Source organism: Microcebus murinus, chromosome X, assembly GCF_040939455.1.
Source record: "Microcebus murinus isolate Inina chromosome X, M.murinus_Inina_mat1.0, whole genome shotgun sequence".
NCBI classification, from domain to species: domain Eukaryota; kingdom Metazoa; phylum Chordata; class Mammalia; order Primates; family Cheirogaleidae; genus Microcebus; species Microcebus murinus.
Window position 1 is genome coordinate 111,642,924 of NC_134136.1, and position 144,179 is coordinate 111,787,102.

General features: G+C 37.6%; 2 protein-coding genes and 3 pseudogenes across 3 annotated transcripts; 4 read left to right on the top strand and 1 right to left on the bottom strand.

Moving 5' to 3' along the window:
• Positions 1-8,523: 8,523 nt before the first annotated feature.
• Positions 8,524-104,096, top strand: PRRG1 (proline rich and Gla domain 1). 2 transcript variants are annotated; one of them, XM_012736659.2, is made up of 4 exons: positions 8,524-8,658; positions 50,639-50,689; positions 70,921-71,081; positions 102,880-104,096. In XM_012736659.2, the coding sequence occupies exons 2-4, from the start codon at positions 50,680-50,682 to the stop codon at positions 103,363-103,365; spliced, it is 657 nt and encodes a 218-aa protein (XP_012592113.1). In that variant the 5' UTR covers positions 8,524-8,658; positions 50,639-50,679; the 3' UTR covers positions 103,366-104,096. The 2 variants fall into 2 exon arrangements, with proteins under 2 accessions (XP_012592113.1, XP_075855751.1); XM_075999636.1 differs by lacking the exons at positions 8,524-8,658; positions 50,639-50,689 and adding an exon at positions 69,122-69,794.
• LOC105855594 (ferritin heavy chain-like) lies at positions 79,372-89,088 on the top strand. The gene has a single exon (XM_075999339.1). The coding sequence runs from the start codon at positions 88,181-88,183 to the stop codon at positions 88,730-88,732; it is 552 nt and encodes a 183-aa protein (XP_075855454.1). The 5' UTR covers positions 79,372-88,180; the 3' UTR covers positions 88,733-89,088.
• A 20,377-nt stretch (positions 104,097-124,473) lies between the features above and the next one.
• Positions 124,474-125,431, top strand: LOC105855584 (ferritin heavy chain pseudogene; annotated as a pseudogene).
• Positions 125,432-130,814: 5,383 nt separating this feature from the next.
• On the bottom strand, positions 130,815-132,706 carry LOC105855585 (2',5'-phosphodiesterase 12 pseudogene; annotated as a pseudogene).
• A 3,045-nt stretch (positions 132,707-135,751) lies between these two features.
• Positions 135,752-136,432, top strand: LOC142865818 (ferritin heavy chain pseudogene; annotated as a pseudogene).
• Positions 136,433-144,179: the final 7,747 nt, after the last annotated feature.

Below are 144,179 nucleotides of genomic sequence, written 5' to 3' on the forward strand. Positions count from 1 at the left end.
ATCTAGTTAATAAAGGTGAGCTTACCAAAAATAGCCTTTCTATAAGCTATTTGAAATAAAAAATATATAATTTTTCAAAAGACCATAAAATAAAAATAAGAAGCAAATAGAGAAATAATTGTTTGGTAATTCATATTAAAAATTAAGGATATTTGAAGGAAGAATAAGTGGTAATACAGAACCCATAGGTGAGAAGTAAATAAAAGGGCTGTGACCTTGCTTCTAAGTCACTAGAGATGAAGACAGTGGACCTCAGTACCCATTTTCTCCTTCAAAATCTGATGTGGTTGGCAAAGGCTTTCCTCCATTTGGTGACTCAGGCACCAAGCTTCCTACCATTATATTTTTTCGTAGAGGTTTGTGTGGTGGGTTTCTTTGCTTTGTTGTAACTATCTAATTCCAACTCTTTCTTCAAATTTATTTAGTAAATGCTTAACATGTTTAGTTTTATTTTTAAACTCCTCTCATACACATGTAACAAAGAGGGAAAGTAGAGAAACTAAAAGATATATACAATATGATATTTTTGTAGAGAAATTATATCTTTATAATATTTTTACTCTGTTTCAATCATTTAGTTGCTGTATCCTCTTTTATATATCTGTATCCTATATTTGAGATGTCAACATCTCAAATATAACACTCTCTATTTCTATGAACCACCTTGTTGCTAATCAGCTGTTCATGATTTTGTACTGGATTTGCTCTCTGTACATTTACAAAAATCATGAAGTGTTCAGTGCAAAAGTTTTCTAAATTTTAAACAGTGATTGAATAATGGGACTATGAGTTATTTTTGTTTTTCTTTTGACTTTTTGGGGTATTTTTCATATGCTTTATATTATATAAATTCTATAGTAGAAAATAGTAATACTGTATGTTATACTTAAAAATATTTTTTGCTAAAATTACCTATTGTATTATAGAAGAGATGTTCACTCCTTCAGAAAATAGTTTTTGATAATTTTTTAAGGGAAAGAAAAATAAATCATAAACCACAAGCAAAATCCCCTAGATCAAGAAAAACCTCTCCTGCTAGTTCCTCAGTAGAAAAGGCTAGAGACAGCTCATTACCTTCCATATAGAAAAAATGATGTCACCCTAAAACCAAATAACATTAGCCTTAAGAGCCTTGTGGGACTTCAGAGTAGCCAAAGTGAGTCAGAGTTTTCTTCCTGACTGAAGTAACAGCATGAGGTAAAACTAATTAATCTAATTTTACAGTCCAAGTTGGAGAAAGAGCAATCTGGCAATTTCCTCACTGGATGTAAGAAAAATAAATTATTCTGTTTATAATTATTTTTGTCATATATTTTATATGTATGTCTAGTATCATTTTTCAAATAAGTACTTCCCTTTCATTTAGGATTGATAACAGAGAACAATGCACAATCAGGCTAGATTTTATTTATTACTGAGTTCAAAACTGAAAAAGAAATGACTGTAAAAGCTCGAGAACTTACATATATAGGGCAGCATAACTGAAAGAAGGAAAGGAAGATGATAGGGAACAAGATAAAAGCAAAGGAAAGATAGAGGGATGACAAATGGGAGGGAGGATTTTCAATTTTAAATAGATGTTGTTTTTAAAAGAAATGGCTGCGTGTGTCACAAGTTCACAAATTCAATCTGAAAATCTCCATTACCAAAGTTCTTAAATTGCTTTCAAAAGAGACTACTGTTTAATTTCTCACAGTTTAGGCATTCTAGGCATCCCAACCTGATTAGCTTTTCAGTTTACTTTTGGAAATTAGGTCTCTAATTTACTTTTGGAAATTAGTCTCTAATTAAACCAAGTGTGGTGGGGTGAATATTGGCCACTAAAGGTATATATGTCTAATCCTTGGAACTTGTGAATGCATTATCTAACATGTAAAAAGAGACTTCTAAAAAGTGATTAAGGATTTTGAGATAGGAAGATTATCCTGGATTATTCAAGTGGGCCTTAAATGTACTAACAATGAATCTTATAAGAGGGAAGAAGGAGGAGATTTGGCCACAGAAGAGGAACTGTGATAATGGAAACAAGAAGTTGGAGTGATGTGAAGAAGGGGCTGAAGGGGCCCATTAACCAAGAAATATAAGTGACCTCCAGAAATGGGAAAAAGCATAGAAATAGGTTCTCTGCTTAAGCCTCCAGAAGGAACACACTCTGCCAACACCTTGATTTTAGGCTTTTAGAAATAATTTTAGACAGGATCTCCAGAACTGTAAGAGAATAAATATACTTTGTTTTAAGTTTGTGGTACTTTTTTTTTTTTTTTTTTTTTGAGACAGAGTCTCGCTTTGTTGCCCAGGTTAGAGTGAGTGCTATGGGGTCAGCCTAGCTCACAGCAACCTCAAACTCCTGGGCTCAAGCGATCCTCCTGCCTCAGCCTCCCGAGTACCTAGGACTACAGGCATGCGCCACCATGCCCGGCTAATTTTTTCTCTCTATATATTTAGTTGGCCAATTAATTTCTTTCTATTTATAGTAGAGATGGGGTCTCACTCTTGCTCAGACTGGTTTTGAACTCCTGACCTCGAGCAATCTGCCTGCCTTGGCCTCCCTGAGTGCTAGGATTTCAGGCGTGAGCCACTGCACCCGGCCTTATAGCAACAATAGGAAACTAATAATATAGCAAGCCAGTTTAAATAGATCTGAAAGCTAAAAAAAGACTATATATAATATATATTACGTATATAATAAGGCTATTATATGGAGATATATATTTTATATATAAATATATAAAATATGACATCTGACATGTGCAACTTTTAATAAGAATGGAAAATACAACACATTTCCCTGGAATCTTAGGAAGGTACTATTATAATATGCAATATCACTATACCACTTATGATAGTGGTAAAACACAGATGAAATTTAAATATGGCAGAACCTTGTAACTGGTCCCTTCTTAAAAGATTTGTGGTTTAATTGATAATCTCCATTTCAACTGTAAAACATAGTAACTGATGTCCACAGCTCATTGAATATTCTTGGGCAATAATACTCATGCCTACTTTTGATCCCACCAGTTAAGTGCTCTGCTCTATGAATGGTTGTATTTGCTCCCAAACCTATTTAATTGTATATCTGAAATTTGATCACAAATATTGTGATTCTTTCTGAATAGTTTTAATTATATAATTTGACTAAATGTTTCATAAAATGATAAAACATAAATTGTAAAGAAACCTATTGTTTACATGAAAGTGTTTTGGAAATATTTAATGCTAGTGAATCACTATAAAAATTATTGTTAAAGTATGTATGGGATAGACAACCTAAAAGTTTTGAAAAAATATCATAAAAAGCTGGAGGGATTCCGTACTTAGATTGCTTCTTAAATGTCTTTAGTTTCTTAAAAGCTGTTCTCTAAAGACATTCAGAAATGTAAATCAGAGGTGATGTTGTGCTGATTAAGAGTATAAACTTTGGAGCCAGACAACCTGTGCTTTAATTGTATCTCTACCATTTACTAACTGCGTAATCTTAAGCAAGTTTCTCAACCTCGTATGTAAAATGCGGATAATAATAGTTGCTACCTACAAGAGATATTGGAAGGATTAACTATAGCTGGTATATTATTAAATGCTCAGCTATCATTATTAATACTATTACTGCTACTATTTATGTAGTGTATTCAAGAATGACTACCTGGAACATTTATTGGTGGACCCATACCCAAAGAAAAGGCCTGGGCTTTATGTCAAATAAACTGATAAATAAATGCACATGTAGCTTTATGTTAAAATAAATTTTTCAATTCTTTTCTTTAGCCAACTTTCCCAATTAACCAGCTCCAATCCTAATTGCTTCTGATAAAGGATTTTCCTATAGGTTAGTTTCAATTTCTATAAATTATCAGCTTAAAAACATACATATAAGACCCAAATCCTATTAAAATATAAAGCTTCTGTGACATATAAGCATCACTCCACCCAATCTTTTCATGCATTTTTTTAAAGATTAAGAGTCTAAAACAATAAAGCAATCTGTCTGCCGCCCATAATAACTCCATCTCACTCTGACTCTGCTCTTCTGTCTCATTGCACACTCATACAAGGTCCTTTAAAGCTGAGATTGCCTTCTGTAGCTGGTCCAGGAGGAGTCCCTTTGTTTCTGTTTCGAACATTTCAGTGTTGCTGCATCTCTGTTGTTATCTTCCTTATAGAATCATATTTAAGTAGATGCTGTTAGAACTATCTTAAGACCTACCCAGCCTGTTGTATTGCCCTGGGTCACCCAGAAGGGCCTACCAACTAGAAATGAGGAAAATGAATCACTACCTCTTGACAAAATAAACAATTTCCTTTTTCTTCTTCGGGATCATAATAACTTCTGGTTAGACAACAAAGGGCTGAAGTGAAAGGGTAGTGGGATCCCAGGTTGCTTCTGATAGAATCATCTCAAAGATTTAGTAGTTAGGAATTGGGCTTTTCTCAAATATTTTATGCTGTAAATTTGCAATTATCTGGGGACAAAATGCTTCGCCACTTTTTGAATTGGATTGGGGGAAAATACCCCAAAGTATGCAGCTGTTTATCAAAAGGGAAAACTAATAAGAAGGAAGAAAGTATCATTTAAAAATATTTATTTTCCCCCTATACCTTGAGGATAATACAAAAATATTTATTAAGGTCAGGCTCTATTTGGCTTCTTCCCAGGAATTATAAAAGACTTGGCTCCTCTTCTCCCAGCACTAAGAGATTTAGAAAATCAACTCAGATTGTCATGAAAATAAAGAAACATTAGAGCTGAAGATGCAATAGCCAACATTCAAACTAAGTAGAGAACAAATAGAAAACTATTAAATGTTGCTACTATTTTTTTTCTGTTCTGAAAACTGGATGTTTATTTGACTAAAGGAATTCAGGAATCAAATGTCCTAGATTAAGAATTACAACTTTTAGTATTAAAAGGGATACTCAATAGTTTAGAGGCAGTGGCACAAAGTGAGGTGTCAGAAGACCTGAATTCTAGTCTCAGCTCCACCGTGTATACGGGTGAAACTGGTGAAGAATCCTAACCTCTCCAAGATGAGTGAACTGGGACCAAATACTTACTAGGTTCTAATCTAGAACCTTGGGCACAGCGCTTAACTTTTCCTAGCCCTGGATTCACTATTTGCAAAACTAGGATAATAATAGAACCAAACTATTATAAGTAGAAGTGATGATTATATGGAATAACATATGTAAAGGGCATAGCGCTGTGTCTGGCATATAAGTATTCAACAAATATTAGCTGTAATTTATTTATTTATTTGTCAGGGAGGAGGTTAGAGAGGTTGGCAGGAAGGAATTCATGTCAAAGTTGGTGCTTTTTCAGCCTCTAAAGAAATGTTGGGGCCAGGTGTGGTGGCTTACGCCTGTAATCCTAACACTCTGGGAGACTGAGGCAGGCGGATTGCTCGAGGTTAGGAGTTCGAAACCAGCCTGAGCAAGAACGATACCCTGTCTCTTCTATAAATAGAAAGAAATTAATTAGCCAACTAATATATATAAATATAGAAAAAAATTAGCCAGGCATGGTGGCACATGCCTGTAGTCCCAGCTACTTGGGAGGCTGAGGCAGGAGGATTGCTTGAGCCCAGGAGTCTGAGGTTGCTGTGAGCTAGGGAGATGCCACGGCACTCACTCTAGACTGGGCAACAAAGCAAGACTCTGTCTCAAAAAAAAAAAAAAAAAAAAAAAAAAAGAAAGGAGAAAAGAAATGTTGGTACCCTGGGGCAAGATAGAATTAATGTTGCTAATAAGCTGATCTTCAGATAGGGAGATTATTTTGGATTATCTGGATGGGCCAATATAATCACAAGTGTCCTTAAATGTGGAAAAGGTAGGCAGAAGTGTCAGCATGTCAGAGTAATGCATTAGCTTTGAAGATGGAAGGGAGCCATGAACCAAGGAATGTGGGCGGCCTCTAGAATGTGGAAAAGGCAAGAAAAAAGATTCTCCAAAAGAGCCTCCAGGAAGAAGCTCAGCTCTGCTGATACCTTGATTTTGGCCCAGTGTGACTCTTCAGACTTCTGACCTTAAGAACCATCAGATAATAAATTTGTGTTGTTTTAAGCCACTGAGTTTGTGGTAATTTTTTTTATGGCAATCACAAAAAACTAACACAGAGACATTGTTAAGAAGATTTGTTAATAATTGAATATTTGAGAGAGAGAGAGAGAGAAAAAAAGAGAGAGATATCAAAGATAATTCCAAGGCTGTGTTCCTTAAATACAGACATTCCACGGTGGACATCTTTTTTATCTTTTTTTTTTCTGTCTGTCCAGTACCTTTCTCTTCTGAAAACAGCATTTCCCACTATTCTTTGTTTTCATTTAGAAATTTTTCTCTTTATTTTTTGTCCAACCATGTGGCTCTGCCAGGGGCTCTATTCTTATGTCACACATGCATTTTCTCTGCAGGAGTGGTTATGGTACTTAATTCCACCCAAACTTTTCATCTGATATTTTAAAAACCAGAAGTGAGAGAAGAGACACCTTCCATCTGGTAGCAACTTGATAGGTATGAGCCAACAATTTATCAGAGGTCATGGTTCCAAGACAGTAGAGCATGACTTTCGGCAGTTCGGAAAGAATGACACCGTCTGGACCAGGCACCGTGGCTCATGCCTGTAATCCTAGCACTCTGGGAGGCCGACGTGGGAGGATCGCTCAAGGTCAGGAGTTCGAAACCAGCCTGAGCAAGTGCGAGACCCTGTATCTACTAAAAAATAGAAAGAAATTAATTGGTCAACTAAAAATATATAGAAAAAATTAGCCGGGCATGGTGGTGCATGCCTGTAGTCTCACCTACTTGAGAGGCTGAGGCAGAAGGATCACTTGAGCTCAGGAGTTTGAGGTTGCTGTGAGCTAGGCTGACACCATGGCACTCTAGCAGAGTAACAGAGTGAGACTCTGTCTTAAAAAAAAAAAAAAAAAGAATGAGCTGGAATTTAAAGCATTCCAGTTGCTGCTTCCATTTATTCCTAAGGCCAATAGTAGACCTACCCTTTCACACCTCTGGTTACACAATAACTTCCTCTTTTTGCCTAAGCTACTCAATTTGGTTTTTGTCACTCCAACCAAAATATCCTGAAAAATGTAGGCAAAAATGAAGAAAATAATCCCAGTAATCAAATGAAAAGTTAAAAAAAACCCACATATATACATCTATTAACTATGCAAAAATTACCTTTATTGCACCTTCTGAATGTGAAATATTTCACTGTGAAATGAATAGGATGAAGTCCCGCTTCCAGGCACTTACAGATTTATTCATTCTGTAGTATGTGTCTGCATTACCAACATATTACACCTTTTGGCAATAGGTCCTCCCTATTATCTCCCTATACTTATTTGACAAATGCAAAATAGAAATGAGTTCAAGAAAGTCTGGTTTGTAAAACACACAAATGGGAGAACCACAAAGGTTAATTGGAAAAATTTTAGGATATTCCGACTCTAAGGGCAATTACCAGACTCTCATAAAATGCTCCCATCACAGTCAAAATACTTGCTGGGGAAGACTATTGGTGTGGCCCTGTGGCCATTCTTTTAATCATAATAAGCCAAATGTTTCTTAATTTCATCATAAGTAAAAGAACGGGAAATTAGTTTGGAATAAATCACTTCAGGCCCATAGCCCAATTCACTTGGATTCACTCAGGTGTGTGTTTATTTTAATAGCTGATCTGAAGGCATGTGAGATGACACAGCTGACCAAATCTAAACAGAAAAGCACAGAACTTAAAACTAAGCACGCATGCAGCATGGAATAATAATCAAGTTAGCTTCCTTAAAATGCTAAATGCCAGAAAACCTCCAACCATTAGGTCAAAGTTTACAGCAGCACAGGCCTTATGTTCTGTTTCTAAGAGGGGCCTTTAGGATTCTAGGGTTCAAATTCTAAGATAGCAACCCAAAAAGAGGGGCCAAGGATGGGTCTTATTTCACAATCCAAATTCTTCTTCCCAAGATATTCAGGTTTGTTCAATAATCTTTTAAAGAAAAAGCAGATTGTTGTCACCAAAAGTTGTTCGGTAACAGAGGCAAGAGAATTTTTCCTCAGGGAAAAGGGCAATCCCCTGAGTTGCAATAGTGGGCAATGGTTGGATAGTCACCAACCACGATCTGGGCTCGCACACAGGCTGTCTGTGGATGAAAATTCAACATGCCTCTCTCTTCCTGAGAGCTGAGGACTGCACGCGATGAGGAGAAATGAGGAGAAGAAAGAATAATATGTACTGAGATGGATATGTGAAAGGGGAAAAGGCTGGCGGTGACCCAGGGTGGCTAGAGGTAGAGAAGTAGCGGCCCAAGGGTTGGCTGCTTGCCCTGCGCCAAGCTGAGATTTCTTCAGGGTGAGTGGAGGAGCCTCGACGGCGTTTCTGTCAGTGTTATAAGCAGACATCAAGAGTGGAGAGCTCCACCAGGGTGCCGCTAGCACCTAGTCTTGGCAGAGGCAGCGGAGGCGGCGAAGGCTCCGCCCCTCGTTTCTCACTGCCGCTTGGCCCCGCCCCTTCTCTCCTAACCCCGCCCCATCCCGGCCCCCGCCGCTTCCCACCTCCCTTCCTGTCGGCTCTCCTGGTTCCTGGCTCCTGCTAGGCTCGGCAGTATTGGGAGCGCGCAGGCGCGGCGTGCGGCTCGTAAGGCGCGGAGTAGCGGAGCGGGACGCGCTGTGAGTGTGGCGGCCGCGCGGGGCTCCTAGCGGGAAACGTGGTTTGGGCCGAGCGTCCCAGGAGGGCTCGGGGTCTGTCGGGGTTACTTCGGTCCTATGAGGAGAAACTAGCCAGGCGTGCAGGGGCGTTGGTGGCAGTGCCGCCTGAGGGTGTCGGACCCGGGCCGCGTGGGGAACAGAGTGCATGGTGGCGGGAGTGAGCGAGGGTGTGTTAAGAGGAGAAAAATTGAAGGAACGGGGTTCAGAGGCTGAAAGTCCGCACACGGGCTAGCAAGACCGGGAGGCTTGCCAAGGGTGCTGGAGGGTGTCCCAGCTTCAAGTTCAGTCCCCCGCTTGGTGCCACGAGCGGCGTCCCAGGCTCCTTTCCTCCCGCGCTACCTTCTCCGGGTGCAGAGTTGCCAGGAACGTTCCCGTAACAGGGGAGAGGATTTGGGGGATGTGGGCTGTCTGCCCAGGCTAGTGCCAAGGAGGGCGTGGCGTTCGTGTGACTTTCCTTTACCCCACCCCCGGGAATGTGTCCCTCTTCTGGTCCATTGTGCTCGTGGACATTTTAACAAAGGCTATGACTGTTTTGTAGGCTGTGGCGGGTGACGGGGTGGGAGGTGCGTGCGAGGTCGCGCGGTGCAGCCCTGGGGGACGGGGGAGATGGGGGGCCCTGCGTTGGGGGGGAGTGGAAGAAATGGGAAAACCTTCCTGTTTCAGCTTTTTCCTTCTTCCTGGTCCACTCGCTGATTTTGATCACTAGTAGGAACAGACCCAAGAGGGATATGACTGGAAATTAGTGTATGTGTTTGGACTTTGGCCACAGCCATTGGTTTTGTGATTGTGCTGTTTGTGTGTTTCCTGAGTTCCTTTAGGAGAAAAGTGAAACTAATGGAATTTGAGAGGAACTAATTGAGTAAGAGGGTGGAAAGGTGGAGTGACAAAACTTAGAGCTAAATTATTGCCTTTTGATAGTCCATAGTATAAAGCCAGACTTTGAAGGATGTGAAGATGTGCAAGTCAGGGTAAGTGAAAAGGTGGTTAGGGTACTGTGGATTTTCAGTCAAGATTGGATTATTGGGCATGTGTGTAGGTGTTGCCATCAAGTTATTGGGCAGATTCACTTTAGAACCTTTAAAAATGATATTAAGGAGACAAAACACTAGGGCAAATATTGTAATATTGGATAAGGCTCCATAGGCTTTCATTTTGAAATTTAAAATCTTTTATGAAAAATAGCATTATGTGTCCTAAGCATAAATGTTGATATTGTTGCTCATTTGTTTTAACTTATTACAACAAAACAAACTGAACTTCCTTCTCCTCCACCCCTTTCCCTTGATTGTGAATCCTGTTTTATAAACATTTACTTTCAGATCTGAAGTATGTTTAAAGACACAATCTGTCCTCCACCCCCCCCCGCATGAAGTGAATAGAATTTCTTCTTGTTTTATTGTTACTTTATTCTTTCTTTTCCTTTTATTTTAAGTTTTATGCAGCTAACATTACCAAATTTGAGGAGTGGTGGTGGTATTAGGGATGCTCTTTCTCTTTTCCGGTGGTGCCTGATGCACTCCTATTTATCCTTCCAGACTCAGCCGAATTTACTTGGAAAAATTTGCCAACTTCTCCAGAATGAATTAATCACTACCTTTTCTGTTAAATTGGTATCACTGGCCTTATTTCTTTCTTGCTACTAGAACCTCAGTCTTCTGTGTTACCCAATACCTACGGCTACCTGGCATGTGGTAAGAACCTAATAAACTAACTTACAGTTAGATGTTAATAAATACTGTTAGAGGCCGGGCGTGGTGGCTCACGCCTGTAATCCTAGCACTCTGGGAGGCCCAGGCGGGCGGATTGCTGGAGGTCGGGAGTTCGAAACCAGCCTGAGCGAGACCCCGTCTCTACTAAAAATAGAAATAAATTAATTGACCAACTAAAAGTATATATACAAAAAATTAGCCGAGCATGGTGGCACATGCCTGTAGTCCCAGCTACTCGGGAGGCTGAGGCAGTAGGATTGCTTAAGCCCAGGAGTTTGAGGTTGCTGTGAGCTAGGCTGACGCCACGGCACTCACTCTAGCCTGGGCAACAAAGTGAGACTCTGTCTCAAAAAAAAAAAAATAAATAAATACTGTTAGAAAGATAGTAATTCATAGTGCATAAAGTTAACCCTTTGCACTCAGATGTTGAGTGTGACTCAACACGGTTAAGTAGAATAAAGGAATCGAGAAAAAAGCAAGTGAGTGCAAAGGGTTAATGGGATAGTAGAAGAAATTCAGAATACTGAAATTATATTTAATATTTGAGCAGCATTATTTGGGATATGGATAAGGAATAAGTATGGAAATATGTTCTCATGTATTAGTTATACTTTATCCTTCTAAAGGTGCAAGAACTCTGCAGATAAAGAGAAAATGGGGATCAAAAAAAGCCCAAGTTTTTCTAAAGGCCAACTTCTGATACTGAAACTACTGAAAAGCCAACTTGTAATATAAAATTAACCATTTGTAGAAAGACACAAAGAGGGTATTGCTATAAATTAGGAAGTACTATAAATGAATCAAGTTTGCCAGATGGTATCCTTTGAAGGCTAATATAATTAAAGAAAGCTGTTACCTAACCAGTTGTGTTGTACTTCTTTTAGATCTTAAGGTAGTTTGAGCCTTTAGTTACTGGGTTACTTTATGTTACAGTGTTCTCTGACAGGCTTGGTCTGAACTTTTCTGCTAACCTGTGTTTGACATCTCTCTTAACTCCACCATCATCACTGGCCTTCCAGTCACATCTGGCTCATAACAGAAATTATCTCCCTCCTGCTCCTGCCAGATTCACTCAATCTCATTACCCCCACCTCCAGCTTTCATCTCCTGAGTGGATTTACCTATTGGAGAAAATATTATGAGCAAATGATCACTCACTTTATAAAAGAATGGAATTGATTCTTTGGTTTAAAAATGAGCCAGGATTGGCTACTTAGTTGAGATTTCTGTGCCTGCAAAGAAATCAAAGAAACTATTCTGGCCATTAATAGTAGGTGTCTAGTAGGCTATACCACCTAGGTTTGTGTAAGTGCACTGTATGATGTTTGCATAATGACGAAATCACCTAACTACAAATTTTTCAGAACGTATCCCCATCTCTGTCATTAAGTGATACATGACTATATTAAGAGCTTATAATGCCTAGCACATACTAATGCTTTAAAAATGGTAGCTATCGCAAGAATGGAAGAATGGGCTCCACATGTATTTGCCATCAAATTGGCACTAACCAATCAATACTATGTTGCTCACACGGTAGTGATATTCTTCAAGGATTGGGGGATTGGGGGTGGGTAAACTCACAACTAATGGACACAGTGAGCATTGTAGTGGGGAAAAGGCATGCCTCAAATCATGGTTTGGGTGTGGCAAAGTCCTATCATGTAACCAAAATGTTTGCACCCCCATAATATCCTGAAATTAACAAAAATGGTAGCTATTATTTGTATTTGCTGTTTTCTTTTCTTTTTTTTTTTTTTTTGAGACAGAGTCTCACTTTGTTGCCCAGGCTAGAGTTAGTGCCGTGGCATCAGCCTAACTCACAGCAACCTTAAACTCCTGGGCTCAAGCAATCCTTCTGCCTCAGCCTCCCGAGTAGCTGGGACTACAGGCATGCGCCACCATGCCCGGCTAATTTTTTCTATATATATTAGATGGCCAGTTAATTTCTTTCTATTTATAGTAGAGACGGGGTCTCACTCTTGCTCAGGCTAGTTTTGAACTCCTGACCTCGAGTAATCCGCCTGTCTTGGCCTCCCAGAGTGGTAGGATTACAGGTGTGAGCCATGGCGCCCGGCCTGTATTTGCTGTTTTCTTGTGAGCTTCCATTATTTCAGTAGCAATTAACTTCAGAATGTGGATACATTAACATCTCCCACCATGTTGAAGCTCCAGTTCTGTATTTGTAGATTCCTCCCATGTATCTCCAACAGGTTGCTTAAGCATAGTGGTTCTCAAATTTTAATATACACATTAGTGACAAGAATGCATACATTTCTAGGCCTCCCTCCCAGAGTTTCTGATGTTTGGGATAGAACATGAGAATTTCCATTTCTAATAAGTTTCTAAATGATGGTGATGCTGTTGACCCTGGGAAAACACTGAGCAGCACTTATTAATATCTAGATGGCATTCAGACAAGTTGGTGGGGAGGAAGGGAAAGGAGACCAAAAGACCAAACATTCATAGAAGAGCAGAATGCACTTAAACCTGGTAGTGTCAGATATACTGTAAAATGTGGAGAGTATAGGACTGAGAGAAGACACTTGGGTTTGATGACCAGGAGGTTTTCTTTTTGTTTGATTTTGGTTTGTGTCAGGTGCAGAGGGTTGATTTAATTATACTCCTCAGTTGGTGGCATATTATATTGTCATTTGTATGACCAGAAAAACATCACAGGTATTTAAGATAATGCTCCTTAATGTGGTATGCCTCAGATTCTCATAGGGAGTTGTTTCTACCAACATACTATGTTTAATGCCCTGCCCTTCAATTTAAACCTATCAAATTGGGATTTCCAGGTATGGAATGTAGGCATGAAAAAAATTCCCTAGTGAAGAACCACTTCTTTGAGCAATGGTGGTCAGGATGTGGAAGCAGTGAAAATAAACTACTTTGTTGGTAAATTGTTGGTGAAAGGAGAATGGAAGAAAACAATTGGAGTTTGAAGGTTTTACAGGATCAAGAAAATGGGAATGTGTAAAGAGAGGTAAAGCCTGCTGGAGCTGGGGAGTGATTGAAGGTATAATGGTAAGAGGATATAATTGATGGAATAGAATACTGGAGCAGGAGAGGAGAGTATGGAATTAGGGGCACCCAGAGAAGAAAGAAGAAAATGAATGAAAACAAAAATAAACTACCATAAAATTGGTACTGATTGATCACTTATGTGCACATATGGAAATATCATTCATTGGGTATCAGGGAGCGGGGGTGGAGGGGATGGGTACATTCACATCTAATGGGTGTGGTGTGCACTATCTGGGGGATGGACATGCTTGTACCTCTGACTGGAGCGGTGCAAAGGCAATATGTGTAACCTAAATGTTTGTACCTATATAGTAGTCTGAAATTAAAAAAAAAATAAAAATAAATACATGTGAAGGTAGATGTGGGAAAAGCTAAAGAACTCTCTTTAAAGGAGGTTTGTTAGCAAACTACTATTCTTCATAGAAGCTTGAGTAGTCTGTGAACTCTAAGTAGAATGGATATTTTTCAAGTTTAATAATGCTAGCAAATAAATTAGTAATTTCAGCTATTCCAACTACCTGTAATGGTTACACAATTGTATTTTTCCTCAACTTTTCTTATTTAGAAAATTTTTTGAAATTAAGTCTAGACATGCTGTTTTGTAATGCTATTGCTTTAACACTTGCCATACAACTGCTGTATCCTACGTTTTATATGGTTTTTTTCACTAAATTATTCAACAATTATTTGTGTGCCAATTGATTGCCAAGCACCATTCTGACCACTGAGTGTTCAACAGTGAATAAAGCAGTTGTATTTTTTTGTAAATTTCTGTCTTCAGGAGCTTACATCTTATTTGAAGGAGGCAGATAGTAAATAAAGTAAATAAGTAAAATATAGGAAGTATAAGATATATATAATTATTAGTATACATATACACATACATACTTATATTAAGACATATAGTGTTGCATTCTTTGGAGAGATACAAAGCAGGGAAGGTGACTAGGGGAGCACCAATAGATATTTACCTATAGGCAGATAGGATGTGTTAGAGGGTAGTAATGAGGGAAGACTTTGTTGTTAGGGAAGGCCTGTAGGAGATGAAAGAATCATTTGTTTAGAGGAAGAGCTTTCTAAACATAGAGAAAAGCAAGTGCAAAAATCTTGAGGTGGAACCTTTTTGAGACTTTTTTTTTTTTGCTAAAAATAGCAAAATAGTCCTTATGGCTAGAGCAGCATGAGTGAGGAGGGGTAAATAATAAAACACAGGGTCAAATAAGCAAGAAGGGGTGTGGAAGGGTGGGAAGATCCTGTAAGGCTATTCAGATTATCATGGGAGGACACTATTTGGTGAGAAGGAAAGCCATTAGAGGCTTTAAAGAGTGGTCTTCTATGATTTCTGTTTTATAAGGATGATCTGGGTACTATGTGGAGAATAGATTATGGTGGGGTGAGAACAGAAGAGAGACTAATTAGAAGAGAGGCTATGTGGGCTTGGGCTGAGGTGTGGTGTAATGATGGAGGTGATGATAAATGATCAGATTTCCTCGTGTTTTGGAAGTGGAATGTAACAGTAGATGAAAGTCAAGGATGATGCCAAGGATTTTTGACTGAGCAACTGGAAGGACGGAGTAGCCATTTAATGAGACATGGAAGATTGCAAGAGGAGAAAGTTTCTGAGAGGGAATATCAAGAATTGAGTATTGGCTATGTTGAGTTTGAGATGAGTATTTGATATTTGGGTAGAATTCAGGGTATGTATGGGTAAACAGGAAACTGTAGTAATGGGTCACATCATTGTAAGGGAAGAAAAGCCATTCCATTGCTTTTTAAAAAACTAATAAACTTTATTTTTTTGAGCAGTTTTAGGTTCAGAGCAAAATTATAAGGAAAGTACAGAGAATTCCCATATACCCCTTGTCCTGACACACAACCTCCTGCACTATCAGGACGTCTTGTGCCATAGTGGTTCATTTGTTCCAGTTGACAAACCTAGATTGACACATCATTATTACCTAATGTTCGTTGTTTACATTAGCATTCACTCTTGGCGTTGTACATTCTATGGATTTGGACAAGTGTATAATGACTTGGATCCACTATTATATTATGATACAATGTAATTTCACTGCCCTAACAATCCTTTGTATTCTGCCTATTCATTTCTCCCTCCCTCCAGTCCCTGGAAACCACTGGCCCTTCTACCATCTCCATAGTTTTGCCTTTTTGAAAATGCCGTATAGTTGGAATCATATAGTATGTAGCCTTTTCAGGTTAGTTTCTTTCACTTAGTAATTTGCATTTAAGTTTCTTCCATGTCTTCTGATGGCCTGATAGCTTATTTCCTTTTAGTGCTGAATAATATTTCATTGTCTGGATGTACCCCAGTTTATCCATTCACCTACTAAAAATTTTTTTGGTTGCTTCTAAGTTTTGGCAATTATGAATAAAGCTATTATAAACATCCGTGTGCAGTTTGTGTGTGTGTGTGTGTAGAAGTAGATTTTCAATTCCTTTGAATATCAATGAGTATAATTGCTGGATTGTATGATAAGAGTATTGTAGTCTCCACTTATCCAAGATTTTGCTTTTTGCAGCTTAAATTACTCAAGATCAACCATGGTCTGAAAATATTAAATGGAAAATTCCAGAAATAAACAAGTCATAAGTTTTAAATTGTGTACCATTCTCACGTGATGAAATCTTGCACCATCCCACTCCATCCTGCCCAGGACATGAATCATCCCTTTGTCCAGAATCTCCACACTGTATACACTACCCACCACAATTAGTCACTTAGTAGCCATGTAGGTTGTCAGATCAAAAAAACAATGTATTACTATCTATAGGGTTAGGTACTGTGTGAGATTTCAAGCATCCACTGGGGGTCTTGGAATGTATCCCCTTCAGATAAAGGAAGACTACTGTATGTTTAGTTTTGTAAGAAACTGACAAACTGTCTTCCAAAGTGGCTGTACCACTTTTATTCCCACCAGCAATGAATGAGAGTTTCTGTGGCTCCACATCCTCGCCAGAATTTGGTGTTGTCAGTGTTCTGGATTTTGGTCAATTTTAATAGATATGTAGTGCTATTTCATTGTTGTTTTAACTTGCAATTTTCTAATGACATATGAAGTTGATTATATTTTCATATGTTTATTTGCCATCCATGCATTGTCTTTGGTGAGGTGTCTGTTGGGATCTTTTGTCCATTTTTAAATCAGGTTGGTTGTTTTCTCATTGCTGAGTTTTGAGAGTTGTTTATATATTTGGGATAATAGTCCTTTATCTGATATGTCTTTTGTAAATATTTTCTCACTATCTGTGGCTTGACTTCTCATTCTCTTGACAGTGTCTTTTGCAGAGTAGAAGTTTTTAACACATTAACTGCCATGTGAGTTGTATTTAACTCACACTAGTTTTGAGTCTGAAGCCTCGTGAAGCATATGTAACTCACATGTTTCTTTACCTTTGGAGCCGCAAGAACTATTTTTCAAGTTGCATAGAACTCATGCATAGAAAACAATAAAAAATAACAAACTTTTCATTAAATTAGTAAGGACCGTTTTGTTTTTGAAGTTTTTATTTTATTTTCATAATAAAACACAGTGGCCCTAAGGGAAAAATTTTTTTCTCTAGTGTGGCAGTCAATGTGTTAATTCTAAAGAAGTCCAGTTTATTAATCCTTTCTTTTAAGAACAGTGTCTTTGGTGTTATAACTAAAAAGCCATCACCATGTCCAAGGTCATACAGATTTTCTCCTTTGTTATCTTTTAGGAGTTTTATAGTTTTGTATTTTACATGTAGGTCTATGATCCATTTTGAGTTAATTTTAGTAAAAGGTGTAAGAAGGTCTGTATGTAGATTTATACTTTTGCATGTGGACATCCAGTTGTTCCAGCACCATTTGTTGAAAAGACTATCTTTTCTTTACTGTATTGTCTTTGCTCCTTTGTCAAAGATCAGTTGACTATATTTACATGGATCTATTTCTGGGCTCTCTGTTATATTGATCTATTTGTCTATTTTTTGCCAATACAACACTGTCTTTATTACTGTAGTTTTATAGTAAGTCTTAAAGTTGGGTAGTGTCAGTTCACCAACTTTGTTCTTCTACAATATTGTGTTGGCTATTCTACGTCTTTTGACCCTCCATATGAATTACAGAATCAGTTTTTTTTTTTTTTTTTTTTTTTTGAGAAAGAGTCTCGCTTTGTTGCCCAGGCTAGAGTGAGTGCCATGGCATCAGCCTAGCTCACAGCAACCTCACACTCCTGGGCTCAAGTAATCCTGCTGCCTCAGCCTCCTGAATAGCTGGGACTACAGGCATGCACCACCATGCTGGGCTAGTTTTTCTGTATATATTAGTTGGACAATTAATTTCTTTCTATTTATAATAGAGACGGGGTCTCGCTCTTGCCCAGGCTGGTTTTGAACTCCTGACCTCGAGCAATCCGCCCGCCTCGACCTCTCAGAGTGCTAGGATTACAGGCGTGAGCCACCGTGCCCAGCCAGAATCAGTTTTTTGATATCCACAAAATAACTTGCTGGAATTTTAATTGAGGTTGCATTGGATTTGTAGATCAAGTTGGAAAGAACTGACATCTTGAAACTATTGAGTCTTCCTATCTATGAAAATGTAATATATTTCCATTTATTTAGTCCTTTGATTTCCTTCATCAGAGTTTTTTAGTTTTCCCCTTGGAGATCTTTCTTGTTCATTACTGATATATAGGATAGTGATTGACTTTTGTTTATTATCCTTATATCTTGCAACTTTGCTATCATCACTTTTTAGTTCCAGTTTTTTTTTTTTTAATCAATTCTTTGGGATTTTCTACATACACAATCATGTCATCTGTTGACAAAGAGTTTTATTTCTTCCTTCCCAATCTGTATACCTTTTTTTTCCTGTTCTTGTTTTATCACATTAGGTAATATTTCCAGTATGATGTTAAAAAAGGGTGAGGAGAGTGGACATCCTTGCCTTGTTTCAGATCTTAGATGGAACACTTCAAGTTTCTTAGCATTAAGTGTGATGTTAGCTGTAGGTTTTTTTTAATAGATGTTCTTTATCAAGCTGAGGAATTTCCCCTTTATGCCTAGTTTGCTGAGAGTTTTTATTATGAATCAGTGTGGGATTTTATCAAATTCTTTCCTGCATGTACTGATACCATCATATAAAATTTCCCTTTTAGTCTGTTGATGATTTTGGATTCATTCATTAGTTTTCTAATGTTGAACTAGCCTTGCATACTTGGCGTAAATCTCACTTGGTCATGATGTATAATTCTTTTTATGTATTGGTGGTTGCAATTGTTAATATTTTGTTGAGGAATTTTGAATCTATATTCATGAGAGATACCGATCTGTAGTTTTCTAGTAATGTATTTGTCTGGTTTTGGCTTTAGGGTAATGCTAGCCTCATAGTATTTATTCCCTTGACTTCTCACTTCTGGAAAGCTTGTAGAGGATTGGTATAATTTCTTCCTTAAATGTTTGGTTAAATTCAGCAGTGAAATTCTTTGGGCTTGATGCTTTCTGTTTTGGAAAGTTATTATTATTTCAATTTCTTTAATAAATATAGTCCTGTTCAGATTATCTGTTTATTCTTTTGTGAGTTTTGGCAGATTGTGTCTTTCAATGAATTGGTCTATTTCATCTAAGTTATCAAATTTGTGGGCATAAAATTATTTATAGCATTCTTTTACCATCCTTTTAATGTCAATAGGGTCTGTAATGATGTCCCCTCTTTCATTTCTGATAATAGTAATTTGTGTCATGTCTCATTTTTTCTTAATGATCTTGTCTAGAGACTTATTCAATTTATTGATCTTTCCAAAGAATCAGCTTTTGGTTTCATTGACTTTTTTTTCTATTGATTTCCTGTTTTCAATTTCATTGATTTCTGCTCTGATTTTTATTATTTCTCTTCTTCTACTTAGGATTTAATTTGCTCTTCTTTTTCTAGTTTCCTAATATGAAAGCTTAGGTAATTAATTGATTTTAGACCTTTCTTCTTTTCTAATGTATGCATTCAAGCTATAAATTTTTCTCTAAGCACTACTTTTGCTGCATATAAGTTGCAATAAGTTGTATTTTAATTTTCATTTAGTTCAAAATATTTTTAAATTTCTCTTGATTTCTTCTTTGGCCTATGTGTTATTTAGAGGTGGGTTGTTTAATCTCTATGTATATGAGAGAATTCCAGCTATCTCTGTGTTATTGATTACTAGTTTAATTCCATTGTGGTCCGAGAGCAGACATTGCATGATTTCTATTCTTTTGAATTTGTTAAGGTGTGTGTTATGTCCTGGAATGTTATCTATCTTGGTGAATGTTCCATGTGAACTTGAGAAAAATGTGTAATCTGCTATTGTTGAATGAATTAACTTATATATATCAATAATATCCAGTTGATTGGTAGTGTTGTTGAGTTCAGTGGTCTCCTTACTGATTTTCTCCCTGCTAGGTCTGCCCATGTCTGTTAGAGGGGTGTTAAAGTCTTGAACTAAAGTAGGAGATTCATCTATTTCTCCTTGTAGTTCTATTAATTTTGCCTCATGTATTTTGACACTGTTGTTAGGTGCATACACATTAAGGATTGTTTTGTCTTCTTGAAGTACTGACCCCCTTTATTATTATGTAATATCTCTCTCTATCTGTGATAATTATCTTTGCTCTGAGGTCTGCTCTGTCTGTCTGAAATTAATATAGCTAACCTTGCTTTCTTTTTATTAGTGTTAGCATGGTATATCTTTCTTCATCCTTTTACTTTTAATATACGTATCTTTACAGTTAAAATGGGCTTCTTCTAGACAACATATAGTTGGGTTTTGTTTTTTAATCCATTCTGACAATCTCTCTTTTAATTGGTGTGTTTAACACATTGCCAAAATGATTATTGATTTAATTGCATCAATATCTACCATATTTGTTACTGTTTTTTGTTGCCCTCATTCTTTGTTTTTATTTTTGTCTTCAATACATTTTCTGCCTTTTGTGGCTTTATTTTTTAATTTTTTTAAATTTCAGTTTTAATTGAGCATTTTTTTTTTTTTTTTTTTTTTGAGACAGAGTCTCGCTTTGTTGCCCAGGCTAGAGTGAGTGCCGTGGCGTCAGCCTAGCTCACAGCAACCTCAAACTCCTGGGCTCGAGTGATCCTTCTGCCTCAGCCTCCCGGGTAGCTGGGACTACAGGCATGCGCCACCATGCCCGGCTAATTTTATATATATATATCAGTTGGCCAATTAATTTCTTTCTATTTATAGTAGAGACGGGGTCTCGCTCTTGCTCAGGCTGGTTTTGAACTCCTGACCTTGAGCAGTCCACCCGCCTCGGCCTCCCAAGAGCTAGGATTACAGGCGTGAGCCACAGCGCCCGGCCTTAATTGAGCATTTTATATGATTTCATTTGTTTCCCTTTTTAACATCTCAATTATGCTTTTTTTTTTTTAACTTTTTTAATGGTTTCTCTAAAGTTTGCAATATATGTTTACAGCTTATCCAAGCTCATTTTCAAGTAACACTGTACCTCTTCATGGGTGGTGCAAACACCTTGTAATAAAATATTCCTAATTCCTACCTCCTGTCTCTTTTATTATTGCTGTCATTCATTTCATTCATATATATATATACACACACACACATATATATGTATGTCTGTCTGTATGTATGCACCAGACTGGAAACTAGAGGTCCTCTTTTGCTTTTATTAAGACTTTGACCACATAATTATTTCTAAATATTATGCAATTTTGCCTATTTTGAACTTTATGTAAATGGAAACCTGCAAAAAAACATACTTCTTTTGCTCAACATTACATTTGTGGGATACATCCATTAGTTTGATGCTTCTCAAACACTAATGTGCACATGAGTCCCCTGGGGATCTTGTTAAAATACAGGTTCTGATTCTGGGGTGGGCCCTGAGATTCTGTCCCATGTGATGTTATTCTTCCACAGACAATTCTTGAAGTAATAATAAGACTGTAGTTTATCCATCTTCAACTGCTTAATATGCTCTAAATGCCTCAGAAAATTTATTATATACATTTTCACCTTGCAGAGGAAAGAAGTGGGACACTGCCCTTTAGTTGTCTGCCAAGTATTCTTTACCAGAATTGGGAGCTAGGAAGAAACAAATTATTTCATATTAAAATGGGCATTGTCATTAGTATACTAAACTAAAGGTTTGGGTAAAATATTAGCAAGATAGCCCTGGAACATTTCTCACATTGTCTTTTTAGTTGTATGCAACGTTTTGCCGACATTTTTCTGTACGGGTCATTTTGAGGTAAAGCAAATTTAAAAAGGACAAATCAATATGTTTGTGGTGTGTGTGTGTGTGTGTGTATGTGTGTGTCTACTCACTTAAATATGTATGGGAGTAATAGACAAGATATAAAGCTTTCTCTTAGGGCTTTTGACAGGAAATATTAGCTCCTGGTTTTTTGTTTTGATTTTTTTTCTTATTCAGGGCTTGGAAGACAACTCCTATGTATTGCAACACTTTTCCTACAATGGCAAAGTGATTTGGTTATCCCGAAAACCTGGGGGACTGTGGAAATAATATTGTCATTGCAAGTTGACTTTTGTCTCTTAAGGAAATAACTTTGTATACATCAAACCTTAATTCAGCCTTTATTGAACACCTTTGATGTGTAAGGAGTATGTGTGCTAGCTTTTAAAAATTTATATAAATTTATGGGATACAAGTACAATTTTGTTACATTCATAGTGGTCAAGTCAGGGCTTTTAGAGTATCCGTCACCTGAATAATGTACATTGTACCCACTGTGTGTGCTAGCTTTACCCTTTGTGAATTAGAGCCATAAATACTTTTTAACAATGTCATTGGGCATAATGAAATGAGAATCAAAGTGGCATAGGGCTAGGCTAATCACAGCTCTTAAAAATGCTCAATAGTTGCTTTGCTTTCTCCATTATTGTGTGGCAATAATTGGTGTAATTATTTTCAAGCTTATTCAAATACTGATGATGAATTTTTGATAGCACTTATTATCTTCTTAAAAGGCTTGTCAATTAAATGGACTAGAATTAAAATAACAATTTGGACTCCTAGGCACATTTTTCAGTGCCTCAGAATTTAGAACCTAGGATTTCTTTAGGAAAATGTGTTATATTTTTAATCCCTGACTTGGAGTAAGTTCCCTGTGTTCTATTTCTTCCCTTCTTTCAAAACTGTGTCTTGGAAGATGTGTGTTGTTTTCTGCAGTCCTAGTTAACCAAATGCCTCCTTTTTCAGTGACAAAGCCTTGTTATGCAAAGCACTTTATGTTCTATGAATCTTCTCCAATCTGTCTCCAGCGTGCCTATTCTTTGTTGTTTGGTTGCTAATGTTATGCATTCCAATTTTGTAAAAAAAAAAATCTATATGAGTAACTTGCCACAATAATCCTTTCTGACATGTTTGCTACAGGGAGAAAGCAGAAAAAGTCAGAAATATAAGCCTAGTTTTAAAATTGCTCTCACTGCAAAAAACCAAAAAAAGTTAAAGGAATATATTCCAACTTTCTTTCCCTGTATTAGTATTATTTATGGGACCAGAATAATTACTTTGGCAAAGATATATTTACTTTCCTATGTAATTTTATCCTGCTTCAGTATCTCGCTTATTTTCCCCTGAGATTTATCAAGAAAATATTATTATTGATGTAAAAAAACCCAAATTTCTTTCTTTAGGTTCATAAGCAGTCAATCTGAAAATACAAATGTTTTTGTCGCATTAAATAAGAACTATAGTATAAAAACAAACATGTTCTTTTAATTTGTAACTTTCTTTAACTTAAAATGCAAATGTTAGATATTAATAATTACTATTAGTATTTTCTTTATATTTTATTCTCTAAACTATGAATGTTTAGCCAGTTTATAGAATTGACTTTTGCAAAGTTTCAAATAGTCCCTTCCTACTGCTATTTTCATAGTTCAGGGTGCATTACTTCTTTCCTAACACTGTCTTCGTATCTGTCATATCCTTTTAAACTATTCTCCTTAGTCATTTATTGCCTGTCCTTAACCCAAATCTGTCCCATTCACAGGTACTGAAAGCTTCCAATCTGGCAGGTACTTGCCTTCACAGTGCTAGAAAGCCCTATCCACCCCCCCCCCCAGACCAAACTGTTGACTCTCTCAAAGGTTGTATGTACCTAACCTTTCTTCTAGTTTTCTTTTTGAGTTCCTTATTTGAATTTCAGTTCTTTTTTTAAAAAATTTTTTTAGAGATGGGGTCTTGCTCTTGCTCAGGCTGGTCTTGAACTCCTGAGCTCAAAGGATCCGCCTGCCTCGGCCTCCCAGAGTGTTAGGATTACAGGCGTGATAAATTTCAGTTCTTTATCTTTTAACTTGGGCTAGTTCTCTGCAAGAATCTCAGCCTCATTGACCAGGTGTCAGAGCATCCATATTGTCTTTGTGTACTTGGTTTCTGCCTGATTCCCAACACTAGGAATCGGGATGCTGAATATCTCTAGAAACCTTGCCATTAGAGTGGTCGGACCCTAGTATACTTCAGCTGAGCTGACCAAAGGAAAAGGATCTTAGAGCTTTTAGCAGACCAGCAAGGGGCCTGGGACAAATCCTGTGTAGAATAGGGTTTTGCTTTTTTTTTTTTTTGCCTCTGGGACCCAAACACACCCTTGATGCTCTCCTTCACAGGAGTCTATTTGTTATTCAGAAGATTGCCCAAATTATTTTTTCTTTTCATCTCTTAAGCAACTCCGAGCCATATGGATTATTTTCCTTAATGATAATAACAACAACAATAACAACCCTCTGTGTTGTAGCAGATATTTTATTTTTATTGTTTTTTATTACTCCGCAGGGTAGGTATATGACATTTATCACCACTTTACAGTGAGGATGCTGCAGTACAAAGAGTTTAAGTGCCCAAAGTCACTTTGGGGGTATATGGTAGACCTGGAATTCAAATCAGCTTTCTGTGATACTAAAGCTTAGAGGTTTTTTCAGAAGGCTCCATTGCATGAAGCATGCTTTTGGGGTGTCTCTTCCCAATCTCAGTTTGAGTCTCTAAGAGAACTTGGAACCGTGATTGACTCTAGGAACTCCTGGAAATGTGGCCTTCTGGATGTTTTTTATGTTAATAGCTGAATTTTTTTTGTACTATAGAGCAATGGACCATGTTGTATATACTTGCTTGTATAGAATTGCATTGCACAAACATCAAGATTGATGATTTGTACCTGGTTTCTGAGTTTTGGTTACAATGGTGGTCACATTGCAGGTATGCCTAGATGACCAGCTCTCCATAAAAGCCACGAATGCTGAGACTAGTGCTCTTCTACTCTTCCCCAAGTAGAGATATTCTGCACATGTCCCTGTATTTCACTACTAGAGAGAAAGCATGTATAAAAAGCCTGTGTCTGACCTTGCTGGATTCCCCCCAATGCATATCGTTTGCCTGCTGCTTTTACTCTGCACCTGTTGCTATGATAAATTTTATTCTTGAGTATAACCTACTACTGTTGAGTCCTGATGAACCCTGAACTTGAGGGGTCCTATATCCCCCAAAACTATATTCTAATTAATTCTATTATGGTCATAGAACATACTGTATATATGATTTCAGTTTTTCTTTAAAAAATATTGAGACTTGTTTTATGGCCTATAATATGCTTTTTTTTTTTTTTTTTTGTTAAGTGTACCATGTCCACTGAAAAAAGTATGTATTTTGTTATTTTTAGGTATATTATTCTATAAATACCAATTAGGTCAAAATGGCTAATAGTGTTCAGATCTTCTATGTCTTGCTGATTTTTTTTTTCTTAGTTCAGTCAATTGCTGAGACAGGAGTGTTAAAATCTCTAGTTATGATTATGGAATTGTCTATTTCTCCATTAATTCTTATAGGTCTTGTTTAATGTATTTTAAAACTCTGTACATTTGGTATGATGCTTTTCTGTTGAATGACCCGTTTATCATTATGAAGGGTCCTTCTTTATCTCTCATAATACATTTGGTTTTTTTTTTTTTTTTTTTTTTTTTTGAGACAGAGTCTCGCTTTGTTGCCCAGGCTAGAGTGAGTGCCGTGGTGTCAGCCTAGCTCACAACAACCTCAAACTCCTGGGATCAAGCGATCCTCCTGCCTCAGCCTCCCCAAGTAGCTGGGACTACAGGCATGCGCCACTATGCCCGGCTAATTTTTTCTATATATATTAGTTGGCCAATTAATTTCTTTGTATTTATAATAGAGACGGGGTCTCGCTCTTGCTCAGGCTGGTTTCGAACTCCTGACCTCGAGCAATCCGCCCGCCTCAGCCTCCCAGAGAGCTAGGATTACAGGCGTGAGCCACCGCGCCCGGCTTATACATTTGGTTTTGATATTTGTTTTCTGATATTAATTGTCATTCCAGCCTTTTGCTAGCTCTCTGCAGGGTATATCTTTTCCATTGATTTATTTTTAATCTGTCTGTATATTTATATTTCAAATGAGTGTCTTGAAAATAGCATATAGTTGCTTTTTAAAATTTTTACCTTTTTTGACAATCTCTGCTTTTTAATTAGAGTCTAGTCCACTAATCTTTAATGTAACTACCACTATGGTTAGGCTTAGGCCTAACATTTTATTTTTTTCTACATCTCCTCTGTTTTTTCTTCCTCTCTTCTTCTCTCTTGCCTTTTTTCTTAGTATTTGAACATGTTTTTAGAATTCTGAGAATTCTGTTTTCTTTTTCCTATTGATACTTTAGCTCTTCCTTTTTTTTTTTTTTTTTTTTTGAGACAGACTCTCACTCTGTTGCCCAGGCTAGAGTGAGTGCCATGGCGTCAGCCTAGCTCACAGCAACCTCAAACTCCTGGGCTCAAGCAATCCTCCTGCCTCAGCCTCCCGAGTAGCTGGGACTACAGGCATGCGCCACCATGCCCGGCTAATTTTTTTCTATATATATTAGTTGGCCAATTAATTTCTTTCTATTTATAGTAGAGACGGGGTCTCGCTCTTGCTCAGGCTGGTTTCGAACTCCTGACCTCAAGCAATCTGCCCGCCTCAGCCTCCCAGAGTGCTAGGATTACAGGCGTGAGCCACCTCGCCCAGCTCTTTTTTTGTACTATTTTTATGGTGGCTGTCCTAGTGATTACAATATGCAGCATAACTATTCACAGTCCACTTAGTTAATAATGTACTACTTTAAGTAAAGTATGGAAATCTTACAAACTTATAGGCCTACACCTGTCCTTTTTATTAGAGTTATTATACATAAAACACATTCCCCCTTCATATCACACAAGACAGTATTATCATTTTAATTTTAAACAATAATTTGCTTTATAAAGAAATTAAGACAAAAAAGCAAAAAATAATCTTTTGCATTTATTCAGCCATTTAACATTTCAGATGTTCATTTATTTTTAAGTATCTCAATTCTATCTGTTATCATTTCCTTTCTATTTAAATAATTTCTAGCATTTCTTTTTTTTAAAATTTCTTTCTATTTTTATTTCAGAATATTATGGGGGTACAAACATTTTTATTACATATAAGCCTTTGCCTAATCCAAGCCAGGGCTATGAGCTTGCCCTTCCCTCATACAGTGTGCACTGCATCCATTAGTTGTGAGTCTATCCACCCTCACCACCCCCCTCCCAGTTGACTGGCACCCAATGAATATTACTTCCATGGGAAAACTGGATAACCACATGAAGAAGATTGAAACTTGATCCCCACCTCTCACAAAAATCAACTCATGATGGATAACAGACTCAAACCTAAGGCATGAAACCTAAAGAATTCTAGAAGAAAATGTTGGGAAAACTCTTCTAGACATTAGCCTAGGCAAAGAATTTATGAAGAAGACCCCCAAAGCAATCACAGCAGCAACAAAAATAAATAAATGGGACCTGTTCAAATTAAAAAGCTTCTGAACAGCTAAGGAAACTATCATTGGAGTGAATAGACAACCTACAGAATGGGACAAAATATTTGCATGCTACATATTGGGGTTAAAGTGTTCTGGAGGGTATGTCTACACACATATAAACTATAGAATTCATCAAAATATAACTTGCAACTCTTTTGACTTTTGGCTCATTATCCTTTTGTTAATGTACATGTAAGAGATTACGTGAGGTCTTGATATCATTTTGGTAAATTACAGGCTGTACTGTAGCGTGCTATTTAGTGTTTAATGGGAATGAGATCAAAGAAACCATGTTGATTTTTCACTAAAATTTGAGATTTGGCGTTGACTTGTCAGGGTAATTATTATAAAAGAGATGTAGTGTTACAACAAGTGTTACAGTGGGTAATCCTGAGGACAAACCAAGTGTCCCACTGTGTGGCAAAGGGAGAGTTGGAGAATCAAAGTTTATTTGCTGGCGGGCCTCACCACCAAATTCTGAGCACTGTCTACCTGATTTTTCCCACTTTTATTATGTTGGGGTGGTTTGAGGGGTGGGGTACCAGGTGTAGGTTAGTTGATGTGTCAGATAATAGGTTAATATTATGTTGATGCTCCAGGCAATAGATGTAGTGTTATGCTGATGTTAGGCTTAGACTAGTTGATGGGCCAGGAAACAGGTTAGTATTATGCTGATGTGGGTCTTCCCTGAGGGCTGGGCATCTCTGGTGCCTGATGCGCCAAGTAATAGATGGGGGTTTCCCTTATCAGTAGTATGGAACTATTTCATTAGATTAATCCAAGTATTCAGCTTCATAACTTAGAAACTCCCTTTAGTTCTCTTCCCTAGGCCTCCATTTCCTCAGTGATGTAGGCAGACGGAGGAACCCTGAGAAGGCTTTGGACTTCTGGGTTCACTAAGGAACTGTGGTAGCCATCTTGCTGTAGTTGGCTCTACTGACCTGTAGCTACAGATCAACCTGTATGCAGCCTCTTTTTCCCTCAGGTAACCTGGTTGAAATCCAGTGCTCCAAGCTGCTTTAAGGCTTTAATTGCATGAGTGAGCACTGAAAATGTGAAAAACAATTTTAGACCAGAATAACAAGGTGAGTAAGGCCAAAGAATGTTTTTATGGATATTCATGCATGTTGCCAGCAGGATTCAATATTTTTTCCAGATGATTTTTAAGTATTCATTTATCATTTAATGGGTTTTTATTTGATTCTTCTGAGGACCTGGTTGCATTCCTGTTGATTGTGTCCTGACCACATTAATTACCACTTTGTCTTACTCTCATATTTCTGAGGTAGATGAATATTTCAATTGAATGGGAGATGAAATGCTATATTTTCAAAGGACTTTCCTCATGTTTCATAGTGTCTGTGTGATAAGAGACAGGGAGAAAGTCTTTTTCAGAATTGGCAGCACAAAGTATTAGAATCCTATAATACTCATACGAAGTTTGGTGAAATGCTTGGCCAAAGAGAATTTTATCCTCAAACTAGTAACTAAATTGGTTTGTGGAAGGAACATTTCCTAAAATTGACTTTCCTTGGTAGCTAAAGCTGCAGCTAGACATTTCAGAAGCAGTTTCCAAGGAGGTGAATAGATGGTGAGGTAATTTTCTTAAGTACTTGGATCCTGATTGTCTCCAGAGGCTTTGAAACTGTGAGTTACACAATAGGCTGATTTGATTTCCTGGGATCTTAGCCAGGTTCGTAATTGCACTGAAATTTTTAATGATCACAGATGACAGCATGATGTCCTTCTTTTTATTCTAGGAGTGAGGTAATTTCTACATGATAAGGAACAAGAGTATATTTTAGTTTGGAAGACTTGGAGGATCAGACGTCTTTTAGGCCTGACATGGTGGTATATCTGAGATATAGTTATGTAGCCACTGAGTTGTGACTACTTGATTTGTTTAGATAGCATTGAAAATGTCCATTAGACTATAAGCAGCGTGAGGGCAGACTTTATGTCTATTTGGTAATCCATGAGTCCTGGCAAAATAGTTGTTGGTGGTAAGTCCTTATTAATTTTTGTTGGAAGAATGGGGAGTATATTGTAATGTTCTAGGTTTTCTTATTTATTTATTTATTTATTTATTTATTTATTTATTTATTTATTTATTTATTTATTAATTATAAGAATAGAGGTAGTAGTATTGGACAGGAGTCAAGATAAGATATTCCTTCCCTTCTGCTCCTGGCAAGCAAGTCTTCGTTTTTCAAGACTCTCAAATGTCACCTTATCTGTGAAGCCTTCATATCTTTTCTAGGTGCAACTGATCTGACCACTATTCCCTTAATATATTCTTTACTTCTTTTACAGCATGTGTGACATGTTCATTGCATTTTTTTTTTTTTTTTTTTTGAGACAGAGTCTCACTTTTGTTGCCCAGGCTAGAGTGAGTGCCGTGGCATCAGCCTAGCTCACAGCAACCTCAATCTCCTGGCTCAAGCAATCCTCCTGCCTCAGCCTCCCAAGTAGCTGGGACTACAGGCATGTGCCACCATGCCCGGCTAGTTTTTTGTATATATATTTTTAGTTGGTCAATTAATTTCTTTCTATTTTTAGTAGAGACGGGGTCTCGCTCAGGATGGTTTCGAACTCCCAACCTCGAGCAATCCGCCCGCCTCGGCCTCCCAGAGTGCTAGGATTACAGGCGTGAGCCACCGCGCCCGGCCTCATTGCATTTTTAATCTCTGTCCATTTCTATCACAATGGAATGCTCAATTATTATTCATCTGCCTATTCCTGGTATATTAGTAGGAAAGTTTTCAGCAGCAAGTAACAGGAAAAGCAATTAATGGAGACTTAGATAAGGATGAAATCATGTCACAGAATAAGTTTGGAGATAGTCCAAACTATCTCCAGGTGTGTTTAAGGATGCATATCTTTCTGTTTTTCTAACCCACCCAGCTTAACATGATTCTCATCCTCATGACTGTATAATGGCTATACTCCATGCCTCACATCTGTATTCCATGTAAAAAGAAAGAGGGAAAATGGCAAAAGGGTTTTCCAAATGTATGCCCTCTTGAAAAGAAGACTTTTTTTCTTATATCACATTCATCAGAACTGGGTTACATATGGCCACCCTTAGTTGCAAGGGAATCTGAGTACTTTTCAAGCCCTTATACTAGAGAAAGGCAGAGGGAAAAGGCATTGTGGATAACATCTGGGTAGGTAGTCTACAGTATCATGTTCATGATTAGGGCCTCCCTCAAAAATATCCTGGCATGTCCTATTAACTGTGTCAGACATTTAACATATTTTAGCAGTAGGCTCACTATCTTAAATCTCAAGGACAAAATCTGTTTCTTTGCTATTTCTTCAAATTCTTTGTATCTCCTTTAAAAGTGTGGTCTGGCTCAGGGTTTCAAATTAAACTTTGGGCATTTCCAAGATGAAGGATATGGTCAGAGGTAGAAATAAGCAATAGTACAAGAGAATATGATTTCAAGAACTTGGCCCCAGCAGTATGGAAAACACTTAATTCTATAAATGATAGATTCCATAAATAATCTATCTGCTTCCTAAGATTCTGTGATTTCTAGATGCTCTTTAGCTTTCAATTCTTTCTTCCTTTTGTGAATTGAATTTGATAGGGAAGGGTATAGCATTTGATGGGTTCCCTTATTTGTAGTGTGAGTTTGTTTAATTTCTGTATCAACATAGAGTGCCTGGTTATCAGTGAGATACTCACTTTAAGCTGGTTGGGATGAAGCTGAGGGCAACTGGAAACCCTTAGGATCCTTTAATACTTGATGCTACCCCTTGCTCTTAATTTCTATTGCCTTCTTAGTGCCATCTTTCCCATGATTCATGAGTTTAAATGTGTTCTTTACTGCATTCTCTAGATAGTTGTAAATTTTAATGTCTCTTTCTTTATCTGCACACAGAACATTTGTTTTCAGTCCTTATTACAGCAAGAGGAAAACCCTGCAGTGGTATGACAAATCCCTTTCCTCAGAGACCAAGCTTTTCTCCATAGGCTTTCCATTCAGTTGTTCTTGGAAAGGAAGGAGCTTTTCTGAAGGCCTCTCTATTTTTGAATTGTTTCTAGAAAATTTATGTCTGATTTGGTAGAGGACATAAATTGTGGTCCTCACTTTTCCCTTGAGGGCCACAAGGAAGAGCCACACATGTAAAGATCCTACTAAGAGGATAGTTCTTTTGGGTAGAAGTTTTGTCTTTTTTGAGAGATAAAATGTTCTTGTGTGCTTTTGAACTTAGAACAGAAAGCACACAATTTTAACCAAAAGTTATAAAAGAAGAGATACAGCTTGCCCATACCTACATTATATATTATGCATTCAACCTTACTGGTGATCAAAAAATTGTAAGCTAAAGCAATATGATACTACTTTTCACTTACTGGATGCACTACCTTGAAAAAGAAAATGCTAATATTCATTACTGACAAATGTGGGGAATACTGTAGGTAGTTTTTTTTTTTTTAATTATAAAAGTTCAGCATACAAAAAGAGAAGTCAGTATAATAAAAACTTCTATGCTATTATTTTAAATATTTTTAAAACTCAATTCTCCCTAATCTTGTTCTCTTACTATCCCCCTTCTTCCCTCACTGCCAGTCCCTCCTACTGCCAACTTGAGGCAACAGCTCTCTGTAAACAAGCACTCTTGTACACTTATGATGAAAATGAAATTGGTATAAACTTTCTGGATAGCAAGTTAGCAATAATTATCATCCTAGAAATTTAATCTCAGAAAATAATAAGAGATGTATATAAAAATATAGGTGGGTAGGTACATTTATCAGTGTTATTTAAATTTTTTTCATTGTTTTAATAAGGAATAAGGGACTTTTTTTTTTTTGAGACAGAGTCTCACTCTGTTGCCACTGGCTAGAGTGCTGTGGCATCAGCCTAGTTCACAGCAACCTCAAACTCCTGGGCTCAAGTGATCCTCCTGCCTCAGCCTCCTGAGTAGCTGGGACTACAGGCATTTGCCACCATGCCTGGCTAATTTTTTCTATATATTTTTAGTTGACCAATTAATTTCTTTCTATTTTTAGTTGAGATAGGGTCTTGCACTTGCTCTGGCTGGTCTCGAACTCCAGAGCTCAAACGATCTGCCTGCCTCGGCCTCCCAGAATGCTAGGATTACCGCCATGAGCCACCGTGCCCAGCCTATGCCTATCAGTGTTATTTATAATGAAAAAATGGAACCATCCTAAACGAACACTGTTAAAAGAAAAACTTTAGACAAATTAAATTTAATAGAGTTTTAGCAAAGAATGATTACGAATCAGGCAGCCCCTAACCCAGAAAGGGTTTAGAGAGACTCCGGCACTGCCGTGTGGTCAGAGAGAATTTATGGACAGAAAAAGGAAAGTTGATCAGATCCCATTTGTTTATTTTTATTGCTGTGGTGATTGCTTTGGGGGTCTTCTTCAAGAATTCTTTGCCTAGGCCAATGTCTGATAGGGTTTTCCCAACATCTTTTAGGATTCTTAAGGTTTCATGCCTTAGGTTTAAATCTGTTACCCATCTTGAGTGGATTTTTGTGAGAGGTGAGAGGTAGGGATCCGGATTCATTCTTCTGCATGTAGCTATTCAGTTTTCCCAGCACCATTTATTGAAGAGAGATTCAAAAGCTTCTGCACAGCCAATGAAACTGTCATTAGAGCAAATAGACAACCCACAGCGTGGGAGAAAATATTTGCTCTCTACACTTCTGATAAAGGTCTAATAACAAGAATCAATCTAGAACTCAAAAGAATTAACAAGAAAAAATCAAACAACCCCATCAAGAAATGGGCAATGGAAATGAACAGAAACTTCTCCAAAGAAGACAGAATAATGGCCTGTAAACATATAAAAAAATGCTCAACATCTCTAATCATTAGAGAAATGCAAATCAAAACGACAATGAGATACCACCTAACCCCAGTGAGAATGGCCTGTATCAAGAACTCCCAAAACAACAAATGCTGGCCAGGATGTGGAGAGACAGGGACACTCTTACACTCTTGCTGGGACTGCAAATTAGTGCAACTTCTGTGGAAAAGAATTTGGAGAGGACCTCAAACAGCTAAAAATAGAAATACCATTCGATCCAGCGATAGCATTATTAGGCATCTACCCAAAAGAGCATAAGACATTCTGTTATAAAGACATCTGCACCCAAATGTTTATGGCAGCACAATTCACTATTGCAAGGGCGTGGAAACAACCCAAGTGTCCGTCAATTCATGAGTGGATTATTAAAATTTGGTATATGTTTACAATGGAATATTACTCAATTCTAAGAAACGACAGCAAGCTCGCACCACTTATATTATCCTGGATTGAATTTAAGCCCATTATCCAAAGTGAGGTGACACAAGATCAGAAAAATGGGCTCCACATGTACTCACCATCAAATTGGTCTGACTGATAAACACTATGGTGCTCAAAGGGTGGTGGTGTTCACCAGGGATTCAGGGGTTGGGGGGGTAGTCCCACATCTGAGGGATGTGGTGAGCAGTGTGGAGGTGAAGGGCATACCTCTAACCCTTGCTAGGGAGAGGCAAAGTTATAAAATGTAACCAAAATGTTACATTTATTGGGTATCAGGCAGGTGGGAGGGGGGAGGAGGGGATGGGTATTTACATACATAGTGAGTGTAATGCTCACTGTCTGGGGGATGAACAAGCTTGAAGCTCTTACTTGAGGGGGAGGAGTGGCAAGGGCAATATATGTAACTTTAACATTTGTACCCCCATAATATGATAAAAAAAAAAGAATTGGAAAAAAGGAAAAAAAAGAAAAAAGAAAGTAACATACAGAAAATGGAAGTGAGACACAGAAACAGTTGGATTGGTTATTGCTTGACGTTTGCCTTATTTGAACACAGTTTGAACAGTTGGCTGCCTTTGGCCAAAAGTCAGTGATTAGTATAAGAGTAGGTCACAGTCTGTTTACACACCTAATTGGGTTACAGTTTACTATGTACGGAGAAACCTTTTGATCCAAACTTAAAATATGTAAGGAAGCAGTTTTAGGCTAAACTTAATTTAGCAACACTAATAGAAGACTGGTTAAATAAATGATAAATATTCATAAAATGGATTATGAAGCAGCAATTAAAACTTATGCATTTTCCAAGTAGTCTGCCTTAAATATGCATCAGTTTGGTGACTAGAAAATATGCCTCATCTATGTCATATAAGAATCTGTATTCAACCCAGTGTTAAAACATATAATTTGGTTTTGTGTTGTGGATAAAGTAGAAAAAGAACAGCAAAAAATAAACTGGGAAATTAAAAGATTATTCAAATTTACAGTGAAAGAAAGATAATCAAGTAGGCAACTGGTTTCTTTATCGTGTCCAGGGAATTTGTTGTCTTAGCCATCGATTAATGTGTGCTTTCTCTGTGCCAACTGGGTTTTGGATGCTATGCTATCATCAGTGCAGATGGGCCAAGTCATGGCCTAATCCCTCAAGCAGTTTGCAGTCTGGGGAAAATAATACACATACAGTTAGCAATTTGTGGGCAAATGAGAATGAGTACTAGAGATTTTAATGCTACAGAAATTCAGGGGACAAGGTAATTGTATCCTGCTGGGCTGTTGGAGATGCATTTCTAAGGAGGAGGGGAAGTATATACTGTGATTAATAATGGCTTTAGGATTCAAATAAGCCCAAAAGAAAGGAACATCATATTTAAATGGTGTGAACAAAAAGGCTTGGAAGTAGGGAAATATACAGCATTTGTAGAGAGCTAGTATGACTCAATTTGTAGGATATTTTTGTAGTGGAAGAGCAAATAACAGGGGCCTGAACTCTGAGAACCTTGTCTTAGGACCTCTCATTTGGGTTTGCATGCCTTTGTATTTGTTGCTTTTAATTGCAAGTCACAAAATAGCCATTTTAATATTAGTGAGTCTACTGTAGGACATATGAAATTAAGCTGAGAGTTGAGAACTTTACATTCTTGGTTCAATACTATAGTAGGGACAGCACTAGAGTAATGTTAATGGAAAAAAAGCCAAACTCTGTAAAATAATTTTAAAGAGATATATTCTGAACCAAATTTGAGGATCATGATCCAGAGCCACACCCAGGAAACCTTGAGCAAGTGGACTCCTTGTGGTTGGGCTACAGTTTGGTTTTATACATTTCAGGGAGACTGGGGTTACAGGTAAAGTCATAAATCAATATGTGAGAGGCACACATTGGTTTGGCCCCAAAAGGTGGGCTATCTCTAAGAGGGGACTTACAGGTTATAGGTGGGTTTAAAGATTCTTTGACTTGTAATTGGCTAAAGACAGTAAGCTTTGTCTAAAGGCTTGGAATGTGTTAACATAAGGAGCAGTTTATCAGAGGTAAGCCACTGGACATATATTTGTTATGTAAATTGAGGACCTGCAGGTTTGTCTTGCATAGTCTTAGGCCTGTTAATGGGTTACAAAGGATATCCCCAAGAAGGGAGGGGGGTCTTGATGAGGTATATGTGACCTCCCCCCTGTGGCAGGCAATTTAGTTTTAGGATATTCCTTTGGCCTAGAGGGGGTCCATTCAGTCAGCCAGTGGGGGGTGAGCCTTAAGATTTTATTTTAATTCACAGTAACAGCCAGACCTGGAATGTGGTACTACAGGTTCTATCAAGTAGTGCCTCTGTAACCAAACCAAACCTTGATTTCCTTATCTGTAAAACAGGTATGATATCATTCACCTTTCTAGATTCACAGGGTTCTTAATGAGCAGATCAAGTAAAATGGCATAAATACACATCTTGATGCAGAACTGAGGGAACAAAAAAAATAAAATCTTTAGACAGAACTCTCTCTGTACCCCTCTGTTCACTTACCTCAACTCTGATGAAAAGATATGTAACTAGGGGAAGGAAAGAATTCACACAGAGATTTGAACTCACCTGAAAATGAAAAGTGGTAATAGTCCACAAAAATTTCCCTCCACCCAGTACCATAACCATTAGGCACATTATCTCCAGACAACTGGACTCCAATATAAGGTTTTGGGGTTACTTTTTAGCCATAACTATATAATAACAAACATTGTTTTGTTTTGGCTAATTGATCCCAGCGCTATACTTATTCCGTAAACCAACTTGACAAGCTTTCCACAGTCTGCTTTTGGAGAGTAGTAAGTCTTAGGGACTCAAGGATAGCCCCAAATTAACTATAATCCCTTGTCCTTAATTATTTAGAATAGAATGATATTCTGATTCTCTTGGCCCATGAGGTTGCTGATCAGCATTTCTTTCAGGACTGCTGCTCTTTTTGGAGAAAAGCCAGCAGAGTGAGTCAGATCTTTTAAGTTTGGCTTATAGAGTAGCTATCAGACATTGGTATGAATCAACCAGGTGCAATGAGTTTCCTTTGGCATGGTCATTCCACTGGGAGTGTTTTTGATTGTGTCTAAGCTGTTTTAGGGAGCCATTTGAGTGGGCCAATTTCTAAATATATAAATATAGAGTATGTTGCTTCTATGCTATCTTTCCCTTGGCCTACTTACAAGAAAGTAGCTATAATAAATTGTGCTATAAAATGTATTATTGCATTTACTATATGGATGTTGAAGACATTTTTCATTACATTTCTTATTTTGAGGACACTAGGGATAACTTTTCTCTCTAATCTCAAGATTATAAGTAATGAAACTTCTGGGCAACTGGTTTGTTTTTATCTTAGGAATATCATGGTTCATGTAACTTATTGCATTTTTTGGCATTGGCTACTAGGATGTCTATCTCTTCCTTTACCAAAGTTACAGAACCTTTCAACAGATTTTTTTGTGTACAAACCTACATCCTATCTTTGTCTTATCTCTTTTATTCTGATCTTTCCTTTTATGTGTTTTTCTCAAATGCTTATTTTTAAACTTTTATTTTATCTTCTTTAATTATGTGATTTTATATAAATCATCTTTAATTCTTTCGAGAACTAAGTAGGGTATGAATAAATAAAGTGAATTTGATACATAAATATTAAGTTTAATGTGTTTAATTGGTGTACATTTTTTCTTTATCATGATTTGGTGGTAATCTAGGTCGCCAATTAGGTGATATTCAGAAATATATAACAATTGAACTTTTAGATAAGATGGTTTGAGAAGTAAAGCAATAATTGACCATATGCATACAATAGTCCCTGCAATGAACACCTCAAGGTGTGCACAAATTATATCTTGGCCCTTCCTTCTCAAGCTTCCCTGAGTCTCAGTAAGTTTCACCTGGAATCCTTTTATAGGAGAGGAAACATAGTCCCAGAAATATATCACAACTGATTAAGGAACAGAACAGAATAGCTTGGTGTGTATTCCATGATCAGGATCAATTATCTCACACCTACCCTTTGTGATCCTTTCACTGCCATACCATCTCCACTTCACCATAGAAAAACTCCAACCAATTTTTGTAGTTTCTTTCAGCTAGGTATTAAGAAGCAAGCTGATTAAATTAATTTATAAATGTGTGAGGAGAGTTGGTAACCCCCTCTTTAATTTTCCCAGTGATATATGCTTGGTTGTCTCAAAGGATAAGATGGCTTTATCTTACAATTCAGATGTCTAAATCCAGGTTTTCACATTCATCTGTCCTAATAACCAGAAATAAGAATAACAATTTATATTTTAAAATATACACTGCTACATTATTTATAACAGGAAAAAGAATCAATTCTTAATGGCTGAATAACTTTTTAATGCGCGTATATAACAAGGTTTATTTCCAAATGGTACAACATTTAGGGAATGGTTAAATTATGGTACATAAATATAATGCAACTATTAAGAATCATGTTTATAAAGTGTTTAATTTCATAGAAATTCATAATTTCTTATAATGTATGGATAAAAAAGTAGGACACAAAGTGGAATAACACACAATCTCAACTTGTTAAGATATCTTTTTTATTCAGTAAAATTTGCATGTGTTGTATGTGTCAAGTATAGTGATGAGTTTGGTGATATAGCATCAAATAAGATATACATGATGTATGCCAGTGTTAAACAAAATAGGACATCATTATGAAATTAAATCTCCCTTTGGAGATTGGTGATTTTTAGTCAAATGTAATTAATCTCATTTTCTAGTTTATGGATTCTCCAGGACCTTTGTTTCATTTCTCTTCTGCTTTTTGTCTGAGAATTCATAGCTCTCCAGTTCAATTAGAGTGAGCTGAGGAGTTTAAAAACAAAAGCACCACACAATTCAAGCCTGGCATTCCCCATCATCTTTAGATTTTCTTTACCTATGTAGTTAGTTTGCCAGAAAACATCAGCTTCTCCCAGGAATCCATCCTTGCTATTTTGTGTGGCCTGCTTCTGTAAGGGAAGGTATTAGTTTACAAAGGAAGAAAGTGTTTCTTCATGGGCCTTTTAATTTTACCTTACAAACAAACCCACACTCATGCTTTTATAGGGCGTAATTCTTGTAGTTGTGTGACATTATCAATTTATTTTTTGAGACAAATTTCCTTAAAAAAATTTTAATGATACTTATAGGAAATAGACCTTTACTTAGAAACAGTCTTTATTGGAGAAGCTGTAAATGTTGTTTATTTAAGAACTCAATCCTGCAAATACACTTCTTTAGAATTGAAGTTAATGTTTTAATTGTTTGTATCAGGCCATTACATTTTAGTTCTCCCTATAGTTTTAATACAGTATCCTTAAATATGCTCACTGCAGTGACATTGTTTGTTAGATAGTGATGCAACAATATTACATGTCACAGAAAGAACTCTTTTATTCTAAGACCTCAGAGGCATATCAAATTTGTCCCATATGCTGTTTATAATGATTTTTGAATGTAATTTTTGTGACATGCATATACAGTAGGACAAAGGGAGAATTAAAAATGTGAGGACCTATTTCTTTCTGGTTGAATTGTCAGTGTTGAACTCTTGAAGTTATTTAGTATATCTGATCTTATTTATTTAAAAGAAATTTTTAAATACCTGAACTTCTTACATGGTCACATTTAAAACACCAGTTTTTTACATTTGCTCAAAGTCTGTGCTGTGGTATGCCTAAGATAATACAATCAAAGCCACATTGTTTATTCCTCTATTTTCACTCACACATGGTGTCCATTATGCATTGATCTTGTCCAGCAATATTAACTTTCTTTAACTGATTGTTCTGCTATCTGAAGTGTCTTATTAAAATTTAATCAGTAAACTAAAAATAAGCAGCTAATGTCATAGTACATTCTGGTAACTCATAAAAGAAAGAAAGAAAATAAAGCCTAATGTAGGCTTGTGAGGTTAAAGGAAGGTTAGTAGATACTTATTGGCTATTTAAGGGTATATATAAATGACCATTTTTCTTCTCTTGAGAAGTATGATGTAATGGGACAACACTTACAGGTGAGATACTTTCCCATTTGCAGAATATTTATTGTGTTGCCTAGTAGCACTGAACTGTTCTGTATATAGCACTGTGTAGTAGGGTTAAAGCCCATCTGTGCCCCTCTTTTCCACCAAAAAACCTTTCTGGACTGTGACTAAGCCTAGCATATGATTTATGAACTATCTCCTGTGTGTGATTTACTTCCTACTCACCAAAAAGAAGCAAATCCTACTCACATGCATCATCTTCATAATAGGCTCTCCCTATTTTGTCTCATTTCTGCTTTAAAGATTCCTTCTGTCTTACTGCTTTTCTTGTTTCTCTTCCCAAAACATTTCTAGATTTAGAAGAGGTACCTAACTATTCGTGCTATTAGTTCTAGCTTTTTTTTTTTCTTTTTGATAGCGCTGTTCTGCTGCTCAAAGGCGCTTGTTTTCACGCTACTATCGAAAACTCATTAGTTTAGAAAATTATGGCCTTTTGCTGATCTTAAAAGTGATATATGCTTAAATGGACTGAAGACTTGAAACGGGCACATCAAAAAGATGTTCAAATGGCCAATTAACTTACAAAATGGTGTTCATCCTCATCACTTATCAGGAAAATGCACAATGTGATACTACTCCCCCCAACCAGAACAGCAAAGATGGAACAGACAATACCAAGAGTCTGTAAGAATGTTGAGATGTGGAACAACTGGAATTCTGCTGTGTTACTTCTGGGTGTGTAAATTAGTACAACCACATTGGAAAACTATTTAGCAGTAATGAGTAGAGCTGAATACAGGCAGCGTATGCAATGATTCCACTCCTAGGCATACACCCAACAGAAATAGATGTATGAGTTCATCAAAAGACATATATAAGAATGTTTACAGCAGTATTTGTAATAAACCTAAACTTGAAACAAATCAAATGTAGACAATAGTAGAATGAATAAACAAACAAGGATATATACCTAACATGGAATCAGTAGTGAGAATTAACTACAACTACATGCAACAATATGGATGAATCTCACGAACATGATGTTGAGCAAAGGAAGCTTGAACCAAATGAATATACACTATGATTCTATTTATGTGAAGTTCAAAAACAGGCAAAACTCATTTATAGTAAGAAACCAAACTAGTAGTTACCCTTATTGGGAGGTAGTGACTGGACAGGGAGCAGAAGGATGACTTCTTAGGTGCTAATAATGCTCTGTTCAGTGTCTTGATTTGGGTACTTGTTACACAGATGTGCTCATTTTGTGAAAATTCAACAAGGTATATATTTATAATTTATATACTTTTCTGTATGTCTGCTACATATTTTTTTTAAATTAAATAAAATAACAACATATGCTGTATTATTTATCTACTGCTGCGTAACAAATTACCCCCAAACTTAGCAGCTTCAAATAACAAATGTTTGTTATCTCACACAGTTTCTGAGAGTCAGCAGTCCAGGAGCAGCTCACTGGGTGGTTTTGGCACAGGGTCTCTCATGAGATTGCTATAAAGTCAGCTAGGGCTGTAGTCATCTGAATGCATGACTGGGACTGGTGCTGGTGGATTTGCTTCCAAGATGGTTCCCGCACTTGCCTGCTAAAGGAGGCCTCAGTGAAAGCTCTTTGCATTACCACAGGTTACAAAAACTCCCTACAGATAACATATTATATTTATAGTCTTATATATGTTTATATGTATATAATAAATTATATGAATGCTATATTATAATTTTTCTGTACTCAATACATTGTGGGCATCCTTTTTTGTGATTCATTCATCTATAGATCTATTTCATCCTTTTTGCATATAGTTTTATTGAGATATAAGTGCCTATTGACATACAAGTGTCTTTAAAGTGTACATCTTTAAAGTGCACATCTTTAAAGTGTACAATTGGATACATTTTTATGTACATATATATTCATGAATTTGTCACGACAATCAAGATAATGAGCAACCTATCACCGGCAAATTTTCCTCTTGTCCCTTTGTAATCTTTCCTCTCATCCTTTTTAATAGCTAAAAAGCTTTATTTGCATATATAAAGTATCTTTAAAATCCATACTTACAATTGTTCACAGATAGCTCAATCTAATACTTTTCTTTTTTTTTTTTTTGAGACAGAGTCTCATTCTGTTGCCTGGGCTAGAGTGCTGTGGCATCAGCCTAGCTCACAGCAACCTCAAATTCCTGGCCTCAAGCAATCCTTCTGCCTCAGCCTCCCGAGTAGCTGGGACTACAGGCATGCGCCACCATGCCTGGCTAATTTTTTCTATATATGTATATTTAGTTGGCCAATTAATTTCTTTCTATTTATAGTAGAGACGGGATCTCACTCTTGCTCAGGCTGGTTTCAAACTCCTGACCTTGAGTGATCTGCCTGCCTTGGCCTCCCAGAGTGTTAGGATTACAGGCATGAGCCACTGCGCCCAGCCAAATACTTTGTTTAAGTTGTAGAACTCTCACTCCATTTGGAGAAAGAAATACCCACCCTCAATCAAGAATATACTATTGTATATCATCATTGAGCCATATTGCCTGGGTAAGAATGTTAGCTCTGCTACTTTATAAACTCTATGACCTTAGGGAAATTTCTTAACCACATTGCATCAAATTCCTTATCTGTAAAGTGGGAATAATGATAGTACTATATTTAACTCATAAGACTGCAAAGATAAAGGAATTAATATATGTAATGATCTGATAACAAAGCATTATGTTATTATCTACTACTGTTGTTATTCTCATGGGTTGTTATGCTAAAAGCCTATTTTCAGTTTCTCTTGTTGACATTAAAGTTATGGGTTGCATTCAAATAGCCTACCAGAATTTACCTCCTCTTTTTCACTCCTACTTCTATATTACCTCCTTCTGAGCATCTTGCTAAAGGTAAGGAGAAGTATGTATCTAACACTAGGCTGTTTTAGTATTGGCAAGTGTGCCTCAGGGACTTTTCAGATACTGAGAGAGACCTAAAATAGGATGCTTTAAAAATTTCCAAGATCTTATAAACCAAGATATCAAAATGCCAATTACATTTCTACATTAAAAGTTGTTAGTGATCAGTTTGATAGTAGTAATTACACATGTTTATAACTGTTCCTTAAGCACATTAATTAATTCTAAAGAATTAAGGTATTTCCTGTCCTTGTGAAGTATGCTATCAACTTGAAAAAATATGAGAATTTGTAGTGGTGAGAATGGAAGGACAGAGATCAGGTGTTACAGCAAGGAAGTAAGTAGGTTTTACTGATTGCTTATGTTAGACTGAGCAATGGATATTGCCTCTGTTTTAAACCTGTATAATAGGAGTTTGTTTTACTACATTCTCTACACTAAATACCTGTCTTAGTCAGTTTGGGCTGCTATAACAAAATACTTGAGGTAATTTATCAAAAACAGAAATTTATTGCTCACAGTTCTGGAGGCCGGGAAGTTCAAGATCAAGATGCCAGCAGATTCAGTCTCTGGTAAGGGCTCACTCTCTGCTTCAAAGATGGTTCCTTATTGCCGTGTCCTCACATACTGGAAGGGTCTGGGAAGCTCTCTCAGCTTCATTTTATAAGGACAGTAATCCCATTCATGAGGATGGAGCTCTCATGGGTTAATCCCTTCCCAACGATCCCACCTCTTAATACTGCCACATTGGATATTAGGTTCCAACATAGGAATTTGGGGAGGACACCAACATTTGGACCATAGTACAACCCAAACGTTCATCAATAATAGAATGAATATATAAATAGGGATATATACCTTTATGGAGCCAGTAATGAGAATGGATGTACTACAGCTACATGCAACAATATGAGTGAATCTCACAAGTTGTTGAGCAAAAGAAGCCAGATCCAAAAGAGTATACACTATGATTCCATTTATATTGTGAAGATTAAAAACATGTAAAAGTCACTTATGGTGTAAGAAATCAGGCTAGTAGTTCCTATTGCCTGCCACCCCTTTCCTCATCCTGCTAATTCCAAATGTAGAGCTTGCCCTCATCAGTATAAACACCTCTACTACCATCACTTTCACAGAGTGTCCAGGGGTCTGTTATTCAGGGCTTGTGGTCCAGGAAAGTTCCAAGGATGGCTATTTACATGGGGCAAATGGATGGGGATTGGTTAAAGCCTCAGGCATGGATACACATCTTTTCAAAAGGGAGGTCATCAACAAAGGGATGGCTACTGCCCAAGAGAAGCCCTCAGCGTGCACCCCCAGGACAGATTCTGTCCATATGCTTGTTCTTATGGTCTGTAGATGCTGAACCCACTACCAAGGGGTTTCTGAACATTCAAGTAATGCCCCTCTCTAAAAATAGTCCTTCATTTTGATTCTGGTTTCCTTTAGGTCTTTAGGTCTGACCCTTCCTTCCTAGGCCCTACTGATTTCTTTCTTCCCTTCAATCCAGAGGAGCCTTTCCAGCCTGGGAAGGGGGGGTTGGGTGAGTGTGATTGAAGGGGAAACTTGTGTTCTCACTATTTTCTTCAATCATTTCAGCTCTGCTAAAAGACCTCTCATTTCTCCCAAGTCCTTAGAAGATAGGAAAACTTAGTTTTTCTCTTTTTCTGACCCATGCTTGTCTTTCATTTGAAGAAATGAACATAGAATGGCTTAGCTACTTGTGAGGGAGGTGGTAGGTAAGGAATAAAGAAAGAAGGAAAAAGTAAACTCTTGGGAGAAACAAAACTTTAGTTAATATCCTAAAATGTCATCTCACAACACTTGGGTTGAATTAGACAATGAAAGTATTGTTAATATAATTACGTAATTTAGGGGAGAAGCTAACTTACATGTGTGGTAGAGAAAGTACTTGGTTTTAGATCCTTGGTGTTTCAGATGGTGGCAACATTATCAGGTGTAGGTCTCTGTGAGGCATTTGGAATTGTGGAATTCAAGGGAAAGGTCAAGACCGGATATGTAGATTTGTGTTTTATTGGGATGGAAGTGAAAATTGAAATATCACTGTGGATGAAATAAACTATTTCTGTTAGGGAATACAGTTGACTTCAAGTGGTTTATAGACATCTAGATTGTTTGGTGCAGTTTGCGATAACTTCTTTTTATTCACTGAGGTACTTCTATAGTTTTAGCATGATTTATTTAGATGGTTATACCATTATCTTTAATATTTTATTGTGCACTAGAAATATAAGTCCCACTGTCATATAAAATTAATATCTCTCACTTGAACATTATTAGAGAATTTTCTAACTGTTGTTATTGATGGTGCTGGATCATTGTGTTTCAATAATACTTAAGTTGAGCTTCCTTGTATTTCTTTTGACTTGTTGATTTGTGAAAATTCAGTCAGCCATTTTGTTGTATACACCAGGGATTAGCAAATAATGGCCTGTTGCCTGTTTTTCTGTGGCAATGAACTAAGAATGGTTTTTATATTTTTAAAATGTTGAAAAAAATTTAAAGAAGAATATTCATGATATATGAAAATCATATAAAATCCAAATTTCAGTGTCCATAAATAAAGTTTTATTAAAACATAGCCATACACAAATTCATTTCTGTGGCTGCTTTTGTGCCATAATAGCAAGTTGGGTAGTTATAACACAGACCACAAGGCCTTTAAAGCCTAAAATATTTATTCTTTGCCCTTCACAGAAAATGTCTACTGACCCCTGGTGTACATCAACTGCTGTGTCATTAGTAAACTAGTAAGAGACAAGTACCAAAAAAACAGAAGTCCTTGTCTTACATAATCATTATTTAAATCATTTCTTTTCCTGCCCTATTTTTTTCTCCTTGATATCTACCAATATATAACATACTATACATAAATTTTGCTTATTTAACTAAATAGGCACAGGTTAATTATTTCTTCGCCTTTAGATTGTAACTTTCATGAGGGCAGGGATTTTTGTCTATTTTGCTTACTGTTGCATCACTCCCACCTGTTACCTAGGCATGCAGTAGACACACACAGTGTACATTTGAGTAGACACATAGTATGTATCTGTGGAATTAAAAAAAGATGACTGTGCTGAATTTGCTACATATTATTATATCCAAATCTGAGGAGGACCAGAGGACAGAATGAAACAAAATGTCCTTTCTTATCTGTATAACTTGCCTAGCTTTACTCTAGAGATTTGGAAAGGATCCCTGAAATTCAGCAATACCTGACAGCATTTTGGTACTATTGCCTAGTATAGATAGCACTGAGGGACAGCATCTAGCTATTTACAGTAATTTTTAAAAGTATTTGGTAATATGTTATAGTTTTATAATTTATTAATTTATAAATACTTAACATGTAAATCTGCATATGATATACCTATATCTCAAGGTTTTATATAAATTATTGTTTTTATACATTTGAGGTAATGGGCCTGGTGAAGTGAATGGCACATATGAAGTACCTAAAGGTTAGAGTAATTGAAGAATTAAGCAAGCTCTTAGGGAATAGGTTGTTTTATGAATGCAGGGGCATTGCTTAATGATTCCCACTACATTTAGAATGAAATCCAAATGCTTGACCAGCCAGTAAAGCCTTGTATGGTTTGACCATTTATCTCCGTCACCAACCTTCTTTCTTGCTTGCCATGATGAAATCATACTTTGAATTTATTTAAATTCCTCTAATACCATAAGTTCCTTTATTTATAATTAAACAAACTAATATGGCTCCCCCATAGATTCTAAGCTCTTATTAGAGCAGGGATCACAGATGTCTTATTTGCTAACAGCCCAATGTTTAGCAAAATAGTTGAAATGTAATAAAAAGTAAGTAAATATTTGTTGAATGACTACATATGTGAGTGAAAGAGCACTGGACTTGGTGTCAGAAACCTTAGCTTAAAATCCTGAAATGTATTCTGAATCTTGATCTAGTTGCCAGTTACACAGGCGTGTTTGTGAAAAGTCATTGAGTTTTAATGTTAGCACTTTTGGTATGAATATATTGATAAGTTAAAAAAATCCTGGGATGCTCCTACTTACTAGCTATGTGAAGAAGAGTAAGTCAATTTCTCTGAAATTTAGTTTTATCACTTATCAAGAAGTAGTAGGGTTGTTGCAAGCACTGATAAGATCACATAAGTGAAACTGCCTTATTATAATAGATCTACATCAAATACCAATTGAATCTTTATTATTTAAAGGATGTAGAAGTGGAATAAATGCAGAGGTGAAGCTCCCAGAGGCCTAGTAGAATAAACCTTTCACACAGAAGAGCCTTTAGGCAGCTAAAGAGAGCTGTGGCTTTAAGAGACACCATAGGAGGGAATGGACTCCAGGGAGCACTTCATCTCTAGAGCATGCCACAGGAACCTTAGGTCCTCTTGCCCTTAAAAATTAGAAGGGCCTTGGGGTCTGGGGAAGAGTAGGAGGCTAGGACTGTCAAAGCCTTAAGTAGGGTGGCTAGAGATTATAGTAATGGTGCCTCTAAGCACAGTGCATGACAGTGAAGTGATTGAGCTGCCTAATCAACCATGAGAGAGCCATGTGGCTGAAAAGTAAAGACAACATAGAAGTGCTTCTCTGCAAATTAAAATGTAGCCTGCAGTGTTTCGAAACTAATAAAGAGCTAGATATAATTGAATCTCAGAGGATTACTGGAAGAAGGATAACTACCAGGAATAGGAGTCTCCAGGCTATTATCACAGGCGGCTGGGAAAAGAAGGGTAAGTGCAGGTAAGGGACATAAAAAATGGCAAAGGAAGCTCTTAAAGAATTGGGTGGTACACATTCCAAACTTAAATAGTTAATCCAGCTGAAGCTAAAACTTAAAAATCAAATTTTAATTTAAAAAGTTCAGCTCATAAAATATACATTATACTACCCCTGTCTTAAATAGTAATAGTTATACTTAATATATTGAGCCAGATTGACCAACTAGAAAATAAACAAAAGTCAGATGGAACCAAGACATTTTGGGGGGAAAACACCAAATTTTTATTTGCATCCTCATAGATGCTGCTTACTGTTATCAAGAACTTTAAAACTGTTTTCATTTAATCTTCCCTCAAAGCCTTCAAAGATTCAGTTGGTATTTGTTGTATACTATTTATGATAAGGCAGTTCCCTTAAGTCTGGTTTGTGTAGGCCACTAGAACCCTTATTGGGAATGAGCTAGAGCCTTGCACAGGCTTGATATAGTTATAGAAGACAAATTTCTTAACCTCTGATAATTAGACAGTCCGGTAGACACTATAAAGTATGAACATCTGTATGAGGTAGTACACAAGTTCCATATTATATGAGAGTTCAAAGGAAAAAGAGACTACTTCCTGCTCAGGTAATGAGGGAAGGCATCACTACTGATATTGAAGGATGAACGGAATTTTTATAGAAGTAGATCATATAGAGGAAAAGAGCAGAGACATAGAACTGGAACAGTTCAAAGCATATTTAAGGGATGAATAGAGACTGGTTTGGCAGGAATATAGTATAACTATTAAGGAAGGTGAAACCTCGTTGTAGAGGGTATTTAATGCCAGGCTGGGTAGATACATGGGATAGTGACTAATTTTATTTAGATTTCCTAATATCTAGCTAAAAGCTGCTTTGTTGTTGTTGTTTTTAAGTGTGTTGCCATTGCCTTAGAAGTATTATTTAGTTTTGGATGAGGACCTGACTGGGAATTAAGATTGACAAATACTCCTGCTTAGAGAAGTATAAAACTAACACACACACACACACACACACACACACACACACACACACACACACACACACACAAGCTGAAAAAAAGGACTAGAAAGTAGAGCAGCAGGGGATCAGAGTGGAAAGACCAGGACAACAGAAGCAGGGAGGTAACCTGGGGACTTGGGGGAGTTTGAGGTATGGGGTGATATAGATAGTAGGCCTTGAGCCCCATATCTCTGTAACGAAACCATCTTCTTTAAAATAAGATGCTGATCTTTGGAGGTTTATTAGTGGAATGCTAGGTGAAATGACTGACAGGTAGTATTGATTTTTGCCTCCTTAGTTTTATCTTACCCTGAAAGATAGCTGCCTCTAATGATGCCTGTTGTCTCCACCATGCTGACCTCTGGAGAGGCAATTCCTCTTTGAAAATGTTGGCCCATGCCTGACAGCCCTTTCCTTTGTGGTTCCCCCTAACACAGCTGATATAGGCTTGATTCTTTTCAAAAAGACTATTAAATATTGAAGAATAAACGAGAAATAAATTACAAGAAGTCCTGCCAGATTTACCTAGCATCTCTGATATCACTGGCCAAACCACTCTCACACCTCAAATCTCCTTTCTTAAAATCCCAATTTTCCTATATCTCTTCCCTGCTTAACTCTTTCGTGGCTTCTTATTTGTACATGGATTACATTGTAATATAGTGACTTTCTTTTGGTATTTACTGGAGTAAGAAAGGTTTTACAGTTATATTTACATAATAATTATTTTATCTGATTTGAGGAGTTACAGTTAAAATTGGGATGATAGTTGGGAAGGACGAGGAGCTTCTTGTGTAAAGGTGTAATAGTTATAGCTCTTTCCTATTCCCAGAATAGCTTCATCAGGGGTCACTGGATTTCAAACTGTTTCCTATAGTGCTGGGTTGCTGCTGAGGTATATCCAGGCTGCCTCAAGGAGAAATTCCAGTGGGTGGGACTATAGCCCTCCACCCCAATTCCTCTTGAAGAATTCTTCCCTAACCCATTTTATATACTGGTGATCTGCATACGATTTTTTGAGGCCTGTCTGCTGCTTTCAAAAAAGGTAGATTGATGAGAAATCATTAGATGATTTCTAAAGTTACTTTCAGCTCCAAAATTCTCTGAATATCTAGCCTCCTTGATTTCTTTCTTGATTCACTTTATGTTAACTTTGTTCCATATAATTCATATCTTATTGGAAAATAATAGAATTTCAGAGCTACAAAAGGCTTTAGCAGTTATCTTGTCCAGTTTCCCAAAATGAACTCCAAAGAGTAAGACTCCTGAGAAATGTTGATTGCTTACAAAAAGGACTATGTAGCCAAATACTTTGAGATTGTACTTTTGTCACATTGCTTATTAGCATTTTTAAAGGCTCTGAAAACCCTTTAACCTTAAATCAGCATTTTCTACATTTATTTGATCATTGAGTCCTGTTTTTGGATAATACACCTTTTACCATCCTGTGAAGGGTAATTTGGGAAAAACATAGTTCAGCCCTTCCCTTTGCAAAGAATTTGAGATAGAAAATGATTTTCCAGTGTTACACACCTGGTTATCAGGTTTCACTCTGATATTTATTCCTAAATTGTCTCTGCATAGCTTCAAGTAGTTTATAAATTCCTTATGGACTGATAGACTATGTCTTACAGTATTACCTCTCAGGTGTTTAGTTTTATATTAGGAACAAGTGAATAATAAATGTGTGGTAGCTCTATGATTTAACCCTGTAAGAAAATGAAATGATACAGTATGAATTAGCTTCTGTGTATATATATGTTGTTTTCATCTTTTAAAAACAGAATTGCTACTCCCCCATACACACCCTTCCTCTGCAATTGTAATGTATTTTTTTGTTTCTCCAAAGGTTCTGTTGTCATTAGTTCATGGTCATTGATTCATACTGTTTATTGGAAATAACTCTGTGGGCTGCTTTGCCTCAGGGATAATTTGAGTAGGGGTGCTGTTGTTTGACACCATTCAGGAAAACTTTATACTTTAAGGTGTATTAGATTTGCAACAGAATGCCATTGAAGGAAAGCCAGGGACAAACAAGCTAATAACATGCTAACCTGGTTATTAACATTGGACCTTGTGGCATTTTTGTTTGCCATTTTTTGTTGATATCACTGGCTTCCTAAGAGATAAGCATATGATGAATATGATGATTTTAAGTTGGCAGGGGCAGAAACTAATATCAGATAAAGAAGGTTATGGTAAGTTGATATAGAGCCTATGCTTCCAAAATACTGTGTTTCTGTCTCCCAAGGTTAGATACCTCTTTATGGTAGAGAAAACATTTGTGTAAGAGAGCAAGATTGGAACACTGTGAAATGAAATGCTCACATTGACCACATCAGCTGTAATGGAGCATATCTGATGTAGTGACTCAGCCTCTGTGAATCTGACCATGTATATGTGCTCTGTTTTGTATAGAGAATCATCATCCAGGGACCTGTTGGAGACCACCAGAAAACATGGGGAGGGGTAAGTTTCTTTTTTCCTTTTTAGTAATTTAGACTCTCTCCATAGCCACTGTAGCCAGGGAATCAAATTTGCAACTCATAGTATTTTTGTGAACATTTAAATTATATTTCTTATTAGTGTTAGAAAGTTTTTGTCTGAGGCAGGGCTATGTAGAGAAAGACCAACAACCACACATTGCTCACTGGGACAGATAGCTCAAAGTTGATAGTACATAGACCTGGCCAAAACCCAGTTTCTTTATAACTCTTCTTATGGTTCTTAAGTTTTGTACATAGTAACATTAAACAAACAAACACAGCACTATTCTACTATGCAACGAATGACAGTAAAAAATTCATCTGTGAAGTTGATTTGTAAACAGTTTTCATTTCCCTTAAAATGTTAAAGTCCAACATTAAGAACTATTAGATGAATTCCTTGTGTTTATTTTTACTTTCTCATAAGACTTATTTATGGGCAGTGGACAGTGGATAATAGACAAATTTAAGGTCATTTCATTGTTAATATTAAACAGCAGCCATGGTGACTTCATAAATAATTCTAATCAATGTTGATCATGTCAACCTAAAATAATCTAAAGCAGGCGTCCTCAAACTATGGCCCGCGGGCCACATGCGGGCTGCCTAGCACATTTATCTGGCCCTCTGGGTGTTTTTGCCACCACTGCCTGTCCTGCTTAGCAGCCAACTTATCCAGGGCCCACAGTGCATACTCTCCAATGGTCTGAGGGACAGTGAACTGGCCCCCTGTTTAAAAAGTTTGAGGACCCCTGATTTAAAGGGTCAGAATCTAGTTTAAAGAGAGTTTATTGAAGCACAAAGGTTGAGGACAGGCCTGCCCGGGAAGCACAGATTCCAAAGAATGGAAGTCAGTGTTCCAAAGTGTAGAAGTTTAGAATCACTTATAAAGACAAAATTTAGGGAATTTTAACAGAATTTCAACATCTTTCTGTGTAAGGCTTAATGCATAGTTATAACAATCTGATGAGTCAAGGTGGTCCTTCTCTTTCGGAAAAGGTATATTTAACATTCCACACTGAAGATTTAACCATCATGGGGTCCCTGTTCAAGGTGCTGTCTGGTCTGAGTTAGGTACAGGACAATAAAGAAGGCAGTTAATCTATAACAAAGATCAGTGACTGGAAGGGGGAAGTCTGTTCTCTGGTTTTTCCTAGTCATTTACAAACAAGAACAATGAGCAAAAGAGTTAAGCTATAATCTAAGCAGAATTACAAAATATGTTACATTACTTAGATCACAGTCACATCTCTCTCAGGGCTTTAAGTGTTTTAGAGGCTCCAATAGCTTTTTAATTTTATTTATTTTTTCACAATCATAAAATCAGAGTGCTATGAAGGCCCTCAGAGGAAGATTGGATGTGATATAATATAGATAGCAGAATACTGGACACAAAGTCAGAAGGCCTGAATTCAAGTTCTACCCCTACTACATTGATCAAATCCTAGAGCCTCCCTAAACTTGTTTGTTTATATTTGAGGTAGGATTAATACATTCTGTACTTCTAGCCTCAGAAAGTTGTGGTTGGCATAATGTGATAATACATTTGAAAGTGTTTTGAGGCTGAGTGTGGTGGCTCACGCCTGTAATCCTAGCATTCTGGGAGGCCGAGGCAGGAGGATCACTTGAAGTCAGGAGTTTGAGACCAGCCTGAGTAAGAACAAGACCCTGTCTCTACTAAAAATAGAAAAAAAATTAGCCAGGCATGGTGGTACATACCTGTAGTCCCAGATACTCAGGAGGATCACTTGAACCCAGGACTTTGAGGTTGCTGTGAGCTAGGGTGTTGCCATGGCACTCTAGCCCAAGTGACAGAGAAAGACTTACTAGCCCAGGTGACAGAGCAAGACTCTGTCAATAAAAAAATTTAAAAAACAGGGTTTTGAGAGCTCTAAAGTATAATGGAATCAAGCAATGGTATCTGTTCATTGTTGTCCTTATTGAATAAGTATATCTTCATTAGTTCTTTCAATGGTCAAAACGAAGTTATTTGATCAGATGCTTTTCTGTAGACAGCAGGGCTGGGACTAGGGGTTTGCAAGTAACTGAGTAATTTTCTGCCACCCCTGCAATCAAAGACAGCAAGATCAGTTCCTTCTCTTCCTCCTCCTCCTCAGCCTATGAAATGTGAAGACAATGAGGATAAAGACTTTTATGATGATCCACTTCACTTGATAAATAGCAAATATATTTTCTCTCATGATTTTCTTAATAACATTTACTTTTCTCTAGCTTACTTTATTGTAAGAATACAGTATATAATACAAATAACATATGAAATAGGTATTAATTAACTATTTAGGTTATTGGTAAGGCTTCTGGTCAACAGTAATCTCCTTATGCTACAGCTTGCTTGCGCATACCCTTGTATGGGTCCTGGTAGGCAGCCCCAAAGGTTATGGGTCTGTCATGGAAAATACCTTTCCAAACCTTCTTGAGTCAGCTTTTGCTCCTGTTTTCTCCAGATATTCCCTTGGAAATTTATTACCCCTCAGGATTCTGATTCTTTCCAAACCTTCACAAAAGATGTTAATCTCTGATGGATTAGAAATTTTAAAAATAAATAAATTTTTAAAAAATAAACTAGTCAAAGTTCTGGGACTAATTCATGTCATGTCTTGCCCCCAAATCAGCTGTCAGTAGAAGCTTACAGAGTAGCTCATCATGGGTTTGTCCTCACACAATTCCAAGATTCAGGGAGATTTGGAGAATATTCTGGTTGTTGGATACCACCACAGCCATATGGAGAAGAGAACTGAGACAAGGCAACCCATTCTTGTTTCCTCTTTTCCTTTTCAGACTAACCAAGTTACTAGCAAAGGGATCATTAAGTGCTTACTTTAAAAGATGCCTCAGCAAGTATTTGTTCAAATGGTAAGGCAATTAATAAACAGTTGGTCCTTCAACAATATGGGTTTTAGGGGTACTGACCCCCCATACAGTAAAAAATCCAAGTATACCTTTTGACTCCCCCAAAACTTTACTAATAGCCTACTGTTGACCAGAAGCCTTACCAATAACCTAAATAGTTAATAAATACCTATTTTGTGTGTTATTTGTATTATATACTGTATTCTTACAACAGAGTAAGCTAGAGAAAAGTAAATGTTATTAAGAAAATCATAAGAGAAAATATATTTACTAGTCATCAAATGAAGTGGTTCATCATAAAAGTCTTTATCCTCATTGTCTTTACATTTCAGGCTGAGGAGGAGGAGGAAGAGAAGGAACTGATCTTGCTGTCTTGGATGGCAGGGTTGGCAGAAAATCTGTATATAAGTGGACATGTGCAGTTCAAATCTGTGTTGTTGAATAGTCTACTGTAGTTCCTGTTAAAGAACAGGCATGATAATGTAATCTGCAAAGATGGGCATGTTTCCATCCTGGGGATGAGACAAGGGAAGTGCTTCAAAGAATACTGCTTTAGCAACACAGAAGCTTGTGATAGCATTTTGTCTGTTTTTGTTGACCACTTTAAAAGCATTTGTAACATCCTAAATCTCAAAGAGACTCTATCCTTTACTCTCTAAGCTTTGCTTAGTTTGCCTGATTACATTTGTTAATTGCTGACACTGTTATTGGAAAAAGAAAGATGCTACTGTGTGCCATTTTTCTCTTTTCTGGCGCTATACAATGAAGTTTTTGCTGGATTTGGCAAAGATTCTCACAAACGTAGCTCAATGTTATCATACAAAGGGCATAGAGGAAAATACCACAAAGATATGGCTCTAGCCTCATTAAATGAATTAAGGATCCATGAAAACAAAGAACACAGCTGGACAACTGTACAGTTTAGGTGAAAAAATAAAATTGAATTAAAATTGAGGTGAATTTCTTTTAGTATTCTTTGATACTGGATGAAGAAATTATTTGTAAATATATGTCAGAAGAATCATTCTTTTATTTATGTGACATGAAAGATTCCAAACAAATTCTAAGTCTTATAATAAAAAGGGAGTAGGATGAGAACAGACTTGTGTATTTATTTTCTTATTAGGCCACCACTAGTATCCGTTGTGTGTGGCATTGAAATTCCATTTACTGTATATAAATTCTTAGGTAGGGCTTTGTATTTAACACTCTTAAGAATCTATAATTACTTTGATACTAACAAGTATCTGTAGAGTACTTTATAACTTATAGATCTTTCCTCTACATTATCTTATTTAATCTGTATGACAACCCTATGATATAGTGATTATTATCCTCATTTTATATGCTATAAAACAGAGGCTCATAAGACAGAGCCAAATGCAAAACTAGGTCTTATATCTATTTCTTTTCTTCCAGCAAATCGTGTTCTGAATATCCTAGTCATCAGTAGCATGTAAAGTGACTTAAAAACTTAGGAGCTATCTGTTACTGTGGGAGGTATAGAAGACATTATTTTCTAAGATCTATTAATACGAAGATGTTCATATATCATGGGGACTAGACAGATAGGCCAAGGGGAATGGCTCCACGTCCATCAACATTTATGGTAACAGCTAAACACATGTGTATCAGATAGTTGAGTACCTCACATATTAAAATCTGAGCAATAGTGATACATGGCTGCAGTAATTGAAAAGACAGCAGCGCTGATTGGCAGTGATATAGTAGATAATAAGACAATTCAATTCAGAAGCTTGCTCTGTACAACTCACAAGGGAGGTACCTAAAGTAAGTGCCCTGACACTGCTTACCTGGCCTATGTGCAACTCATCCTTTTTGACTGATAGATTTTTATCTTTGTGGCTTTTCTTGCCACAAAGAATATAATTTATCATGGAGCACCAAAACAACATGAGATGACAAGATGGGATACTAGTTGAATAAAGAACAGCATGTATAAATAAAATTATATGCAAAATTCTAGTAGAGAATTAACATTTTCAACAAAGAAGAGAATGTGAGGATTTTGCAAATGTGCATATATAAGCTCACAAAATCTTATGTAAATAATACAGTCAGCTCTCCATATATGCGGGTTCCACATCTGCAGATTCAACCAACCACAGATCAAAAATATTCAGAAAAAAATAAGAGTAAAAAACAGTACAACAATAAAACTAATACAAATAAAAATACAGCATAACAATTGTTTACAAAGCATTTACATTATATCAGCTATTATAAGTAATCTAGAGATGATTTAAAGTATACAGAAGAATGTGTGAAGGTTATATACAAATATAATGACATTTTGTGTAAGAGACTTGAGCATTTTAATATTTGCAGAGGGTCCCGGGACCAATCCTCAGCAGATACCAGAGGACTGTACTGGAATATTTATCTTTAATCATCTTTAGATGAAAATTAAAGCTTTATTCTACCTTTTAATTTCATCCCTGAGCAATTAGTATATTCACGACAAAATGATAAAAGGCTCAGTACTCCCAGTAAGTATTATCTTTATCTACAAAGAAATTTCTGGGATTATTATTTTTATTATAATCTTTCAGTAGAATTTGATTTTTAAAAGATATATCTGCCTTCCATCTCAATTTTTTCTGTCTCAGAACACACTTTTATTACTACATCTTCTAAGTGCTATAACAGCAATTTGTGGTATCTATTTGTCTAACATGCAATTATTGATGACTAATTTCACTGTCTACCTTAAAAACAGAATTTCTGGAAGAAGTTCATCATGCTGTCTCAATAATAGCAAACCACAAGCTGCTCCTACATATCCTTCACAAAATAGGAATAATACTTAGCCATGAATCTTCAAAAAGATTAATTTTGCTTTGTTGCTAGAAAACAATATATCTGGAATAGCTAATGTTTCTAATCAAGCAGGCCTTATTTATAGAGGATAACTAGAATAAAAATAGGAAGATAACTTAGCATTTTTTTGTTTCTTCTCTTTCAGTAGTTAATCTTTGGAAATAGCTTTTACCTACCCTACTTAGAAGAAAATCTTAGGTCTACAAAATCTTAATATGAAAAGTCATTTTCATATTAATTTTCTATACTTAATGGTAACATGCCTTTAATGTTCTAGTAGGAATGAATGTATATAATCATGCTATTAAAAAAAAAACCAGTAGCAATGCTGCCATTTAGTCTTTGTTTCTTATTAAAACATAGCAGCATAATTCCTTTGGGTCCTTGGATGTCCTTGGCTCCATTAGCCCAAGGAACCCAAACATGTCCCCCCACTTATCAAGACTTAGTGGAAGGAAAGATGGTTGACAGCCACCACAGTAAATATCTAAGTTCTTTGATTCACTGCTGAACTACTGCTCAATTGAAGCCATTTCTAAACTTTACCTCTGAGCATACAGCTCCCTATTTTCAAACAGGGAATGAACCTTCAAACTGACAAGGTTTGTAACGTGACTGTCTCATAATGTAGCACCTAATTTTATTTGGCAGCTCCCTGGACTATAGTTCAAGTGAAGGCATACATTTAAAGTCAATTAATTATTTCATTTTCTGGCCTATATTGGTTCTGAGAGTCCCTTTATCATGGTGACATATTCATGCCTCTGTAGTTTAGATGATGTCACCAATTTATTATAAACTCCTATCTTCATAATTTTATAACAGTAATACAAATCTTCATGAGGCTGACAACTGCCATCATGTTTTCTTGGCAAATCTTTTCCACACAAAAATGGGCTATTTAAGGGTCAGGCTATTTTTTTTTTTAACTCATTATAGTGTGTGATGCTTTTTGTCTCCGCTATTTACTTACTAAAGGAGAAAATAACCTTTAGTACATAGTTAGAACGGTTTCTCAACCTCAGCACTATTGGCATATTTTTAAATTGAGGCAAAATTCATATAACATAGACTTGACAATTTTAAAGTATACAGTGCAGTAGCATTTAGTACATTCACAGTGTTGTACAACCATCTAGTTCCAAAACATTTTCATCACTTCAAAGGAGACCCCATAACTCTTAAGTAGTCATTTAGTATTCCTTCCTCCTCCCGAACTCTGACAACTTCTAATCTGCTTTCTATCTCTATGGATTTATTCATTCTAGATATTTCATATAAATGGAATAATACAATATGTGACCACATTGTATACATATGGCTTTTTTCACTTAGCATAATGTTTTTTAGTTTATTCCTGTTGTATTACTATTAGTACCTTATTCCTTTTTATGACTGAATAATATCCCATTGTATGAATATACCACATTTTGTTTATCTGTTTATCAGTTGATGGACATTTAGCTATTTTTTACCTTAGCTATTGTGAGTAGTGCTGCTATGAACATAAATGTACACATTTTTAATTGAATATCTGTTTTCAGTTCTTTTGGGTGTATACCTAGGAGTGACTGTTGGCATTTTAGACTAGATAATTCTTTGATGTGGGGGCTGTCCTGTGTATTATAGGATGTTTAGCAGCATCCTTGGCCTCTCCCCACTAGTTGCCAGTGGGACTTCCCACCCTTAAAGTTATGACAACCAAAAATATATTCAGATATTACCAAAGGTCCCCTGGGGGGACAAAATTCCCAAGGTTGAGAACCATTGATTTAGAATAAAGGAAAGAAAATCTTTAGAGATAAGCCATATTTCACATATTATGATGTTTTCTTTTTAAATTTTTTTATTATTTTTTAAATAGGATTTTTAAAGGGAAGTTTCAGGTTCACAGCAAAATTGAGTGGAAAGTACAGAGATTTCCCAAATACCTCCTACCCCAACACATACATAGCCTCCCCCATAATCAACATCCCTAACCAGAGAGGTTCATTTGTTACAGTTGATGAACCTACATTGACACATCATTATCACCAAGAATCCATAGTTTATGTTATGCTTGTTTATTCTATGGGTTTGGACATATGTATAATGACATGTATCTATCATTATAGTATCCATACAGAGTAGTTTCACTGCCCCAACAATCCTTTGAGCTTCACCTATGCATCTCTCCCTCCACCCAAGCCCTGGCAACCACTGATCTTTTTACTATCTCCATAGTTTTGTCTTTTCCAGAATGTCATATGGTTGGACTCATTCAATAAGTAGCTTTCTCAGATTGGCTTCTTTCACTTAGTAATATGCATTTAACATTCTTCCATGTCTTTTCATGGCTTGATAGCTCATTTTTTTAGCACTGAATAATATTCCATTGTCTGGATATACCACAGTTTATCCATTCACCTACTAAAGGGTGTTGTTCCACGTTTGGGGAATTATGAATAAAGCTGCTATAAACATCTGTGTGTAGGTTTCTGTGTGGACCTAAGTTTTCAACTTTCTTGGGTAAATATCAAGGAGTACAATTGCTGGATCATAAGGTAAGAGTATGTTTAGTTTTGTAAGAAACCGCCAAACTGTCTTCTAAAGTGGCTATACCATTTTGCATAAACGCCAACAGTGAATGAGAGTTTCTGTTGCTCCATATCCTTGACAGCATAGATGTTGTCAGTGTTTTAGATGTTTGCCATTTTAATAGGTATGTAGTGGTATCTCATTGTTTGAACTTGCATTTCCCTGATAACATACAATCATGAGCCATATAACAACATTTTGGTCAATGATGGACCACATATAAAATGGTGGTCCCATAAGATTATAATACCATATTTTTACTGTACCTTTTCTATGTTTGGATATGTTTGGATATACAAATACTTACATTGTGTTACAGTTGCCTACTGTGTTCATTACAGTAGTATGCTGAACAGGTTTGTAGCCTAGGAGCACTAGGCTATACTCTTTAGCCTAGGTGTGTAGTAGGCTATACCATCTAGGTTTGTGTAAGTACACTCTATGATGTTCATGTGACAAAATTGCCTGACAACACCTGTCTCAGAATGTATCTCTGTCCTTAAGAGATACATGGCTGTATACTGTGGAACATCTTTTCATATGTTTATTTGCCATCTGTATATCTTCTTTGGTGAGATGTTTGTTAAGGTCTTTAGCCTATTTTTAAATCTGGTTGTTTGTTTTCTTACTGTTGAGTTTTAGGAGTTCTTTGTATATTTTGGATAATAGTCATTTATCAGCTATGTCTTCTGCAAATATTTTCTCCCATTCTGTGGTTTGTCTTTTCATTATCTTGATATTATGATGGCTTTTATAGAAGTAAGTTGAGTCTAAAGGAGAGCAGTATATGCTTTTGGAGACTAAGGTGTACTCGTAGTCTTAATAAAGTAGCTAGCTGTGTTGTTGGGTAAATCACTTAACCTGTAGATTTCAATTTTATGTCAGTAAAATGAAGGGGTTAAATTGGACCATTGATTTTTAGTGTGCTCAGTGAAGTCCCAGGCCTTCTAAAGGGGTCCCTAAGGGGCCACCATGAGGGAAGGGAAGAAGGGGAAGTGCCCTAGGAGTATATTACTTCCTATCCAGATAGAACAACTCTACTATTTTGTATTTTATCTGTTTTTATTTCATTATAAGTTTGATTTTCAGAGGATTCCATGACTAATAAAATCTAGAAGACCACTAGATTAGATTAATTTCAAAGATCCCTTTTAGCTCTGAGATCCTATGGTGCATGAATGTTAATTATCATCCACCTTTTGAAGCTGTATTAATATGGGAAGGGGAAGAAAAGAAAGTGATAGAAGAACTAGTAGAATAGTTAATATCATGTGCTTCTCTGATGATAAAAAATCAGTTGCTTCCCCACTTTATGGTTTTGAAACATATAATTCTTCCAGTGTTTTCAGTGTGGCCTCATACAGTCAGTGTATTGGTTTGAACCATATGAAATGGGTGAAATGGCCAAAATGATTTTGGCCTTCAGAAACTATAGTTTCATATACTTCAACCAATATAAATGCAGTATGCATAGGGAACCCTTGAGTTCAGAGGCTTCTTAAGCATCTAGTTCATATATACCAGTGAATTAGAAGCATATGGACTTCATGGGTGGTTAAAGGTCTACTTCAGAAACAAATGAGATTATAGAATTCTGTGCTTTAGCCCAGCACATCCTTTGGGATCGATTACATATAGAATAGCAAGCGTGTATTGAAAAGAATTAAAATCAATTTTGCTTTTACAATTATTAGGTTTATTTTGGTAAATACTAGTAGTCTCCAATAGTTTAAGGCATGTGAGGTCTAGACCTCTCCACAATCTGATTACCAGATTACAACAAAATCTTAGGTCAAATTTTGCTACACACAGAAGACATTTATTAACAAGAAGGCACAGTTCTGCCATATAACCTATTATATAAACTCCATGAAATCCCACTTCTTTCCCCTTTTAGGTCCACCTACAATACCTAAGATAAAAAGTTCATCTGAGGCATATGTGACAGCATTCTAGCCATGGTATTCTTCTAACCCATCTGGTTAGATTAAAGCAATCAAGAATCCTTCAGATCAGCAGCTGAACATGGGGCCTTTTAGAAATCAAGTCATGGCCACCATTCATAAAGGTACAAACTGCAGCAGCTTTAGATTTTTATATTGTGTGCAAGCAAAACCTGTGTGTAAGCTGCTGTCATTTCTAGAGCAGATTCACAGATAAACAACATTGATTTCACCAGTGAAAAGTCATTTCTGAAATCCATTTGCTAAACTAACAAAGGCACTAACTTTTCAATGAAACTCCATTGTGGGCTGGAAAGAAAGCCCTTTGGAATGTGGCTTTTTGGTTAAATGTAATATGCATCCTACTAGGACAACTATCTACTTTGAAGTCTAGATTATAGCTATCACATAGAATATCTATCAGACTGTCTATGCTGGTGGGTTGTAAAGCAGTCACTATAACATAAAGTTATGTGTTTAAAAGTGTATTTCATATTTGATGAGTTCTATCTACCTCCCTTTTTTCCCATTAAGTGGTGATTATTAGTCATAGATATTTCCATATTCTTCCATATGGGACAGAAGTGTAATCAGTATAGGTAGGATCCATAAACTAGAAAGGAAATCTTATGGTTGTAACAACTGTAAAAACTAAGACTACTGATATTCTCAGTGATACAATTGGTATACTAGTAACAAGAGTAGTAGCCATCTTTAGAATTCTCCTGTTTTGATGATTCTACCTGATTGTATGCTTAATCATTCCAAATTAGACAGTTTATTGATTCCATATTTGTTTATTTACTATGGGCAAGGCATTGCCTCTAGTTCAGAAATATCATGTGTTAGAATACAATACCTTTAAATCAGTTGGCATAATTGTTAGTAATTTGATTGCTGTCATCTGCAATTTCCTAAAGAAGAATTCTATTTGATAAGAAGTAGCTATAAATTTAAAACCCCTTCAAAGAAAATTTTGCCTTTTACTTTCTTTCATGGGAGAATTTGTTGGGCCATTTCTATCTCATTTTTTTCTTATGAGGCATAAAATCATTAGACAAAAGACATCTGAATGTATGGTCTAAAATTTGGCTTTTAAGAAAACCATATTGAAGTGATATCACTCTGAGGGAACCATATTTGTTTTGTTTTTAAAGAATATTGACTTTATAGACATGCATTATCTCTTTTATCATCTCTCTTATAGAAATCCATTTCTGGCATATTATCTACACTTATTTCAGGAAACCTGCCTGTTATCATCTAGCTGTAATTTCATCATATGCCTCCGGTAGTACAAAGATATTTTTTAAAAAGTCTTAGGTAATTATCATAACCACCACATTGTTTAGGGTATTACAGATATTAATAATAATGTTTTTCTTCTCAAACTCTTAAACTTCCCCCTTTAGCTCAATGCTGTAACTTCAAATTATTTTTTAAATATATGAGCCCTTGAATATGTTTCAGCTCCCTAATTCCTGTATAAACACATACTATATGTCTTTCTCACTAAGTTATAAGTTTGAGACAACCTGGTTGGGCTCATGAGTACCACCGTACAATAAATTCTAAATCATAAACATACCAGCTATGAAGAACTTAACCTTTAATTTCCACAAATAGGTTATGGTGATGAAATCAAATTGGAAAATAGTCTATTTTCTACCTCCCTAAGTAAGGATAGTAGGATGATCCAATTGGCATCTTTTTAGTTTGCATAATTTTGGTTTTTAGTAAGTGAAATGTCACTTCAGAATGCGAGACTTTATTTTCCTACGGAAAGTTATTTCTATCAGTTTGTGAGAAGACATCCGTATTTAACAACTATTTCAGCAGGAAAAAAATCTTAAAGGTATTGTATGCAGTCACAACTGGGTAAATAATATCAAAATGACTTATAAGCAAGAAAACAAGGAATTATGAATGTGACACTCTATAAGATTTTTAAAAATAAGTCTGAGCACAGGATTGGATAGGGAGGGTGCTTTGTTGATTTTCTCTATTTGTTTGTTTATTTATTTGTTGTTGCTTTAGGGGATGGTTATTGGTTGGCCAGAAAATAATGTATTAATATCCCACAAAGATTTGGATAAGATACACTACTCCCACTTTCCAAAACTTCATTTATAGAAAACTCTTTACTGTTACAACTGAAACTACCTAAGAATCATACAACCAGTTTAGTGCCAGAGCTGGAATCCATGTATCCTGACTACTACAAATTCAGAGTTTTTTCGCCATACCACATTTTTCTTTTATGCTACAGTTTCACTTGCATCAATACAGGGTTGGTGAAAGTGGTGAATGGATAATAGATATTGGCTGTCTTAGACTTCAACAATATATCTCAAAGAGCAACTTTCATATGACAAACAAAAGGCTAAATTAAGTAGATAGCTTTGCATGTTCTGGAGTCTTATATGAGAAGTTCACTAAACTAATAATAATACACTAAAGATTATTAGAGCTTTATTAAGAAAAGAAAAACAGATTCTGGTTAGTTTGTGGACTCATTATAGATTCAGTCTGTGATACACCAACATTTATACAACATTGTCTGGGAACAAATTTTCCATTTGAATATATTTTGTGGATTGCCTATGCTCACCTTTTTAATATGATAAGAAAACTTTTTAAAAACTAATTTTTTGTGGAAATAGTTCTAAATTAGATTACATAATTTACTACCTCCTTTAACATTATCCTGAACATCATATGGCTCTTTATTGATGACTCAGTTTCACCATAATAAACATAATCATTGATAGCTGCAGCTTTGGGAACTGTTAGTGTGAGGGAGGTTAGATCCTACTCTAAATAATCCCCAAGGGGCCTTCTGCCTCTCTTTTCCCTTGCCTTCAGATTAATTAGCTTTCACTCCTTGTTACTGTCAATATGTTGATCTAGTTCAGACCACCCTGCCCCTTCCACTTTTCAGTTTTCATGTGCAGCGAGCCTTTCAAGTCTCATAGCCAGGCTCATGAACATGGGTAGAATTAATTGCCTCTTGATTAGTCTGAGGGAATTAGGGTTCCCCTATAGGTAAAGCATAAGATGAGTTATAAAGCGTGACCTTGGTGATCTCTTGTGTCTAAGTTCACGAGACTGGGTTTATTTGAATAATTTTGTATAAATGAGATATTACTATTATTAGTATCCACAATGGTTATGTAAGATATTGAATAGCCACCTGAACTATCAACCTAAAATTCAATAGAACATATTTAACTAGTGTGTTTTGTTGTAGTTACTCATGATTCTCTAAACATATGTATCTGTCATGTATATAATTTTTCTTTCTTAATCTGTCCTTTTTAAGAGCTTCTTTGTGGTCTGTTGTGAAAATTCCAGTGCTGATAAGCTATCAACATACATTTGACCAAAATGGAAGTAATAAAGTAATAAATGTAAGGATATAAATTATGATAAAGGATGTTTCCTCACAAATTTGCTACAAGTATCAGGCCCTTATAAATAAAAGACCAGATATAGTCCTTAGTTTACATCCAGAAGAATTTCTGAAATTTTTAAACCTCGAGATATTCCCAAATATTTATGAATCATCAAAGTATATTGTAATGACTATGCAGCATTGAATAGTTGAAAGGACTTATAAGATTCTACAGGGCATATTTACATAAGGGTTAATAATGACAAAAGGTATGGTGCAGCAGGAGAAAGAAAATGGTCCAAAGACTGTTTTTAGTAACACAGAACATGCTTCTCTTCTAAATGTGAATGACCAAGATATGTGCAAGATAACTTTAGTGTCAGGGCAGCCAAGGCCCAAGTTTGCTGAGGATCTTTGATATTCTACTGATCATGTAGCTGAAACTAGCCTATGTAATCAATTAAATCAGGTGCAAACCATCAGCCTCTATATTTTCAATAAATAGTTTAGACAAGCTAATACAGAATGCCTCTAAGGGAGTTTCAGACTTTAAGCAGCACTTTATATAAAGCCAGTCCATTTCATCCCAGATTTGACCAAGGAAGGGGTCCAAAGTCCCAGGCATCCCTGGAGTTATGCAGCCAGAATGCAAGTTAACGCTATCTTTACTCCTTTATTCTGTATTTTCTAAGAGCATTTTTATTATAAGCTTGATAAATCTTTAGTTTTCCCTTTCATGGAATAACTGCCACAATGATAATGAGTCATACTGCTATTTATTGTAAATCTATTCTTTGTTATACCCCGAGCAAAGCATTCTATGTACATTACCTCATTTATAACTATGGGATTGCTGCTATTATTACAGCTTTATAGATGAAGAAGTGACACTTAGGCTTTTGCTTTCCTCATATAGCTGTTTGCTTTGACACCCTTTTTCTTACTTTCTAACTGGTATGCACTACTTAGCAAGCTTGGGATAGCAATGAGATCACATTTGTTACTCAAATTAAACAAGCACAACCCCCTTCCCCCAATAATGCAATAATGTCTTTCTTCCTTCCCTGACTAACCTTGTTTCTTTGGGAAATCCAGGAACTCCAGGATTGCACATTAGGTCTACAAAAGGAGGCCCTAACTCTTGCATCGAAGAACAGATAGGTAATATGAGGCTCATTTGTAAATTTTCCCATTCTCTGGGAATGGGATTTATTTGAACAATTCCAAGGTCATTAGAGGAATAATTACAGTAACTGAGGCATATAGGTTGCCCCAGCTTGGCTGGTAGTAATTGCCAGCAGTGCTGGGTCGGGGGACACCTTTCTATCCAGCATTTCTCCCACCTGTGCTTTACTCCATACCATAGTAGGCTTCATTTTTCAATATTTGAGCTATTTAGTGACCTTGCTGTTTCAGTGTTCATATCCCTGGCCTCTTCCCCAGGCAAGCTCACAGAACCAAGGTGGCTAACTGAGGAATGGCTGGCCTAACATAGCCTACAACTGGGTGATGTGTCTGGCTGGTATAAAGGACTGCACTTTATCCTTTAGCTGCTAGTTATAACTCTTATCAGGGCCACAGTAACCCACCTGACAGGTTTCAGTAACTTTGAACTTCAAAAGGGATGTCAGTCTCCTTCCTCACAGAAGGAACTTCCCAGCCCATTTAAGCTTGGTGTGTCAAATGTATTTGGGAGAGTAGTGGCAAGACTCCATCACTCTCCAGAGCCCCTAGGTCAGAGATTCCCAAACTTTCTTAGTTACCTTAGTTGTCACAGTGATTTTTTTCATAGCAGCCATAGGCCAAAAGAAATTCCTAATAGTTCCATTTATTAATTAGGTTCAAATAAATTTATAAGTATTTATATCTTGGTAGCATCATAGCCATTTGAAAAAAGATATTATTAATAATAATATACACAAATTGAAAGAAAGCAGTATATTTACTTCAATCTTAAATAATTATACAGTTATGTACTAGTGAGATTGTATGTGCCTGTTGGGCCCTGCACAAATTCTCAAATGTTCAAATCAGATTGGATACTGCCATCCCCATCTCCATGTGATTTTTCACGTGGCTTTTTTTTTTTTTAAATCACAGCTGAAAATCCAGCTTTGTACACACACACACACAAAGAATGCAGAACTGTCTAATGATAAAACTATGAAGTACCTCAAGCTTATTAGTGTGGTGTCTCAGATGTTGAGTATCACTGCATTTCCTTAAAAAATGTAAGATATATTACATGTCCTTCAAAAAATGTAAAATATCCTGCACATTCTCTGCAAGTTTACTGAAGCACCTGGGGAACTTCGCTCCACACTTTGGGAACCAAGGTGCCAGTTCCTTGCCAAGCCACAAAGCATCTGGCTATGCCCTCTTCCCAGAATAGTAGGTATCAAGCTACCCCATAGCTACTAGGGGAAACCAAATGCTTCTTAAAAAACAAAACATACCTGCTCCAAGGAAAGCAAAAATTGAAGCATTTTACAAATTTCAGAAACTTTCTCTTGCTATAAAAAGCATATTCAAGCCGGGCGCGGTGGCTCACGCCTGTAATCCTAGCACTCTGGGAGGCTGAGGCGGGCGGATTGCTCGAGGTCAGGAGTTCGAAACCAGCCTGAGCAAGAGCGAGACCCCGTCTCTACTATAAATAGAAAGAAATTAATTGGCCAACTAATATATATATAAAATTAGCCGGGCATGGTGGCGCATGCCTGTAGTCCCAGCTACTTGGGAGGCTGAGGCAGCAGGATTGCTTGAGCCAGGAGTTTGAGGTTGCTGTGAGCTAGGCTGACGCCACGGCACTCACTCTAGCCTGGGCAACAAGCGAGACTCTGTCTCAAAAAAAAAAAAAAAAAAAAAAAAAAAAAAAAAAAAAAAAAAAAAAAAAAAAAAAAAAAAAAAAAAAAAAAAAAGCATATTCAAGTGCTGTCTCCCAAAAATTTTGCTGTAAATATATTTTATACAATATACAAATATGTTTCACAACCATATATTTATTAAGTTTGCAATGCTGCTTCATAACTATAGGCGTGGTCCATGGCCAATCTTCTGGGCATTCAAGCCTCCAACTCTCTCCCATTTTGCCTTTTCATTTATTCCTCATGTATTTAATCTTGTTCTGTACTAAATTCCTTAATATGTGTCACAAAAGACAGAGGTTGGATCAAAATATTAATGGGCCCTGCCCTCAAAAAGCTTATGGCCGATAACAACCCCAGTGAGCAGTTTGAATCGAGAATTTGGTGAGCGGCTGCTTCTGTCCAGTGGGCGCGTACTCTAGGCTGAGGTCTCCACAAAGAGTGGGACCCACACCTCTTTCTTGGAGGACTGGTAGTGGACAAGGGGTGCACAAACAGAGAGCACCCTACCTGCCTGCGTTGTGTGGAGACGTAAGCTAGCACGTCAGACATGCCGCCTGGGGGGAGGTTTGAGAGCTGTACTTGGGTTAGTGAGGGAGCCCATGTGGACTGAACTGACGGGAGAGTGCTGTTGGAGACCCCGTGATATGGGAGAGCACCCACCCCTCCCTGCAGGGAGATCCCAGCCTAGCACCTTAGCAATGAAGAGTTTAGGCCCCTTCCCTGCAGTTAGCCCTCTGGTTCAGAGAACCTGGCCTGACTTTCCTCCCAGTGGCTCCCCCTAATGGCTGGAAAAGCATTACTAGAAAAACTTTAAATATGTTGAAAATGTACGTTTTCAAGGAATAAAGAAGGATGAAAGTTTGTTTTTTTTTTTAAAGAAGCTTATAGCCTTGGAGGTGAACCAGACAGTCATACCAAACATGATAATAAAATGTGATAAGTTGCTATAATTGAAGTATATGTAAATACTGAGAATCCATAGCAGCTCTCTTTTCTTTAATGAAGTGGGGAGTCAAGTCTGGGAGACGTTTTTAGAGGATGTTACATCTGAGTTTAATAGGAGCCCACTAGACAGAGGAAATATCAGGTGCAAAATTATGAAGGCATAAAAGAGCCAATTCATAGAATGGTGAGATTTGGTTTGACTGAGGAATAAGGTGCATGGCCAAAGAAATCACCCATTATCCATATCATTCACATCTGTCCTTATCCATGCCTAATGCCACCACTCAAATGCATGATCTTATTATTTCTTAAGCTGGTCTATTGTAAGTAACCTTTTACCTGCCCTTTCTCCTTCCATTTTCCCCTCATCCTACCCCCAAATCTGTTGTATATTATATATATATATATATAGTTTTCTAAGTTATTCTCCCCTAAGTATTGGTCTAAATCCTTGAATGGCTACCAGACAGTTCAAATATCTTAGCCTAGCGGTAAGTGTCACCATGACATGCCAGTTGGCCACTTTCCTACTCTTCCTGTTTTGAGTCTTACACTCTGTCCCTACTGACCCCACTCACTGTGCTTCATTTATGCCCCTTACTTTACTTAATTCCAGGCCCTCACTCACTGTTTTCTTAGGATGTCTTTCCTTGCCATGCTTGCATGTCCTAATCCTACCAATCCTTAAAAGGCCAGCTCAAATACACTTTTCAGGGGTCCTTCCCCTGGTCCCCCCACCACATACCCAATAGAAATATGTCTGTCTTCTGACCTCAAAAAGCATCCGTCACGAGCAGTCTTACAATAGAGTTCTTTGTATCTCTCTTTTATCTTTGTTACCTCTTGCACTGAAAAACCTTGAGGGCAGAGGTCATCTGCTATTCATCTTTGTGACTTGTTGCACCCTTTTATTTCATTTATTTTTATTGTTTTCTTTTGAAGACAAAGCATAGACTAGAGTTTATTTATTCTGAAGTTATGAAAAAGTAGTTAGGTTTTTTAAATAAATATACTTATTATGTGTGGAGGGTGTGCATAAGCCTTAGATTTGAAATATTTTCTTTAATAAGAGTGTTTCCTAACTAACTGAAGAAAAAAAGGTATAGGTTTTTATTTATTTCCTTTAATGGGAAAACTGCATGTTTTATATAACACCTCAGTGTTGTGTTCACAAGCATATTTACATTCTGTACTTGTCACGTCATGTGATATCCCTGATTAAAGCATGCACATGATTCCTGACAGCTGTGAGTTAACTCACAAAATTTAAGAAGAAGGAGGCAGAGGAAAATGATCAACTTTAGTTTTAAACATTACTGCTTTAGTTAAAAGTCCTAATGCAAGCCCTTGCAGATTGGAAATTGCTTGGTGTTTTAAGAGGAGATAGTTTGATTTCATCCTGTAAATCAAGTCCTCTCAAGGATTCTGATGCTGCTAAAAGGTGAGAAGCACTGCTAGAAAATTTCACTGTTACTCAACTCTATAGTATCTTGTTGGTTCCTTCATAGCACTTAATCACAATTTGTATTTTTAAAAATTTCTTCTAATGATATTCTATGACACTATGATTCATTGTATAGATGGTGCCTCTTATGACGTACAGAAGGAAGGAAATACTTAATGAAGGCTTATCATGGTTTTCACCCTAATGTAGGTGCCATCTACCTAGTGTCAATTTGAATATTTTAAAGAATCCTAAATAATGAGTCCATATGTTCTATAAAGTGAAATACATATTTCTATAATGAGATAAAACTTAAATTCATTGTTATCGTTGTCATTTTTGAAAGAGTGCTTACTGGCTTCATTTACTTAATTTTTTTTTGAAAAGTATAGACTTGTTTTATCATCTTGAAAGATCTGTAATGTGCCTTCTCTCATGTCAAAATTCTATACAGTTAGGTCTAATCTCTTTGCGTGAGCAGAGATTAAATTCTGGTGGCACTATATTTATCTCTCCAAACAAGCAAGGTGCTTTTAGTAAAATGTAATCGAAGTAGAACTTAAAATATATTTGTATATAAAAATTAAAAAATTCCCAATAAGTGTACATATAACTGTTGCCTTATTTATAATATTTTACTGGGTTTCGTAAATACATTTTGAATGTTTATGTAAAACGCCTCTGTAAACCATACAGAAGAATTTTATTTTTCTGAAGGACAGTGAAATGTGTCTGAAGGACAGTTAAAGTGTCCCAGTATATTTAACTTAAATGCATTTTAGTACAAAATTACTATTTGTGTTTCCTTGGAAGGAATTATGGCCAAATTTAATTTTTCAATGTCGTTTTGCCCCCTCTTCTTTTCATACAAGTAATGGTTCTCTGGGTTTATATTATTAGGTCAATTGGAGTTTTATTTATTTTTAGTTACAGGGACAAAGATTGATAGTCTAGAGACTGGAGTTTGATTTGGCTGCTGCTGTCCAACAGCAGAATGCCTTGGGGTATCTACTTACAGTAATGAGTATAAGTAGTGCTATCATAATTACTATATTTAAACACCCATGGTTGGCAGGAGTGTTCTAAAGTCTGAATATAACATAGTTAATTATGTCACTGTCCCTGCCCAGGGCAACTGCTACTGAAAGGACATACTCACATGATGAGGAAGATAGCAGATGCAGTGGTTTACTTCATTGCTCAATCACAGAAAGAAGTTTAAGATGTTGGCTCTGTTTTCTAAAGAGCATCTAACAGTTTTCATCTTGTATATTAACTACCCACATGGGTTTTTTATTACATTTTTAAACTTATTATTATATCTCTTTTTAGTTTTTCTCACAGGAGAAAAAGCCAATTCTGTATTAAAACGTTACCCAAGAGCTAATGGAATTCTTGAAGAAATGAAACAGGGCAACATTGAGCGTGAGTGCAAAGAAGAAGTCTGCACATTTGAAGAAGCAAGAGAAGCTTTTGAAAATAATGAAAAAACTGTAAGTATCTTGGCAATGTAAAATATATTTTATAGATTTGCCTCCCTTTTTGATGTATATTTTAAATCTGCATTCCTGAATTATGTACATTTCTATCAATTAAAAATTACCTTTGTGAAGAACTCTGAAAGTGGCATCTAACTAATACTATTCTGTGTGTAGGAAAGCTAGGTTCACTTCCCTGTGCATTGGTCTGTCTTGGAGGGTCTCAGTTCTATAGGACTTTGCTGAGCTAGGATTTATTATCTTGGCAAAGGAGAAGGATTTGGTTCATACAGGGCCTTGTTTTGGAAAGTTATAGATGAAATTATCACTTTGCCTAATGAGAGAGAAAGTGTGGAGACATCTAATGGATGCTAACATTGTTTTAAGATAGTTTGTTTCTCATACTAAAGAAAAGGCATATCCGGACCTCCCTTCCTGCTCAGTGAAAATACTCCTCTTTACCTCTCTTTACTCTAGACCACATGCTATTCAAAGAGAGCATGGATGGGAAAGTATAAGGCAGGGGTGTAAATTTTATAGAACTTCTTCACAGCTGGGAATTACATTACCAGAGGTAGCAGTAGTATAAAGATCTAGTCCTGGGCACTGCGAAAATAACACTAGATGCTAAACAAGTGATGTCAGATGTGCTAGAGGGACATCAAATATACTTTAGTAGCAGTGAATGTAGAAGAGTTTTAAAGAAAGGGGATTTGATCTTGTGTTAGGTAGAGAAGGGCCCAGGAGTAAGAGGAAGAAGCTCAAAGACAGACACTGACAGAGGCATGATTTCTAGATTCTAGTCTGCACAGCACAAGCAAAATCAGTTTATAAATTGATAAGCTGTGAGCCTCATTATTTTAAATCTTAGCTAAATCACATGGTTAAAAACAGAAAAGAATACACCATAACCCCATCAAGCAATCACAGAGCACTGTTGGATTTTTAATTTCTTTCCAGCTTTTTTCTTCTGCATCTACTTAGTCCTTGTTGGTTTTATTTTATACATTTTACTTGTTTTATACAATTAATACATGTACATTGTTGAGAAATTAAAAACTGTAGTAACATATGAATAAAATCACTTGAATTTTTAGCACCACTAGTTTTATACTTTTCATATATATCATTCTGGCCTATTTTTATAATATTACATAGATACTTTGTAAATAAGAAAAATAGAACTGTGATAAAAATAATGTTTTATAACATGCAGTTATTAACAAAAACTAAGTACTTAAAACATAAGCAAAACTTGGTTTTTGATACTGTGTTTTATCAATGACTATAAATTTTAGATGTTCTGTGGTTTTCACAAAACATAACTTTTCACCCTACTTTATCATTCTCCTTTAAAGAGAATGGTAAGTACTTATTTGAAATTTATTGTTCTAAAAGTACTTTATATTGGTGAATAATATTCTTTTTTTTTTAAAAAAAGCACTTTATTGAGGTATGATTGACATATAAAAAGCTGTACATATTTGATGTATACATCTTGATGAGTTTTGGGATAGGTATATACCCATGAAACCATCACCACCATCAAGGCCATAAACATATCCATCAGCTCCCAAAGTTTCTTCTTGCCCTCTTTATCATTATTGTTGTTGATATTTTGTGTGTGTGTGTGTGTGTATTAAGAACGCTTAACATATGATCTATCCTCTTTGCAAAATTTAAGTATACAATACAGTATTGTTAGCTCTAGGCACTCTGCTATATAGCAGATCTCCAAAGCTTATTAATCTTGCATAACCAAAAGTTTATATCCTTTGACTGTCACCTCCCCATTTCCCTCTCCCCCAAGTCCCTGGCAAACACCACTCTCCTCTTTGCTTCTATTAGTTCACCTTTTTTAGATTCCACATATAAATGAGATCATGCATTACTTCTTTGCCTGGATTACTTCACTTAACATAATGCCCTCCTTTATTCATGTTGTTGCAAATGGTAGGCTTTCCTTCATTTTTAAGGCTGAATGATATTCCATTGTATGTACATGCCTCATTTTCTTTATATATTCATCTGTCAGTGGACATTTGGTTACTTTTTGTTAGAAATAATATTTAGAAACCAAGATCTGGGAACCTGAGTGTGCTTATTGCTACCAAGGTGTCGTTACTTCTGTGCCTTTCAGCCATAGGGCTAGGAAAAATAAAACTCTCTCATACATATACATGCACATGCATATACATGTCTATATATACATATATGTAAAATAACAAGTTCATTCTGCTGATCTCCAATTTCATTCCAACCCCTCAGGGCTTTTCTAACCATCCTATATTTGTACATGAGATGTAGATGTTCTTCCACAATGAGAACCCTGGCTCCCAGTAGCATCACCATATTAACTCATTTGCTTGATCCTATAATACACGCACAATGGTTTCAGAATTTTAATATCCATACCATAATGGGGAGGGGGAAAACTTTTCATTCATTTATGCATTTGTTGATCCCATCCATCCATCTATCCATTCATCTAAGAAATCCCTCCATATGTATTCACAGTGATTATCCTTTTTAAAATATATAGTACTTCCTTGTAAGGATGTGCCACAGTTTAGTCATCCAACCTGCATTTGAACATTAAGTTGTTTTGAGTATTTTTATTTTTTCAATGAAAGATAATGCTGCAGTAAATAACTTTGTACATATTTATTTTTGCATTATTGGAAGTATATTCTCAGGATGAATTTCAAGAAGTGGAATTACTGGCCATAGGGTTAATACATATGTAATTTTGTTAGATATTGCCATAGTACCCTCCATAAGGGTTGTACTGTTTTATACTGTTTTGCATTTCCACCAGATATATTCAAAAGCCCATTTCCTTACATTCTCACCGGCAGAAAGTTTTGGCATATTTGTCTATCTGTTAGGCAAAACATGATATCTTGTGTCATTTCAATTTGCATTTCTATTATAAGTGAAGTTACACATTTTGCCATGTTTACAGGCCATTTTTATATCTATTTTGTGAATTGTCTTTGTCTTTTGCCCATTTTTCTATCAGATCAAGTCTTTTTTCCTCTCAATCTTTATAAAGTATATTAGAGATACTAGCCTTTATTGGTGATATATTTCAAATATTTGCTTACTGTTGTCATTTAGATTTTGACTTTGTTTATGGTTTTTTCCATGTATTTTTTTTTCATTTTCATTGTAGTCATAAACTCAATAAATCTTTTACTGAATCTGAATCTAGAATCATAGTAGAAAAACTTTCTCTACACCCAATTGTAGAAGAATTCCCACAGTTTCTTCTAATCTATTTGAGTTTTTACATTTAGAGAGCTGATACACTTAGAGTTTATTCTTGGGTATGGTGTGAGTTATGGATCTCATTTTTCTACATGGTTATCCAGTTATCCAAATGCCATTTAGTAAGAAGCCTCTCTTGGCCTCCATGATTTTAGTTATTCTTTATCATGTGTCCGATTTCCATATATACTTAGTCAACTTAGGATTTTCTATTCTAGTCCAGTGGTCCATGAGTCTGCTCAAATGTTAGGACTATCCTGTTTTAATTATAGAGGATTTGTAGTATGTTTTAGTATAAATTAGAGCTAGTTCCCCTTTACAAACTCTTTTTTTAGTGGTTTGTGACCTATTCTTACGTGCTAATTTTTCCATATAAATTTTAGTCTTGTCAAGCTAGAGAAAAGAATAATTTGTATTTTTATTGGGATCTTTCAGTTTGTAAATTAACTTAGGAAGAACTAACATGTTTAAGATATGAAGCCACTGTCTCCAAGAAGAAAAGATGTGTTTCTATTGGTTGGAAGTCAACATTTCTGTCTTTCAGGAATGTCTTATAGTTTTTGTCATAGGTTTATTAGCACATTTCTTAGGTTGGTTCCTAAATATTGTTTTTGTCATTATTGTAAATGAGATTTTCTTCTGCATAATATATTCTGACTTATTATTTGTATATGTGAAAGCTACTGATTTTTTAAAAGCTTTATTGTGTTATTATTGACATAACATTAACCATACATATTTATATAATTTGGTATATTTTGACATGTATATACACCTATAAAACCATCACCACAATCAAGATAGTATACAGATTCATCATACCCAAAAGTTACTTCTATTCCATTGTAATTCCTGCTTCTCATCCTTCCCCACAATCAGCCCCCCCCAGGCAACAGTTGATCCCACTATAGATTAGTTTATATTTTCTAGAGTGTTTTATAAATTAAAACATACAGTATGAACTCTTTTTTTGTCTGTCTTCTTTCACTCAGCATAATTGTTGAAATGTGTCCATATTGCATGTATCAATAGTTCATTCATTTTTACTGCTGAATAGTATGTTATTATATGTATATCTCACAATTTATCCTTTGGGTTGTTCCCATTTTGAAGCTATTACAAATAAAGATGTCATGAATATTCATGTATAAGGCTATTTTTTTTTTTTTTTTTTTTTTTTTGAGACAGAGTCTCGCTTTGTTGCCCAGGCCAGAGTGAGTGCCGTGGCGTCAGCCTAGCTCACAGCAACCTCAAACTCCTAGGCTCGAGTGATCCTTCTGCCTCAGCCTCCCGGGTAGCTGGAACTACAGGCATGCGCCACCATGCCTGGCTAATTTTTTATATATGTATCAGTTGGCCAATTAATTCCTTTCTATTTATAGTAGAGACAGGGTCTCACTCTTGCTCAGGCTGGTTTTGAACTCCTGACCTTGAGCAATCCGCCCGCCTCGGCCTCCCAAGAGCTAGGATTACAGGCGTGAGCCACAGCGCCCGGCCTATAAGGCTATTTTTTAAAATTAAGGACCTATATATTTATTTTGACTTGAGTTCTAAGAAATCCCATGGTCAAAATTATACTTTCAAGGATGCATTGCATTAGATTTTTTTAAACTTTTAATTTTGAGATAATTATGAGTCACAGAAAATTACAAAGGTAATACAGAGGTCCCACGTAGCCTTTTCCCAGTTTCTCCCAGTGGTTACACCTTACATAACTATAAGGTGAAAATCAGGAAGCTGACTTTGGTGTAGTCTGTGTGCATAGTTCTATGCCATTTTATCACTTGGATAAATTTATGTACCACCACTACAATCAAGGCGTAGACTTATTCCAATACCACAGAGTTCTTCCTCATGCTACCCCTTAATAGTCATACCCACCACCCTCTCCTCCAACCATCACTAACCCCTAGCAATCACTAATCTGTTCTCTATCTCTATAATTCTGTCATTGTAAGAATGTAATATAAATGGAATCACACAATATGGAACTTTTCGAGATAGGCTTTATACAGCCGGCAAAATGCTCCTGAGATTCATCTAAGTTGCTATGTATATCAATAGTTCGTTCATTTTTATCACTGAGTAATATTCCCTGATATGGATATACCATGGTTTGTTGAACCATCCGTTCATTAAGGGACATCTGTGTTGTTTCCAGTTTTTGGCTGTTACAAATAAAGCTGCAATGAACATCACATACAGGTTTTTGTGTTGACATAAATTTTAATGTCTCTGGGAGTACAATTGTTAGGTTGTATAAGTATATGTGTAGTTCATTAAGACACTGACAAACTAATTTGTTATTGTGTAAGTTACCATTTTACATTCCCACCAGCAGTGTTTTAGTGACCCGGTTTCTCTACACACTAGGCAGCACTTGGTGTTACTGATATTGCTTATTTTAGCCACTGATAGTTGTGTAGTGATATGAATATCATTGGAATTATATTGGTGGTTGGAATTTGTATTTCCTTAATGGATAATGATGTTGAACATCTTTCTATGTGCTTATTTTCCATTTATGTATGTTCTCTGGTGAAATCTTTCTTCATATCATTTGCTTTCTAATTGGATGTTTTGTTTTACTATTAAGTTTTGAGAGTACTTTATTTCTCTAGGTATGGATCCATTGTCAGATGTGTGGTTTATAGGCCATTGATTTTTATGTGTTAATTGTATATCCTACTACCTTACTGACCTGTTTCATTGCTTGAATTAATTTTATCATTGACGCTCAAAGTGAATAATATCTGTATTGCCTACCTCTCTGGCTGTTATGTTTCTCAGTGCTTCTGTGTAACCTTTCCTGCTCACAGAGACAAGATGCAGCATTTCAGCCATCTTTGAAGCAAGTAGAAAAAGAAACTTCACCTGTGAAAGAATTGCTAGACAGATTCTCTACACTATCCAGCATTACTTTTTCCATCCTATAGAATTATTCTCATTAGCCTATATGCCTCTTACAAAAAAACAAAAACAAGCAAACAAAAAAACCTCTCTTAACACAACATCCCTGTCCAGTAACCATTTCATTTCTTGGAACTCTGCTCTTTCTATACTCACTTCCCTGGTGAACTTTCCTATCCTCATGGTTTGAAATGCTGCTAAGTCCCAAATTTATATCTCCATCTTGGAGGGCTACCCTAAACTGCAGATTTATACAACTAACTACCTACTCAACATCTTCTCTTAGAATCAAATGCCGTTCTCAAACTAAGCAGACAAATTTGTACCTCTTTCCCCAAAATCTGCTCTTACAACAACCTTTCTGATCTCAGTTAGTAATCTGTCCATGCATCCATTTGATGATCTCTGAACCTTATTGCCATCCCTGACTCTTCCTTTTTCATATCCCATACCTCTCTACCAATAGTTGGTTCTAACATGAAAATATATTCAGAATCCAGCCACCTCTCTACTTGTTACCACTTTACATTCAAGCCACTACCACTCTCTCATCTGTATGATTTCTTGGTCCCCTCTCTATAACTGATTGTCGAAGTAGTAGTCTAGAGTGATCCTTTGAAGTCTCTTCTCCATAACAGCTTCCCATCTCCCTCAGTGAAAGCCAAAGTGCTCAGAATCACCCACAAGGCACTAAACAACTTATCCCCATGTGTCTCCACCCCACACCTCCACTCCATCTGCAGTTATTTCTTTACCACATTTCATATGACACTCCACTCCTATTCACTTTACTGTGGCTTTCTTATGCCTCCTCACACACACAGACAACACATTGTCCCTCCTTATGGCTTTGGGACTTGCTCTTTTGTCTTCCCTCTTCCAGGTGGGTATGTCTGAGCTCCCTCACCACTTTCGGATCTTTGCTCAAGTTCACTTTCTCAGTGAGGAAGGATCCTACCTTAAATTGCAACCTCTTGTCCCTTCTGTGAATTATTTTTCTTCTCAGCACTAGCACTATCTGACAACTATTTGTTGTATTTGTTGATTGTTGCTCTCCCCTCCCAGGACTGTTAGCTCTATGACAGCAGCATTTCTCATCTGTTTTGTTCATAGCTATGGTCCCTAACATATAAAGCAGTGCTGGCATGCAATAGGGCCTAAATAAATATTTGATGAAGTTATGAACGAATAGATGAGCATATTATGAAGTACATGTAAGGCATGGGAAGTAGGGATTTAAAACTTCTTTCAGTTCACAAGTTGGCTGATAGATGTGGACTTTAAAATGTTTTTTTACTATGTTGGTGTTATGTTTATTCCCTTTATGGATTGAAGTCTGTCGTCCGAGTTTGCTTATGCCATTAAAACCATACCATTTATAATAATGCCTGCCGAAAGGCTTTTCATCTAATAAGCATAAGAGAATTGGCATTCTCATTCTTGATCTATTTCAGAACAACTATTTCAGAATAGTGTTTGTTATATATTAAGAAAGATCTAAAATTGCACAACGCAGTTTCATCTTAATCTTGGCAGTGAAGAAAATGATTGGCTTTGAGATTTGCTTTCTATTCTTAGACTACTTATTAAAACTATCTTTTTGCTTACTAAAATTTATCACTCCGAACACTTTTCCTCATACCTATTTTCATCATTGCCCAACCATGGACTGTGAATTTAGAAGATTGCTTTCAGTAGAATGTTTATTTGTAATTCTTTACCTAATTTGGAACATAAGTCTAATTATACAATGGGAGAAAATATATTGTACTTTAGCTTCTCATTTTCACTGTGTAGAAATTGGGTCAAACTTATTCAGACATTATTTGCTGAATGCCTACTATGTAACAGACAGGGCATATAATAGTGATTAAGTTGCCCCTCCCCCTCCCTCGTGGCATTTGAGATCTGGAAATAGTAAATATTCACACAAAAGCTCATAGTACACCTTAAATATTCACAAGTTTTACTTGTCAGTTATACTTCAATAAAGCTCAGGTGTCATGCTAAAATTCTCTGCTTTGAGAATCAAATGGACCTACTAATTTGGTGTCTCAGCTCTGCCACCTGCTGACTGTATTGTTTCATGCAAACATTTTATCTTTATAGGCCTCAATTTCTGTACTTTTTTTTTTTTTTTTTTTTTTTTTTTTTGAGACAGAGTCTCGCTTTGTTGTCCAGGCTAGAGTGAGTGCCGTGGCGTCAGCCTAGCTCACAGCAACCTCAAACTCCTGGGCTCGAGTGATCCTTCTGCCTCAGCCTCCCGAGTAGCTGGGACTACAGGCATGCGCCACCATGCCCGGCTAATTTTTATATATATATCAGTTGGCCAATTGATTTCTTTCTATTTTATAGTAGAGACGGGGTCTCGCTCTTGCTCAGGCTGGTTTTGAACTCCTGACCTCGAGCAATCCGCCCGCCTCGGCCTCCCAAGAGCTAGGATTACAGGCGTGAGCCACAGCGCCCGGCCCAATTTCTGTACTTTTTAAAAGGGGAAAATTACACTTACAGCATGAGATTTGAGGCTATGCACTTAGAATAGTGCCTGGCACACAGAAAACCTTCCATAAATGTATTTTATTCTAGGTTTTAAAGTGCTGAATTATAGCCACTTTATTAAGGAATCATTATTTGATCGCTACTATTTTTTCTCTCTTTTTTTCTATGGGACCAGGAGGATTCTCCGCATTTTAGAACTTTTAATCTTGAATAACGTTAATAAAATAGTAGTAATTCTTTAAAACAACTATTTCAGAACTTTTTTCACAAATAATTTCTAGTTTATTTTGCTTGACTTCTAAAATGGTTGTCCTCAAACTTCAGAGTGCATAGGAATAGTTTGGTACCTATCAAACCTGTGTAGTCCTACCTAGCAACCAGATCTAGGTTTCTAATTTCATTCTGCAATAAAAGAATCCAGGACTCTTTGGGGAGATGGGGAAATCTCGGGCTGGGCCATGGAGAATACAGGATGAGCTAGAGCATATTTTAGTACCAAAAAGTAAGGAAGTCCTAAAAATAGAAACAAAAAACAAAGAATGGGAGCATGTTAAAGGAACACAGGAGCCAACCTGAAGGACCTCTATTACCTTGGCCAAAGCTGAATAATTTGAGCAATGAAATAAATAATGTAGTATTGAATTATAACACAAAGCATAAAATAAATACACATGAGTACATTATGATATGAATGCATCGATAGGTGAAAAAAACCACAAATCCATAGTATAGAAGAATTCCAAATTATGTATGTAAATACTTGCTCCCTCAGGAGAGGGAGCTCCATTTTCTACCTCCCTTGAGTGTGGCTTGAACTTAAAGAACTGCTTTCAAAGAACACAGTATGGAAAGGGGTAGAGGGTTGGGGGAGATTCAGTGTAATCCCTATCAAAATACCAGTGTCATTTTTCATAGAATTAGAAAAAACAATCCTAAAATTCTCATGGAATCAAAAAAGTCAGAGTAGCCAAAGCAATCCTGAGCAAAAAGAATAAAGCTGGAGGCATCACACTACTTGGCTCTAGTAACCAAAACAGCATGATATTGGTATAAAAACAGCATGGTAATGGAACAGAATAGAGAACCTAGAAATAAATCTATGTATTTACAGCCAACTGATTTTCCACAAAGGTGTCAAGAACATATACTAGGGAAAGGACACCCTCTTCAATAAATGGTGCTGAGAAAATTGGATATGCATATGCAGAAGAATGTAACTGGACCCCCACCTCTTACTATATACAAAAATCAACTCAAGATGGATTAAAGACTTACACATAAGACCCCAAACTATAAAACTACTAGAAGAAAACATAGGGAAAACACTTAAGGACATTAGTCTAGGCAAAGATTTTATGGCTAAGGCCTTAAAAGGACAGACAACTAAAACAACAATAGACATATGGGACTATATTAAACTAAAAAGCTTCTACACAGCAAAGAAAACAACAAAGTGAAGAGGCAACCTGTTGAATGGGAGAAAATATTTGCAAGCTATTCATCTGACAAGGGAATAATATCCAGGATACACACGGAACTCAACAACAACAAAAATGCCAAATATCATTAAAAAGTAGACAAGGACATGCATAGATAATTCTCAAAAGAAGACAGAAAAATGACCAACAGTTATATGAAAAAATGTTCAACATCACTAATCATCAGGGAAATGCAAATCAAAACTACAATCAGATATAACCTTATCTCAGAATAGCTATTACAAAAATAACAAATGCTGGTGAGGATGTGGAGAAAAGAGAACTCTTATACACTTTTGGTAGGAATATAAATTAGTACAGCCACTGTGAAAAACAATATGGAGGTTTCTCAAAAAACTAAAAACAGAACTACCATATGATCTAGCAATCCCACTACTGGGTATCTATCCAAAGGAAAAGATATCAGTATATCAAAAGGATACCTGCACCTGCATGTTTATTGCAGCACCACAACAGCAAAGATATGGAATCAATGTAAGTGTTCATCAATGGACAAATGAATAAAGAAAATGTGGTGTAAATACACAATGGAATACTATTTGGTCATAAAAAAGAATAAAATCATGTCATTGGCAGAAACATGGATGGAACTAGAGGCCATTATATTAAGTGAAAAACTTAGGCACAGAAAGACAAATATCTTCTCACTAATATGTGGGAGCTAAAAAAGTTGATTTCATAAAGATAGGAGAATGATAGACACTAGAGGTTGGAAAAGGTGAGTAGGTGGGAGGGGGAATGAAGAGAGGTAGGTTAACAGGTACAAACAGAGTTAGATAAAAGGTATATATTCTATTGTTTGACAACAGAGTAGAGTGACTATGGGTAATGACAATGTACTGTACATTTCAAAATAGCTAGAAGAAAGGATTTTAATTGTTCCTAACACATAGAAGTGATAAATACTCAAAGTTGACAGATACCTCAAATACCCTGTCTTGATCATTACATTCTGTGCATGTAACAAATATCATATGTACCCTGTAAATATGTAAAGTAGTTTGTATTAATAAAAAATAAGTAAATGAAATGTGGATTGGATTCCAGAAGAAAAGGACTTTAATGGGAAAACTAGTAAAATCCAAATAAAGCATTGTGTTTAGTTAATAATAATGGAGCATTGTTGGTTCATTAATTATAACAAAGATACCATCCTAATATGAGATGTGCAGAAGAATGTCCTGAATTATCTTTGCAACTTTCATGTAAATCTAAAATTATTCCAAAATAAGAAAGTTCATTTAAAAAATGCACAGTCCAGGGTTTGTAAGTCTCCATCAGGCAAGGGAACATGCTTTTTTAGATAACACTTTGTTAGATTCTAAAGCAAGTGGTTTAGCTAAAACTGCTTAGAATTACTCAAAGGGCTCTTCAGGGGGTGGTATTTGTGGGGTTAAAGAAGACTGTCATGTCTGGGTTCATTATCCCAAGTCTTTATCCCATTCCCTGTGCAATCCATGTGCCACTCTACCCACAAGTTGTGGCTACATTTTAGAAACTGAGTTATTTATATTTAAGGATTTGAAATGTAAGTTCAGCAATCTCCTTTTTTAGCACTTGAAATTTTATTTTTAATCTTATTCAATCTTAATTTTTTTCTTTTTTATTTCAGAATATTACAGCTGTATAAATGTTTTGGTTACATGGATAGCTTTTGTACTGCTTGAGTCAAAGTTCTAAGTGTACCCATGACTCAGATAGTGTACACTGTGCCCATTAGGTATGATTTCACCCATCCTCTCATCCCTTTTCCCACCTGCTTGATTTCCATTGAGTTCTATTTCCATCTGTGCACATGAGTGCTGATTGGTTAGTTCCAATTTAATAGTGAATACAAGTACTCACTATTAAATTTGAGCAATCCCTTTTGAAAATTTAACCTGTCATTCCAAAGTGTTGCCATTTAGATGTGTTTTGTGTAGAAGTTATTGGGGGAAGAAAGAGATATCCAGTGCTCTTTCATACCATGATATGTTACAAAAGCTACATTGGGAATCTCTGAATTCCAAGCCCATGGCAGGAAGTAGCATACAGACACTTGTGGGTGGGGATAGTGATTATAGGAAGTACTCAGTGTCTGAGGTATTTAAGAATTGATCACTAGATCCCAGAGATTATGCATTGTACTTGCAGGCAGAAACTCAGATTCTTTGGCACTGTTAAAGAAACTCTTGTTTCACTTACCCTTTCATGATTTGCTGATAACGAGTCAGATTCAGAAACTTGCCCCCAGCCCTGGTGATGAAAGACCTGTGAGAGTTGATAGAATTCAGGAAGGAAGGGAGGTGGAAGTTAAGTCTGGGCACAGAAATATAGGGGCCAAACATGGGGCATCACTGTGGCCCTCTTCTAGCCGTATCCCATGCATTTTCATCCAAACTTTCCTATATCTGCCATAGACCCATGCCAGACCCACCTGTAGGAGCCAAATCTGAAGTTTCCCTTGAGGCACATGGGGGTGGTTTCCTGGGGCTCCCAAAGTCTTCCTTACTACTTCTTTTGGGACCTCTTGAGAAGAAGTTAAAAAGGACCAAAGTATGTCATTTTGTGCAGTTGGTATTCTGAGATACTTTCTGAAGAGATAAAGAAGCTCTGACTTCTGCAGGTAGATATCATGTTGTCCCATATATGATTGTTTAAAGTAAGTTTTTGTTATGTTGTTGATGTTGTTTTTAAATTAGTGGTGAACTTTAGTCTCTAGGAGTTAGGTACTTTTGTAGATTATAAATCCAATATAATCTGTTATTCATGTCAGGTTATGGTAATAACTTACTTAGGAATGTTTCAGTCTGTATGATATTAATAAAGTAGTAGACTTCCTTCAGTGGGAGGCTCTCCTGTCTGTGTCAGCAGTCTGTTAACCTTGATCTGAAGTTAGTTACCTCAGGAGGTTTCTTCTCCAAAGGCCAGTTAATCTTTTTCAGACCTGTCCTCAGAGACTGGGTTCTAGTGGGACTGATGGGTCCATTTGTTGTCACTTGTAGAATCGTTTACACCATGGACTTAATATAACTTGTGGCCCTGTCGCCCATCATGCTGCTGCTTTGGGATGCTTGACTGCTTGACAGGCAGTATTGTCATGTTTAGGAAATAACTCACATATCCAACAGGGAGCTGCAACCAGTCAATGGAATTGATAAAAATAAAACCCTCACATTCAAATTGGGATTTGAGTAGAACCCTAGGGCAGCGACTTTGCTTGGTAAATGTTTAGGGTACCTGTTATTCCATCTGAAAGATGATATTGCTAGCCTACCATAGTATGCTGGGAGGAGGTTAGCTATGAATTCAAAGTACCCAAGGAATTACTTTAGTTTAATTCAATAAATCTTTCCCTCCATAAAAGGAAAAGAAGAGGCAAAAGCCACTCATTCTATGATGAGGCTGAGGCGTTGTGAAATGACACCATAGCTAACAGAAAATGCCAAGTTGTTTTCATGTTTGATAATTTCTTTGTACATAATAGTGTTTATTAGTTGGATTCATAAATAAATTACTAAAAATTATAAACAATTATGAATAATGAAAAGTAGCTATTCTGATATTCTGATAAATGTATTCAGGCAAGTAGATGATAAAACCCAATAAATACCATATTTCATTGACTCTCCATTTATGACATTTTAACTTCTCTGAAATTGAGGCGCAGTTTATAAGCAATGACATGTCATGGATTAATTGAAAGCAGTTTTTTTTTCTTTTTAATACATGAAAATGGTGTACTTTTCAATTCATGGTATATTTGATAAAGTACAGTAACCAATCACTACTCCTGCCCACTTCCCTGATATTCTAATCTGGATGAGGCCACTACTGGAAATCAATTTCTGTTACAGTAGGTGGCTACTGTTTCTTTAATACTGGCGGTTATCACTAGTTCTTTCTTCCAGTGTTAGGGCACAATCCCCCTAGGGCATGGTATCTGACCATGGCTCTCATAGTTGGCATATCAGTAACTATAGAAGTAAGATTCAGTTTAGCTATTTCCAAAGTCTAATAGCAGTTGCAAAGGAATTTAGAACTTTGCTACAGCCCTATATTGTTAGCCAAAATCTTGAGTACCATCAAGCTGAAAGAGGGAATCTATCCCCTGCTGCTCATACAGCAACCAGTAAATCCAAAGAAGGCTCTGTTTTTTTCTTGAATTGTATGTTTTAGAGGTCACACTGATGCCATAACTTAAAATGCTATTATTATTTGATTGTTAGGAAAGTATCCAATTCCAAAAGCTAATATTTGATACTAATCACTGCTCATCATGAATTGGCTAAAGGCTGTTTTTTTTAATTCCATTCCATTATTAAAAAAAGCTTCTCATGGAATAGGCTCCAATCATCTTTTCATATGGCGCATGAAAACCAAATAGGTCAAGCTCTTCATTTCACAAATGAGAAAATAGCCCCCGAGGAGCTATTGGTTTGTTCATTTTCCCATCAGAAGATACCAGTGAAGCCCAAAATAGGACCCATGTCTCAGATCTTCTAATTCTATGTCTTCCTCATTCCTTTGAACACAATGCCCTTCTAATTTAATTGATGACGGTTATGTCGGGAACTTTACAATGAAACAACTTACCTTAAGGCTTCTTATGCCAGTCCTTATTTTTCCAGCTCAGGTATGACAGAAACAGAAAAAAATAGTGCCTGGTGCCTACTCTTAGCTTTCCTTTCCTTTCTACTGCTTTAAAATGCTTCAGAACAGCATTTCTTGACACCTGTTGGGATAGACAAAGCAGGTGATATTCTTTCCATCTTTAAACCAGTATTGTGAGTGCCAAAAAGACCAATGATACTCCTGATTTCTCACAGGAATTGGAATGTGTCATTTTTGATTCCTAATCTAATATTCATCAGCATCATACCATGTAGCTGAAACACTTAGAGCACAAGGCAGGATAGCTTGAAGAGAAGGAAACCTAATAGAACTTGAAATATAATTGGACAAATTTGGAAGGAGTATAGAGGTAGGCTAAGATTTCCTGTTATTATCTGAGAGGTGGCAATCTGAACTTTTAGACAATTTTGAACTTGTTTGATAGTGAGATCATTTTTAAGGCAGCTATCTTTAAGTTAAATAAACTAATGAAGTTTCAATTAATAACTTGAGAGTAACATCTGAGGAAGTAGAGGAGATGATAAGGAAGTAGTAGTTTGATCCAAAGTTATTGAAATGTTTCAATGCAACAGAATTCCATTTTTATTACTCTGAAGGACAGATTATATTATAAAGATCCAGGTGCATAAGAATAAGTAAAATGAGATAAACTAATAAAAATTATACTTCCCCATTAGCTTAGATGTCATTGGTTTTTCATTCTTTTTCTAGTTCCTTTAGAACAGAAGGTTAGATTTTTGATTCAAGATCTTTCTTCTTTTCTCATATTATATAATTTGAATCTTTTAAAATTTTGTCGAAACTCAGTTATGGCCTATCTTGGTAAACATACCATGTGTACTTGAGAAGAATGAGCTACCAAAAAACATATTTTAAACTGTCTCTTGAGTATTATAATTTATATTCTTCCTCTTTCTCTTCCTGATAATAATAAATAATCACTGGTTGCCTGCAGAGAGGAGAACTGTGTGGCTTTTGAGCTTTTGAACCATGTGAATATATTACCTATTCAGAAAATTATTTGCACTTTTAGAAATATTTTTTAAATGACAATTGAATCATCATAGTGGCTAAACACATAAAAAATATCTACACACACACACACATACACACACACACACACACACACACACACACACACGAACGAAAGGGTACTATTACCAGACCAGAAATTGTGAAGAGTTCTTAGAAGATAGGAAAAGCAGATACTATCAGTTTGCTTAATTTTGAAAAACTGGAACACCTGCAACAGAAAATCAAAGCCCACTGCAGGAAATTTTAAGAAGAGAGTCAACAGAATCGAAGCACTGCACAAAGGCTTCAGTCAACTGAGAGATTAAAGAGTTGTTCTCTGAGAACAGATCTGTTGGCCCCTGTCCTGATCTGACCCTGCACCGACCAACCTCCACCCTGCTTACACTGAGCATAAACACTACTGGCATTTGACACTCTTCTATCCTCCAAAGCTATACTCCAAAGCCAGTGAATTGCTTGGCCAGGAAAAGCACCCACATTAGAGCAGGGTTTCAGGCAACTGAAGGACTGCACAGCAGAAGGGAAATAACATGAAAACATATATCTACCTAGAAGAGAGATCTACTAAAGGCTTCCAATGCCAGAGAAATGCCTTGCCTTTGACATTTGGGATACATCCTATCCTACCTGAAAGCTCTAAACCATTATCCCCAAAGGATAAGACCATTCCCTAATTGACACACTCCATCCTCCCATTCATAGGAGAAGCCTATTAGTGGAAGGACATCATAACTGTAAATCAAATCTATGCTAATTACCCAGTAACCGAAGGTATCCTTGATTTTCAACCACAAATGGATGAAGGCTTGCCAGATGTTTGAGGAAAGTGAAGAGGAGGTCATGAGGAACAAAGAGAACTAATTCCTTAGGGGGAAAAAACCCGTAACACAGGAAACAGAAGAGAACTACTAAAAATTACAAATTCATATTCTTAGAATATCAAGGAAGATTATAGGCTTATAAAAAGAGAACAGGCTGTCACAGAGGGTAACAATTAGAGGAGAGGAAGTCATTGGATACTAGAAATATTATTGCAAAATTAAAAATTCAACAGAGGTCAGATAGTGCTGAGTCACCCAGGTTGCACACGGAACTCTACACTCCCACTCCCCACCTGCTCCAACGGTCCCTAGGGCCCACTTCCGCTCCTGGGCAGACCCACCGCCATTCACCCACCGCCCGGCGTGGACCCTGCCCTCTGCCAGCCACAGCTTCCAGTCTACAGCCGGTGCTTGGGAGCTGCCTTTGTAGCTTCACATTTTCCTATTCACAGCACCGCCGCCCACCATGGCCACTGCTGTGCCCTCCCAAGTGCGCCAGAACTACCACCCCGACTGTGAGGCTGCCATCAACAGCCACATCAACCTGGAGCTCCAGACCTCCTACCTGTACCTCTCCATGGCCTTCTACTTCGACCGCGACGACGTGGCCCTGAAGCACTTCTCCCGCTACTTCCTGCACCAGTCGAATGAGGAGAAGGAGCGCGCGGAGAAGCTGATGGGCCTGCAGAACCAGCGCGGTGGCCGGATCTGCCTTTACGACGTCAGGAAGCCTGACCGCGACGACTGGGGTGGCGGGCTGCAGGCCATGGAGTGGGCTTTCCACCTGGAGAAGAGCGTCAACCAGAGCCTCCTGGAGCTGCACCGGCTGGCCACCATCAAGGGCGACGCGCAGCTCTGCGACTTCCTGGAGAGCCACTACCTTCACGAGCAGGTCAAGACCATCAAGGAGCTGGGTGGCTACCTCACCAATCTGCGCAAGATCAGGGCCCGGGACGCTGGCCTGGCAGAATACCTCTTTGACAAGCTCACCCTAGGTGGCCGTGACAAGGAGAACTGAGCTGGGACTGTCCCCACAGCCACGGGTGCCTTCCCTGGGTCAGGCCATCAGCCTGGCATGTATATTGCTCTTTCAGAACGTTCACTTAAGTTTTTTCCTTTCAGTGTTACCATTGTTTCCAATAAAGTTATCTGGTTCTTGAAGCAGTAAAGGTATCTGGTTGATTTGTGTATGCAAAACTCTCACCTTTGAGGAATAAGGGTAGATCTCTGTGTGCAGGTTTAAAACAGGTATCTAGGGGGCTCTCCACCCATCCACACATACCCCATCCCCATGCAGCTTAGGTTCTCCACAGATGGAAGGGAAAGGTACTCCATTGGCCCATGGAAAATACAAAATTATTCTTCCCTGTATAAACTGTGTGGACATGCAGGTTGGGGTGAAGTGCAGAGGGGTGGGATGAGGTGGGGGTGGTCTGGGGTCCTAGTATATGTTGGTGCATGTGCATGGTACAGTATAAAACATAGTATATGTTTTGAATTCATCACAGTGACTGCCTCTGCAGAAGTGGTGAAGGGAATGGTATTAGAAATTAAAATAAAGGGCCCTTCAACTTTATATAAAACTTTTATTTTTAAAATATGGAAATATTATTAGTTAATTCTAGGTAGCAAGAGAGGGGCTGTGGAATATGGCATGGCAATGTCACTCTTTGACAAGCTCACCGTTGGCCACAGTAATAGCAGGAATTGAACCTTAGGGTGGCTTCCTTGCAGAAATGGGGGTGACCTCTTGTGGCCACTCTTGTCATGCATATATATTGCCCTCACAGCATCTCTACTTATGGTATTTTCCTTGAATTGTACCATTTCTTCCATTAAAGTGATGTGGTACCAAAAGACCTAAATTAACTCAATGGAAGGGTTATAAAAGATAAAGTCAAGACTGAAAATCACCTTTATGGTGTAGAATATAAAGTAGAATAACTCCTCCTGAATGTTAAACCACTGACTGGCTGCTTTGAAGAAGGTAGTTGGTGGAGGGGAGTTGAAGGTGGAGACAAATTAGAACCACTGTGAATTACCCAGGGGAGAGACTAGTGTGGCTTGAACTGGGATGGTGACTGTGGAAATGAGGAGAGGTAGACAAGTTCCAGATGGTTTTTGGATAAGTCAGCAAGATTTGCTCATGGACAGGAGGTGAGAAATGTGTGATGGGGAAAATAATCTAGACTCTGCGTTTTAGATGTGAGTACCAGGTTTCATGGTGGTGCTATTATTAACCTGGGGACCTTTGCAGGGGGGGGCACCTAGGATGGAGGGGTATCGACTTCACCTGTTGTAAGATGAGATTCTCATTAGACATCCAAATTGAAATATCATGCAGGTAGCTGGAAAAATGAACAATGCCTCTTCGCCTCAGGAGCCCAGGTGGGATGTCCAGTTTTGAAACATACATATGGGAGACATTGTCCTATAGATGACTTTGAAGTCATGTAACTGGATAAGCTCACCAGAAAGACAGCAGAGAGAATATGTCAAAGTCAGCTCCAAATCCAGGGCACTTGATGTTGAGAGGATCGTTGAAGTATTTGAACACCTAGAAGGTTGCTAGCCCCGCGTATTTACCATTACCTTATCCCAGACTGTGGCCCACAGTGTCCACTCGCCACGTGTTCCCAAATCAACTTGTCCTGATGCCAGTGTGGCCTCTGCTTTCTCCTTTCAAGATGTGGAGAAGAGTTATTTTATCTTGTCTCATGGCTGTTAGTAGAAAGAAATTGTTTCCCAGGAAAAGGAAGATTCCTTTGGGAAATGGTAACCTTGTTTGTCTGTGGGTTTTTTTTAGTTCTCTCTCATTCACAACTCTGCCTTCTTCCTCAGTCTATTCTCTAATTCTGTGGTGCCCACCCCTTGGGCCAGAGACCGTGACCAGTCTGTGGCCTGTTAGGAACAGGCTACAGGGCAGGACGTGAGCAGCAGGCAAGAAAGCAAAGCTTCATCTGTATTTATAGCCATTCCTCATTGATCACATCACTGCCTGAGCTCCACCTGCTTGCCCCCCTGCTCCCTGTGTATGGAAAAATAGTCTTTTATGAAACCAGTCCCTGGTGCCAAAAAGGTTGGAGATTGCTTAACTACTTAACTAGATGAAATCTGTATGTAAACCCTAAGATTGTCCATGTTTCTGAAAAAAATACTGAAAACATTTTGTTTCTTCTCTTTTACATGTACATTACATATATAAAAGATATAAATTAGAGATTGTGAATGTAATATTCAAAGTTACATGGGTAGCTTGAGTCTTTAAAGCTAACTGGTTGTTTTGAACATGTAATAAAATATGAACAAGTTTAACTATGTAGTAATTACCTCCTACATTTTATGACTGTATTTTAACACTTTCTTAGAAATGAGGATATGGTCCTTTGAGCTAAGTTTCTAGAAAGTATTTTTGCCCCTTTATTATTCTTAGTCTATTTTGGTCTTCTCACTATATTTCCATTTCTACCTGCTTTGAGAGAACACACACACATACACACGACTTTTTAAGATATGTGTGTGTATGCTATTCTCTCCTTGATATGAGGGAGAACAAGGTGAGCATCTGTTTGTGTTTGAGAATATCAGTTTGCTGAGAATTTTTCTTACTTTCCTGTTGGAAGAGGCAGTTTACTCAGTGCTTTCTTAACCTCAGATTACCTAGGTTGAAATCCCAGTTTAGCTACTTATCTTGACTGAATTTGGACAAGTTACTGAACTTTTCTGCACTTCTGTTTGTTTATATTTAAAATACAGATAATAAAAGCACCAACCTCATTGGTGGGCTGTTGAGATTAAATCAATTAATGTATGTAAATCACTTAAAACAGTGCCTGGCACAGTGTAAGTACCTTATTTGTTAGCCATCATTTATCATCATTTCACCATCACCATCCTCCACTTACTTATAGCTCCTTTGTGTTTTTTATGCTTTGGGGAAAATATTTAATTTATATTCTTTGCCACTGGGATTTCTCTTGCATTTCTACCAACCTTGTCACCCTGAACACTGAGAGGGACAAATCCTTAGAATCTGCTTTGATTATCATGTGCTGGCAGGACTCAGGAGGATGCATTGCTTTGTTCACTGCCCCACACTCACACCCAAGACTGGAGGTGAGTTATGTGGTGACACCTTTCTGTGGCAATCCCACCCCCCCCTAATTCTGTCTCAATCACTTTTCCTTTAAAATTGCCCCTGGAACACTTTGTGTTTATTCTTCCCAAACCCAGGTTGCCTGAGCCCCTTGTTTCTATCCTGAACTTCCTCCCACTCCTCAGAGATGGACAAGAGCAAAAGGATGAAGTGCTAACCCTGATCCCCCACCTTCATCTGGATGTTTGAACCTGAAAAGAAGAGGGATGGGGGGGTGGGCGTTGTGGGGAGAATGCGGAAAAGGAACTACATTAAGGCTACTGACAAAATACCTAAAATCAATAAATCATCATCAGCTTTAGCCCAAAAGTTTTTAAACCTTGTTGCACATTAGAATCACCTGCAGAACCTTTATGACTCTCTATGCCCAGGCCACATCCTAGACCAAATACATGTTTCTGGAGCAACACCTAGGCATTCCAGGCATTGAAAAGCAGTGCTAGCATCCTGCTGCTCAAATTGTGGTCTGTGGACCAGCAGCATCAACCTCACCTGAGAGCTTGTTAGCAATGCAAAATCTCAAGCTCCACCCCAGTGCTACAGTATCAGAATCTGCATTTTATCCAGGTAATGAGTATGTACACTGAAGTTTGTGAAGCACTGCTTTAACATCCTTGTTCTCAATCATGGCTGCACCTTGAGATAACCTGGGTTTGTTGAAAACTAATACTAATGCTTGAACTTAAACAACTTATTCAGTCATTTCCTCATACACATATTGAACCAAACACTAAAAACTTACTGTAACTTCAGCAACCATTAATGAATTGATAGATATCCAAAGAGACTTGGAAACCTCTCATTTCTGTTTAATATTACACACACATACACACACACGTACACATGTGCACACTTTTAATCATTCTGTTTTATAAATGGTTTGGCAGCCCATTGTTTTATCACAAATGTGGGTTGGAAAAATATGGCCTAGAAGGCAAATCTAGCCCACCATCTGTTCTTCCAAATAAAATTTAATTAAAACAGATGCATAGCCATTTATTAACACATTGCCTGTTGCTGGATTCATGCTACAAAGATAGAGTTAGTATGTAAGACAGAGACCTTATGTCCTACAAAGTCTAAAATATTTACTGTCTAGTTCTTAACAGAAAATGTTTGTGGAACCCTGTTTTATAGCAACTTGTCATAGGCCCTGAATTTACCTAAAGCTGCCAAATATTTTAAAATTTGCAACAGTCTTTATATCTCTAGTATATTTGTTGCAGTTTGATCACCAATTTCCTTACCAGAGACATTCTCTGTCAGAAAGGAAAACAATGCACTGTATTAATTTAATCTAGGATGATAATGATTTAATATAGTATCTCCAATCTAAGAGATATATGGCAGACACTTTTGTTTACTTATCCAGTAGCCATTTCACTCCTTTTTCCTTGTTAAAGTAACACCAATTTTGGGGGGGGGAGCGACAATGTGCCCAGTTCCTTGTAATAAATCACAAGTCTACATCAGTCATGGCATTTGTGTTCCTCTTTGAAGATATTTTCCTCCTGCTAGGGTTGGCCATATGACTAACTTCTGGCCTAAGAAATACATAGAAAAAACTTGTCTTCTGGGAAAATTTTACTCCCCTGATAAAAGAGACATAACTTTGTGAAAAGAAAGCATTTCACCCTCATGGTAATCATCCTTCTTGGGATGCTTATGAGGATGTGATGGCAGGAGCTAGAGACAGCCACCTTGTAACCATTAGGAAAGGCCAAGAGAATTACAAAACACCAGCATAGACCTTGTAATACTTTTGCCAGAATGATCAACCTTGGAATTTTCTATCACCTAGGTTTCTTTTTTTTTTTTTTTTTTTGAGACAGAGTCTCACTTTTTTGTCCAGGCTAGAGTGAGTGCCGTGGCGTCAGCCTAGCTCACAGCAACCTCAAACTCCTAGGCTCGAGTGATCCTTCTGCCTCAGCCTCCCGAGTAGCTGGGACTACAGGCATGAGCCACCATGCCCGGCTAATTTTTTATATATATATCAGTTGGCCAATTAATTTCTTTCTATTTATAGTAGAGACGGGGTCTCACTCTTGCTCAGGCTGGTTTTGAACTCCTGACCTTGAGCAATCCGCCCGCCTCGGCCTCCCAAGAGCTAGGATTACAGGCGTGAGCCACCGCGCCCGGCCTTCACCTAGGTTTCTTAATAAGCAAACATGAATGATATTGGTTAAGTACTTCTGTGGATATCCTGTTACTTGTGGCTAATCTAACATATATAACAGGACTACAGGGATAAGGCAGTTTTTAATAACACAAAATCAAATCCATCTTTTTTCCCTATTTTTAAAATAACCAGTGTTACAAGTGCATGCTATATTAGGTACTATTTTGGGTTCTTTCCAAACGTTGGCTGTGTTATTGTTAACAACAATCTTGTGAGCTACAGATCATCCCAATTTTATAAATGAGAAAATGGGTTCCAGGTAGGGTGATTTTCTAAAGCCATATAGCTAGTAGGTGATAGAGCCAGAACCATCTGGTTTCAGAATGGGGTAATGTCTTTGTACCATTTCTACTCTGCTGTCATCTCAGTTCCTTGCTCTCTGTGATCCACATTACATGGGTGACTTTATTGAAGCACCAGGCTTGTGGAATAAGTCTATTTATACCTTATTTTAAAATAAAGAATTGACAGGTGTGTGGGTGGTGTGTACATGTCCCTTTCCAGTGTTCAGATCCAGTCTGTGCTCTCAGTGTTGCATCCAGCCCTTAATGACCTATTATACCTTCCATGTTCACTAAACACACAGGTCTCTCAATCCTGTCTGCATCTCATACTGGCTGCTATCTCAACCTGTAATTCATAGCCAGGATTCTAGAAAGGGTTACCTGTACCTGTTGACTTCCCTGAAAAAATGAATTTCTTTGTTTGATATTATAGAAGAAATAATATGTTCAGAGTTCTGTTTAAGTCCATTGTTTCTTTGTTTTTTTTCTGTTTGGAGGATCTGTCCTGTTTTGTCAGAGGGGTATTGAAATCCCTGGCTATTATGGTACTGCTGTTTATCATTTTGTTTAGATCAAGTAGGATTTGCTTTATGAATGTGGGTGCACCTGTGTTAGGTACATAAATATTTAGAATTGTTATGTCTTCTTGTTGAATTGTTCCCTTCCCCATTATGCAATGACCATCTTTGTCTGTCTTTACTATATTTGATTTGAAGACTATGTTCTCTGATATGAGAACTACTACACCAGCTTTCTTTTGGTTTCCATTTGTGTGGAATACCATTTTATATCCATTCACCTTGAATCTGAATGAGTCCTTGTGTGTTAGATGTGTTTTCTGGAGACAGCAGATACTTGACTTTTATTTATTTATGCATTCAGCAAGCCTATGTCTCTTCAGTGGAGAGTTCAAGCCATTGACATTTATTGAAAGAATTGATAACTGGGAGGTATTTCTGTTCATCCTGTTGAGTAGAACTTTTTTTGTGTTTTTTTTTTTTATCTCTTGAGCCATTGTGGTATCTGACCTTTGACCTTTAGCTTTTTGGTGATTTTACCCTGGTGGGTGTCTATTGTGCTTATCTGTGTATACATAAATGGGTCTAATAGACATTTACAGAATATTCTACCCCAAAACTACTGAATATGCATTCTTCTCATCAGCTCATGGGATATCCTCTAAGATTGATCACATCCTAGGCCACAAAACACGTCTCAGCAAATATTTTTTAAAATGAAAATTATATTATGCAGCTTCTCAGACCACAGTGGAATAAAATTAGAAATCAACTCCAACAGAAACACTCATCTCTACACAAAGTCATGTAAACTAAACAACCTACTGCTGAACGATAGTTGCATCAAGGAGGAAATTAAGATAGAAATAAAATATTCTTTGAACTAAATGATAGAGGGGAAACAAGTTACCAAAGTCTGTGGGATAGAGCTAAAGCAGTCCTTAGAGGAAAATTCCAAGCCATAAAGGCCTACATACAAAAGACAGAAAGATCGCAAATCAACAATCTAATGCATCATCTCAAACACTAGAAAAAGATGAGCAAACTAATCTCAAACACACCAGAAGAAAAGAAATAGCCAAGATCAGAGCAGAACTAAATGAAATTGATAACAAAAGAACTATACAGAAGATTAATGAACCAAAAAATTGGTTCTTTTCAAAGATAAATGAAATTGAAATGCCTCTCACTAGATTAACCAGAAGCAGAAAATAAAGGACTCTAATAAGCTCAATTAGGAATAAAAAAGGAGGAATTACAACTGATACGATGGAAATGCAAAATATCATCTCTGAATACTATAAAAATCCACATGAACATAAACTTGAAAATGTGGAGGAAATGGACAATTTCTTAGAAACATACAGCCTTCCTAGGCTCAATCAGGAAGAAATAGAATTCCTGAACAGACCAATATCAAGTACCAAAATTGGAGCAGCAATAAAAAATTTTCCACAAAAAAATGTCCCAGACCAGATGGTTTCACACCCGAATTTACCAGACCTACAAAGAACTGGTACCCATCCTGCAGAAATTTTTCCATAACATTGAGAGGGGAAGGAATCCTCTGCAACATGTTTTATGAAGCCAACATCACCATGATACCAAAGCCAGAAAGAACGCAACAAAAAAACCTACAGAGCAATATCACTTATAAATATAGATGCAAGAATTCTCAATAAAATCCTAGCAAACCGAATTCAGCTACTCATCAAAAAAACAATTCAACACAAAACAAGTGGGCTTCATCCCAGAGATACAGGGATGGTTCAACATATGCAAATCTACACATATAATTCACATAAATAGAAGTAAAAACAAAGACCATGTGATCTTCTCAATAGATGCAGAAAAAGCATTTGATAAAATTCAACACCCATTTATAATATGAATGCTTAACAAAGTAGGCATAGACAGGGCTTACCTCAAAATGATAAAAGCCATATATGACAAACCCACAGCCAACATCATACTGAATGGGGAAAAATTGAAAGCATTCCCACTTAAAACTGGGACCAGACAAGGTTACCCTCTATTAGCACTTCTATTCAACATAGTGGTGGAAGTTCTAGCCAGAACAATCAGACAAGAGAAGGAAATCAAGGGTATCCAAATGGGATCAGAAGAGGTCAAACTATTCCTCTTTGCTGATGATATGACCTTATATCTAGAAAACTCCAAAGATTCTGCCAAAAGACTACCGGAATTGATAAATAAATTCAGCAAAGTCTCAGATTACAGAATCAATGTACACATATCAGCAGCATTCACATACACCAACAACAGTCAAGCTGAGAACCAAATCAAAGACTCCATATCTTTCACAGTAGCCACAAAGAAAATAAAATACCTAGGAAACTATCATTAGAGTGAACAGACAACCTACAGAATAGGAGAAAACATTTGTGTTCTATGCATCTGATAAAGGCCAGAGAACTAGAATCTATATAGAACTCAGGAAAATCAGCAAGAAAAAAAATCAAAAAACCCCATTAAAAGGTGGGCAAAGGACATGAACAGAAAGTTTTCAAAAGAAGATAGACTAGTGACCAACAAACATATGAAAAAATGCTCAACATCTCTTATCAGGGAAATGTAAATCAAAACCACAATGAGATATTACTTAACTCCAGTGAGAACAGCTTTTATAAAAAAGCCCCAAAACAACAAATGCTGGCGTGGATGTGGAGAGATAGGAACACTCATACATTACTGGTGGTACTGCAAACTAGTACAACCTCTAAGGAAAGTAATATGGATATACCAGCAATCCCACTACTGGATATTTATCCAAAGGAAAAAAAGACATTCTATAAAAAAGACACCTGCACTGGAACATTTATAGCAGCACAATTCACAATTGCAAAGATGTAGAAACAACACAAGGCCCATCAATACATGAGTAGATTAAGAAAATGTGGGGAGTGTGTGTGTGTGTGTGTGTATAATGGAATACTACTCAGCCATAAAAAATGGTGAACTACCTCTTATATTATCCTGGATGGAGCTGGAGCCCAGTCTTCTAAGTGAAGTATCCCAGGAATGGAAAAAGAAACATCACATATACTCACAATTACACTGGTATGAATTGTTCAAAACTTATAGGCACTTACAGAAATAACATACATCGGGTGTCAGGCTGATGGGAAGGGAGGAGAGGATGGGTAAAATCACACCTAACTGGTGCAGTGCCCACTGTCTAGGGGATGGGCACACTTGTAGCTCTGAATCGGCGGGTGACAAGGCAGTTTATGTAACCAAAGTGTTTGTACTCTGTAATATTCTGAAATAAAATAAAGAAAGTGAAGTAATAAACAATTTTATTCAAATAAGAAAAAGAAGTAGTATGTCTACAAAGTTCAGGGATAAAACATATAAGCTGATTTATGATGAAGCATTCCTCCTGTTCCTATCCCCAAGCTCTCGACTGTCATCGTTCCCAGCCCTACACAAAAGTAAACCTTCTTCAGGAGTTTGCTGTATGTGCTTACATACATTTATTTTATGGAGATAGCATATACAGATATATGCCCTCCCCTCCATACAAGTAGTGAAATAATTCACAGGATCCTGCACCTTTCTTTTTTTTCCTCCTTAACAATATGAAAGAATGAATTTTTAACAGTCAATTTTACATACTAGTCACTGGCGACTTTTCGAGACTTGAGACACCTCCTTATGCTTCTCTCACCAGGACAGCTACCAATCCCCCCACTTCACTGGTTCCATTCAGGCATCCTGATTCCAAACCTTAGCAGTTTCCAAATAATTACATATAAATTATGAGAGTTTATTTTATGTAAACTACATGCCACCTTGCAAAAACTAGTCCCCATCATTAATTTAAACAAGATGCCACCAACCTTTGCTCTTCATCTCCCGGCTATATCATCTTCAACTAGTAGTAAGAGAAATTCAACTGGTGCTTATCATGCCCAGCATAAATATTGTTTCCCAGCACCAGCAACTTTTCTACCCCTTAGTGGCAGTTTTCAAGATAATACCTTACTTTTTGTTGCAATTTACAAATGATCTCTTTCTATTTCCTCAGAAGTTGGATGCACCTCTTACTTCCTTGTAGACAAATAAATGGACACCAAGATAAGTGACTGTGTGTAAGTCTAGCCATTTTTCCCTAGAATGTCTTTCTTGATAAGGAATCTTAAACTTCTTGGACAACCTCTTTGCTTGAATTTCCCAACTTGGGGGTATTCCTACCTTCTGCCCTCCACAAGGTGGTTGGAGTCAGGATTGGGTTTTAGTCCCTGGTCTCCCACCATCTTTCCTTCCCTGTGCTGTCCCTCTCCTTCAAGGAAAGGGAGAAGCCAGCTGGGGGCTGTATATCAAGTGCTGCTGGGCCCTCCTCAGCAATAAATGAACTGGGAAAACCACCCATTTCCCAACTTTCTGAGGTAGCTTCTGAGCTGATTAATCAAAGATTGTAAAATATGCCCAGCTCTGTTCTCTCCAATTATGAATAGAGACCTTCAGGCCTTGAGTCACTCAGGTTCTATGCATAAATGGAAGTGTGAAAATTCAAATTCAAACCAGAGAAGTACACATTTTATAAAAGGGAAACAAATATTCTTTGAAAGTGTCTTGCACCTACTGAATTTTGTTCTCCAAGTCCCCTAACACGATGAAACATCTACCTCTTGGGGCTCCTTTTCCTCAAGTGGTTGTCAGACCTCTCTGGCAGCTCCAGAATGTGCTTATCATTTGTATAATATAACTTTAGCCTGATCTAAAACTATGGATTCCCTTTAAGGCTTCTTTTCTCCATTCAATGAGTCTTTTACATCATGCTTAAGATTGCTGTAAAAGTATGACCTAATTATTACAGAAGTTCTTATTTAGGCACACAGAAATTTGTGCCACTGTAGGCTTAGTTGCCAACTGCTAATTTTCATTCCCACTAAAGCACCTCTCTACCAAGTCTTGAAATCATTTGCTCTTTCTTTTTGCTGTTTTCATAAGAAAAATAATTATATAAGTAGTTTACAGAAATCTAAACCCAGTTATTTGTTTGAATGACAGTTATTAGGGCTGATTTGAAGTGAATTGTCATCTGATCCTCTGCCCTCAAGGACAGAATAAGTCTATTTCCCAAATAAATGTGTCATTGCCTTTTCATTCAGATCATTGTTACCTTAATTGAAAATATTTAATCTGTAAAGTTATCCAGCTCACATTTGACTACACACTTAACATGATGGGAAGATTAACTTTTCTAGGAAAATAGCCGGATTGGTTTCAAATATATTATACATCAAGGCAGATTGCCTTTTGCTTTACTATGGTCTCTTAGGTTTAAATCCTAGCTTCAAGGTTTACATGTTAACTGACCTTGAGTTTATTATTATCTAACCTCCTTGGGCCTCTTTTTCTTTGTCTGCTGAGTGGGAATGATAGTGATACCAACAGTACTTGATGTGGTAAAGATTAATTATAAAATTGAAATTAAAATTGTAAAATTAAAATCTGGTTTACTAATTCTATTTTTGCCTAAGCTTTGTTTTTATCCCTTCAAAATCAAAGTCTAATTATTTTCCTGTAATTTTTTCAAAAGGACAAAAAAGAATATTAGTTATAGAATTTTGATTTCTCAGCATGCCAAAGAAACGTGAGAAATTGAATTATTTAAGCAGGCATGCAAAAAAGTTTCATTTCATGGTTATTATTAATGTTTGATTATCCCAAGGTAATGTGGAAAATATAAAAGCTACTTTTTATTTGTGTTTATCTAAGATTAGCATTATATAATTATTTGAAATCATTTATATTGATTGGTATTCATGGACAAGATGGATGGAGGAAGAAATGGAGGTAGTGATCTGAAAGACCAGGAGCAGAGATGGTAAAGACTAGCCTACAGATAAAGGAAAATTGACCACGGATCAGATATTCAATAGGTATCCATAAGTAGATGATTATCACTTTTATTCTACTTAGTACAGTTTGATTCCAAATTTGTAAAGAATGTGTACTTCTGTAAGGGTGCAATTGTGATTGGTAAAAGTTATGGGAGAAAGAGATGTGAGACATTTTTTAAATGGTACAAACCAAAATGTTAATAGTGCTTATATGTTTTAGAATACCAAATGATTTTTCTTTTTTAGCTGTTTTTGCATTAGTGACATTTTATATAATTAATGTATATTAATTTATAATCAGTAATAAAGTCAATCTTTAAAAGGACAATTATATAAGAAGTTAATAGTGTACAATTTTAGAAGCATGTTTATTGTTTTAAAAGCTTCATATATTTGTATTTTGTGAGTTTTCACCTGTGATTAAATTTTTATTAATAGTAAAGCAAATGAGTGATTTGACGATTTCAGGTTTTGGTATTGTCCGAAAATGAATACTATATCTGGGATATACTTTTTCTACTTTGGGCTTATTTTAATATTATGTTTCATATATACCTTTTATTTCAGAATATTATGGGAAAATTGCATATTTTCATCTGCTTTCTTTAGGTGAAATTCACTGTGAATATGTACACAATCTTTAGTAAATCATACAATATTTCTTATAACATGTCCAAATTCATCTTAGAATAATAGAATATTGGAGTGATAATGTATCCTAGAGAAGATTTAGTTCAGGCATAGAATGTTGATGATTTTAGGTCATTATTATTCCCAGTACTTTAAAAGGCTGTATGACTAAGTAAATAAAATATAGGACTACAAAACAAGCAGCTTTATTGCCCTGAGTTTTATTTTGGACAAGATTTGGTGTTTTATATAAATGCTACGCCGCCATAGGACATCTGAGTTCAAAGTCCCAGATGTAGTCCAACTCCCTCTATTTGTTCATTTGGGTAGTAACCTAACTCCCCTCCCTAACTCTACTTTTATCAATTTGGATTCCAAGGGATCCTTCCCTTGATACCAGATATTTAATAAATATCAGTGACCTGTAATACCTACAAATATGACTGTGAGAAAAGCACTTATTGACTAAGTTTAAATTTTAAAAAATGGAGTCAATGGCACTATAGTTGAGGGTGGTCTTTGTACCAAGGTATGGGATAGGTTAATCAGTTATTTTAAGGCAGAGATTTGATTATAATATGTAAAGATTAACTATAATGACTACTATTCATTGAGTTTTTATACTTGATCTTAACCAAAAAGCTGAGAAGCCATATATTCATTGAGTTTTTATATGCCAGGGACTTACATATTGTTATATACACTATCTCATTTATTACTCAGACAGCCTATAAGGTAGATTTGTATTATCCTGTTTTACAGGTGAGGAAAATAAGGCTTAAATGAGTAACTTGCCCAAGGCTCATCATAACTATTATAGTAATTAGGTCAAGTTTTCTTTTTATCTTTTATCTCCCCCTACAAACATTAAAGACTTGAACTACTAGATTACTTTTCAGTTGGGATTAGTTCCAGGTTTAGAAGTAACCTAATACAGTTTCTTCACTGGTCTGAGGTGTCTCCTAGGAACAATATATAATTTTGACCTTTAGTCAACATCTGTTTACTACACTTTGGGGGTGGAGAGGGAGTTGAGAAGGAATGTCTTATGGAAGGGGACCCCAAACAGAACCATTAGAAAACAAAATGTTTATCAATGAAGTATTTGAGTACCGGAGGCTTACAATGGCCTAAACTAGCACATACTGTTAATGGTGGGGATCAGTGATGAGAATCCTGTAGTTGGATATGGAGAGTGATATTTGACTTATATTTTTAAGGGGAATTATTTGGTATAATTGGTAAAGGGAAAAACCCTCATTCCTTATTTTTCCCTATAAAATGTCATAGGTGAAAATGTGAATGACTCCAAGTCTTGAAAAAGACTCTTGGCTTCTGATTGACCATTTTAGTGAGAATCCAGAGTGAACATAATGGTGTATTTGTAATTTCTTGTCATGGAGAATACACGCTGTAGTTCCTTTGAACTAACAAATCTGGTTCATTGAACCCAGACATTTGTTCATCTGATATTTTCCATCTTATGATAATACTAATTTTCAATTATTTTGTCTTGTATTTTCAGAAGGAGTTTTGGAGTACCTACACAAAAGCGCAACAAGGAGAGAGTAACAGAGGAAGTGACTGGTTTCAATTTTACCTTACCTTTCCATTAATCTTTGGCCTCTTCATTATCCTCCTTGTCATTTTCCTAATCTGGAGATGCTTCCTAAGAAACAAAACTCGTAGACAGACAGTGACTGAAGGCCACATTCCTTTCCCTCAGCACCTGAATATTATCACTCCACCTCCCCCACCAGACGAAGTGTTTGATAGCAGTGGATTATCTCCAGGCTTTCTGGAATATGTAGTTGGGCGCTCAGATTCTGTCTCCACTCGCCTGTCCAACTGTGATCCCCCACCAACCTATGAGGAAGCCACTGGCCAGGTGAACCTGCGGAGGAGTGAAACAGAACCTCATTTAGACCCACCCCCGGAATATGAGGACATAGTCAACTCCAATTCAGCCAGTGCCATTGCCATGGTGCCTGTGGTCACCACCATCAAATGAAGCTGCAAACTTCTTTTTACTCTAATCATTTTTAAAATACTAATGAAAGAACTTTCTAGCACTTTACCACTACATAAATGTGCATTGACTTATTTTATTGGACTCTTACAGCATACCACTTCACACTTTCTGGTTTGATTTCCTTTAGTTTTGTTTCTTATTATAAAATCATTATCCATGCTCATTTTTGCTAGAGGAAATATATGAAGAAGAAAAAAACATACTAGTGGGGGTCTTCATGTGATGTGATGAGATATACATGTGTATATGTATGTATATGCATATATACATGTGCATGAATCAACATAGTACATGTACAACTATATTAAAAATCCATTAACTTCTATCTAAATCACCTAGAAAGAGAGTATTACTTACAAAATCAAAAAAACAAGGACACCGACAGTTGTTGTAATAGCCAACAACATGCTGTAAAATTTTGCAAACAGGATGTATTTAGCATGTTTTCTAATTCCTACTGGCTTTTGTTAATCTTCTATTTCTTCATCTATCTTAAAAGGAAAAATATCATATAGTCATTCTTGGTTTTAGAAACATCTCAGAGAGAAAGAACGAGTGCAGGAACATATAATAAGTGATAACTTGCTTACAGTGTACAGTAAGAAAATCATCAGTCATGAATGGCATTTGCCTTGTTCTGTACTAGGGATTTTTTTTTTTTTTGGTTGACCATCCCCCCACTTTCAAAATTAAACAGTATTTTATTAGCATCTTTGTGTCATGCTGTGTGTATTAACATCATGATAGGGAAGATTTTCTGGCAGTGCAATAATTTCTAAAGTGGATATATGTATTAATGACAGGCAACAGATACCAAGTATTCCTTTGCTTACACATGGCATAATTATTTTCTTCTTGCTATTTCATTGCCTTTTACTCTGTTTACTCTTTCTCCTACCACTACAGAATCTTCAAGCCCTTAAGAGTTTAGTTAAATAAAATTTTTGAAATTATTTTCTTAATGTTTTTATACAGGCTGAGGTCTTTGCCTCAAGATTATTAGAAGGCAATTTTCCATTAAATTTATGAACTGTGATTTTTTTATATTGCCCTCCAATTGATAGAAGAAGATTGCAAAGTCTGTGTTATCCCTCATGCACAGTAAATCTATTGATAGCCCCACATAGATCTCATTACTGTTGCTGTTTTGTTTTGTATTTTTATCAGATTTTTTTAAACTGCAGAGTTTTTACTTTTCCTTTGGAACAGAGGGAATGGGCTGTAAAGGAACTACCAACATCAACTGTCTCAGAAAGAAAAAAAATAAGACAGTTGTTTCATAAAGTTCCCATTATGAATGCACAGGTGGAAAATTCATTAGATCAGGTCAGGGAAATGTCTGTGCCACTCCCAAGCCTTCTTAGCCTTAGATAAAATGGTTGAGGCAGAAGGAATGTAGGTTTCAAGTGTGTCATTCCCTGCTACCTCCATCTCCATCCCCATCCCCACAGACCCCTCCCCCAATGCTGCCCTAAAACCAAAATAAGGAGGAACTCTGGGGTCATCCTCAAGTAGGAGCCTGATGACCTGAATTCCAATCCCCCTCTACCATGTACTTGCCAAGGTACCTGGGGCAAGACCCATATCTGACCCCCAAACTCCTCACCTCTAAAATAGGGATAATATCATTTGTCCTGCCCTTATCCTGGGCTTTAAAAGGCTCAAATGAGGTGCTGTGTGTGCAACTAATTTGTAAACCTTACTAATAGTAAGGTTATAGTGTTGTTATTATTGTGCTTCAGGGAGAATTTTCTCCCTGTATTTCCCTAAAATTTATCAGAGCTTTCAAATAGTGCAAAATAGGGCAGGCTGCTCTGTAAATAGCTAATGTATTCCTAATTTGAGTATGTGGGCTATTATTTAACCCCTGGCCATACTCTGGTCTATACCAAAGCTGTGGCAACTTAAAGTGATAGCCCACTCAGCACAAACAGCATTAAGCAAATGTTAGAAAGGGAACTAAAGAGTGTGTGCTTAGTTAATAGGTTTTACATCTTTCATGGACTAAACATGATTGATTATATCTTGACCTTGGTCTCAGAAATGACAAATTAAAAAATTTTGACATGAGTACACATCAATCTTTGGCTTCTAGTTAAAGCTGAAGTTGGGAGTGTTTGATCCAATAACTTGTGTGGATTTTTTGGTTTATTTTTAAATGAAAATTAAGGCTCCTTTTGCATGAACTTTTTTATCATTAATGTCAGGCTTTAGATTAGACCTGCAGTTTTCAAAGTGTGGCCCTTGGACCCCTGGGGTTTCTTGAGAGCCTTTCAGGGAGTCTGTGAGATCAAAATACTTTCATAATAACATGAAGACATTATTTGTCTTTTCACTCAAATTCTCTCAAAAAAGAGTTGAAAATGTAAAACAATGCCATCTTCCCACAAATCTTTCTTTCTGTTTTAGAAAATATAGCTATTTTTCATTTAAAATGTTATTTATGTTAGCATGTAATGGGTTATTATTTTTAAATGAATTAATACTTTTAAAACTTTCAGTTTATTTTCTAATATGGTACATATTGATAGATATAAACCTGATAAACAAAAGCTCTTCGGCATCCAGATCCTCATTAAATTTTAAGAGTATAAAGGCTTCTGGAGACCAAAAGTTTGAGAATTATAAAATTAGACAAAGGAGCAAGATATTCTTTTACTAAGTATTCTTGCAGTTTTATTTTACACTTTAGACTCCTAATATTGCATTTAATACTGCCTATTAAAGATACCCAAATTGCAATATCAGAATGAATGTTGATCCTTGAAGCAAAAGACAAATGCTTAAACTGATCAATGACTACCACTCTTCAGACTGTTGGTCCATGAAAACACTACTCCATAGTAATAAGTGTATCAGCCACAGATCTCCTGGTGGCTTTCACATGATGATGACAGGATAAACAAAATAATGCTTTCTTCAAGAAACATTATCTTAGATTTGTTTGTTTTGTTTGAATTTGGTTTGGATTTTATATTTTTAAGGTCCCTTTTGCTACCCCATCTGGTTTTATAAACTGAGTTTCTTAGCAATTGTTATAATTAAGGGGGTTGTCTAGATTAATACATATTTTTTATGCTTTTGCCTTTCTTACCTGGTTGATATTACATTCACCTTTGATTGTTTTTAATAAAGGTTTATTTTTGCAGAATATACTTAATACCTTTCTTAAGCAGTAACTAAATTGAATCAACCAGTTAGCATTTAAATAAAAGAACAGGCTCAGTGGTCTTTCAACAGAATGGTTTATGAGCCTCCACATGCAGAAGTTGTCTGGAATCTTAGAACTGACACTTTCTGCTTCCCTACTCTAACACAGTAAATTGTATTTGTTTAAAGTAATTAAAAATGATTTATTCTTTTCCTGTTGACCAGTACAAATAGAGATGTGTTTGTTTCATTGCTAATGATGACTTCAAGAGTGATGATCTGATCCAATAACTGCAGAGGTAGCTTTAACTTGGTTCTGTGTAAATAGTAGGTATTTTATTATAATATTTCACATTTTAAAATGCTTGGTTTACATTAAATTATGGTATTTAACTATTTTTATGTTTATACTAGGTAGGGTCTTTCTTATGTTTCTGTGTTTTTGGTATGCTAAATAAAGCTATTTTTAAACCCAAGAGATTTCTTCTGCCATGTGTTAATCATATTATGGTTAAGTGATAAACATGCTGCAGAAGCTCTTACTAATTATTGTCTTTTGAATAAGGTAAAATGATTATGTTTCTTTTTTTTTGTTAAGAATTTTGGGATATCACTCAGTAAAGAAATAAGAAATCATTTGATGAAAACTTCAGAGTGTTCTCAGCATAAGAAAGAACTTTCTGTACTACTTTTAAGTGACTTTAATATGATACAAAATGGAAACACCTGCTCAAAAGGGTTAGTTAGGGTTAAATTGAGGTCCCTACTGTAATGTAGTTTGTCAAGTCCTGGAACTGGTGGCTATAGATACCAAGAAGCTGGTTTTTTCCTTCTTAGCAGAACAGCAAGTGTTTGACCTGAGAAGATGAGAAAAGAAAGCACAAGATGAGACCATTGAGGTCACAGAGCATCATCTTCCTATGTGTAGTTACCTTAATGACTAAAAACTGGTGTGTCATGTCATTAACCAAGCATATGTAAATATGAGTTGCTCTTTATAGTGTAAAAAATTACGTTTATTTACTCTATATTCAAGGTAGAATTTTAAATATAAATTATAAGTCTGAGTATCCATTTTGTAAGCACAAGTCCCCAGAGAGTTATCCAAATAGTCATCAAAAGATGCTTTTAAAAATATGTAGCAATTATATAGTTTATAACTCGATGACTAAAACTATTAAACCCAGCACCTAGATCAAGACATTTCTAGTACCCTAGAAGGCTTCCTCATACCCACTCCTTAAAATACCACTATTCTAACATCTGTCATAAAAGATTGTTTTTTGAAAGTTCCTACTTGGCTGTGGCCATATGGACTTTTTTTTTAAGCTCTTAAGGTATTTCAGAAAAGTTCGAGCTAGAAGTTCTAGAGCTGCTCTTCCATCTCTTGACCCGCCTTGAAGTCACCTACTTGTTCTCTCTGAGCCTTTTCTACATTCCTAAGCTTTTTGAGGCCAAGAATTGTGTTTAATACTTTCAACTGCTGTCCCCAAATACATCAAATACCTAAAAATGAGGGCTTTTTTTAGGCTATGAATTGACCAAAGCACCGGTAGCTTTCTGGTTGGTTTCCTTAATGCTTATCTTTCTGCTGTAATTCTTAACCACCTGCCATTTTCTTAAACTTGTATCATGACATTTTATTCTCAGTAATTTTACTTTATCTCCTTCTCTGGTTTTTTTTGTTTTGGTGTTTTGTTTTTGTTTTTTTTTTTTTTTTTTTTGGTTACTTCCAAAATTCTATGGTCCCACTAGCTCATCTAACCTTATTTTCTTTTATACCTCAGATGATAGACTTTTACAGAATGCTACTTTGTGTGAGACCCTAAGGAGATTAGAAAGTGATAGTGTCTCTTGTCCCTGGGGATTTTGCAATCAGACAAAAACTTGGAAAACCTTCTAATCTTCTAACTAGGTTTCTAACCTTAACTCCATTCCAGCTTATGAAGCTGCTTCTTGCCTTAAGTCCCATAGTATTTACAAGTAGTCATCTTTATCACACAGTCCTGTATTTTGGTCTATGCTTTGGTTTTTATACGTTTTTAGCAATGGAAACTAACTTTCAAACAATTTTTCATGGAACCATAATATTAATATATTAAGTAGATGGAACTGTTGTCATTGAGTATGGAAGTGTGAAGCTTGAACCCCACTGTGACCTTTCTTGTCAACCCTCCTTACTGCAGGTCAGTCCAAGTCACCTCTGCAATACCTAAAATTTGATGAACATAATTGAAAAACCACTGTAATATAACATCTGCTGTTGTATCAAATTTCACAGTTCCTCATCTTAACACCCCAAACAAGTCTATAGAATCTCCTCCACTAATAGATTGGGGATCAAAAAGCTCTTTTTAGTGCAGTTGTTCCTAACTCACAAGTGTACTACACTGGCCACCAACATACACTATGATAATTATGTTTGAAGAGAGAATCATGATGTTTATGGTTCCGATTCTTTCTTTATATCATTTCCATCATCACCGAGTCAACCCCTTATCAGCTTGTCACCTATACACATCTCCTTAAACCATACTTAATCTCCAAATAAAGACAATAACAAGGTTATAATTCCACCTAACATGATACAACTATACTGGGTACAACCAAAAACATACTAACTCCTTCTCCAGAAGAAGAGGTAAAGTCCTTGAGTGATAATTACTCTTCTTGATATCCTGTAACTTAAATACTAAGATATCAAAATAACAATACTTAAATACTGTGATATAAAGTCAATACATCTTCTGTTACATGATAAGGGAAGAATAGAGGAAAGATACATTTTCATAACACAAATGTATTTATAACAAACTAAGGAGGAAATATTCATGACAATTGCAGTCTTCATTTCTATAACTGGTCACGTTGTTATTCCTGATCTATATAACTACCTTCTTCCACTACCCGTTGTGTTTTCCATTTGCCTTCAACAAGCACCCCACCTACTTATTGTACTTTACCTGGTAAGGTGAACCAAGCCTTCCTTCTCGAAGGGTCTAGGCCATTAGTAGTCCTGCCTGGATTGGGTTGTTGTAGTTTTCCATTGACCTTAATCACAAGGCATGGAAATACTAAGAGATGCCCTAATAGATCACCTATATTCAGACACATTGTTTCTTACCGCTCTTGTGGACTGGTAGTGCAAGTTGTCTTTGTTAATCTGGATCTCTTGCCCCAGCCAGCACAGTAACTCCCTTCATTGACTGTAGATTCAGAGGAATGAGGAGCCCAAAGTGGCCAAGTGGCAGTCTTAACTTCCAGTTCAACAGAATCGTTGTGCTCCTGGGGGACACATTCATTCCTTTGGAAATAAAACCTCTAGGCCAGCAGAGCCTAAGGTCATGAAAACAGAAGTAAAAGTTTTGCTAGTGAATCACTTTTGGTAAAAGTGAGTGGTGCCACTCTCATTACCATGCCTTGATGAATCCTGGCTATGGGAGAAACAGCAGCATATATTAGATGATGAGTAGATGCAGATATGGCCTTCACGAGAACATTGCCCCAGTCCTGCAAGGTATTACTGGTACTGTAACTGAGTCTTCAAAAGATCATTCCACCATTCTGTCAAACCAGCTGTTTCAGTATTGTGGGGAACATAGTAACACCAACGAATTTCACGAGCTGGGGCCTACTGCCACACTTCCTTGGTTGTGAAGGGAGTTCCTAGATTAGAAGCAATGCTATGTGGAAACCATAGCAGTGGGTAAGATATTTTGTAAGTCTGTGGATTGAAGCAAATCTATATCCAGAATAAATATCTATTCCAGTAACAATAAAAGGTTCCTTCTATGATGGAAGTAGTCCAGTGTAATCAACCTGCCACCAGGTAGCTGGCTGATCATGCTGGGGAATGGTGCCGTATCATAGACTCAGTGTTGGTCTCTGCTTCTGGCAGATTGGGTGTTCAGTGGTGGCCATAGCCAGGTCAGCCTTGGCGAGTGGTAGCTCATTTTGCTGAGCCTGTGCATAATGTCCACCCCTGCCACCATGGCCATTTTGTTCATGGGCCCATTGGGTGATGACAGGAGTGGCTGGGGAAAAAGGCTGAGTGGTATCCATAGAATGGATCATCTTATCCACTTGATTATTAAAATCCTCCTCTGCTGAGGTAGCTCTTCGGTGCACATTCACATGGGAAACAAATTTTGTCATGTTGTTTGCCCATTCAGAGAGTCCTATCCTCATACCTCTTTTCCAAATTTCCTTGTCGCCAATTTTCCAATCATGTACCTTCCAATCCCTGACCATTCAACCAAGCCATTGGCCACAGGGAATGAATCACAATATAATCACACATCTGGTCATTTTTCCTAAGCTAAGTGAACAACCAGGTGCACTGCTTGAAGTTCTGCCCACTGAGAGGAATTTTTATCACCACTGCCCTTCAGGGATGTCCCAGGAAAGGGCTATAGAGCTATAGCTGGCTACTTTGGGGTAGGGCCTGCATATTGTGCAGAACTATCTGTGAACCAGGCCCAAGTCTTCTCTTCCTCTGTCGACTAATCATGAAGAACTTCTCATGAGGCCATGAGTGCAGGCTGAGAGAGAGAAGAGAGTGAGTGTAGCAGGAGTGGCCAACATGGGTATTTGGGTGACTCTTTTATGTAATTTACTTTTACCTTCAGGGTGTGTTCAGGCCCTATCACATATATACCACTTCTATTTGATGATGAAGTGCTGTTGTGTACACCCAACTTTACAACTCAGTGGGTCAGATAACACCCAGTTCGTGATGGGGCTTATAGAGCAGCTCAGGTCACATGGTAACTTGGTAGCCTATGGTCAAGTGTTCAGTTTGACCACAGGCTACCAATTCTGGAACTCTAGAAATTTCACTGAGGTAAAAGGCCACTGAATTTTTGTGAGATTTATTTCCCACCCACTGGCACACAAATGTCTTACCAATAACTCTAGAGTAGTTGCTACTTAAGACTCACTAGGTTTAATCAGCATAATGTCATCAATGTAAAAGACAAGTGTGCTATCTTGTGGAAGGGAAAGGCAATCAAGAGCCCTAAGGACTAAATTGTGACATAGGGCTGCAGAGTTGATATATCCACAATGTAGGACAATGAAGCTGTATTGCTGCCATTGCCAGATGAAAGTAAACTGCATCTGGCGGGACTTAGGGACAGGGATGGAGAAAAAGGCATTTTCCAGATCAATAGCTCCATACCAGGGACCAGGGGATGTCTTAATTTGTTGATGCAATGAAACCACATCTGGTACAGCAGCTGTAATTGGAGTCACCACCTGGCAAAGCTTATGATAATCTTGTCATTCTCCAAGATTCCTCTGTCTTCTGCACAAGCCAAATAGGCAAGTTGAATGGAGATGTGGTGGGAATCACCAGCCCTGCCATTTTCAAGTTCTTGATGGTGGCACTAATCTCTACAATCTCTTTGGGAATGTAGTATTGCTTTTACTCTTTTCCGAGGTAGAGGCATTTCTAGGGTCTTCTACTTGACCTTTCCCACCATAATAGCCCTCACTCCACAGGTCATGGAACCAATGTGGGAATTCTGCAAGCTGCTAAGTATGTTTATTGTAATTATGCATTCTGGAAATAGAGGAATAACCACAGTATGGGTTCAGAGACCCATTGTGCCCACTGTGAAATGGACCCGAGCTAAAGCTCCATTGATCACCTGATCTCCATAAGCCTCCACTCTGACTTGTGGGCCACAGTGACATCTTGGGTCTCCTGAAATCAGTGCCAGTTTAGAGCTAGTGTCCAGTAGTACCTAAAAGATCTGATTATTTCCTTTTTCCCAATGCACAGTTACCCTAGTAAAAGGTCATATATCCCTTTGGGGAAGGATGAGAGAAAGATTAAAAGTATAGATCTTGGATAGTGTACTGGCGTCCTTTCTCAAGGGAACCTGGCCTTTTTATTCTAGGGGTTTTGAGTCTGTAATTCAAGTATGGGACTTGATTGAGGAACCTGACTCTGTTTTTATGATTCTGGTTAAGATTTTGTTCACCTGACTTGGAAATTTTCTGCTTATATAGATCAAGTAAGCCTTTCATAGGCTTTCTATTTCATTTCTAGGAACACTATGATCAATTAGTCAACATCATAGGTCTGTAATTGTGGCTTTGACTTTGATTGCGTTTATGGTAGCAATCTACACCTTGCCTTTGGTGGTGGAGTGCTGACAATTGGCCCCTGCCACTCTGAGATCCAATTATTTCCATTGCATTTAGGTTTCCCAATTCAGTGACTGTAGTTCCCACTGTAAGGTATGGCCTAAAGAGAAGAGCAATCATGCAGTTGTTTCAGTATGCTGAGGCTCTCCTCATAAATTAATTTTAACAGTATTGGTGTTAAGGAAACCAAAATATTTCACCCCAAAATATTCTTCTTTGACATATTTCAAGATGGTTATTCAGAGGGCCAGAAGACAAGACTATCCCTGAAAAGCTGCCTTTTGTTGAGGAGATTTGCATATGTACAGAAAAATCTACATTAGTGAAATAAACAGCCAGGCTTTCTCTGAGGCCCTCCTCCTTATCTAGATCTTAGAAAGATGAACTCGACCACAGGCTAGCACCTATTCTTTCTGAGAGCTGCTACCTGTGAAGTTTCATTTACACAATAAGACCACCTTTGCCCTTTGTCTTTCTTTCTCCCTCCCTTTTATTACCAGTCTTACCACACTCCAAGTTCCTATTCTTTCTGTAACTACAGCATAGTATAAAAACTTTAACCTTCTGACATCCACCCCCCTTTGGGCATAATATTTGTATATGACTTCTGTGCCCATCTGCATGTTAATACTAATTTGTATGTCTTTTTTCCTGTTAATCTTTCTATTATCAATTTATTTTATAGACTCAAATTATCAAACCTACAGGGGAAAAATTTAAACTTCCCTACAGGTGAAAGGTATGTCTTCTGGACCCTTTCAGTGTAAGTGAGTAGGTTTTAAATGTCCAATCCACTATAACATTCCAAACTCTGTAAGTCTTTGAGTCCCTTCCTCTACATTAAACCAAGTCAGGACAGACATTTCCAATTTGCTCACTGTGGGCCCCCTTTTGGTTTATGTTTCAGCTAACCAACCAAGCAAATAAACAAACTATTAGAGTCCTTTCTAACTCCATGAGCTGCAACTTTAAATGCAGAATCTCTGCTTAGTGAGCCCACATCAACAAATTTAGCCTGATAGAACTTTATGTTCCTTCCACCATTATCCTACAGTCTTAGTATCTATTCTCACATGTGTTCCCTAGATTTATGTCTATATACATTTGAAAATTCAAGTAATTTTGATTGTATCACACCTCCTCATGGGTCACACTTTGTATCTCACCTTTAGGGGCTTCTAGGACTTGAGTCTAGTTCTAGGTCTAGAAGCAAATATGGGTAATAGGAGTGGGGTCTGAGGAGAATCAGCACTGTCTTGCATGGCACTTGCCTCAGGGGAGGCCATTAGAGTTTCCTCAGGCAATATAAGTTTAATCCTCTCAGACTGGGATAGAAAGGTCAATACCACTGAAAGGTGAAGCTGACACCACCGTTGGGGGCAGTTGCCACTGACACTGGGTGTGAGGAAGCCACTTCTGCTGTGTTTGGAGAGACTGCTTCCACTGGGTGTGGGGAGACCTCTTCTACTGGCAAAAAAGACTTATCAAAATTTAGGGGCTCAATGCGCCAAGCTTTATCAGGGTCTACCCAAATGTGCCCCATCCCTATGTATGGGGTCTCATTTTACCCAATCAGTGCCCTCACTGTAACAGGACACACCCTGTGAGGCTGGAAGTTCAGTGTGCAATTGTAATTCAGCCAGTCACATGATGAGATTTGGAATTTGATTTTCAGCAGTAGCAGCCCTGCTATGGGAGGTAAGAGTCTCCTTCAGGACATACATAGAAGCCTTCAGGTCATTTATACAGTGACTGAGCTAGGAATTCAAATATCTGAGCTCATACTTTTCTTTTACCATTTTGTCCAGTCACATTAGGAGCAACAAACCAACAGTGTTATTAATATAATTGTTATTTTTTAAAAAAATGTTTGAAAGAATCATATACACAGACACCCAGCTCCTTGATTCATATAAGTGTTTCATTAGATGTATCCAATGAAGATATTTTTCATGTCTCCATTACCAGTGCTCTCTTTACTATGGGAAATGGAGTTAACAGTGTTTTTAAATCTAATTAGAGAGTCAATTCTAGAAACCCTAGAACAAATTCAAAAAAATTATCCTTAAAATCTTGTTTCTCTAGAACCACTCTTGGTACCAAAATCTGTATTAGTCAAGATTCTCTAGAGAAGCAGAACTAATAGAATATATATATATATATATATATATATAAAATATTTGCTCACACAATTATGGAGGTTGAGAAGTCCCATGATCTGCCATCTACAAGCTGGAGACCTGGGAAAGCTGGTGGTGTAGTGTGAAGGCTTGAGAGCCAGAGACCCAGTGGTCTAAATGGTCTAGTCTGAAGACTGAGAATCAGGAGCATCAAGGGCAGGTGAATACTGGAATCAGCTCTAACAATCAGGCAGAAATAAAATTCAACCTTCCTTTATCTTTTTGTTCTGTCTATGCCCTTAACTAATTAAATGAGGCCCACTCACACTGGAGAGGGCCATCTGCTTTACTCAGTCCACCAATTTAAATGTTAATCTCTTCCAGAAACACCCTCAAAGACACACCCAGAAATAATGTTTAATCAGATATCTGGGCATCCTGTGGCCCAGTTAAGTTGACACATAAGTTTAATCATCACAACATCTTAGTGGCATCTTGGAAGACAACAGCCCACATTCCAGGTGTAGGTGCCTAGTATCAGAGTAAACAGAATGGGCCTTGTTCTCCAATAACTGTGGTTGTTTGATTTGCCCCATATTTGGCTCCCTGAAGCACCAGCTCAATGGATTTACCTCTATTTCACCTAATTTAGAAGTCTCCCAGGGTGAAGGCGCAACCATCTGGGGCTATTTGTCAAAAACATTAACATATTAATGTAATAGCTGCTACTGCTTGGACAAAGGATAACAGTTGAGGCAAACAATAGACAAACTGAAAATCTTGGAATGAAAGCTGAGGAGTGAAAAGAATAAGGGCTTTGCTAAGCTCCCACATGGTCCTAGGAATTTAGAAGGCCAAGAACATATCCAAGCCTGGTTGCATGCCCCAAAATGATCTGAGAAGGCTCTAGATTCTCACTCCTGTCTGATCTTGAGGTTCCCCTTAAATAGGAAGTGAAGGTTGTGGTAGTGTTGTATAGTGCCTGGGAATTGAAAGATTGCCCAAGCACATGCATTGCCCATCTGCAAAACCTAGGAGATTGTTTCTTGTTTTCTTTTGTTGTGAAGGGGTGGTTCCAGGTAAAGAAACCTGCCAAATCACTAGCTGAGCACTATAATAACAGAAACAAGTTGTCAGTGGCTATACATGAGAAAAAATACAGACTTTACAAAATGAGTTCAAAAAAGTCACTAAACCAACAAACAACAACTAGAATAAGTGGCCAAAACAAACCCTGATGTCCTAGTCCATTCGTGCTGCTATAACAAAATACCACAGACTGGGTAATTTATAAAGAACAGAAATTTATTTCTTATAGTTCTGGAGGCTGGGAAGTCTAAGATTAAGGTACCGGCATTAGGTGTCTAGTAGGGCCTTCTTGCTGTGTTCTCACATGGCAGAAGGGGCAAAAGGGGCAAAAGAGATAAGCTCTGTGTCCTCACATGGCAGAAAGATTGAAGAACAAAAAAGCGAGTTCCCTCCAGCCCATTTATAAGGTCACTAATCCCATTGATGAGGGCTCTGCCCTCATCTCTTAATCACTTCTTAAAGGGCCTATCTCTTAATACTATCATATTGATGATTAAGTTTTAAGACATGAATTTTGGGGAACATTCAGATCATAGTACCTGGGATTGGGGGACATGATTTCCAAAATTGTCACTTTATAATATTGAAAATATCCAGTTTTCAACAAAAAATATGAAGCATGCAAAGAAACAAAAAGTGTAGCCCACACATAAGAAAGAAGAAATTAATAGATACGTCACTGAAAAAGCCCAGTCATTGGACTTATAAGACAATGACTTTAAATCAACTCTTCTAAATATGGCTAAAGAGTTAAAAGCCATCATATATACAAAACAACAACAACAACAACAACTCATTAGAATGATGTCTTACCAAATAGATGATATCAACAAAGAAATAGAAATTATAAAAAAGGGAAAAAAATAGAAATTCTGGAATTGAAAAGTATAACAATTAAAATAAAATTTTCACTATGGGGAGTCAACAGCAGATCTGAATAGAAAATAGAAGGAATCAACAATCTCTAAGATATGTCAGTTGAGATTATCCCATCTGAGAAGTAGAAAGAAAAAAAAATGAAGAAAAGTGAACAGAGTTTGAGGGACTTGCAGAAATAATCAAGTGTACCAACACACATATAAAGAGAATTCTGGAAGGAGATAAAAGATAGAAAGGGATAGAAAAAGTATTTGAGGAAACAAAATCTCAAATTTGATGAAAGATATCAATTTATACATCCAAGAAGCTCAATAGATTCCATGTAGGAAAAACTCAAAGAAATCCCCACTAAGAGACATAATCAAATGATAACAAGACAAAAATAATGAGAGAATCCTGAAAGCAGCTGGAGAGAAGAGGCACTTTGCATACAAGGGATGATCAATTATATTAACATTTGATTTCCCATCAGAAATCATGGAGGCCAGGAGGCAGTGGGATGACAGAAAAATGTCAATGAAGAATTCTATGAACAGCAAAGTAACCTTCAAAAGTAATCAAGAAATACTAAATTCCAAGATAAACAAACCTGCGAGTGATCTTTGCTAGTAGACTTGCTTTACAGGAAATGCTAAAGGGATTTTCATGCTGAAAAATGTACTGACAAATTAGGAATTTCATGTGGTGCAAACTTAATTTATCCATATATTCCATATAGAAAAAGTATGTCAAATAATTAATCATAATTATTATATAACATTGCCAATCATATTTACATAAGGTATGCCATAAGATAACCATTTCAAGAAAAATAAATAGCTGACTTTTTTACAAAAATACTTTTTTCACAAACCCATAACTATTAGGAATCACTGCGTTCTTGGGCCAGAAATATGAAACTCTTAAGAACCAGTATTCCTGGGATATATTTATGTCTGGATCAGTGTTACAAGATATCTTCTTAATATTTACAAAGGAAATCTACAAGTTCTTTGTTTTTTCCTAAGACATCAAACATAAAAGGAATTTGAGAAACCACTTTAGTAGCTTCATGTTGGCTGATATGTAACTCAGCAGTTGTATTTTTTTCAGTCAAAATTGGGGAAAGCATAACTCTTGATCTTTTGCTGACTGTAGTGTTTTACTGTTTAGAGCTGTATCTCAGTAACTGCTAATTTATATAAAACATTCTCAGTAATACTCACCCAAAATAAAATACACACACTCTTTCTGACAGCAAAGCTTTTATCTTTCAAAGTGATTGTTTTGCCTTTGTAATCACAAATCCATAACTTAAAAAATACAATTAATAGTAGTGTGGTAATTTTTTATATAGAAAAGAGAAATGATACAATATCCTAGACTTTCTTCAAAATAATATATCAGGAGGAAGGGGAGAAATATCACCATGAGTTAATAATTGTTGAAACTGAGAGATGAGAATGTGGAAATTTATTATATGTTTCAAATTTTCCATACTTAAGAGATAATTCATCCCCTCAAAATGTAATTTAGTTGGAACACAGCAGATCATATCACACAAACCTGGTTTCAACACACAAATATTGCAAAACCCATAGCTTTTGTTGTTTAACATTTATTGTTGATTTTAGTATGAAGCAATGTTTTAAATTCAATAAGTATTCTTTGTACTAATAACCAAAATAAATTGAGAATAAATTCTAGTTAATTCTTCCTCGTGCTAATAGTTTTCATGAGAACTGAGTTTATTTACACTATTTTTTAAGTAGATTCCAAAAGCTCTCCTGGTAACTTTTTCCAATATTTAAATATCACCACCATTAAAAGACTTAACTTTAAGATAATATGTTCCACTCCTGATAAGATAATACATAAATACTATAATACATAAATATTTTACTGCATATAAAAATTTCTATCATAAAAATTTGAAGAAACTAAGAGAATGTGTAGATTTGTGTTATGTATAGGAAAACATATGGTTATGCTATATTTAGAATTTTTAATTGACAATATAAAAATGATTTAATTTCCAAAATTAACTTTATTTAAAACATTTCCCTTGGCAATTAAGACTCTAAAAACAGATGAGAGGCAATGATTTGATAGCCCACTCACAAAATATGTAATTTTATAGGCTTTTTCCTAAAACAATCAATCTTATATGGATTTCATGGCTATTTAATCCATTGCTTTGTTCTACCAAAGCAACAATTTTACTCAGCATCAATGACTCAAAGAATTAGCTCTGAGTTTGGAAATAATGAAATGTAATTTGAGGCTTATTTCTTAATATGAAAGAATCTAGAAAATATGTTTGTTTCTAAACTATAAACATAATTAACACCTCAACTGATCAAATGGGGTATACTTCTCCACATTCCAAAGAACTCCTCTCCCATGTAGAGATTTCTCATCTCCCCAGAGACATTATTGATCAGGTCCTCAACCACTACCAGCACCATCTCCTTCCTTTCTCCCTCTCTCCCTACAAATGCAGACATGTGACATTTTCTTGTGGAAGCCCAAGACTAGAAGTGAAAATTCCGTGGCCCTGCTTGATGGTGATGATTGAAGAGAGTGAGGTAATTGACACCTAGGGTCTGGTATATTAATCAATGATGTGATTCACTTCCAGCATGGGGACTCACAGGCTACATTCACAGATGCCCTTGATGATCTCATCCTTTACACACTGTTTATAGCCTTTTATAATGTCTGCCAAAAGATATATATTATAAATCATTTTCATCAGAACTCAGCAACATAACATCTCAAATACCATGCAATATCCAACCAGGTGGCTACTGTGGGCAACTGGAGCTCAATGCCAGTGAGGAGTTTGAGAGACCATGTGAAACACACACCTCAGAATGGTCCCTTCCATAGCAAAGAAGCTGGAGGATTTATGTGCCAACTCCTGTTCCCCATCGTTTGAGAGTTGTTCCCATGGGCATTAACTCCACAGCTCTTTTGACCTGCCAGGGATGGGCTTTGCTCACTCCTGGGGACAGAGAAATCCCTTGAGCAGAGAGCATAGGAACTGTCTTCAGCTGACCCCAGGATAGGCCAAGGATGTATGGGCAGCTCTCTGCAACAAATTTTTAAAATAAATTTGTATTTTCTTAATCACAAGAGCATCCACGTGTTTGTGAAAATAGCAGGTCACTGTGAGCCATTATTCAGCCCTCAGACACGCTCAGTGAAAATATGGATTTGCAGGCCATGGGCAGCAACTCTGAACATGCTGGCTGCCCCACCCTGTCTCTATCAGGGTCTACAGCCCAAAGGTGGGGGCAGACGCCCCATATGATTGGAGAGCCGAAGGTTACAGGAAATTGGCAATACTTTTTATTAACCACTTCAGTACCAGTGTCAACTATAGTCGATAGCCACAGATGAACACGCACAGCGACTGTAGCTGACAGCTGTGATATGACTTTTCTAATTTTTCATTTATCAAAATAAAATTGTGAACATTTAAAAATAACATAATGAAAACATATATGTATATGTTACCTATTCTGATTTACATTACAAGTAAAGCTGCCTGTAAAGTAAAACAAGCTTTCAGTGCTTTCAAGCTTTCCTCATCACACAAGAGCAAAACGGATTCGTCGTCAACGCACAGCACAAACTATCGTGCAGCCTATGAGTGCCGGCTGTGGGCAAGGTTTCGCAGCCGGTGAGCATGATACCAAAGTGGTTAAAAATTCATATTGCACCTTTACGCCTTTGGAGAGTACCCTTGTTCCCACTATCATTTTTGTGAGCAATCCCTATCTTATAGGATGTAAACTAAGATGTGACATGCTTATGGACAGCAGCCACACCACTAAGACGTCTGCTATTCACATTCCTCCTGTGGCTTCTCCTCCACCCTCTCAAATGGGTGAAACTGGTGATCTGACAAGCAGTAAATAGCACTAAGGCTCCTGCTAGACTCAAACTCTCCAGGAGAGAGTCACAGTCTCTGCTGACTAGTGCTGACTAGTGACAGAGGTGTCAATTTGAACTCCTGTGTCACTAGTGGACAGTTTTTAATTGGAATAAAAACTGTAACTGAGGTAGTGGATTTTAGGACCAATAATGGTCAGGAGAGCATTGAAGATTAGTGATGATTCCTTATTGTTCTGTGTGCTAGTTTCTGGAAGAAATGAGTCTAACTCTGTTGTTCGACCCTAAATGCAGAACATAAATCCTGAAAATTGTCTTTCATATCATGCCCACTCCTCACTGCTCGACTCAAAAATTGGATGTGGAGAATTATGGATCACACTTAAGAATTGCTGGTTTACACTAGGTACGGTGGCTCACACCTGTAATCATAGTCCTTTGGGAGGCTGAGGGGGCGGGAATATCACTTGAGGCCAGAAGTTCAAGATCAGCGTGGGTAAGATAGCAAGATCCCATCTCTATGTGGAAAAAAAATATCCAGGCATAGTGGCATGTGCCTGTAGTTCCAGCTACTCAGAAGATTGAGACAAGAAAATGGCTTGAGCCCTGGAGTTTGAGGTTGCAATGAGCTATGATCATGCCACTGTACTCTAGCCTGGGCAACAGAGTGAGACCCTGTCTCAAAAAAAAAACAAACAAAAAACAAAAACAAAAAAAAAAAAAAGAAAAGAAAAGAAAGAGAAAAGAATTGATTTTTGCTTTACTTAAGCCAACGAGGTACAAAGAAAAAGTAAACAATTATGCTTATGACGAAAGGCAATTCAAGTATCAGTTCTATCCCTTTAATATTATCTCCATAGCACAAAGATGGAAAGCCAACACTTTATGGAGAAATGTGAAATATCAGCTAAAATGCAGACCCACAACATTTAAGTCAAGCACAAATGATGGGGGTTAGATAGCACATCAGAAGAGTAATAAAGAGCCTAATTTCATTCATGGTCAGAGGGATGGCAGCTCACTGAGGAACAGTTTTGTTCAATCTCATAGCCCTTAATTTTCTTCTTTTTAATAATTTACTTAAACTACCTTCCAGTAGAAATTGAACAAGTATCTGTTTTGTGAAGTTGAGTAGGAGAAATGTGGCCTTGACAAAATATAGGGCAATTGAACAAGGAGTATTTGTTCTGTGAAGTTGAGTAAGAGAAACTTGGACTTGTCAAAATATAAGGCTATCCCACGAAAGCTTGGGTGGGGGATGGCTGTGCTGCTATAGAATGATAACAACTACAGCTGCTTACTGCTTCTTTCTATATCCCCTTGTTTCCATATTGTTAAGTGGCCTCAAGAAATTAAATGACCCAGTGTCCTATTTGTACCTTATTTTGTTGAAGAGGTGACTGAAGTCCCAGGGTTACACTTGAACATCAGACCTGACATTGAATCCAGTTTCCACATCATCTTGGGCAAGAAATTTATTTTTAGGACCTCAGTTCTTCATCTGTGTAATAATAAAAAACATTCCAACCTCAAAGAATTGTGAGGATTTGTGAGAATATAGGAAATCACACTAGTCTGCTAAGGACGCACTTAATCATCCATTTATTCTCTGTTCACCGAGCTGAGACTGGCCCCCTGGTCACCTTTATTAACCGGTGCTTCCCGGGGCAAGGCTTCTGAACCTGGGCTTCACACAGAGCACTGACAGACAACTCTGCCCAAAGGCACCTCATGTCTGCATCTGGGAGTTGAAGCCATTTTCTTTCCACACAGATGCTCAGTTTGTTCCTTAGTTTTCTGAACCCACTTGTGTTGCTCCTTCCCCTCTCTACTCCTTTCCAAAGGTGAAGGATGTGCTATGTGCTGCGCATGGTGTGCAGTGTGGGAGACACAAACAGTACGGGAGTCACCCTAACTCTGCAGATCACACAGTGCAATAGGGATGACCAAATGGCACTCTCTGTTGAGGATCTGCTTAACCGCCAACCCCTGCCCAATTCTGGAACTAGCATCTCCCTTTTCTGGGGAATGGCTCTGCACCAACACGTACTCCAATTATGTGGTTCTAGGGGTGCCCCCATGTCCTTACATGACCCACCTCCCTTCTGACAGCTGAATGGCTCAGGGGTCAGAGTATGGTCCCTGCTCCTTGTGCCTTCTGTTGTTGGCTTAAGGTTAGGCACCTAAGGACCCCTTTGATTTGATTCCCAGACCCTGAGTATAAAGGAAAACCTTTTGATTTTCCATCCCCCTCTCCAGGAGGGAAAAAAGGAGCAGGACTGATACATATTATTATTAATAGTGAATTTTTCAAATAGAAGAGAACATGATTACTTAGCTTTATCTAGCTTTTTCTTCATTTGGATCTGCTTTTCCAAGAAGTGGAAATGCCATAAGCCAACAGGGACACTCTACGGTTATCCAGCACCTTCTTTAACTAAATGATTTGATTAGTCAGGAGAGGCTATCTGCTGTTGCAAATATACAAATATTACAAATCTCTTTGGCTTGCTAAGGAAACTTTTAATTTTTGTTATTATCAAGGTCCAGTGCAGGTTGGTGGTGGGAGGGGGCATATTCTCCACATGTCATTCCAAGACTCGGGTTCCTTCCACACTGTAGATATGTCATATTCTAGGACTCTTTCTATTTTGCATTCAGCATATCGATTGCACAGGGGGTTACCTATGAAATACGCCAAATTATGGTGCACATCATTTCTTCTCATGACCAATTAGCCAGAACTCAGTACATGACCACACCCAATAGCAAAGGTAGCTGGGAAATACAATAAAGTTTTGTGACCAAAAGGAAAACAAATGAAATTTGATGAACTTACTTTGCCACAGTAAATTTCTCTAATGGCAGTATTTAGTATTAGCTAAATACTAATTTAGATACCAATTTAGATTTAATACTAAATTAGTATTCAGTATTGTCTAATGGCAGTAAAAGTATTAGCAAGTCCACTTGGCTATAGCCCTAAACCCTGAGTCCTGTGTCTATTAACTGGTTTTAAATTGAGAGGGGAAGACACGGGATTTATTTTGTGAGGGCCCCAAAATATGAAAAGAGAGAACTGTTCCACTTAACAATTGAAAAAGAGAGTCTTTACACTGGTGTTCAAGCTGTGAGCCTCAAAAGATATCCAAAATCATGTTCCCCAGGACATGGAGGAATCTCTTTTGCAGAGAGAATTAAGCTTCAGGGCACAGAAGATATTGTAGAACATACATATGGAAGTACACATCTACCTAGAATAGAGATTCAATAAAGGCTTCCAATACCAGAGATAATGCCATGCTTTTGCCATTTGGGATAGTTTCTATCGTACTTGCAAGCTCCATTATTCCAGAAGAAGACTAATTGACACACTCCATCCTCCTATTAACAGGAGAGGCCTATTAGTGAAAGGACATCACAACTGTACATCAGATTGGTGCTAATTACCTAGGCTAATCCAAAGAGTTCTTGATTCCCAATCATGAATGGACAAAGGCTTGCCAGATGTTTGAGGAAAGCAAAGAGGTCATGAGGAATGAAAAGAAGTAATTCAGGCGCGTGGGGTGAGTAGGGGGGAAAGGAGGAGAGAAAACACAGGAAACAGAAGAGAACTTTACCAACAGATGCAAATTTGTATTCTTAAAATTGTAAGGAAGACAATAGATTTATAAAATGAGAACAAGCTACTACACTGGTGAACAATTTAGAGAACAAGAGAAAGGCTTTGGACACTACAAATGTTATTGCAAAATTAAAAATTCAACAGAAGCCTGACAGTGCCAAACCACCCAGGATGGACACGGAACTCTGCATTCACGACCTCTGACCCCTTCCCTGTGACCCCCATGACCCCATCAATAACGGATCCCAGGCCCACTTCCGGTCCCCGGGCAGGCAAGCCGCCATTAACATGCCAACCGGCCTGGAACCCACCCTCCGCCGACCACCGCCCTCACCCACTCTGGGTTCACCCCAAGGGCCCCGCCGCCACCAACGCTGCCGTTGCCTGCTTCGCAACCCGCCCTCACGAGGCGACTTTGCGTTCTTCAAGCTCCCGGTGCCTCCGCTGCCGGTCATGGCCCTGCTCTCTCAAGTGCGCCAGAACTACCACCCCGACTGTGAGGCCGCCATCAACAGCCACATCAACCTGGAGCTCCACGCCTCCTACGTGTACCTCTCCATGGCTTTCTACTTCGACCGCGACGACGTGGCCCTGAAGCACTTCTCCCGCTACTTCCTGCGCCGGTCACACCAGGAGAGGGAGCGCGCGGAGAAGCTGATGGGCCTGCAGAACCAGCGCGGGGGCCGCGTCTGCCTCTATGACGTCAGGAAGCCCGACCGCGACGACTGGGGTGGCGGGCTGCAGGCCATGGAGTGCGCCTTCCACCTGGAGAAAAGCCTCAACCAGAGCCTCCTGGAGCTGCACCGGCTGGCCACCACCAAGGGCGACGAGCAGCTCTGCAACTTCCTGCAGAGCCACTACCTGCAGGAGGAGGTCGAGACCATCAAGGAGCTGGGTGGCTACCTCACTAACCTGCGCAAGATGGGGGCCCCAGACGCCGGCCTGGCGGAGTGCCTCTTTGACAAGCTCACCCTGGGCGGCCGTGACAAGGAGAACTGATCTGGGACTGTCCCCACAGCCATGGGTGCCTTCCCCGGGTCAGGCCACCAGCCTGGCGTGTATATTGCTCTTTCAGAACGTTCACTTAAGTTTTTTTCTTTCAGTGTTACCATTGTTTCCAATAAAGTTATCTGGTTCTTGAAGCAGTAAAAGTATCTGGTTGATTTGTGTATGCAAAACTCTCACCTTTGAGGAATAAGGGTAGATCTCTGTGTGCGGGTTTAAAACGGGTATCCAGGGGGCTCTCCACCCACCCACACATACCACATCCCCATGCAGCTTAGGTTCTCCACGGATGGAAGGAAAAGATACTCCATTGGCCCATGGAAAACAGGAATTATTCTTCCCTGTGTAAACTGTATGGACATGGGAGTTGGGGTGAAGTGAGGAAGGGTGGGGTGGGTGGTCTGGGCCACTAGTATGGTTTATTTCCAGTCTTTGGCTATTGTGAATAATGCTGACATGAATATTTTTGTAAAAGATTTTGTGGGGACATATGTTTTTAGTTATTTTTGGATATAAACCTATGACAGGAATTGCTGAGTCATATGGGAGCTATATGCTTAAGATTTTGAGGACTTGCCAAACTGTTTTCTAACATTTGCATTATTTCACAATCCCACAGGCACGGTTTGAGAGTTCCAATTTCCTCACATCTTCATCAAAACTTCTTATCTTGGGTCATTTTTATCTTTGCCATCTGAGTGTTAGTGAAGTCATTTCTCATTGTGGTTTTTGTTAGGCTCCTCTGGAGGTACCCTGGTCCCCCAGTTGCCAGTGTCAAGAATGAGTATTGGTACTGAGTTGAGCTGATGATAGAGTGATCACAAACACAAAGCAATTTTATACAACCAGCTTATCACTTAAAAGAAAGAATGAAAGTAAAGAATGAAGCTACACAAAGTGAAAATATGTTCCAGAGAGAGTGGAACAGGTCAATCACCAGGAGTGGAGAAAGACCCCATAGTCTGAGCACATCTGCCTTTTATAAGTTCACTAGTTTGTCCTGCCTTTCTCCTGACAGGATTGTTTGTTTTTTCCCACCTTTTGGGGTGATTGAGAGGTTGGGGTTATATAACAGATCACATGACAGGTTACATAACAGGTTGGATATGTAAGTTTCCCTTTGAATGCATGCATCTTTCCCAGAATCCTTCACGGAGCCACACCCATGTTATGCTAATTAAGATGGTAATAAGCTCTAGGTCACTTCAAGGTTACTAGGAACTTTTTAGTATGTATGTTCCCACTAGGGAACTGTTCCTAGCCACAATTTGGTTCCTTGCTACAATTCAGTTCCAGCTCTCCACACTTAGCCACTTCCTTGCCATCTGTTTACCCTCTGCCAGACCTAACAGTTTTGATTGCAGTTTCCTTTTGGCTCATGATGTTCAGCATCTATCAGTGTGCTTATTGGCCATTTACACACTTTCTTTGGAGACATGTCTATCCAAATCCTTTGCTCATTTTAAAAACTAGGTTGATTTTTATTATTTGGTTGTAAGAGTTCTTTATATACTCTGGATATAAAACCCTTATTAGTTACATAATTTGCAAATATTTCTCCCATTCTGTGCATTGGTTTTTCCTCTTTCTTTTGATTTGAAGTACACAAGGTTTTAATTTTGATGTAGTGCAATTTATCTATATTTTCTTTTGCCATATTTTCATCAGCCAATCAATACAAAAGCTCATTTTATTGCTTGTGCTTTTGGTGTCATGTCTAAGAAACTAGTGCCTAGTCCAAGGTTATGAAGATTTACTCCTATTTTTTTTCTAAAAGTTTTATAGTTTTATCTCTTATATTTAAGTTTACAATCCATTTATGATTTAACTTTTTGTATATGGTGTAAAGTAGTGGTTCCAAATCCATTCTTTAGCATGTGGCTATCCAGTTATCCAAGCATCATTTGTTTAAGAAATTATTCCCTACCTTTGTCAAAAATCTATTGACATATATAAGTTTATTTCCAGAGCCTCAATTCTATTCCATTGATTATTTATATCTTTATGCTAATGCCACACAGTCTTTATTAATGTAGCTTCATAATAAGTTTTGAAATTAGCAAGTGTGAGCCCTCCAACTTTTTCTCTTCTTTTCCATATAAATTTTAGGTTCAGCATTTCAATTTCTGGCAAAAACAAAAAATGGGATTTTGATAGGGAAGCGTTTGTAAAATCTGTAGATCACTTTGGGGATTATTGCCATCTCAAAAGTATTAAGTCTTCTGATCCATGAATATGGAATGTCTTTACACCTATTTAGATCTTCTTTAATTTCTTACAAAAATATTTTATAGTGTTCTGTGTATACCCTTGTATTTCTTTTGTCAAGTTTATTTCTAAATATTTTATTGTTTTTGATGCTATTATGAATAGAATTATTTTCTTAATTTTATTTTCAGATTGTACATTGCTGGTGTTTTCTTTATTTTTTTGAGACAAAGTCTCACTCTGTTGCCCGGGCTAGAGTGAGTGCCGTGGTATCAGCCTAGCTCACAGCAACCTCAAACTCCTGGGCTCAAGCAATCCTGCTGCCTCAGCCTCCCGAGTAGCTGGGACTACAGGCATGCGCCACCATGCCCAGCTAATATATATATATGTATATATATATATATATATACACATATATATACTAGTTGGCCAATTAATTTCTTTCTATTTATAGTAGAGACGGGGGTCTCACTCTTGCTCAGGCTGTTTTCGAACTCCTGACCTCGAGCAATCCACCCACCTCGGCCTCCCAGAGTGCATGAGCAACCGTGCCCGGCCTTACATTACTGGTGTTTAAAAATACAACTGATATTTGTGTATTGATTTTATATCCTGAAATCTTGGTGAACTTGTTCATTAATTCCTATAATGCATTTGTATTATGTTACCTGCAAATAAAAATAGTTTTACATCTTCTTTTCCTATCTACAACCCTTTTATCTCTTTTTCTCACCTAGTTACCCTTGTCTAGTTCCTGATCTTAGGGAAGAGTTTTAAGTTTTTCACCTTAAAGTATGATGCTAGTTTTGAGTTTGTCATATATGCCTTTTACCAGGTTAAGAAAGTTTCCTTTTAGTCTTAGTTTGACTATTTTTATCATAAAAAGGGTGGTAGATTTTGTCAAATTCTTTTCCTGTGTCTATTGATATGTTATTTTTGTCTCTTATTGACTTTATTAATAATTCCACTGATTGCTTTTCATAGGTTGAAACAGCCTTGTACTCCTGGGATAAATCCCACTTGGTCATGGTGTATAATCAGTTTTATATCTTGGTCAATTCAGTTTGCTGATATTTTGTTCAGGATCTTTACACCTACATTCATCATATTGGTCTGTGTTTTTGTTTTCTTTTGATGGCTTTGTCGGGTTTTGGCATTATGCCTTTTTAAATCTTTTACGTTTCCTACATTATCCACTTCCTAAATAAATATGATTTTTTTATCTTTCCCCAATCACTTCACTTTCTCTATTTCCACTTAATGAGGGAAGTGAGAGAGAGTGAAACTGAGAAAGAAGGAAAGAGAGCAAAATTTAAGGAAAGAGAAGGCTAACATAATCTCACCTATGATGGGCATATGTGAATCGTTTCCAGGTAATTTTTACTTGTTAGCTTACATTATCTAGTCACCTGGTTCTAGCTATGAAGCAATACATCATTCAAAGGACCAGGCATTGGGTAATCACCTCAATATATTTTGGCCTTATGCCTACCAGGAACCCTCACTCTGCCCCATGCCTGTCATCCTGTGCCCTTTGGCATAATGCAATAGGAAAGGAGTTCTCACCTAGACATCTATGTCAGATTACTAGCCCAACCACATTCCTTAAAGCTGACCAACTGGCCTCTTCCTGGAGGCAATCTCCAATAAGAGTAGATTTTCCTTCAACCCTGCTTTACTTAGGATCCTCTATGTCTTACTCTTTGTCTCAGGTTATAAAACACTTCCTGACCTGCAACAAACTCTTACTTCCCTCTGCTTGATTTAGTACTACTTCTTTTTTTTTTGATAGCATCAATTTTTTATTCATAACTTTTTCTAAGCAAGATCCCAAGAAACTGCTACCTTAATTTTTCCCTTTAAGTAATTTAAGTACTTCAAGATTTGATCTGATATATAAGTAAAACACTTTCATTCTCAAACTAAGAGTTAATAATACATTGGATAGTGAACAGAATATGAAAATATAGACTACTTTATCAAATGATAATTATTAGAATATTGGGTCCAGTGATTAAAGAATTTGAAATAAGGGTTTTCATGACTGGAGAAAATCAAAGTTCTTCTTGAGGTGGGTGGGCTTCTAATACCTGAGCTAGAAATTAAGTGCAGAAAATATGAATCAACATTAGTTATCTTGAACACCAAAAGAGCAACAGTCAAAGCATTATAAATAATGTATGGTGATAGCTGAGTTAGTAAGGATCAATTACCACTCTGGGCTAGACACTAATACAACTGCTTATAATTTCTAATTTTAAAGACTTTGGCTTCATATTTAAGTTTTCTTTTATAATGCATATATAAATTATACATACACAATGTTGTCCTGTAACTCAAACTATAATGCTCATGTCTTCTATAAAGAATAGTTTATTTCAGAGATGCTCAAAAATTCCACTACTGCCCTTTTTCATGTTTATAAAAAACCAGCAATTTCAAAAATACTTATAAGGATAGAAATGCTCAAAGGTTCGCCCCAAATTTCCAGCCCATATCTTTAGGTAGTTTCTCATAAAGTAATATGTTGTGCTGTATTACTCTGATATTTGGTGAAATATCCTGTTGATTTATGAACATTTTTCCTAGGCAAGAGTAATTAACGACATACAATGTGATCAAGTTGAATATGTTGCTACTCACTTTCTATACTAAATTGTGCTTGCATTGTAAAAATTAAAATGAACTGCAGTAAGAATGAGAAATAAATTATGTCCACGTGTACCATACACTAAAACTAAAATCCTAAAAATCAGAGAATGAAAATACATGGTTAGTTGAAAAAGGAAGGATAAGAAGCAATACCAAGTGATAGTATATTTTAATGTTTTGTTAAAGCTCTGAAATTGTAGTAAATTGCTAGCCAAACTGAGGTAGAGGTAGACCGTAATGTTATTCCTTTCATGTGTCAGAACTTAGGTCTCTCTGCTTAACTTATATGCATTTTCCCCTAATTATATAAACAGGATTCAATTTGGAATGTAATGTCATAAAAGAAAAATAAGATCATTCAAATGATACTTAAAAAAATTGTTAATTACTAGCTAAAAATCACTTATAAAAAATATACACAATAATTCAATTTTCTTCTTGCAAGTCATAAATGTTTTTCCTCCAAGTGTAGGGGGGAAGAAACAAAGATAAACTATGATGCAAACATTATGAACAGTTTCATAATAAAGGCATCTGGAGTAACTAGTAGGGTATAAACATTTTACCTTAGTGTCTAATTTCCTCTTTGATAAGCTTTGATTCATATTCAATTTTCTGCTAAAGTAACTTCCTTTTCACACCTAAAACAATTTCCATTAAACACAAATCTATTTCCATTTTAAATCACATACAAACACTATGTGATCAGAGGGATGGGAAACACTTGGTAAGGCCTGGTGGGTGGTAACTTCTTTGTGACTGGGTATTGGAATCACCTGTTCAACCTCTAAAGCATTTAAGTCAATGAAAATGTAATCTAGACATCCATGAAAGCCACCAACATAATTTGTGTAAGCATGATCACCACAAGCACTTTTCAGTTTGAAGAAATGAGTAACGGACATGTTGCATCTTTCCTCTTCCCCACTGGAAGACCAGTCTTCATGATCCTTTGGAATGCTTCCATTGATGACAAAATGATACATTCCTGCTGATGTCGTACTATTAAAGTCCCTACAAAATATAACTAGAATGCCAGGATACAGATCACATGAGACATGTCTAATATGAGCCAGGGCTACTGCCATTTGAATGAGACAAATGTACCCAACTTTTGGATGTCAGTAGAGATTGGTATTAGCAATACATATCTTTTTAGAAGATTCCTTTGTACCCTGAAGAACTGAAACCTGAAGTACAGAAGATCTCTGGAACACCCTCACCTGCCCCCATGGGTATCAAACTAGCTTCTCCAGCAATTCTTTGTGAAGGGGGTCGGACTTCAGGACCTCGTGGAAAGAAATGTCATGCTGGCTAAGGAGGCTGAACTTAGACTTTCGGTAGAAAATAGCCAGGCCTTCATGCGGTTTGATTCAAAACACACTCTCTAGCCTAAAGACCTCGAGGGCGGGTGCCAAGCTGTCAGAAAACACATCCAGGTCAACTTCCTGCAAACAGGATGACGTCGGCTTTGTAGCCAGTGAGCCCCTTCTGGATAAGGTTCTGGCGGTAGTCGAGCCTCAAGGTGTAAGGAGCACAGTATGGGTACAAGATTGTCTAGGAGACTCAGTCTCAGCATACGTATCTGCCAGGATGTTGTAAGAGACAGTGCAGATGAGAGCGTCCTCTGTCGCCTTTTTAGTGTAGAGATGCCGGTGGTCAAATGTGCAGGTGCCAGGCCCAGCCTCCACCAGACACACATTTACCCTCTTCCAGATTGGCCCAGCCTGAAGCGCTGTCCATTGCTTGGGGTGCAATGAAGCAAGAGACGTAGTCCGATGTCAACACTGGACGGGATGTAGACTCACTCGTCCACACCTGTCTCCATCCAAGTAGAAGAGGGCAAGGAAGGGGACAATGACGAGGGGCCACCAACCTCAACCTCCGCCGCTCCTGGCTTGGCTTCCTTGTACCAGCAGAAGAGCGAGCAGGTGGGATCCCCAAATTCTAAGCTGAGCTTGGGGAACACAGGAAAGCCCGCCATAATGTAGTGCAGAAACTGCAGCTCAGTGAAGGCGGGTGGGTTGCGCTCCACTTTGTACTTGACATCGTCCATCTGCAACACCGCGCCGTCCTTCCAAGCGTCCACATCGAGCACGTCCTTAGCCACTGCCTCCTGCGGCAGTACAGCTTCACCACGGGTTCACAGGCTGTAGCAACTCTGGCCGGGGCCCAGGCCCAGCACAGGCCGCACCGCCAATAGAGTTCTGCCAGTTCTTCCTGCTCTTCTTGGCGGCGGCTGCCTTAGTGTGGCCCTTGATGGCGTTCCAGGCGATCCAGCTGAGAGCCCTACCCACTGGCTCGCTCTGGTCGCACTGCATGTTCTTTGGCTGCCATCAGCCAGCGCTAATGATAGGCTTAGCTTGGGCTCCGACGGCACACAGCGCACGATAGCGCGCTCCATCGCAACTGCCGCTGTCTCAGTCGCCGCTTCGGCCTGGCTGCGCTGCTCCACAGCTATCTGGACTCCACGAAGCGCTGCGCAGGAGGTGAGAGACTCCACATGAAACTGTTGGGCCAGCAGGTGACAAGCCGAGACGCCGCCAGCTTTGGAGCTCATATATACTCCGCAACTTGCGTACAGAGAAGACAGGGCATGCTGTGCTTCCGCTGCGCACTTTCGCCACGCCCCCTAAACTGCTCTTTTTGTAGCCATTTGTGTCTCTACATCCTTGCGGATTAATTTTTATTTTCAAACTTGGTCATAATGAGGGAGAAGCGAAGGAAATATAAAGACACCAGAGGGAAATATTAGACTGCATGGTTTGTCGAAAGTGCAGGCTGGGGGCCGATTTAGTATTATTTTCTTCTTCTTTTAGTTTCTTAACCTGGGAAGTAAGATAATTGATTTGAGACCTTTCTTCTTTTCTAATATAGGCTTTTAGTGCTCTAAATTTCAATGTAAGCACTGGTTTAGATGCATCCCACAAATGTTGATATTTTGTACTTTGTTAGCATTTAGTGCCAAATAATTTTAATACTCCTTGACCTCTGCTTTCACCTACGTATAGTTTAGAAGTATATTATCAGTTTCCAAATATTGGGGAATTTTTCAGATATCTTTCTATTATTGATTTATTTCTATTAATGATATAATTTAATTCCATTGTGGTCAAAGAAGGTATCTTCCATGATTTGAATCCACTTAGGCTGGGCACGGTGGCTCAGGCCTGTAAGCCTAGCACTCTCGGAGGCCGAGGTGGGCGGATTGCTCGAGGTCAGGAGTTTGAAACCAGCCTGAGCAAGAGCGAGACCCCCTCTCTACTATAAATAGAAAGAAATTAATTGGACAACTAAATATATATAGAGAAAAAATTAGCCGGGCATGGTGGCACATGCCTGTAGTCCCAGCTACTCAGGAGGCTGAGGCAGGAGGATTGCTTGAGCCCAGGAGTTTGAGGTTGCTGTGAGCTAGGCTGACGCCATGGCACTCACTCTAGCCTGGGCAACAAAGTGAAACTCTGTCTCAAAAAAAAAAAAAAATGAATCCACTTAAATTTATGTTGTTGTATGGCCCAGAATATGGTATATTTTGTTAAATGCTCCATGTGTACTTGAAAAGAAAAGAGTATGCTTATAAAGAATATGTTCCTAAAGTTCCCTATCTTATATCACTATATTTTTCCTTAACATGAATATTATTTCTTCCTCTTTCTCCTACTGATTATAAGTAATACTCCGCTAGTTGCCTGCAGAGAGAAAAACCATGTGGTTTTTGAACCACGTAAATGTATTAATTATTTAACAAATAAGTATTTGTGTTTTTGATAGATTGGTGGGATGACTATAGTTAACATTAATCTATTGCAGATTTCAAAATAACTACAAGAGAATGATTTGAATGTTCCTAGCACGAAGAAAAGATAAATACTTAAGGTCATGGGTATCCCAATTACCCTAATTTGATTATATGAATGCAACAAATTATCACATGTGCCCCCAAAATATGTACATTCATTATGTATCAATAAAACATAAAAACACAAAATGTGTTTAAAAAGTAAAAAAAAAAATAATCGAATCATGATGGTGGACTAGACACAAAGAATTATCTACATACACACAAACTATTAATAGAAAGGATACAGTTAACAAACCAGAAAATGTGAAGAATGCTTGGAGGATAGAAATGGAGAACATTTTCAGATTGAAAAATCCAGAGAATATAAACACCTGCTGTAGAAAGCTAAGCACACTCAAAGTACAAGAACATAGTCAATGAAATCAAACGACTACAGAGGGTCCTAGATCAACTGTGAGATTAAAGATTTACTCCCTGAATGCCAGAATCCACCTTCCCCTAGCCTGCTCTGCCCCTTATCCACCCCTACTTACACCGGGTGTGTGACAAAAGTTCTTTGAAAAGGAAGTTGAAGGAAAGAGATTTTATCCCAGTGAAAAGTTTGCAAACCAAGGAGATGCTACCTTCAGTGTAAAAGAAAAGAGTATTTTCTAGAGAACAAAGGGTGTGTTTGGATATTATAGCAGAAGTTCCTGTGCAGGTTCCCCTCTAGTCTGTTTATGCAAATGAAGGATTCTAACTTGCTTCATTCCCATTGGTTGATACAGCTGTGCCCTCATCAGTTGCTTAGGTGCAGGCTGATTAGCAGCTTGGTTAGGATGAGCTCTAGAAGTCCCAAAGTTGAACAAAGGTGTTGTGTAGTGACCTCTAGTCAGAAAATGGCTGCTTGGCTCTATTTCAATTTATGGCCAGTTAGCCACTAGGGATCCATCTTGAAAGATTTGGCTCTTCCAGGTTCACATTTGTTCAGAGGCAGGAAACATCAGTGGCATTTGATGGTTTTAGGACCCCCAATACTACACTCCACAGACAGTAACTACTTGACCAGAAAGAGCACCCAATCAGAGCAAGGTTTGAGAAAACAGCAGAACTGCACAGCAGAAGGAAAACAACATAAAGCACACATCTACCTAGCAGAAAAATCCACTAAAGGCTTCCAATGCCAGAGAAAATGCCATGCTTTTGCCATGGGGATAGTTCCTATCCCACCTGCAAGAGCCAAAGAACTATCCCCAAAGGAGAAGACCACTCCCTAGCTGACCCACTATGCCCTCTCATTCACAGGAGAGGCCTATTAGCGAAAGGACGTCACCACTGAACACCAGCTTGGTGCTAAGTACCTAGGCTAATCCAAAGAGTCCTTGAGTCCCAATCATGAATGGACAAAGGTTTGCCAGATATTTGAGGCAAGTGAAGAGGAGGTCATGAGGAATGAAAAGAAGTAATTCTGGAGGGGAAGGGAAGATAAAACACAGGAAACAGAGGAGACTTTACCAAAAGATACAAATTTGTACCGTTAACATTTTAAGGAAGACAATAGATTTATAAAATGAGAGCAGGCTGTTAAAGAGGAGAAGAATTTAGAGGATAAGAGAAAGTCTCTGGACACTAGCAATGTTATTGGAAAACTAAACATTCAACAGAGGCCAGGCAGTGCCGAGTCACCCAGGTTGCACACGGAACTCTGCCTCGTGCTCCCCGCCCCCTCCCCTGCCCCCATAAATACCCCCACACCATAACGGCCCCCAGGCCCACTTCCGGTCCCTGGGCAGAAGTGCCGCCATTAACCTGCCAACCGCCTGGAGCCCACCCTTCGACGCCCACCGCCCTCGCCGACCCCGAGATCGCCCTAAGGCCTCCCCGGCCGCTGCCCTGTCCAGCCCGCGCTCCCGAGGCGCCTCAGCGTTCTCCATGCTCCCCGCGCCCTCGCTGCCCGCCATCGCGGCGGTCTCGCAGGTGCGCCTCAACTACCACCCGGCCTGTGAGGCCGCGGTCAACAGCCACATCAACCTGGAGCTCCACGCCTCCTACGTGTACCTCTCCATGGCCTTCTACTTCGACCGCGACGACGTGGCCCTGAAGCACTTCTCCCGCTACTTCCTGCGCCGGTCACACCAGGAGAGGGAGCGCGCGGAGAAGCTGATGCGCCTGCAGAACCAGCGCGGGGGCCGCGTCTGCCTCTACGACGTCAAGAAGGCAGACAGCGACGACTGGGATGGCGGGCTGCAGGCCATCGCGTGCGCCGTCCACCTGGAGAAGAGCGTCAACCAGAGCCTCCTGGAGCTGCACCGGCTGGCCACCATCAAGGGCGACGCGCAGCTCTGCGACTTCCTGGAGAGCCACTACCTGCAGGAGGAGGTCGAGACCATCAAGGAGCTGGGAAGCCACTTCACCAACCTGTGCAAGATCAGGGCCCGGGACGCCGTCCTGGCCGAGTACCTCTTTGACAAGTTCACCCTGGGTGGCCGTGACAAGAAGAACTGAGCTGGGACTGTCCCCACAGCCACGGGTGCCTTCCCTGGGTCAGGCCACTAGCCTGGCGTGCAGATTGCTCTTTCAGAACGTTCACTTAAGTTTTTTCCTTTCAGTGTTACCATTGTTTCCATTAAAGTTATCTGGTTCTTGAAGCAGTAAAGGTATCTGGTTGATTTGTGTATGCAAAACTCTCACCTTTGAGGAATAAGGGTAGATCTCTGTGTGCGGGTTTAAAACGGGTATCCAGGGGGCTCTCCACCCACCCACACATACCCCATTCCCATGCAGCTTAGGTTCTTCATGGATGGAGGGGAAAGATACTCCATTGGCCCATGGAAAACACAAAATTATTCTTCCCTGTATAAATTGTGTGTACATGCGGGTTGGGGTGAAGTGAAGTGAGGAACAGTGGGGTGAGGTGGGGGGGTGGTCTGGGGTCCTAATATATGTGGGTGCTTGTGCATGGTACAGTATAAAACATGGTATATGTTTTGAATTCATCACAGTGACTGCCTCTGCAGAAGTGGTGAAGGGAATGGTATTAGGGATTAAAATAAAGGGGCCTTCAACTTTACACAAAACTTTTGTTTTTAAAATATGGAAATACTGTTCGTTAATTCTAGGTAGCAAAAGGGTGGCTGTGGATGATGGTATGGCAGCGTCCCTCTTTGACAAACTCACCGTTGGCCACAGTAATAGCAGGAATTGAACCTTAGGCTGGCTTCCTTGTAGACATGGGGATGACCTCCCGTGTTCACCAGTGCCAGGCATAAATATTGTCCTTACAGTACCTCTACTTATGGTATTTTCCTTCAATTCTACCATTTCTTCCATTAAAATGAAGTGGTACCAAAAGACCTAAATTAACTCAATTGGAAGGGTTGAAAAATACAAAGTTAAGACTGAAAATTGCATTTATGGTGTAGAATATAAAGTGGAATAACTCCTCCTGAATGTTAAACCAGTGACTGGCTGCTTTGAAGAAGATAGTGGGTGGAGGGGAGTTGAAGGTGGAGACCAGTTAGAGCCACTGTGGCTGGTCCAGGTGAGAGACTAGTGTGGCTTGAACTGGGATGGTGACTTAAGAAACGACGAGAGGTAGAGAAGGTCCTGATGACTTTTGGATAAGTCAGCAAGACTGGTTCATGGACAGGAGGTGAGAAATGTGTGATGGGGAAAATAATCTAGGTTCTGCGTTTTGGATGTGAGCACCAGGTTTCAATGTGGTGCTATTATTACCTTGGGGACCTTTGCAGGAGGGACACCTAGGATGGAGGGATTCAGACTTCATCTGTTATAAAATCTGAGATTCTTATTATACATCCAAATTGCAATGTCATGCAGGTAGCTGGAAATATGAACAAAGCCTCCTCTCTCCATGAGACCAGGTGCATGTCAGGTTTTGAATTATGCATATAGGAGACATCATCCTATAAATGCCTTGTGACTGGATAAGCTCACCACAAGGAGAGTGGCGAGAATATGGCACAGCCAGCCCCAAGCCCAGGGCAGCTAACATGGAGAGAATTGTTGAAGTGTTTGAACCCCAAATAAGATGCTGTTCCCACTTTGACCATGACATTCCGTATTGTGTCCCCTGTTTCTGTTCCCGGTGTGTGACAAAAGCAGTCTGTTCTTGTTCTCAGTGTGGCATCTGGTTTCTCTTTCAGAGAACACGAGTTAGTATTTTGTCTTCATGACTATGGGTAAGAAGAAATGATCTCCCTGTTAAAAGGTTTCTTAAGGGAATAGTAGATATGTATGCTATGTCTCTTTCCCTCCTCTTTTCAAAAATATGCTTTCTCTCTTAACCCACTCTGTATTTGACCAGATGAAGTCTCTAGCCATGGCAACCTTAAGGTTCTTCATGGTTGGTAAAAAAAAAATACTCAAAGCATTTTGTTTTTTTCTGCCACCGTGGCTTATAAAGATAAAGTTAAAAATTACAGATTTTGTATGCTATTGTCAAGGAATCATCATTTGTTAGAGTCTCTTTAACCACTTCGGGACCAGCGTCGATTATAGTCGACAGCCACAGATGAACGCGCACAGCAACTTTAGCCAACAGCCGTGATATGAAGGCGCACAGCCGAGCGTCGACTTTAGCGTTAATAACAAAACTTGACTTTTCTAATCCTTCATTTATCAAAATGAAATTGTGAACATTTAAAAATAATGTAATGAAAACATATATGTATATGTTACCTATTCTGCTCTACATTACGAGTAAAGCTGCCTGTAAAGTAAAACAAGCTTTCAGTGTTTTAAAAGCTTTCCTCATCACACAAGAGCAAAACGGATTCATGGTCAATGCACAGCACACACTATCGTGCGGACTATGAGTGCCGGCTGTGGGCAAGGTTTCACAGCTGGTGAGTGCCGTACCGAAGTGGTTAAAGTTAGCAGATTGCTATGAGCATTTATTAAACTGAACAAGCTTAGCTATGCAGTAATTACCTTCTGTATTTCCCTAGGACTGCACTTTAACACTTCCTTAAAATGAGGATTATGGTTCTTTAGTTCATTTTATAGAAAATGCTATCGCCTCTTTACATTTCTTAGTCAAACTTGGTCTTCTCACTGAATGTCTTTCTCTACTTGCTTTGAGGATCTCTGCATTCTATTTTTTTAAATTTAATCTCAGATATTAACTATTTGTATATACTGGTGAACATTCAGTCCTCCCCTATCTATGAGGAAACACAGAGTGAGCATCTATTTTTGAGTGTGTCAAACTGTAAATTAACTTAAGATCATTCTTACTTTGCTATTTTAGAAAAGCAGTTTGGTTTAGTGCTTTCTTAACCTAAGATTCCCTGGGTCCGAATCCCAAGTTAGCCATTTACTAAATTGGGTGAAGGATATAATTAAAATTCTCTCTGCCTCAGTTTCTTCATATATAAAATGAGGGTAATAAAAGTGTGAACCCCCATTGTGCTTCCACAAAGATTAAATGAATTAATATTTTTAAAATGTTTAAAGCCATGAAAGGTACATAGTAGTAAGTAACTTAAGTGTAAGCTATCATCCTTCACTCACTTCTAACTTCTTTCATGTTCTTATGCTTTGGGAAAATGATTTCAAGTCTATTCTTTGCCACTAGGATTTCTCTTGCATTTCCACCAGCCCTGTCACCCTGAACACTGAGAATGACAAACCCTTCGAAGCTGCTTTGGTTATCAGGTGCCACAAGGACTCAGGTAGGTACATTGCTGTGTTCACTGCCCCACACTCACATTCAAGACTGAAAGAGAGTTATGTGGTGACACCTTTCTGTGGCAATCCCACCCACCCTCAATTCTGTCTCAACCAACTTTCCTTTAAAATCACCCCAGAACACTTTATGGTTATTCTTCCCAAAGCCAAGTTGCCTGAGTCTCCTGTTTCCATCCTGAACTTCCTCCCACTCCTCAGAGATGGACAAGAACAAAAGGATGAAGTGCTGACCCTGATCCCCCACCTTCATCTGAATGTTTGGACCTGAAAAGGAGAGGGATGGGTGGGTAGGGGTTGTGGGGAGAATGACGAAAAGGCTACATTAAGGTTACTACGTTAAAGCTACTGATAAAATACCTAAAAGCAATAAATCATCATGAGCGTTAGCATAGAAGTTCTCAAATCTTGTTGCACATTAGAATTGCCTGCAGAGCCTTTATGAATCTCAATGCCCAGGCCACATCCTAGGCCAAATACATAAGTCCTTGGGGCAGCACCTAGGCATTCCAGGCATTGAAAAGCAGTGCTAGCATCCTGCTGCTCAAATTGTGGTTTGTGACCAGCAGCGTCAACCTCACCTGAGAGCTTATTAGCAACGCAAAATTTCAAGCCCCATTCCAGAGCTATGGTATCAATCTGCATTTTAACAAGACCCTAGGTGATCAATATGCACACTGAATTTTGAGAACTATTTAGCACCCTGGTTTTCACAGATGGCTGTACCTTACCTAACCTGTTGTTGTGTACTGAATGTTTTGTCCCCCAAAAATTCATACATTGAAGCTCTAACCCCAATGTGATGGTTATTTCTCAGCCTATCCATACTGCAAAACATGAGAATGTGTGTTTAAGGAGAACACTAGGGGTGTGGCCCTAGTATCACTTGAAAAAAGATTTCATGGGATTATGGGATTATATGAGCAGAAACATTACCAGTTTGAACTGAAGGGGATAGAGAAGGGACAAAATGAAGGAAGGTTGTCAGAGTTCTTTGATTTATCATGATGAGACAATAGAGCTATTTAGCTACAAGTGTGCAGTGTTCTATAAGAACAAGGAAAAATGTCTCTCAAGGCAGCTGAGAGATCATCAGAGCCACCACCTTGGTTTCAACATGCCTTGAGTTTAAGATTGAGACCACCTTGCAAAGCCTTGGGGACAGGGTCGTCTGGAGCCTTGTTGGGAGATCCACCAGTCTGAGCCATGGAGATGAGAGCCATGGGTGACACTGCCACCCCAGTGGGCTAGCAGGGCAGAGTATGGAACAAAAAAAAATATTCTCAAGCCATAAGAGATGATGGAATCTGCCTTTGCTACATTTTGGACTTGCTAGGGAACCATCACCTCTTTCTTCTTTCCTAGCTCTCCTTTTTGGAATGGGAATGTCTATCCTATTCCTATCCCATCATTGCAGTTTGCAAACATAACTTGTTTGGTTTCACACAGTTGTAGCTGGAGAGAAATTTTGCCTTAGAGTGCATCATACCCTGAGTCTCACTTATATCTGATTTAGATAATATTTAGATGAAACTTTGGACTTTAGACTACAGTTGATGTTGGAACGAGTTAAGAGGTTTGGGGCTGTTGGAATATGTGATGGTTACTTTTACGTGTCAACTTGACTAGGCTAAGGGATGCCCAGAGAGCTGGTAAAACAGCATTTCTGGGTGTGTCTGTAAGGATGTTTCTGGCAGATGTTAGCATTTGAATCAGCAGACTGAGTAAAGAAGATCTACCCACATTGGCATCATCCAGTTGGTTGACGGCCTGAATAGAACAAAAAGGTGGAGGAAGGCTAAATTACCTCTCTCACTCCTTGATCTATAATATCCATCTTCTCCTACCCTTGGTCACTGCAGCTCCTCCTAAGCCAGGCCTTAGGACTCAGACTGAATTACAACTCCTGCTTTCTTGGGTCTCTGGTTTGCAGACAGCTTATGGTGAGACTTCCAGTTTTCATAATCGCATGAGCCAATTCTCATAATATGTATATATATATATATATATATATATATATATATATATATATATCTCCATTTATCTCATTGGTTCTTTTTCTCTGGAAAACCCTGACTAGTACAGGATGGAATGCATGTATTTTGCATACATGAAGGCCATGAATTTGGGGGGCTAGTGGCAGAATGCTATCAACTAAATGTTCATGTGCCCCCAAAATTGACATGTTGAAGCCTTGTCCTCCAATGTGATGGTATATGAAGAGGGGGCCTTTGGGAGGTAATTAGGTTTAGATGAGGTCATGAGGGTGGGGCCTTGGTCTGACGGTCCTTATAAGAAGAGACACAAGAAAGATTGTGCGCTCTCTCTCTCTCTCTCCCTCTCTCTCTCTCCACCCCCTCCACCATGTGAGCCCACAGAGACAAAGTGGCCATCTGCAAGTCAAGACGACATCCCCTCATCAGAAAATGACCATGCTGTCACCCTGGTCTCAGACTTCCAGTCTCCAGAACTGTGAGAAATAAATTTCTGTGGTTTAAGCCACTCAGTCTATGGTATTTTGTTAAGGCAGCTCAGACAGACTAAGACACCTGGGGAACTGGAAAATAATACTGATCGCTCTATTTAAACTCATTAAATCACATCTTCATACAAGTATTGAATCAAACATGATAAAAAATATACTGTAATTTCAACATGATTGAATTAGCAAATATCTAAAGGGACTTAGAAACCTCTCATTTCCACTGATGTTGTACACAGATGCACACACACAATTTTGTCCATGTTGTTTTAGCAAAAACTGGTCTATCTTATACCATGGATTGTCAACTATGGCCTACAAGCCAAATTTAGACAACCATGTTTTTCTAACAAAGTTTTATTGGAACAGAGCCATGCCCATGTATCTACACATTGCTTGTTGCTGGATTTGCACTACAAAGTGATGAGACAGAGACCATATGACCCTCAAAGCCTAAAATATTTACTATCTAATTTCTTACAGAAATGTTTACTGATACCGGTTCATATTAACAGATCTTAGATTTACCTAAAAATAGTCACCAAATATTTTTAACATTTCAGCTGTCTTTCTGCATCCAATATGCTCATTGCAGCTTTATCATGATTTCCTATTACCACCACCCTTTGGCACAAAGCAATTGCCTGAGTTAATTTAATCTAAGATGCTAATGAATTAATCAATTATCTCCACAAAGATGTTATGACAGACAGTGTTGATCACTGATCTAAAAGCCATTCTACTTCTTCTTCCCTACTAAGAGAACACTAAAGTTTTAGGAGTGACAATGTGGACAGCTTCTTGCGATAAATCATAGTTATACAAATCAATCATGAAAATGTTTTTTCCATTTCAAGATGCTTATTTTTTAAGTATCTCCTGCTGCTAGGGTTTGCCACATGACTGAGTTCTGACCTAAGATGTCAATGGAAATAACCTGGATTTCTGATAAAATTTTACTTGCCTGATAAAAGTGATAGAAATTTGTGAAAAGAAATCATACTTGTCAACATGATTGAATGCTGGTATGAGGATCTGATGTCAGGTGCGGGGGCAGCCATTTTGTAACCATGAAGACAAGGCCAAGAGAATTGCAGAACCTAGTGTAGTGCCTTGTCATAATTGAGTCAGAGGTATAAACTCTGGCATTTCCTACCTCCCAGACTTCTTGATAAATAAACACAGTTAACCTTACCACTTAAGCTACTTTGTGTGTATTCTAATAGTTATGATTCATCTAACACATACAAGAAGATTATAAGGAAAAGTCATTTTGTTCTGGTTAAAGTTTACAGACTTGCAGTTATAATATAAATAAATTCTGAGGACCTAATATATAGCATAGCAACTATAGTTAATAATAATATATTGTATACTTGAGGTAATGGATGTGTTAATTAGATTGATGGTGGTAATCATTTCACAATGTGTAAATAAATCAAAGCATCACACTGTGCACCACAACTGTATATAAGTTTTGTCATTTGTATCTCAATAAAGCTGAAGAATAGAAAAAAATTAAAACCATCTTCCCCTGCTTTTAAATAGCAAGTATTTGTGTAGTGCATGCTATTTATGAGGTATGATTTTAGGTACTTTCCAGACATTGCCTGTGTCATTACACAACAACCCTGTGAGATATGAATCCTCCCTATTTCAAACCTGAGAAAATGGAATCAGAGTAGTATTGCTATCTGAAGCCTCAAAGCTAGGAAGTGATGGAGTCAGAATCATGAGGGTTCAGAAGGAGGTAATGTCTTTGCATCATTTCTCCTCTTCTGTTATCTCATTTTTGAGAGGTTATGTGATCCACACTACATAGGTGACTTTATTTAAGCACCAGGGATATGGAATGAATCTCTTTGTCTCTTTTTTATATACATGATTGGCAGTTAGGTTTGTGGGTAGTGTGTGCATGTTCCTTGCAGTATTCAGACCCAGAGTCCATGCTCTCCTGAATCCATCCTGAAATGATCTATTTCACCCTTAATGACCCATGTCCACTGAACACACAGGTCTTTAAACCTTGCCTGCATCTCAAACTGGCTGCTATTTCAACCT

Coding starts and splice junctions, on each gene's coding strand:
- LOC105855594 (XM_075999339.1), top strand. CDS start 88,181: ATGGCCACTGCTGTGCCCTCCCAAGTGCGCCAGAACTACCACCCCGAC.
- PRRG1 (XM_012736659.2), top strand. Junction 71,082..102,879: donor TTGAAAATAATGAAAAAACT/GTAAGTATCTTG, acceptor TTGTATTTTCAG/AAGGAGTTTTGGAGTACCTA.